The 144,179-nt window shown below is 44.4% G+C and overlaps 7 protein-coding genes across 10 annotated transcripts in view; 3 read left to right on the top strand and 4 right to left on the bottom strand.

Annotated features, from left to right (window-relative positions):
- Window positions 1–4,325, top strand: part of riok2 (RIO kinase 2 (yeast)) — a 9,025-nt gene extending 4,700 nt beyond the window's left edge. The window contains exons 8-10 of the mRNA XM_055887176.1: window positions 1–133; window positions 3,760–3,859; window positions 3,958–4,325. The exon at window positions 1–133 is cut by the window's left edge and continues 323 nt beyond it. Of these exons, the coding sequence (XP_055743151.1) occupies window positions 1–133; window positions 3,760–3,859; window positions 3,958–4,119 (395 nt within the window). The 3' untranslated portion in view covers window positions 4,120–4,325. The remainder of the gene's footprint in view (window positions 134–3,759; window positions 3,860–3,957) is intronic.
- A 26,531-nt stretch (window positions 4,326–30,856) lies between these two features.
- LOC129826439 (dnaJ homolog subfamily B member 5-like) lies at window positions 30,857–58,299 on the top strand. Of its 3 annotated transcripts, XM_055887173.1 has the most exons (4): window positions 31,662–31,854; window positions 32,658–32,894; window positions 33,429–34,093; window positions 56,514–58,299. In XM_055887173.1, the coding sequence occupies exons 2-4, from the start codon at window positions 32,684–32,686 to the stop codon at window positions 56,745–56,747; spliced, it is 1,110 nt and encodes a 369-aa protein (XP_055743148.1). In that variant the 5' UTR covers window positions 31,662–31,854; window positions 32,658–32,683; the 3' UTR covers window positions 56,748–58,299. The 3 variants fall into 3 exon arrangements, with proteins under 3 accessions (XP_055743147.1, XP_055743148.1, XP_055743146.1); XM_055887172.1 differs by lacking the exons at window positions 31,662–31,854; window positions 56,514–58,299 and adding an exon at window positions 30,857–31,241 and having other exon boundaries at window positions 33,429–34,904; XM_055887171.1 differs by lacking the exon at window positions 56,514–58,299 and having other exon boundaries at window positions 33,429–34,904.
- Window positions 58,300–58,397: 98 nt separating this feature from the next.
- On the bottom strand, window positions 58,398–64,737 carry LOC129826440 (aldo-keto reductase family 1 member A1-A-like). Its single transcript, XM_055887175.1, has 10 exons — window positions 64,631–64,737; window positions 63,691–63,804; window positions 63,485–63,604; window positions 63,246–63,397; window positions 62,927–63,122; window positions 62,800–62,849; window positions 62,520–62,669; window positions 62,362–62,434; window positions 62,077–62,163; window positions 58,398–61,870 (listed from the first exon to the last, which is right to left on the bottom strand). Exons 2-10 carry the CDS (start codon window positions 63,769–63,771, stop codon window positions 61,805–61,807), a joined length of 975 nt encoding a protein of 324 aa, XP_055743150.1. The 5' UTR covers window positions 63,772–63,804; window positions 64,631–64,737; the 3' UTR covers window positions 58,398–61,804.
- A 1,177-nt stretch (window positions 64,738–65,914) lies between these two features.
- On the bottom strand, window positions 65,915–89,914 carry LOC129826438 (transitional endoplasmic reticulum ATPase). 2 transcript variants are annotated; one of them, XM_055887170.1, is made up of 17 exons: window positions 89,829–89,914; window positions 78,947–79,058; window positions 78,491–78,663; window positions 78,244–78,386; window positions 73,653–73,783; window positions 73,274–73,405; window positions 72,989–73,091; window positions 72,749–72,882; window positions 72,374–72,509; window positions 72,158–72,270; window positions 70,794–70,958; window positions 68,912–69,034; window positions 68,407–68,619; window positions 67,936–68,244; window positions 67,599–67,754; window positions 67,356–67,510; window positions 65,915–66,480 (listed from the first exon to the last, which is right to left on the bottom strand). In XM_055887170.1, the coding sequence occupies exons 3-17, from the start codon at window positions 78,655–78,657 to the stop codon at window positions 66,375–66,377; spliced, it is 2,286 nt and encodes a 761-aa protein (XP_055743145.1). In that variant the 5' UTR covers window positions 78,658–78,663; window positions 78,947–79,058; window positions 89,829–89,914; the 3' UTR covers window positions 65,915–66,374. The 2 variants fall into 2 exon arrangements, with proteins under 2 accessions (XP_055743145.1, XP_055743144.1); XM_055887169.1 differs by lacking the exon at window positions 89,829–89,914 and adding an exon at window positions 80,466–80,643.
- Window positions 89,867–95,448, top strand: LOC129826437 (neurofilament heavy polypeptide-like). Its single transcript, XM_055887168.1, has 4 exons — window positions 89,867–90,653; window positions 92,412–92,611; window positions 92,708–92,832; window positions 92,987–95,448. Exons 1-4 carry the CDS (start codon window positions 89,867–89,869, stop codon window positions 94,755–94,757), a joined length of 2,883 nt encoding a protein of 960 aa, XP_055743143.1. The 3' UTR covers window positions 94,758–95,448.
- A 3,222-nt stretch (window positions 95,449–98,670) lies between these two features.
- On the bottom strand, window positions 98,671–131,550 carry LOC129826435 (THO complex subunit 5 homolog). Its single transcript, XM_055887166.1, has 20 exons — window positions 131,408–131,550; window positions 125,698–125,820; window positions 125,419–125,562; window positions 115,374–115,487; window positions 115,132–115,229; window positions 114,865–115,011; window positions 114,650–114,764; window positions 114,443–114,575; window positions 114,242–114,319; window positions 114,035–114,081; window positions 112,864–112,963; window positions 107,780–107,888; window positions 107,588–107,689; window positions 107,374–107,470; window positions 107,165–107,276; window positions 106,609–106,712; window positions 106,294–106,381; window positions 106,042–106,157; window positions 105,712–105,902; window positions 98,671–98,914 (listed from the first exon to the last, which is right to left on the bottom strand). The coding sequence occupies exons 2-20, from the start codon at window positions 125,788–125,790 to the stop codon at window positions 98,851–98,853; spliced, it is 2,052 nt and encodes a 683-aa protein (XP_055743141.1). The 5' UTR covers window positions 125,791–125,820; window positions 131,408–131,550; the 3' UTR covers window positions 98,671–98,850.
- Window positions 131,551–132,366: 816 nt separating this feature from the next.
- On the bottom strand, window positions 132,367–141,635 carry LOC129826436 (tuftelin-interacting protein 11-like). Its single transcript, XM_055887167.1, is given in 8 exon segments — window positions 132,367–132,847; window positions 132,850–132,962; window positions 134,027–134,142; window positions 135,787–135,929; window positions 136,844–136,997; window positions 140,006–140,392; window positions 140,844–141,059; window positions 141,431–141,635. Coding segments are annotated over 5 exon segments (717 nt in total). The 5' UTR covers window positions 136,899–136,997; window positions 140,006–140,392; window positions 140,844–141,059; window positions 141,431–141,635; the 3' UTR covers window positions 132,367–132,557.
- Window positions 141,636–144,179: the final 2,544 nt, after the last annotated feature.

Raw genomic sequence — 144,179 nt, 5'->3', positions numbered from 1 at the left:
GAGAACAGAGAGAGACTGATCCAGAGGCTGTTGTGATGGGTGGTCTTGATGAAGAGAGAGAAAAGGAGGAAGAGGATGTGTGTCCTGAGCTGGTCGACCTCTCCTCCTCCAACAGAGAGTTCAAACCTTTCAGGTACACAAGCACACGCATCTCACACACATCACACACACACACTCACACATCAATTTGTAAGTCGCTCTGGATAAGAGCGTCTGCTAAATGACTTAAATGTAAATGTTAAATGATCACACACACACTCACACATCACACACACACATACATCACACACCTCCGCGTCTCTTCACACACACACCTCCGCGTCTCTTCACACACACACACACACACCCCTCCGCGTCTCTTCACACACACCCCTCCGCGTCTCTTCACACACACACACACACCCCGCTCCGCGTCTCTTCACACACACACACACACCCCTCTGCGTCTCTTCACACACACACCCCTCTGCGTCTCTTCACACACACACCCCTCTGCGTCTCTTCACACACACACACACCCCTCCGCGTCTCTTCACACACACACACACCCCGCTCCGCGTCTCTTCACACACACACACACACCCCTCTGCGTCTCTTCACACACACACCCCTCTGCGTCTCTTCACACACACACACACACCCCGCTCCGCGTCTCTTCACACACACACACACACCCCTCTGCGTCTCTTCACACACACACCCCTCTGCGTCTCTTCACACACACACACACCCCTCCGCGTCTCTTCACTCACACACACACCCCTCCGCGTCTCTTCACACACACACACACCCCTCCGCGTCTCTTCACTCACACACACACCCCTCCGCGTCTCTTCACTCACACACACACCCCTCCGCGTCTCTTCACTCACACACACACCCCTCCGCGTCTCTTCACTCACACACACACCCCTCCGCGTCTCTTCACTCACACACACACACACACCCCTCCGCGTCTCTTCACTCACACACACACCCCTCCGCGTCTCTTCACACACACACACACCCCTCCGCGTCTCTTCACACACACACACACCCCTCCGCGTCTCTTCACACACACACACACCCCTCCGCGTCTCTTCACACACACACACACACACCCCTCCGCGTCTCTTCACACACACACACACACACACCCCTCCGCGTCTCTTCACACACACACACACCCCTCCGCGTCTCTTCACACACACACACACACCCCTCCGCGTCTCTTCACACACACACACACACCCCTCCGCGTCTCTTCACACACACACACACACCCCTCCGCGTCTCTTCACACACACACACACACCCCTCCGCGTCTCTTCACACACACACACACACACCTCCGCGTCTCTTCACACACACACACACCTCCGCGTCTCTTCACACACACACACCTCCGCGTCTCTTCACACACACACACCTCCGCGTCTCTTCACACACACACACACCTCCGCGTCTCTTCACACACACACACCTCCGCGTCTCTTCACACACACACACACACACACCTCCGCGTCTCTTCACACACACACACACACCTCCGCGTCTCTTCACACACACACACACACCTCCGCGTGCGTCTCTTCACACACACACACACCTCCGCGTGCGTCTCTTCACACACACACACACACCTCCGCGTGCGTCTCTTCACACACACACACACACCTCCGCGTGCGTCTCTTCACACACACACACACCTCCGCGTGCGTCTCTTCACACACACACACACACCTCCGCGTGCGTCTCTTCACACACACACACACCTCCGCGTCTCTTCACACACACACACACACACCCCCGCGTCTCTTCACACACACACACACCTCCGCGTGCGTCTCTTCACACACACACACACACACCTCCGCGTGCGTCTCTTCACACACACACACACACACACCTCCGCGTGCGTCTCTTCACACACACACACACCTCCGCGTCTCTTCACACACACACACACACACCCCCGCGTCTCTTCACACACACACACACACACACACACCCCCGCGTCTCTTCACACACACACACACACACCTCCGCGTCTCTTCACACACACACACACACACCTCCGCGTCTCTTCACACACACACACACACACCTCCGCGTCTCTTTAAATCTCCTGTAGAGTATTAATGTACAGTTGAAGTCTGAAGTTTACATACACTTAGGTTGGAGTCATTAACACTCGTTTTTCAACCACTCCACAAATTTCTTGTTAACAAACTATAGTTTTGACAAGTCGGTTAGGACATCTACTTTGCATGACACAAGTCATTTTTCTGACAATTGTTTACACACATTACTTCACTTATCATTCCTGTGGGTCAGAAGTTTACATACACTAAGTCGACTGCCTTTAAACAGCTTGGAAAATTCCACAAAATGATGTCATGGCTTTAGAAGCTTCTGATAGGCTAATTGACATAATTTGAGTCAATTGGAGGTGTACCTGTGGATGTATTTCAAGGCCTACCTTCAAACTCAGTGCCTCTTTGCTTGACATCATGGGGAAATCAAAAGAAATCAGCCAAGACCTCAGAAAAAAATTGCAGACCACAAGTCTGGTTCATCCTTGGGAGAAATTTCGAGATGCCTGAAGGTACCACGTTCATCTGTACAAACAATAGTACGCAAGTATAAACACCATGGGATCACGCAGCCGTCATACCGCTCAGGAAGGAGACACGTTCTGTCTGCTAGAGATGAACGTACTTTTGTGCGAAAAGTGCAAATCAATCCCAGAGCAAAGGACCTTGTGAAGATGCTGGAGGAAACCGGTACAAAAGTATCTATATCCACAATAAAACAAGTCCTATATCGACATCACCTGTAACCGCCATAAAAAAAGCCAGACTGCGGTTTGCAACTGCACATGGGGACAAAGATTGTACTTTTCCTCTGGTCTGATGAAACAAAAATAGAACTGTTTGGCCATAATGACCATCGTTATGTTTAAAGGAAAACGGGGGAGGCTTGCAAGCAGAACACCGCCATCCCAACCGTGAAGCACGGGGTGGCAGCACCATGTTGTGGAGGTGCTTTGCTGCAGGAGGGACTGGTGCACTTCACAAAATAGATGGCATCGTGAGGAAAGAAAATTATGTGGATATATTGAAGCAACATCTCAAGACATCAGTCAGGAAATTAAAGCTTGGTCGCAAATGGGTCTTCTAAATGGACAATGACCCCAAGCATACTTCCAAAGTTGTGGCAAAATGGCTTAAGAACAACAAAGTCAAGGTATTGGAGTGGCCATCACAAAGCCATGACCTCAATCCTATAGAAAATTTGTGGGCAAACCTGAAAAAGCGTGCACGAGCAAGGAGGCCTACAAACCTGACTCGGTTACACCAGCTCTATTAGGAGGAATTGGCCAAAATTCACCCAACTTATTGGCTATCCAAAACGTTTGACCCAAGTAAAACAATTTAAAGGCAATGCTACCAAATACTAATTGAGTGTATGTAAACTTCTGACCCACTGGGAATGTGATGAAAGAAATAAAAGCTGAAATAAATAATTCTCTACTACTATTCTGACATTTCACATTCTTCAAATATAGTGGTGACCCTAACTGACCTAAGACGGAATTTTTACTAGGATTAAATGTCAGGAATTGTGAAACTGAGTTTAAATGTATTTGGCTAAGGTGTATGTAAACTTCCGACATCAACTGTATGTCAATGAGTCATTCTACACCACTAGAGCCACATCTGACATGTTTCCTTTGCTTGGTGATCATTTTAAAGTCCAGTGATCTCTCCTCCACAGAGACTCAGACAGCCTGCTTCATGTGGTTGAACACAGCAGGAGGAGGACGGACAGTGAGGCTACCGCCGGCAGTGTAGGGAGCTGCTCTACTATACCACCGGTCAGTACACACACACTCTCTTACATGATTAAACATGCATACACTGACACGGTCACTCACACGCAATCCTTCCACTAATGTATGTATTGTTGTTGTAGGAGGTGGTTCGTGCGAAGGTGCGGAGACAGCTTAGTAAGCAGCAGAAAGCAGCTCAGAGGAGACGACTGATAAAGGGAGAATCTAACCTGGTCACTGCAGAGAGGAGAGAGAATCAGAGTAACATCAAATCTAGTCTGGAGACTGATGGTTTCTGGGGCTGAGAGGGACGTATGTGATGGAGTGCGAGTCAAGTGTGTGTGAGAACCTGGTCACGAGGACAACAGAACATGAGAACATGAACCATATTGGCGATGAGAGGAAAGGGACCCATTGGATGCCCCTCTCCCAGTGACGAGCCTCCAGCGTTGGGTTATGTTTTGTATCTACTGCAGTGTGAATACTTTCAATAAAAACAACTTTAATATGATGACAATGAGTCCAGGTGTGTGTTCACAATATACAGTGTACAAAACATTAGGAACACCTAACTAATAATGAGTAGCACCCCTTTTTGCCTACAGAACAGCCTCAATTTGTTGGGGCATGAAAGCGTTCCACAGGGATGCTGGCCATTGTTGACTCCAATGCTTCCCACAGTTGTCAAGTTGGCTGAATGTCCTTTGGGTGGTGGACCGTTCTTGATACACACTGGAAACTTGAGCATGAAAAACCCAGCAGCGTTGCAGTTCTTGACAGCCGCAAACCATGCGCCCGGCACCTATTACCATACCCCATTCAAAGGCACTTAAATATTTTCACCCTCTGAATGGCACACATACACAGTCCATGTCTCAATTGTCTCTAAGCTTAAAAATACTTATTTAATCTGTCTCCTCCCCTTCATCTGCACTGATTTGAAGTGGATTTAACAAGTGACATCAATAAGGAATCATAGCTTTCACCTGGATTCACCTGGTCAGTCTGTGTTGAATGGGTGGCCATATTGCTTAAATCCTTAAATCCAAACAAATGTTGATTTGTAGACAGAAATGGCTGGTAAAAGTAATGGATTGCCTAGAGAGTACTTTTTCAAGTGCTCAAGGTGCTTTACCTTGTGAAGAGAGTACTTGTGTCATTCACTGCAGAAGTTTTCAGAATGGTGTGTCAATGGTTGTCTTCTAGCAGTTCTCTCTGGCTGTGGAATGCAGTCGTGTGTGTGTGTGTGAGGGGGGCTGATTACTTGTGCTAAACTCTACTCTAGTCCCAGGGTCTCTGACAATGAAACAGGCTTCTCAATGATGACATGCTCACACATTCACCCCATATAGACCTTAGGGCCAGACACACGCACTCATGTGAACAGAACATACACACTTGAAGACACATACATCCACCCTCAAGATCCAATGAGCTTTACAAGGCCAGGCAACACAAATACACACACATGCACACACAACCTGAAAATGGTCTTGGGGACTGAGAATCCACTCTGTGATAGTGACTTCGTGAATCTGTAAGAGACTGATGTAGTTGCTGAGCAATCTGAATACACTGTCTGAATGGAGCTCAGGCCCTGGATGTACAAGAGTCTGAAGCATGGCTCCATCCTGCCTGCCCACTCACACACATACACACGATTCCTCTGAGGATGCGGGTCAGTTGGTGTTTGGCTGTGGGTTGGGGGCTTATGGATTTAGATGGGGGTTATTAATATTGGTTGGTCTAATGGCACATTTTACTATAAGAAGCCAGAGCACATTTGATGGACACAAAGACCCAGTCAGAGATGTGGGACTGTTCTGTTCATTAGGATCCCTGCTGCCAACGGCCCTGGTACGTTCAGGGTGTGACTCAGACCATGTGTGGCTGTGAGAAGTAGAGACGGGCTGTACAGTGACTCCCTATAGAGCCCTATGTTCTCTGTCTGACCACTGGGATTAGGCAGCTGCCAAGGAGAGGGGGGCTGCATACCAACATCAGGCCTCAGTGTGTGCGTGCGTGTAAGGGGGGCTAATTAGCAGGCTCATGACAAAGGTGGAGCACTTCAGAGGAGAACCTCTGGGAAGGGCTTCACATGAGAGGGAGAGAGAGGGGAGGAGGAGAGAGAAAAGCGTTGTTCTTGGGAAGTGCAGTCTTTATCCTCTTTCATTTCAAAATTCTTGAGTGGAGTTGTGTTCGGAGGAGTTTCCCACTGCTTACTGCTCTGTCCATGGAGCGTGGTTTGAACTAGCTTTAGCATGTGTGAGTGTGTGTTTTAGCTGGACTAAGTGTGTGTGTGTGCGTGCGTTTTAGCCAGACTAAGTGTGTGTGTATGTGAGCGAGAGTCGGTCCTGTGTGTGAACTGGACTGAGTGTGCCGGAAGACTGAGGTTGAATAGGATGAGCCAAGTTTGGGATTCTCCATATCACACCTTCTGTCCCCAAGTGACTTCGGTACCAGCCTCAAGGACTGTGAGTAACTATCCATACACACAGAGACACACACAGAGACACACACACACATCATTCTCAGACGTCTGGGCTTGAGCATGTAACTGATGTTACCTGTAGTTGAGTCAGCGTGATGGTCAGACTCAGACCATGCTTTCGGTGTTGCATAAGGCTGTTTAATACAGGAATTTATATACATTTTATATATGCAATCATTGCATTTAGTCACTCAAGCAGACATAGTGCCAGGGAAATCTCAATTGAATTGCTTTTTATCACAGGAATAATGTGAGTCTGGGAAAGCATAGTTGAAAAGGCTGATTTAGTAGATGCTTGTTAACCCAGACAGAACAGTCAGATTCCTCTATTTACAGTATCACACAGTGAAGAACATGACATTGATTCTGATACAAATACTTTTGATTTGATTGGATGTAAGCAGTGTTGTGTGGAGATTTTCCACTGTATTGACCTACAAGCATAATTCAATGAAAACCTATTGTATTTTAGTAAAATGTCTGCACTCAAAGGTAAGCTTGTTCTTGACCTGAAGCCCAGGGTTAGAGATGAGTGGTTGGGTGGTACCCCCTGTTGCTAATTCAGCGCAAACTCAGTCTGGGAATGTTCAGTTACAGAGACACACATACATAGAGTGTGAAGGAATAGGTGTATAACTTGTGCGGCCATGGCTATAGACGGACGGTAGATTTTTTTTATTTTAATTTTATTTTTACCGTTATTTTACCAGGTAAGTTGACTGAGAACACGTTCTCATTTGCAGCAACGACCTGGGGAGTAGTTACAGGGGAGAGGAGGGGGATGAATGAGCCAATTGTAAACTGGGGATTGTTAGGTGACCATGATGGTTTGAGGGCCAGATTGGGAATTTAGCCAGGACACCGGGGTTAACACCCCTACTCTTACGATAAGTGCCATGGGATCTTTAATGACCTCAGAGAGTCAGGACACCCGTTTAACGTCCCATCCGAAAGACGGCACCCTACACAGGGCAGTGTCCCCAATCACTACCCTGGGGCATTGGGATATTTTTTAGACCAGAGGAAGGAGTGCCTCCTACTGGCCCTCCAACACCACTTCCAGCAGCATCTGGTCTCCCATCCAGGGACTGACCAGGACCAACCCTGCTTAGCTTCAGAAGCAAGCCAGCAATGGTATGCAGGGTGGTATGGCATGTCATCAGAAGTTAAACAGGTTCGGATGGGCTGTCTCTGCATTGATTTAGAGAGATAGATCTACAGTCCATTCCAACAGTAACACTTCATACCCTTATTAAGTCAGATAGAGGTTCTGTAGAGTAGCATTGTGGTGCTGAATCTAGCTGACTTCCTGTTGTATTGTTCTGGGCTCTCGGTTTCTGTCGTTATTGAAACTCTAAATCACCCTGACCTCTTATCCCCTGAACCCAGTTGTGTAAAGTACTTAAGTAAAAATACTTAAAGTACTACCTAAGTAGTTTTTGGGGTTTCTGTACTTTACTTTACTATTTATATTTTTGACAAATCTCTAGGCATCCCTACTGCCTCTGATCTTGCGGACTTATTAAACACAAATGCTTCATTTTTAAATGATGTCTGCGTGATGTTTTATTTTATTTTTTATTTCACCTTTATTTAACCAGGTAGGCAAATTGAGAACACGTTCTCATTTACAATTGCGACCTGGCCAAGATAAAGCAAAGCAGTTCGACACATACAACAACACATAGTTACACATGGAGTAAAACAAACATACAGTCAATAATACAGTGAAAAATAAGTCTATATACAATGTGAGCAAGTGAGGTGAGATAAGGGAGGTGAAGGCAAATAAAATATATTAATAAATAAAAATATAAAAAAGGCCATGGTGGCGAAGTATGTAGTGTGCCCCAGGCTATCCGTAAAAAAAATTGTGCTGTCTGGTTTTCATAATACACTGCATAATACACTGTAAGCACTTTGAAATGATTTATACTTTTACTTTTGATACTTAAGTATATTTTTGCAATTACATTTGCTTTTGATACTTAAGTATATTTAAAACCAAATACTTTTAGACTTTTACTCAAGGAGTATTTTACTGGGTAACTTTCACTTTTACTTGAGTCATTTTCTATTAAGGTATCAAACTGTGTACTTTTTCCACCACTGCCTGAACCCCAGACTGACTTCTTATCCTCTTCACACCTCAATGTGTTTTTACCACAGCCACAGGACATCTCTGAAACGTTCTGTCATCCTGACTGGTGGCTTGTTCTAAAGCCCGGAACAATCTTTTAGATTTCTGTTGATGTGACAATCATCAGGTCTATATGCAGACTTGGATTATTTCCACATACTTACTCACGCTCTAAATGATCGTTACCCATAAGTGTATACAAAATGAGCACAAATGCCACTAAAAGGTTGTGTGTGTGTTTGTGTGTGTCCTCAGCGAACATTGTGGCCATGTTGCATCACTTCTGGGAGCAGAAACAGCTGAAGGGTTCCGACAGCCAATCAGAGGACTCGGTGAAGGGCTCTGACAGCCAATGAGAGGACTCGGTGAAGGGCTATGTCAGCCAATCAGAGGACATCTGTGAAGGGCTTTGTCAGCCAATCAGAGGGCTTGTTGCTGTATGAGTCTGCCCTCTCCCCAGGACCCTGTTACATCTGCTACGTCACTCTGCCTGGAGGAAGCTGCTTTGGAAACTATTTGGTAACTGCCATAATAACCATCATGATCACAGCTACCTAACCCACCTCAACCATTACTACTTATCTAACATTATCTAGTTCCACTGTGGTGGAAAGCTAGGGTTGTTGGGGGAAGGGGTGAGGTGGGGGAAGGGTTGGGGTAAGGGGGGGTGGTGTTGGTGGCAGGGTGTGGTAAAGGTTAGGGTTTGGGCAGGGGTAGGAGTGGAACGAATTGCAAAAATCGCTGAAGCTGGAGTCTTATATCTCCCTCTCTAACTTTTAAGCATCAGCTGTCAGAGCAGCTTACCAATCACTGTACCTGTACACAGCCAATTTGTAAATAGCACACCCAACTACCTCATCCCCATATTATTACTTACCCTCTTGCTCTTTTGCACCCCAGTATCTCTACTGACACAACATCATCTGCACATCTATCACTCCAGTGTTAATGCTAAATGGTAAGTATTTCGCCTCTATGGCCTATTTATTGCCTATCTCCCTACTCTTCTACATTTTCACACACTGTACATAGATTTTTCTATTGTGTTATTGACTGTATGTTTGTTTATGTGTAACTCTGTTGTTTTTGTCGCACTGCTTTGCTTTATCTTGGCCAGGTCGCAGTTGTAAATGAGAACTTGTTCTCAACTGGCCTACCTGGTTAAATAAAGGTGTTCTCAACTGGCCTACCTGGTTAAATAAAGGTGTTCTCAACTGGCCTACCTGGTTAAATAAAGGTGTTCTCAACTGGCCTACCTGGTTAAATAAAGGCGTTTTCAACTGGCCTACCTGGTTAAATAAAGGTGTTCTCAACTGGCCAACCTGGTTAAATAAAGGTGTTCTCAACTGGCCAACCTGGTTAAATAAAGGTGTTCTCAACTGGCCAACCTGGTTAAATAAAGGTGTTCTCAACTGGCCAACCTGGTTAAATAAAGGTGTTCTCAACTGGCCAACCTGGTTAAATAAAGGTGTTCTCAACTGGCCAACCTGGTTAAATAAAGGTGTTCTCAACTGGCCAACCTGGTTAAATAAAGGTGTTCTCAACTGGCCTAGCTGGTTAAATAAAGGTGTTCTCAACTGGCCAACCTGGTTAAATAAAGGTGTTCTCAACTGGCCAACCTGGTTAAATAAAGGTGTTCTCAACTGGCCTAGCTGGTTAAATAAAGGTGTTCTCAACTGGCCTACCTGGTTAAATAAAGGTGTTCTCAACTGGCCTACCTGGTGAAATAAAGGTCAAATTAAAAAAATGGAAACAGGATGCACCTGAGGTCAATTTCGAGTAAAGGGTCTGAATACTTATGTAAATGTTTTTCTGGTTTTTATTTTTAATAAATTAGCAAACATTTCTACAAACCTGTTTTCACTTTGGCATTATGGGGTATTGTGTGTAGATTGATTAGGAAAAAAATGTAATTTACAAAATGTTAGAATAAGGCTGTAACGTGACAAAATGTGGAAAAAGTAAATGAATCTGAATATTTTCCAAATGCACTGTATAATAATGATAGGAATAGATTGTATTCATGAAGTACTTTTCTCACACCAAATGTGTTAAAAAAACAACAGAGGATAAGAGCACAATATCACACCTTCACACAGTGTGTCAGGACAGGAGCCATGCCTTAATGACGTACTAACATGTATTGCGGAGCCAGGTCACCAGGAGAGGTTTGAGAAGTGGCTGTTTGAGGTGAACAGTTCTGATGGAATCTCTCTCCTCACGGCACTAGCTCACATGGCCATGCCCACCCACCACTCTGACCCCACCTTCACCACTACTATAGCTCTCCTCGTCTACCAGGTAACACACCCTCACATTTATTTCTACATTTTCACACGGAATGAATACAGTGCACAGCAAAGCCACTGGCTGCCAGTTTCTAATGTGGGTCACCCTATATTTATTTCTCGCTCTCTCTCTCTTTCTCTCCTCCCCATCTGTCTCTCTTTCTCTCCCTCCTTCTCTTTTCTCTCTCTCACTCCCCCCAGATGTCCTATGTCAGTATGTCTACAAGGGAAACCTACTCTAAGGTGGGCCGGGAGCTGTTGGCCACCATAGCAACCGCTCATCCTTACATCATCTCAGTCCTGCTGGACAGACTCAGAGAGACCATAGAGACAGTGGGCATGGTAAGTGTGTGCGTGACCTCTGTCAGCGGCTGAGGTTGCTGTGGAAAGTAGGCAGATGAAGACTTCAAGTGTAACAGAGGTGGTTCAGTTAAGTAAACCTCCATGATGATTAACCTGGTCTGAGACCTTTGTATGAAGGTGGCACTATACCTCTGTAAGGAGCTGCCCCTGTGCCTTTGGCATCCTAGCCCAGAAGAAGTGTGTGATCGGGGGCTGCCTGCTCCAACACCCCCTCTCTGCTGTGGAGATCCGCCTGGCCTGTGTTATACTGGAGGAACTGGAGCTATGCACAGGTACCACACACACCTAACCCCACATTGAATTTGACTGTGTTGAGTGTGTATTTTAGTGTGTTGACTGTATACAGTGTGTAATGTTGAGTGTGTGTGTCTTATAGGATGGGACTCAGGCCCTGCCCTCCTCTCTCCACAATGAAGTTGCTCTGCTTTTAGCAGATCAGCAGCTATCAGTAGCCTATCAGAAATACCTCAGACAAACCATACAATGGACTTATCTCAGAGGGAATCAAACAGGTAAAGCACACACACTAGTCCCGTGGTATTCAAAGTCGAGGTCGTGGGGGAACTGCAGTGGGGTCGCCAATAAATGTCATTAAAAAACTTCTTTTTTTTTTAGGAAAAACAAATTAAGGGTACAGGTTATTGTATGGGACAATATAATTTTTTTTTTGAGAAAGGTCATTTGAAAAATGCAATTGTATTTAGTAAATGTATTTATTGGTTTATTTTAATTTTGATAGATGAAAAGGAAATGAATTGAAGGTTATTTGTTGATGTAAAAATCAAAATGTTATGATTTTAAGGTTGTCATTAAATTTGGGGTGGGGTCGTGAAAAAATCTTGTGAAAAAAATGGGGTCCCCAGAAATTGTGGAGGATAATCAGTCCCCACTGAAAAAGTTTTGAATGCCATTGCACTAGTCTCATCTCAGAGAGTAACACACACTCACATCTTCATCTGCCTCTCAGGTGTCCTACCTGGCTAGTGTTCCCCCGTCTGGGTCTGTCTCCTGTGGCTTCCTTCAGCCAGTGGGCCTGGCAACTGTTGCTAAGGCTGAAGCTCCATGGCAACATACAGTACCCTCAAGCAGCCTGGTCCACCCCCGGATCCGCCCCTAACCCCTCCGCTGAGCTCACTCACGCCCCAAACGTGCACCCTATTCTTGGGGCCGTGAAGGCGGGCATTCCCATTGGCTGTTACCTGTCCATCGCCATGACGACTGTAGGTCACAGGTATGACCATCTGCTCACACACGCACCAGACACCATACATCAGGGATTATCAACTAGATTCAGCTGTGGGCCGTTTCCTTTTCCGTGAGCGGCTGGTCGGGGGGCCGGAACATAATTTCAAATCATTTGTAGACTTCAATTGGACGAATAATTCCAAACAGATATAATATTTGACAAAAACAAGATAATTTTAAACCTTTATTACGTTTGTACACAATCACGTGTTTCTCTATTATGCGTGGGAATAGTTAGGAACAGATTTCCAAAAGGTAAATAACTGGTCCTTTTACAGTCTTTAATGTCCAACAATGAACATTTTTAAAGATTCTTTTTTTTTTGCTCAGAAGACTTGGAGGGCCAAATAAAACCACCCGCTGGCCGCCAGTTGGAGAACCCTGCCATTCATACACACATCACCACCCACTACTGTGTGTGTAAAATCTCACTCTGTACTATTGGTGTGTGTGTGTGTATGTGCGTGTGTGTGTGTGTGTGCGCGCGTGTGTGTGTGTGTGTGTGTGTGTGTGTGTGTGTGTGTGTGTGTGTGTGTGTGTGTGTGTGTGTGTGTGTGTGTGTGTGTGTGTGTGTGTGTGTGTGTGTGTGTGTGTGTGTGTGTGTGTGTGTGTGTGTGTGTGTGTGTGTGTGTAATCTCTCTCTCTCATCTCAGTCTGAAGGTGTTCTGCACAGAGGGAGTGGATCTGCTGAAGAGTCTCATTCAGTCTCGTCATCTGAGAGCTGCTGTCCATCTACTGGACAACATCCTCCCTCCTACCTACCCTGTCAGCTTCTACCTGCTGAAGAACACATGGTAAGATATCATGCACACTATTTCCTCCATCTACTTGACAACATCCTCCCTCCTTCATGTCCTCTCAGCATCTATAGTTAACTTTCACTACCTTTTTAAATCCTTCCTATCATAAACTATAAAATCCAACTAAAATCTCACAAAACTGGAGGCCTGTGGCATTGCTCTGTTTGAACTTCAACATGTTTTACTCTCTCCCACCCCGATTCTAGAGTTCTGGGTGGGGGTTTATGTTGATTAGTGTCTCTCTCACTCACTCACTCACACACTCACTCACACACTCAATCACACACACACACACACACACACACACACACACACACACACACACACACACACACACACACACACACACACACACACACACACACACACACACACACACACACACACACACACACACACACACACACACAGTGTAGATCAGTCTGTGATGCTCTAGGTCTCACCCCTCTGCTAGATTGACTTAAGTTACCATGGAGACCGGGGTCTGCTCTCCTCCCTGGTTGGTTGGATTGCTGGACATGCCACACCCTCATTCATCGAGGGCCAATCGATGAGCGTGGAGGTGAGGACTCTTATCTCATTCCTATCTGACCTCTCTGATCTGTGCTGTACCTGGGTCATTCTGGGTGAAATACAAGAACATTCAGCATTTTCCTTCAAATTCAGCACAAAATTAAGATTGTGTGTAGACGTGTTTTGTTTGTGAAATGATAACTGCATTGTGTGTGCGTGTGCGCACGTGTGTGTGTGTGTGCGTGTGCGTGTGTGTGTAGGTGTAGGTGTGGTTTGCGTGGCTGGTGTTAAACACAGAGGGGATGTTTGAGGAGGATTCTCAGCTGAGACGCTATGTGGAGCACAGACTACTGTCTGACCCCAACCTCTCACCTGACCAGGCCCTGAAGGTACACACACACATACAGTTGAAGTCGGAAGTTTACATACACTTAGGTTGGAGTCATTAAAACTTGTTTTTCAACCACTCCACAAATTTCTTGTTAACAAACTATAGTGTTGTCAAGTCGGTTAGGACATATACTTTGTGCATGACAGTAGTAATTTTTCCAACAATTGTAAACAGACAGATTATTTCACTGTATCACAATTCCAGTGGGTCAGAAGTTTACATACACTAAGTTGACTGTGCCTTTAAAACAGCATGGAAAATTCCACAAAAGGATGTCATGGCTTTAGAAGCTTATGATAGGCTAATTTACATAATTTGAGTCAATTGGAGGTGTACCTGTGGATGTATTTCAAGGCCTACCTTCAAACTCAGTGCCTCTTTGCTTGACATCATGGGAAAATCAAAAGAAATCAGCCAAGACCTCCGAAAAAAAGTTGTAGACCTCCACAAGTCTGGTTCATCCTTGGAAGCAATTTCCAAAGGCCTGAAGGTACCACTTTCATCTGTACAAACAATAGTATGCAAGTATAAACACCATGGCACCACGTAGCTGTCATACCGCTCAGGAAGGAGACGCTTTCTGTCTGCTAGAGATGAACGTACTTTGGTGTGAAAAGTGCAAATCAATCCCAGAACAACAGCAAAGGACCTTGTGAAGATGCTGGAGGAAACGGGTACAAAAGTATCTATATCCACAGTAAACAAGTCCTATATCGACATAACATGAAAGGTCGCTCAGCAAGGAAGAAGCCACTGCTCCAAAACCGCCATAAAAAAAGCCAGACTATGGTTTGCAACTGCACATGGGGACAAAGATCGTACTTTTTGGAGAAATGCCCTCTGGTCTGATGAAACAAAAATAGAACTGTTGGCCATAATGACCATTGTTATGTTTGGAGGAAAAAGGGGGAAGCTTGCAAGCCGAAGAACACCATCCCAACCATGAAGCACGGGGGTGGCAGCATCATGTTGTGGGGGTGCTTTGCTGCAGGAGGGACTGGTGCACTTCACCAAATAGATGGCATCATGAGGAAGGAAAATTATGTGGATATATTCAAGCAACATCTCAAGACATCAGTCAAGAATTTAAAGCTTGGTCGCAAATGGGTCTTCCAAATGGACAAAGACCCCAAGCATACTTCCAAAGTCAAGGTATTAGATTGGGCATCACAAAGCCCTGACCTCAATCCTATAGAAATTTGTCGGCAGAACTGAAAAAGCATGTGTGAGCAAGGAGGCCTACAAACCTGACTCAGTTACACCAGCTCTGTCAGGAGGAATGGGCCAATATTCACCCAACTTATTGTGGGAAGCTTGTGGAAGGCTATCTGAAACGTTTGACCCAAGTTAAACAATTTAAAGGCAATGCTACCAAGTACTAATTGAGTGTATGTGAACTTCTGACCCACTGAGAATGTGATGCAGGAAATACAAGCTGAAATAAATAATTCTCTCTACTATTATTCTGACATTTCACATTCTTAAAATAAAGTGGTGATCCTAAAACAGGGCATTTTTACTAGGATTAATTGTCAGGAATTGTGAAAACTGAGTTTAAATGTATTTGGCTAAGGTGTATATAAACTTCCGACTTCAACTGTACACTCCAACCCCAACCTCTCACCTGACTAGCACAACATCCTCATGCTGTTCTGTAGATCTTAAAATCAAACTTTCAGAGATAAGCCTTCATCTGAGACACATGGTGCTTCCCACAAAGTTTGTGTGAAGGCAGCATGGTGTTTGACTCAGTGTTTGTTGTGTGTGCATTTGTCTCCCTGCGTGTGTCCGTGTTTGTGAGACAGAAGACCCAGTAGCGGTTGAAGCTCCCAGTGGCTCCGCCTCTGCAGCGGCTGCAGGTGTACCGGTGGGCGTGTCAGGCTTTGGCCGACAACCCCTGATCAGCCGCTCCTCCCCCTCATCTGGCAGAGGTTCCTGCAACTCTACCTGAGACAGCCAGGACCTGAGTATGGGTCTGGTACATCACACATACCATAACCTCTAGGCTGCATCTGGGTATAGATTCAGTAATGTATTGGTTGTTGGTTCTTCCAGGCCTCATCTCAGGCTGTGTTACTGAGAGATCTGAGACAGATACTACAGGAGGTGTCTGACTTCCACCACGCCACCAGCCAGGCCCTGAGGGTGCTCCCAACATACATCCCCCAGCCAGGGAGAGGACAGTCCTGATCCCCTCTGTCTGCAGGAGCAGGCCAGGTACACACACACACACCATCGTTCCATTGATGATGTTACACACACACACCATCGTTCCTGTATGTGATGTTTAGGGTCCTGTCTTGACCGTTTGCTTGGTGTGTTCAGGTTTGCAGTGTCTCGGGAGGCCCAGCAGGTGGAGCTGGAGTCAGAACTGCTGGAGGGTCTTCCCCTGATTTACCGGAACAGGCCAGAGCAGGTCACCATGGCTCTGGAGTGCAGAGGGGGGGGGCTTTCAGCCCTGCCAGAGAGCTGCACACATCACCACCATGGTAGGACTTCTATAGGAGTCAATTCTGTTTTAAATCTCATTTTCATTATGGGTTGATTCTGCTTGAAAATTCCACTCAGAAAGGGTGATTAGGCCATCCTACGATGTAAACATGCCTCCTGTCCTCCTTCCCTCCTTCCCGTCTGTCTGTTGATTATCTGTTGGCTTGTCTGTCGGCCTGTGTGTGTGTGCAGTGTGAGTTTGAAGAGGTGGAGACTCAGATCTTGATCAAGCAGCTGCAGACAGAAACCATGACTCCTCCCCCTCAGAGCCTCGCCCAGGCTGCAGTACACACTGAGAACTTTATTACGTCAGTACACACACACACACACACACACACCATGCTTGTTTTAGTTATTTCTCAATAATAATTTTTGATACCATCAAATATGTGCCATAAAGTCAAAATGGGTATGACTGGGACATCTAGCCAACTGTGAGAAGCATTGGAGTCAACATGGTCCAGCATCCCTGTGGAACGCTTTCGACACCTTGTAGAGTCCGTGCCCTGATTAATTGAGGCTGTTCTGAGGGAAAAGGAGGAGGGGGTGGTTTAATGTTTGGTATACTCTGTGTGTGTGTGTGTGCGTGCGTGCGTGCGCGTTCCAGAGCATCTTTTCCATTGGCAGCATGGAGCTCTGTGTCTGATGCAGTACTGTGGCAGCGTGGAGCTCTCCTCGTACTCCAGAGTACCTCCTCTACCTTTACCACACACACCTCCGCAGCCTGCCCTGGACACACCGGCACCCCGACATACACCTCATGGAACAACTCTTCAATGTAAGACCCTAGCCCTGACCTCTAACCCTGGTGTAGAGTGTGTTTCGGGACCCAATGTTAATCTGTTCCCCTGCAGGTGGAGAGAGGAAGTCCTAAGAGCTGCTTCCTCTTCCTGGGGGCAGTCCTCTGTGAGGCAACTGGGTCAGCATTCTGAGTGACAGCCTGCAAACTCCGGCCAGCTCTAACACGAACATACACAAAGACTCACACACGATGCTGGTGTGTCTACTCTACATGCTGGTGTTCCTCACTAAAGAACAGCAGCTGCTCAGCCAACCGGTGAGGGAGTATTAGGATGCTGGATAGCGGTGTTTGTACACTACTGAGTATTCACTTTGTTAATTTATGTATTAGCTCATTAGAACTGGTGTGTAGCTCTGTTAAACTCTCCATGTCGGTGAATATAAAGCCAGCGACTATGGTTATATTAGGATTTTGTGGGTGATGGAATTTGATGGTCTGTCCCTGGTATCGATGATTTTCCCCTCTTCCTCCAGGACTCCCCTATCCTTAGTCTGTTGGTCCGCCTCAACACGGAACACGCCGCGGCCAATGAGAAGAGGACTCTCTTTACTCAACACATGAACCAGTCAGGTCTTCCCCAGGTCTGACCCCCCCACCCCAATGTGTGTGTCTGTCTCTAATATAGTTTGTCTTGATCTCCCAGTGATCCCGGTGACGAGGCCAAGTTGTTCCTGTGGTGGCACAAGGCCCTGTGTGTGTCTGTGGAGCAGCCGGGGCTGGGGAGGTCCCGGCCGTGGTAGCAGGCCTACTGCGGCTGGAGCCTCGGCTCTCTCAGATGGGAGAGGAGAGACTCAGCTCAGGACTGCTGGGGGCTATAGGTTTGAGTTGCACCCCCACCACCCCCTTTTGCCCTCAGAACAGCCTCAATTCATTGGGGCATGGACTCTACAAGGTGTGGAAAGCATTCCACAGGGAAGCTGGCCCATGTTGACTCCAATGCTTCTCACGGTTGTCAAGTTGGCTGGATGTCCTTTGGGTGGTGGACCATTCTTGATACACACAGGAAACTGTTGAGCGTGAAAAACCCAGCAACGTTGCAGTTTGACACACTCAAACCGTTGTGCCTGGCAACTACTACCAAACCCCGTTCAAAGGCACTTAAATCTTTTGTCACCCTCTGAATGGCACACATACACAATCCATGTCTCAATTGTCTCGAAGCTTAAAAATCGTTCTTTAACCTGTCTCTTCCCCTTCATCTACACGGATTTGAAGTGGATTTAACAGATGACACCAATAAGGGATCATATATACTGAACAAAAATATAAATGTAACATGCAACAATTTTAAAGATGTTACAGTTCAAATAAGGAAATCAGTCAATTGAAATAAATAAATGTGGCCCTAATCTATGGATTTCACATGACTGGGCAGGGGCGCAGCCATGGGTGGGACTGGGAGAGCATAGGCCCACCCACTTGGTAGCCAGATGAACCCACTGGGGAGCCAGGCCCAGCAAATCAAAATTCGTTTTTCCCCACAAAAGGGCTTTATTACAGACAAAAATACTCCTCAGCACCCCCACCACCCTTTAGACAATCCCGCAGGTGAAGAGGCCGGATGTGGAGATTAAGGGCTGGTGTGGTTAGACGTGGTCTGCGGTTGTGAAGCCAGTTGGGCGTACTGCCAAATTCTCTATAACGACATTGGGGTCAGCTTATGATAGAGAAGTTAACATTCAATTATCTGGCAACAGCTCTGGTGGACATTCCTGCAGTCAGCATGCTAATTGCATGCTCCCTCAACTTGAAATATCTGTGGCATTGTGGTGTGATACAACTGCACATTTTAAAGTGGCCTTTTATTGTCCCCAACACAAGGTGCACCTGTGTAATGATCATGCTGTTTAATCAGCTTCTTGATATGTCACACCTGTCAAGTGGATGGATTATCTTGACATAGGAGAAATGCTCACTAACAGGGATGTAAACAAATTAAAATCAATAAGCTTTTGTACGTATGGAAAATGTCTGGTATTTTTTTTTTTAGCTCATGAAACATGGGACCAACACTTTGTCATGTTGCATTTTATTTTTGTTCAGTGTAGCTTTCACCTGGTCAGTCTGTCATGGAAAGGGCAGGTGTTTTTTGGTTTTGTATTCTCAGTGTATATACACCTACTGTATTTCCTGAATGTATCTTTTGGTAACGCCTGTGTGTAGGTTCAAGGTGGTGGTGCGCAGTCTGTCTGCATTTCTCAGTCCAGATTCCCTCCGAGGACCAGGTCCGCCTCCAGCCCAGCACCGACCTACAGCTGACTGCTAAAGCACAACAGGTACATGTACACACACGCACACAGAGACAGACAGACAGCTACTCATCCTGTTTGTTGTATGTGTGTTTCTAGGCACTGGCTGTGTTGAAGTCCATGCCCAGCAGTAAGCAGTATGCTGACATGGAGGACACTATAGGAAAATCTGTTCAGTTCATCCACTACCCAGGACATTGTCTTAGAGACGGAGCTCGCCTCCTCTCTCTGCTGGCCAACCTCCTCTACCCAGACCACAGATACCTCAACATCATATGATAGCAGTGCAAGTTAGCAGCGGCTAGCACTGTGACACAGTGTGCTAAACAGGAAAAGGTAGAAATTAGGGAACTACATGAGGAATATAGTGTCATTTGAGATGTGCACCGATATGCTAGTAGCCTCCTAGCCATCGTGTGCTGGACTGCTAGACATAATGTACTAGCTATGACTGGACTGGATCTTGGCACCGGTCATCATTTGAATGTTAATGATTGTTGCACAACTATAGGTTTATCATATCAGTCAAAGCTAGTTTATTAGAGTATGATACTTACTCTCTGTTTATGACTTTCTGTCTCTCACTCTGTCTGCACAGATTATTTGCTGCCAATTAGCTTTTTTAAATAAGGGTGTTGCCTGTTCATTTGAATTACTTCACCTGTTCCCCCACGTTTTGCAGATGGCTGATGTTATGAAGCCGAGTTATCAAAAACAAAGCCACAGACATTCTACCATAAGGCAGTGGCACTGATTTCACTGGGATCACAATTTAATGATGGAGATTACTCTTTTTTTAAATATGTATTTATCTTTTTAAGTCCTTCCCCAGTGGTGCATGTGAAGAAGGTTTTTACATAGCAGTATTAATTGCCCATATTTGGTCGTGTATTTATTTCTTATTGAATGCCAGAGGATCAACCCATCAGCTAGGCAGCCTGCTACATTGAGGGTTGATTGGCACATTGTATTTATTTTGCGTCAAAAGTGCTTTTTTAATTTTTTATTCCTGCCTAAGACTTCCTCTGTTAGACAGTCTTAATCACAGTTGTATTCCTTTCATCACCATGATGTTGGAGTAGACAGAGACAGCACTATATCCTCAATGGGAGCAGAACATGCTAGGCTATACTATAGGCCTGTGCATTGGGACAGAAAATACACACACGCAACTCATCAATCAGCCTTTGGAGAAACCATCTTGCATTGCACCCTTTGGAGAAGCACACTCAGTTATTCTGTCTGCCTCCCAAATGGTACCCTATCCCCTTTAACAGAGCACTACTTTTGACAAGGATCCACAGGGCTCTGGTCAAAAGTAGTACAACATATATAGGTCATTGGTTGCCATTTGAGACGCAGCCAGGTATTCAGAGGACTCTGGTGTGACGTAGCAGCAGTTTTATGATTGTACTTTATGTAACCTGCCTTACTGCCTGTGCTTCATTATGTGGTGACTGTGTTAAGTGCCATACGTGTTTCTCTGTGTGATTCACTCAATATAGGCTGCCAGGGGCTTGCTCAGGGGGGAGCAATGTTACAGCGCCATCAAATAGAATGTAAAACAGACAAGACTCCCTGTCCAGTAGTCTCTAATAGGGAAGTGTGCCAGGTCTTGCCCCCGTGAATGTACCCCTGGCTGACTGTGTGTGTATGATCAGCCTTGTCTACAGGCATGCCTAGCACAGGATCATAATACACAGATATAAAAATAATAGTGACACGAGGAATAAATACACGGATAACAATAACGAGTAAAAATAACATGGCTATACACAAGGAGTACCAGTACCGAGTTGATGTGCAGAGGTATGAGGTAGCTATGTACATATAGGTAGGGTTAAAGTGACTAGGCAACAGGATAGATAAGGTAGCAGCAGCATGCGTGAGCGTATGGTCAGCAGGAGTTGAAACCAAAGTTATTTTCAAATTGTTTCGTTCCAGAAAACCACAGTTTTCTTTTGTTTCGTTCCAGTGTTCCGACCAGCAAAATAAAGTTCAGAACCGGTTCGAACCCCCCAAAGTACTGGTTTATGTCCTGCCTTTCTGTAAAAAAAATTACCTGTGAAATCTTGTTTTTTGTAGCTCATTAAATGAAATACACCAATCAGTGCGGATAGAGCAGGCAATCTAGTTGTTTACATGTGTGATGGACAGACAAGTGTAGCCTATGGTGCAAGATGCAACTGAAATTTTGCTGGTAGGGAGAGAGTGAGGAGGTTTGAAGCGCTGGGCATCTTATGACATGCATTATATGAATTATGTCCAAAGAATTATACCTTAGAGAAGTGGATCAATGGAGGAACTTGTAATGTCCTTTGAGCTAGTTAGCTAACAAGCTTGTGTGTGGAGAGCAGCACCAGAATTAAAAACACGTCTTGCCTTTTTGTAGTTAATAAACCCAACGTGAAGGGTGATATCTAGGCCTATGTTACCCTTAACTAGCATTGAAAAAGTTAACCCATTCTTCTCTAGCTCTCCATTATCTTTGGAATCAAGCATGTAACATCAGTACAGTAGCCTATGCTTTGGAGTGGGGTGGCCTAAACAGGCACAGGCAAAGATTTTCTGCTTGCAGCAGGCAGACACTAGAATACATTTCTGAGTGACAGATTGAGGGCTTTGCATAGGCATTTTGTTGTGGGACAAAAAAAAATGTCTGGAATGTAAAATAACATTATTAACCAGGTCCCATGCTATTAAAATAACGGTTCTGTTCTGGAACAGTATGGATCACTTTCATTCCAGGTTATGTTTCTGTTCCTTGAAAAAATGTATTTTCCAGTTTTCGGTTCTGTTCCAACCCCTGTGTGTGTGTGTGTGTGCATAGAGTCAGTGAGTTAATGCAAAAAATGGTAAATGCAGGTAGTCCGGGTAGCCATTTGATTAGCAGTCTTGTTAAGCAGTCTTGTGGTTTGAAGCGGTTCAGGGTCCTGTTGGTTCCAGACTTGGTGCACTGGCACCGCTTCCGTGCGGTAGCAGAGAGAACAGTCTATGGCTTGGGTGGCTGAAGTCTGACAGTTTTTTGGGCCTTCCTCTGACCGCTTGGTAATGGTATAGAGGTCCTGGATGGCAGGGAACTCGGCCCTAGTGATGTACTGGGCCGTACTTACCACCCTCTGTAGCTCCTTGCGGTCGGGTGCCTTGCAGTTGTCATACCAAGCGTTGATGGAGCCAGTGAAGAATCTCTCAATAGTGCTGCTGAAGAACTATTGAGGATCTGAGGGCCAAATCTTTTCAGCCTCCTTAGGGGGAAAAGGCTCTGTCGTGCCCTCTTCACGACTGTGTTGGTGTGTGTGGACCATGTTAAGTCCTTTGTGATGTGAAGACAGAGGAACTTCAAGCTCTCAACTCGCTTCATTACAGCTCCATGGATGGGGACATGCTCACCACTCCATTTCCTGTAGTCCACAATCAGCTCCTTTGTCTTGCTGATGTTGAAGGAGAGGTTGTTGTCCTGGCACCACACTGCCAGGTCTCTGACCTTCTCCCTATAGGATGCCTCATCGTCGGTGATCAGTCCTACCACCATCGTGTCATCAGCAAACTTGATGGTGTTGGAGTCGTGAGCTGCCATGCAGTCGTAGGTGAACAGGGAGTACAGGAGGGGACTAAGCACCCACCCCTGAGGCGCATTTCATAACATTTTAAGTGTGTCCCCTTAAGCCATTGCTCTACTATCACATACCGTGCATTCGGAAAGTATTTAGACCCTTTCCCTTTTTTTCTAATTTTGTTATGTTACAGCATTATTCTAAAATTGATTAAATAAACCGTCACAATCTACACTCCAAGCAGGCTGTCATGTGCCCTTTACTGAGGAGTGGTGCCTAAAGAGCTCTCAGACCATGAGAAGCAAGATTCTCTGGTCTGATGAAACCAAGATTGAAGTCTTTGACCTGAATACCAAGCGTCACGTCTGGCGGAAACCTGGAGCCATCCCTATGGTGAAGCATGGTGGTAGCAGCATCATGCTGTGGAGAAGCGGCAGGGACTGGGGGAACAGTCAGGATCGAGGCAAAGTACAGAGAGATCCTTGTTGGAAACCTGATTCAGACTGGGGCGAAGGTTCACCTCCCAACAGCACAATGACTCTAAGCACACAGCCAATACAATGCAGGAGTGGCTTCCGGACAATTCTCTGAATGTCCTTGAGTGGCCCAGCCAGAGCCCGGATTGAACCCGATTGAACATCTCTGGAGAGACCTGAAAATAGCTGTGTAGCGACGCTCCTCATCCAACCGGACAGAGATTGAGAGGATCTGCTGAGAAGGATGGGAGAAACTCCTCAAATACAGGTGTGCCAAGCTCGTAGCGTCATACCCAAGAAGACTCAAGGCTATAATCGCTGCCAAAGGTGCTTCAACAAAGTACTGAGTAAGGATTCTGAATACTTACTGTATGTAAATGTGATATTTACGTTTTTTATTATGGGGTATTGTGTGTAGATTGATGAGGATTCTTTTTTTTAAAAAAGGCTAACGTAACAAAGTGGAAAAAGTCAAAGGGTATGAATACTTTCCGAATGCACTGTATCTACAATACAAAATCCATGTGTAGTGTGCGTGTCTTAGATTGCGTCATCTGTTGATCTGTTGGGCCGGTATGCAAATTGGAGTGGGACCAGGGTGCCTGGGATGGTGTTAATGTGAGCCATGACCAGCCTTTTAAAGCATTTCATGATGACTATAGATTGTGAGTGCTACGGGCCAATGGTCATTTAGGCAGGTTACCTTGGCGTTCTTGGGCACGGGGATAATGGTGGTCTGGTTGAAACAAGTTGGTATTACAGCCCAGGCCAGAGAGAGGTTGAAAATATCAGTGAAGACACCTGCCAGCTGGTCAGCGCATACGGGGTACGCGTCCTGGTATTCCTTCTGGCCCCGTTGCCTTGCGAATGTTAACCTGTTTAAAGGTCTTACTCACATTGGCTACGGAGAGCAAGATCACACATTCGTCTGGAACAGCTTGTGCTCTCATGCATGGTTCAGTGTTGCTTGCCTCGAAGTGAGCATGGAAGGCATTTAGCTTGTCGGGTAGGCTCGCGTCGCTGGGCAGCTGGGTTTTAAGTAGGGGGTGGAATTGGAAAATAATCACTGGGGAATTTAGTTTGGAAACAGGTGTTTCCACACACTCTCCCCCAATTCCACCCTTGGTGATATGGTGTATAGAAGTGGGCTACATCTGCAATCTGGAATAAATACTTTCTCTGAAATGAAACCGAGTAAGTCTTCATCAATGATGTGTTTGTGTGGCTCGTCTGACAGAGGAGTGTGCTGCACTTTAGATGCCGGTGGTCTCCATGGATACGGGATGGATAGAACTTAGAAGTGGAGAAGAGAACGGGGTGTACTGTACTAAGCCCATCAGATGGAGGAGAGACGTTACACAGACAAACACATGATGTGTCTCGCTAGACTCCAGCAGGTCTGTATATGAGTCAGTTAGGTTTACACCTTCACTATGTGACAACTTCTGTTACCCCTTCGGCTGGGAGACACGCTCACACACTCACCGCTCTCGAACCCTCACCACCCTCACACACACATACACACAGGGCCAGACAAAAAGCACTCAGAGGGCACCCGTCTAGCAGCTCCTCCTGTTGTCATGGAAACAAACATTGAGTCAGCACTCCTTGTCTAGAGCAGTGGTGGGCAACTCCAGTCCTCCAGGGCCTGAATGGTGTCACACCTTTTCTCCATCCCTAGCAAACACAGCTGATTAATCAAATTGCATTCTAAATTGAAGATCATGATTCGGTGATTATTAGACTCAGGTGTGTTAGCTGGGGTAAAACTTTGACACCAATCAGGCCCTCGAGGACTGGAATTGCCCACCCCTGGTCTAGAGCCTTCCTGTATACACACACAGAAATATTACCCAATGTCCCCTTGTTTGATTTAAAAGTTTATTCAATGAAATCAATTTCAGTTACCCTATTGCACTCACACTCACTTACAGTGGCAAGAAAAAGTATGTGAACCCTTTGGAATTACCTGGATTTCTGAATAAATTGGTCATCAAATTTGATATGATCTTCATCTAAGTCACAACAATAGACAAACAGTGTGCTTAAACTAATAACATACAAATAATTGTATTTTTCTTGTCTATATTGAATACACCCTTTAAACCAGGGGTGTCAAACTCATTCCACGGAGGGCCTAGTGTCTGCAGGTTTTTGTTTTTTCCTTTCAATAAAGCCCTAGACAACCAGGTGTGGGGAGTTCCTAACTAATTAGTGATGTTAATTCATCAATCAAGTACAAGGGAGGAGCGAAAACCCACAGACACTCGGCCCCCCGTGGAATGAGTTTGACACCTGTGCTTTAAACATTTACAGTGTAGGTTGGAAAAAGTATGTGAACCCCTAGGCCAGGGCTGCCCAACCCTCTTCCCGGAGATCTACTGTCCTGTAGGTTTTCAGTCCAACCCTAATTTAGCGTATCTGATTCAACTAGTTAAGGTCTTGTTTGGCAGCAAATAAGTAGAATCAGGTGTGTTAAATTAGGGTTGGACTGAAAACCCACAGGATGGTAGATCTCTAGGAAGAGGGTTGGGCAGCTCTGCCCTAGGCTAATGACTTCTCCAAAAGCTAATTGGAGTCAGCTAACCTGGAGTTCAATCAATGAGACGAGATTGGAGATGTTAGTTAGAGCTGCCTTGCCCTATTAAAAACACTCACAAAATGTGAGTTTACTATTCACAGGAAGCATTGCCTGATGTGAACGATGCCTCGAACAAAATAGATCTCAGAAGACCTAAGGTTGTTGACTTGCATAAAGCTGGAAACGGTTACAAAAGTATCTCTACAAAACTTGATGTTCATCAGTCCAAGGTAAGACAAATTGTCTATAAATGGACTGTTGCTACTCCCTAGGAGTGGCCGTCCTGCAAAGATGACTGCAAGAACACAGTGCAGAATGCTCAATGAGGTTAAGAAGAATCCTAGAGTGTCAGCTAAAGACTTACAGAAATCTCTGGAACATGTTAACATCTCTGTTGACGAGTCTACGATACGTAAAACACTAAAATGAATGGTGTTCATGGGAGGACACCGGAAGAAGCCACTGCTGTGCTGTCAAAAAAAACATTGCTGCATGTCTGAAGTCTGCAAAAGTGCACCTGGATGGAAATATTCTGTGGACAGATGAAACTAAAGTTGAGTTGTTTGGAAGGAACACATCATTATGTGTGCAGAAAAAAAAGCACAGCACACCAACATCAAAACCTCATCCCAACTGTAAAGTATGGTGGAGGGAGCATCATGGTTTGGGGCTGCCTTAGGGCCTGGACAGCATGCTATCATCGATGGAAGAATGAATTCCCAAGTTTATCAAGACATTTTGCAGGAGAATGTTAGGCTATCTGTCCGACAGTTGACGCTCAACAGAAGTTGGGTGATGCAACAGGACAACAACCCAAAACACAGAAGTAAATCGACAACAGAATGGCTTCAACAGAAGAAAATACGCCTTCTGGAGTGGCCCAGTCAGAGTCCTGACCTCAACCCGATTTGAGATGCTGTGGCATGACCTCAAGAGAGCAGTTCACACCAGACATCCCAAGAATATTGCTGAACTGAAACAGTTTTGTAAAGAGGAATGGTCCAAAATTCCTCCTGACCGTTGTGCTGGTCTGATCCGCAACTACAGAAAACGTTTGGTTCAGGTTATTGCTGCCAAAGTAGAGTCAACCAGTTATTAAAACCTCTTCGGGCTAGGGGGCAGTATTTTAACGTCCGGATGAAAAGCGTGTCCAAAGTAAACTGCCTGCTACTCAGGCCCACAAGCTAGGATATGCATATTATTAGTAGATTTGGATAGAAAACACTCTGAAGATTCTAAAACTGTTTGAATGATGTCTGTGAGTATAACAGAGCAGGCGATGAGGACAAACCATCCAGGGGGAAAAATTGAGGTCACTCTTTTCAATGGGAATCTAGAATTCTAAGGCAGTTGCTTGCAGTTCCTATCACTTCCACTGATGTCAATAGTCTTTAGAAATTGGTTGCTTTTTTTCCTTTGTGTAATGAAGAAGTAGGGCTGTCCAAAACGAGGGTCGAGTGAAGTGCACTGTTTGTTAGAGGCGCGTGACCTGAAAGCACGCTCCACTTTGTTTTCCTCCGGTATTGATCACAGTTTATCCCGTCTTAAATTTTATTGATTATTTATGTTAAAAAATACCTGAGGTTGTATTAGGAAAGTTGTTTGGACAAAGATTACAGGTAATTTATGATATATTTTGTAGTCATGTTGCGCTAGTTGGAACCAGTGTTTTTCTGGATCAAACGTGCCAAATAAATGGACGTTTTGGAGATATAACGACGGAATTAATCGAACAAAAGGACCATTTGTGATGTTTATGGGACATATTGGAGTGCCAACAGAAGAAGCTCGTCAAAGGTAAGGCATGAATTATATCTTTATTTCTGAGTTTCTTGTCGCGCCTGGCTGGTTGAAATATGATTGTCTGTGTTTGTTTGATGGGATGCTATCCTCAGATAATAGCATGGTTTGCTTTCGCCATAAAGCCTTTTTAAAATCGGACACGTTGGCTGGATTAACAAGTGTAGCTTTAATTTGGTGTATTGCATGTGTGATTTCATGAAAGTTTTATATTTATTGTAATTTAATTTGAATTTGGCGCTCTGCCATTTCACCGGATTTTGTCGAGGGGTTCCGCTAGCGGAACGTCTAGCCGTAACAGGTTTAAAACCAAGGGTTCACATACTTTTCCCACGGTGTGGTCAATAAAGACATGAAAATGTGTAATTAGTTTAAGCAGACTGTTTGTCTATTGTTGTGACCTAGATGAAAATCAGATCAAATTTAATGACCAATTTATGCAGAAATCCAGGTATTTCCAAAGGGTTCAAATACTTTTTCTTGCCACTGTATGTCTATAGCAAAAAACACATACACTGCTCAAAAAAATAAAGGGAACACTTAAACAACACAATGTAACTCCAAGTCAATCACACTTCTGTGAAATCAAACTGTCCACTTAGGAAGCAACACTGATTGACAATAAATTTCACATGCTGTTGTGCAAATGGAATAGACAAAAGGTGGAAATTATAGGCAATTAGCAAGACACCCCCAATAAAGGTGTGGTTCTGCAGGTGGTGACCACAGACCACTTCTCAGTTCCTATGCTTCCTGGCTGATGTTTTGGTCACTTTTGAATGCTGGCGGTGCTTTCACTCTAGTGGTAGCATGTGACGGCGTCTACAACCCACACAAGTGGCTCAGGTAGTGCAGCTCATCCAGGATGGCACATCAATGCGAGCTGTGGCAAGAAGGTTTGCTGTGTCTGTCAACGTAGTGACCAGAGCATGGAGGCGCTACCAGGAGACAGGCCAGTACATCAGGAGGCCGTAGGAGGGCAACAACCCAGCAGCAGGACCGCTACCTCCGCCTTTGTGCAAGGAGGAGCACTTTCAGAGCCCTGCAAAATGACCTCTAGCAGGCCACAAATGTGCATGTGTCTGCTCAAACGATCAGAAAGAGACTCCATGAGGGTGGTGTGAGGGCTCGACGTCCACAGGTGGGGGTTGTGCTTACAGCCCAACACCGTGCAGGACGTTTGGCATTTGCCAGAGAACACCAAGATTGGCAAATTCGCCACTGGCGCCCTGTGCTCTTCACAGATGAAAGCAGGTTCACACTGAGCACATGTGACAGAGTCTGGAGACGCCGTGGAGAACGTTCTGCTGCCTGAAACATCCTCCAGCATGACCGGTTTGGCGGTGGGTCAGTCATGGTGTGGGGTGGCATTTCTTTGGGGGGCCGCACAGCCCTCCATGTGCTCGCCAGAGGTAGCCTGACTGCCATTAGATACCGAGATGAGATCCTCAGACCCCTTGTGAGACCATATGCTAGTGCGGTTGGCCCTGTGTTCCTCCTAATGCAAGACAATGCTAGACCTCATGTGGCTGGAGTGTGTCAGCAGTTCCTGCAAGAGGAAGGCATTGATGCTATGGACTGGCCCGCCCATTCCCCAGACCTGAATCCAATTGAGCACATCTGGGACATCATGTCTCGCTCCATCCACTAACGCCACGTTTCACCACAGACTGTCCAGGAGTTGGCGGATGCTTTAGTCCAGGTCTGGGAGGAGATGCCTCAGGAGACCATCCACCACCTCATCAGGAGCATGCCCAGGCGAAGTAGGGAGGTCATACAGGCACGTGGAGGCCAAAAAAACTACTGAGCCTCATTTTTGACTTGTTTTAAGGACATTACATCAAAGTTGGATCAGCCTGTAGTGTGGTTTTCCACTTTTAATTTTGAGTGTGACTCCAAATCCAGACCTCCATGGGTTGATAAATTTGATTTACATTGATCATTTGTGTGATTTTTGTTGTCAGCACATTCAACTATGTAAAGAAAAAAGTATTTAATAAAAATATTTCATTCATTCAGATCTAGGATGTGTTATTTTAGTGTTCCCTTTATTTTTTGGAGCAGTGTGTATATACCTACCCACAGACCTGTCAGATTTACAGGGTCTCTGCTGCCACAGGAAAACCCAGCTGGCCACAGGGGAATGTCTCAGGAAATGTCAACAGTGGATGTACTATGGTATGTGACCAGACACCTGTGTACATGCTCTGCTCTTTACTACTGAGTCACTTGTTTATTTCCCACCTCCTCACCACCCAAGAGAAAGGGATGACTCAAGCTATAGCTGGACTCATCCTGGGCCCACTTTCTCGTTCTTGCTCGCCTCTTTTTTTTCTCTATGATTCTCCCTCGGCCTCTCTCCCCCTTCCCTCCGTCTACTTTGACTGACATGCCCACCTGCATTGCTCGCTCTCCATCCATCCCACCTATCTCCACCTCTTCTCCCCTAATGGTTCTGCTCTCTCCTCTTGGAGGTACATTTACTGATTACATTACAGGATTCTGAGCAGTGATTTCTTGGAAATGCATAATGTTGAAATTAACTATAATTAGCTTAAATGTGCTATAACTGCTATGCTACAGGTAATGTGCTTAATGGTCAAAATATTAAAGAAAAGATTGTGACAGCAGAACTCTAGTGATGACATCCTCTTCGAAGAGATAGTTAATATAGAGCAGGAGGTTGAAGGAGACGGGCTGCATCTCAATAGTATCCTCTCCTCCTCGTTTGTGTGGGTGAAGAAAGTTCTAGTCCCTGAGTGCCAGTGATCACATGTAGCAGCGCTGTTTATACCACAGGCATAGCCTACTCACGCACAATATACACACACTGTCCCAGCCTCCAGCACCATCCACGGGCATTGGATAAATCTGCCTGGGCGAACACATACCCACAGACAGAGCGAGGGAGTGTTTTATTTTACAGTGGAATCCCAGCTCTCTCAGACAAAAGCAGAGCTGGAATGTAGACTAGTCCTAAACTCCAGGCTGTTAACTTCATTCCTGTGAGCTCAAGTAAACCAACAACTCAATGAGTGGATCGATTTAATGGATTGAATAAATTGATAACTGAAATCAATCAACTCCCCAGTGCAACAAATTATTGGGGGTACGACCGATTGATGGGCGAGTCCACCGTGGCTGACAGTGCGCATTGAACAGTCCACTGGTAAAATACTCAGCTGTCGCGCAGAGGAGCGGCGAAGAACAGTCAGTGAAGTCTAGAGACAGTCACTCGGACAAGGTAAGACGGTACTGGACCCACCTACGGACTAACTTACTGAAAATAGGCATAGTTATAGACTCTCTGACTATTTCAGTTTATAGACAGGCATTTGATTTCTTCACTGCAGGACTGGCCGCTGTAGTCTACGTACGCAGTATTTCTGTGAAGTTTTACATTGGAAGTGGAAATAAAGTGACAAGGGTCTATTTAATTGAACATCACACAACGCATAAATACGGTATGTGATTTGGAGTCATTGACTGATTGGCAGTAAAACGTTTTTTAAATTGTTTTATTTGTTGACCTCAGAGCGTTCTTCTGTTTGGTCACCGTCTAGTTCAGGTTAAAATGAGCTCTTTGGTCTTAATTTAAGGTTAGAGTTGGGCATAAGGTTAGCAGTGTGGTTAGGGTTGGGCATGTGGTTTTACGGTTAGGGCCATTTTAGAAATAGGCGGGGTTTAGCCATAATTAAGACTTTGTGGCTTTTGTAGGCTATCTAGTACCGACCGCTATTTCAGACCCGTCAGCGGTTGAACTCTGACGGCACATGATAAAGACCGGAGAGGGATACCAGGGCAGGAGAGGGATATGTTCGTCTGGTCTGCCGATGTTCTGCTGAAAATTATCACTGGTAGGCAACGTTTAATTTCGTCCCTCATTCAGTGTTGTTTTTTATCCGCAGCTCCGGCTACTGTCAGTTTCCACGGCTGTCATAGGCGAATTAAAGACAATTAAAGGCTGTGTTGCGCCTCTTCATTTGCCAATCGATAGGTTCGATTCACACACAGAGAGTTGTTATTGTCTCTGGTGGAACTGCAACTGCTCGTGAAATTCGGCTGCAAAGCTGTGCGGTTTCTTTGTCTCGTTCTACGGTAGAGATTCACAGCGGTGTGGGCAGGTTATTTTGGCTACATGAAAAACAGAAACAGTAAAGCACCTAAATAACAACCAATATATATATATATATAGGCCTATAGTCTACCATATGTTGTAGTTTATTCAACGAAGCTCGCAAGGAATGTAGGTAAGAGACTGTCTACTACACTGACAGAGGCATGGTCAGTGTCATATTCAACAGCTCTGCAGTTTCATGAGGCTATAGCATGTAACCCCTCACTCACTCTGCGTGCGTGTGTGTAGTGCCAGATGGAAGGAAATTCCTCACATGCACGTACTTTGAGCTTTTACTACACTGCCATGGCAACACAACCATAACACATTACTATAGCAACATGGCAAGTTCCACAAATATATTTAATCTGCAATGGGGAAAATACTTCTATTCATTAGGATACGCACCTATTTACTCACATAGGTGTGGGTGTCTCACCAGAGAGCCAGGTGTGAGAGGTCGTTACCATGGGGAAGGACCACTATAAAACCCTGGGCATCCCTAACCCAGTAACCTTTCTCACACTCTTCTTCTACCTCCAGAGAGCCAGGTGTGAGAGGTCATTGCCATGGGGAAGGACTACTATAAGATGCTGGGTATTCCTAAGGGTTCTAACGAGGAGGAGATCAAGAAGGCATATCGCCGCATGGCGCTGAGGTTCCACCCAGACAAGAACACAGACGCTAATGCAGAGGATAAGTTTAAAGAGATTGCTGAGGCCTACGAAGTTCTGAGTGACCCCAAGAAGAGGGTCATCTACGACCAGCTAGGAGAGGAGGGTAAGATGGAGAGAGGCTCACTATTCTGATTGTGGTCGGTGTGATTATAAGTGTCATGAAGTCGTCTATCTTACTGTGTTTGTGTGATAGAGCGAGAACACTGAGCAGACTATTTTCCTTATTTAGCTATCCCCCCTACCTCACCCTTCTGCCTCTACTAACTGTTCTCTCCTGTCTGACCGGCTCTTTCCACAGTGTGTTTCCATCTCTCAGATGGGCCTGAATCCATGAGGTGGCAGAGATAAGAATAGCAATGAGGTGGTGTGTGTGTGTTAAGCTACGGGTAGTCTTATCAGTTTCAGTAGCAGCAAATCTTTTGCTAGACCAATGCCCCCCCCCCCCCCATCCCATGGGAACTCTCGCCCACTGGGTTCTCTCTGACTGCTGCTCATGGCTCCAGGGCCTCCGCTTCTCAAACTCCCTCCTAACTGTTGTAAAAAAAAACACTCTAAAATTCTACAGAGGAGGAATTAGGCTACATCTCCATCTGGGTGAGTGTGTACTCACAGCCCTGTCTCTCTCCCTCTCTGTCAGGTCTGAAGGCGGGGGGCAGTAGTGGTCAGTCTGGGGTTCCTGCTGGGTCATACCACTACACCTTCCATGGAGACCCCCATGCCACCTTCGCATCCTTCTTTGGCGGCTCCAACCCCTTCGACATGTTCTTCGGACCGCACCGCAACCACCATAACCGCTCCAACGGCTTCCACTCCAAGGTCCACAACCACCACAATGACCATGACATGGAAACTGACTTGGATGAGGAGGACCCCTTCGCCTCTTTCACACACTTCGGCTTCCCCGGGGGGGTCAACAGCTTCCCTGGCCATGGCAGGGGCAGGAGGAGGGGAGTGCAGTCGGAACGTCTGGCTGGGTCCAGGAGGCAGCAGGACCCCCCGGTGGTCCATGAGCTGAAGGTGTCTCTGGAGGAGATCTTCCATGGTTGCACCAAGCGGATGAAGATCACCAGGAGGAGGCTGAACCCTGATGGCAGGAGCAGCCAGACGGAGGACAAGATCCTGAACATCGTGATAAAGAGGGGATGGAAGGAGGGTACCAAGATCACCTTCCCTAAGGAGGGGGACGAGACACCAGAGAACATTCCAGCAGACATCGCCTTTGTGCTCAAAGACAAAGAACATGCCCACTTTAGGAGGGACAGCTCCAATATCATCTACACCTGCAATATCAGTCTGAAGGAGGTAGGATCTGTCTGTCTCTGTTGCTCTGTCTGTCTGTCACAGTCTTTCTTTCTCACACAGCCCATCTCCACAAATACCTTCACAGAAAACTGGCTGCCTGTGGCATTGCTTTGTCCAGACTACAAAACACTTTTTTTCTCTCTGCCTCTTTCGCTCTTCCTCTATCCACAAATACCAGACAGAACACTCACACAGAACTGGAGGCCTGTGGTATTACCCTGTTCAGACAGTAGGATTTTAACATTTTTGTTTATTTTAAACACTACACTCACTTTCTGTCTATCTACCTCTAGGTTTTCACAAGGGAACTGTGTGTGTGTTTAGTATTATTTTAGTAAGTGAGGATGTTCTAATAAAGTGCATCAGAAGTCACATCTCTCTCTCTTTCCTACTAACTCTCTCGACTCAGAGCCTCAGGCACCTCTAACAGCAGTACACTGGTGTTCATGTTTCTAGCACTAGTTTTTGGGCAGTGCCGGGAGATGTCTGTGTGCAGTTACACCGGTACTGCACCTTAAAGGAACTGTTCCTCTGAATACACTACCTAGCTTATCACATCCCTCCAGTCTCTCTGTGAATTGAGTTGAGCCCTGGCTGGGCAGACTGAGTGCTGTGCAGAATGTATCTCTGGCACTGCAGTGTGAGTGAGCATGGAGGAATGTGTTATCCCTGTGTGACAGGGCCACTCACACTCTACCCTGTCCTGCCTCATATGTCTTCCTTTATGATAGCTTTTTTTAATGAGAACAACAGTCGTTATAGTGCTAAGTCATCTGCTGCTTAAACAGACAATAAAGCATTTATACACTTAGACAGCGCTCTCTTTTTTTCTCTTTCATACATGCGCACACACACCTAGACAGAGAGCGCAGGATTGTGTAGCTAAGGTGGTACTCTGACAGACAGTTTATTTAATTAAAGCTCTCTTCATGTGTGCTCAGCTGTGACCAGCCTGTGAAATGAAACACTCTTTTATAGTTCCAATATAGCTGCCATTCATCCGCTGCCTATATTAATGGGCTGGCTAATAACAGATCCTCGAATGGAGCTTGTTGTGTACATATTAGTTTACACAAGGAACTCAGTGCTCAGATGGGCATGTTAACCAGTAGTCCTTACTTTCTGTCAAACAGTTATCTTAGTGTCACAAACTGCCATAAATATGTTTTAGTTATGAGATAGTTAATGCATCCAGTAAAGAGGCAGTTCACTTGGTGGAATGTGCAGTGTTAAATTACATAGTTGCTTTTCTCCGGAAATGCACAGATTTAGTATGTTAACTTCGTTCCAGGGAAGGAAATAGACCGGAGGGAGGAAGGGGAGTTGTTGGAGGGCGAGAGTATTAGGGAACTGGGTCATCTGAATTAGTATCCAAAGCAAATACAGCTTACATTTCTACTGCCAGGGAGCTTTGCTTCCATCCAGCTATGCAGCTATGAGAGGTATGATTACAGAGTTCTGGCACTGGGCCTCTGTTAATTGGCTTCCTGGGTTTATACACTCTGTTAGCTGGCTGGTTGATTTTAAACTCTGTTAGCTGGTTGGGTTTTGGCCTTATGATAGCTTGGTTAGACCCTATGCTAGCTACGCTGGCTGGTTTCAGCCCCGATGTTCTTCATAGGCTTTTGGTCTAAAAATAACAGGCCCAAAGTTATAACATCTATAGAAGACACAGGAATGTCAATGGGGGAGGTGTTGCTGTATACAGTGCATTCATAATATTCAGACCTTGACTTTTTCTACATTATGTTACGTTACAGCCTTATTATAAAAATTATTCAGTCCCCCCCCCCCCCCCCTCATCAATCTACACACAATACCCCATAATGAGAATCCAAAAACAGGTTTAGAAATTTTCACAAATGTATAAAACATAAAAAACTGATATTACATTTAACTAAGTACTCTGACGCTTTACTCAGTATTTTGTTGAAGCACCTTTGTCAGCGATAACAGCCTTGAATCTTATTGGGTATGACACTACAAGCTTGGCACACCTGTATTTCGAGAGTTTTCCCCATTCTTCGCTGCAGATCCTCTCAAGCTCTGTCAGGTTGGATGGGGAGTGTCGCTGCACAGCTATTTTCAGGTCTCTCCAGAGATGTTCTATCGGGTTCAAGTCCGGGCTCTGGCTGGGCCACTCAGACATTCAGAGACTTGTCCCAAAGTCACTCCTGCGTTGTCTTGGTTGTGTGCTTAGGGTCGTTGTCCTGTTGGAAGATGAACCTTCACCCCAGTCTGAGGTCCTGAGCACTCTGGTGCAGGTTTTCATCAAGGATCTCTCTGTACTTTTCTCTGTTCATCTTTGCCTCAATCCTGACTAGTCTCCCATTCCCTGCTGCTGAAAAACAACCCCACAGCATCGCCACAGCATGATGCTGCCACCATCATGCTTCACCGTAGGGATGGTGCCAGGTTTTCTCCAGACGTGACGCTTGGCATTCAGGCTAAAGAGTTCAATTTTGGTTTCATCAGAACAGAGTATCTTGTTTCTTATGGTCTGAGAGTCTTTAGGTGGCTTTTGGCAAACTCTAAATGGGCTGTCAAATCAAAATAAAATATTATGTCACATACACGTGTTTAGCAGATGTTATTACGGGTGTAGTGAAATGCTTGTGCTTCTAGCTCCAACAGTGCAGTAATATCTAACAATACACACAATCTGAAGTAAGGAATGGAATTAAGAATAAATAAATATTTGGATGAGCAATGTCAGTGGCATAGATTAAGATAAGTAATGCAAAATATGTAAATATTATATACATATAAGATGAGTAATGCAAAATATGTAAACATGATTAAAGTGGCCAGTGATTTCAAGACTGTGTATATAGGGCAACAGCCTCTGTGCTAGTGATGTGTCAAGCCAAATTTCTAAAGCCTCCTGAGGTTGAAGAGGCACTGTTGCACCTTCTTCATCACGCTGTCTGTGCAGGTGGACCATTTCAGTTTGTCAGTGACGTGGCCCAAGGAACTTGAAGCTTTCCACCTTCTCCAGTGCGGTCACATAGATGTGGATAAGGGTTGCTCCCTCTGCTGTTTCCTGAAGTCCATGATCAGCTGCATTGTTTTGTTGACGTTGGGTGAGAGATTATTTTCCTGGCACCACACTCCCAGGGCCCTCTCCTTCTCCCTGTAGGCCGTCTCTTCATTGTTGGAAATCAAGCCTACAACTGTTGTCTACAAACTTGATGATTGAGCTGGAGGCGTGCGTAGCCACACAGTCATGGGTGAACAGGGAGTACAGGAGGGGGCTGAGCACACATCCTTGTGGGTCCCCAGTGTTGAGGATCAGTGAAGTGGAGGTGTTGTTTCCTACCTTCACCACCTGGGGGCGGCCCGTCAAGAAGTCCAGGACCCAGTTGTACAGGGTCAATTCATTTAATCCGAGTAAAAATTCCCTGTCTTAGGTCAGTTAGGATCACCATTTTATTTGAAGAATGTGAAATGTCAGAATAATAAGAGTGATTTATTTCAGCTTCTATTTCTTTCATATTCCCAGTGGGTCAGAAGTTTACATACACTCAATTAGTATTTGGTAGCATTGCCTTTAAATTGTTTAACTTGGGTCAAATGTTTCGGGTAGCCTTCCACAAGCTTCCCACAATAAGTTGGGTGATTTTTGACCCATTCCTCCTGACAGAGCTGGTGTAACTGAGTCATGTTTGTAGGCCTCTTTGCTCGCACACGCTTTTTCAGGTCTGCCCACATATTTTCTATAGGATTGAGGTCAGGGCCTTGTGATGGCCACTCCAATACCTTGACTTTGTTGTCCTTAAGCCATTTTGCCACAAAATTGGAAGTATGCTTGGGGTCATTGTCCATTTGGAAGACCCATTTGTGACCCAGCTTTAACTTCCTGACTGATGTCTTGAGATGTTGCTTCAATATATCAATCAAATTTATTTATACAGCCCTTCTTACATCAGCTGATGTCAAAGTGCTGTACAAAAACCCAGCCTAAAACCCCAAACAGCAAGCAATGCAGGTGTAGAAGCACGGTGGCTAGGAAAAACTCCCTAGAAAGGCCAGATCCTAGGCAGAAACCTAGAGGAACCAGGCTATGAGAGGTGGCCAGTCCTCTTCTGGCTGTGCCGGGTGGAGATTATAACAGAACATGGCCAAAATGTTCATAGATGACGAGCAGGGTCAAATAATAATAATCACAGTAGTTGTCGAGGGTGCAACAGGTCAGCACCTCAGGAGTAAATGTCAGTTGACTTTTCATAGCCGATCATTCAGAGAATCTCTACTGCTCCTGCTGTCTCTAGAGAGTTGAAAACAGCAGGTCTGGGACAGGTAGCATGTCCGGTGAACAGGTCAGGGTTCCATAGCCGCAGGCAGAACAGTTGAAACTGGAGCAGCAGCACGGCCAGGTGGACTGGGGACAGCAAGGAGTCATCAGGCCAGGTAGTCCTGAGGCATGGTCCTAGGGCTCAGATCCTCCTCCTCCGAGAGAGGGAATTAGAGAGAGCATACTTAAATTCACACAGAACACCGGATAAGACAGGAGAAATACTCCAGATTTAACAGACTGACCATCCGACAATACCCCCGGACAGGGCCAAACAGGCAGGATATAACCCCACCCACTTTGCCAAAGCACAGCCCCAACACCACTAGAGGGGTATCTTCAACCACCAACTTACCATTCTGAGACGAGGCAGAGTATAGCCCACAAAGATATCATATATCCACATAATTTTCCTGCCCCATGAAGCCATCTATTTTGTGAAGTGCACCAGGCCCTCCTGCAGTAAAGCACCCCCACAACATGATGCTGCCACCCCCATGCTTCACGGTTGGGATGGTGTTCTTCGGCTTGCAAGTCTCTCCCTTTTTCCTTTAAACATAACGATGGTCATTATGGGCAAACAGTTCTATTTTTGTTTCATCAGACCAGAGGACATTTCTCCAAAAAGTACAATCTTTGTCCCCATGTGCAGTTGCAAACCGTAGTCTGGCTTTTTTTATGGCGGTTTTGGAGCAGTGGCTTCTTCGTTGCTGAGCTGCCTTTCAGGTTATGTCGATATAGGACTCGTTTTATTGTGGATATAGATACTGTTGTACCTATTTCCGACCGGCATCTTCACAAGGTCCTTTGCTGCTGTTCTGGGATTGATTTGCACTTTTCGCACCAAAGTATGTTCATCTCTAGGAGACAACGCGTCTCCTTCCTGAGCGGTATGACGGCTGCGTGGTCCCATGGTCTTTATACACGTGTACTATTGTTTGTACAAATGAAGGTGGTACCTTCAGGTGTTTGGAAATTGCTCCCAAGGATGAACCAGACTTGTTGAGGTCTACACATTTTTTTCGGAGGTCTTGGCTGATTTCTTTTGATTTCCCATGATGTCAAGCAAAGAGGCACTGAGTTTGAAGGTAGGTCTTGAAATACAGGTACACCTCCAATTGACTCAAATTATGTTAATTAGCCTATCAGAAGCTTCTAAAGCCATGACATCATTTTGTGGAATTTTCCAAGCTGTTTAAATGCACCTTCAACTTAGTGTTTGTAAACTTCTGACCCACTGGAATTGTGATACAGTGAAATAATCTGTCGGTAAACAATTGTTGGGAAAATTATTGCGTCATGCACAAAGTAGATGGCAAGTCGTTTAGGACAAATCTGTAGTTTGCTAACAGGAAATTTGTGGAGTGGTTGAAAAACAAGTTTTTATGACTCCAACCTAAGTGGATGTAAACTTCCGACTTCAACTATAGCTATTCCTCTTGTCCAGATGGGATAGTGCAGTGTGATTTGCGATTGCGTCATCTGTGGATCTATTGGGGCGGTGAGCAAATTGAAGCTGGTCTAGGGTGTCAGGTAAGTTGTCTTACTGAGGAGTGGCTTCCCTCTGGCTACTCTACCATAAAGGCCTGATTGGTGGAGTGCTGCATGTCCTTCTGGAAGGTTCTATCTCCACAGAGGAACTCTGGAGCTCTGTCAGTGACCATTAGGTACTTCGTATCTCCCTGACCAAGGCCCTTCTCCCCCAGTTGCTCAGTTTGGTTAGGCGGCTAACTCTAGGACGAGTCTTGGTGGTTCCACATTTCTTCCATTTAAGAATGATGGAGTCCTCTGTTCTTGGGGACCTTCAATGCTGCAGAAAGTTTTGGTACACTTCCCCCGAACTGTTCCTTGACACAATCCTGTCTACGGATAATTCCATCGACCTCATGGCTTGGTTTTTGCTCTGACATGCATTGTCAACTGTAGGACTTTATATAGACAGGTGTGTGCCTTTCCAAATCATGTCCAATCAATTGAATTTACCACAGGTGGACTCCAAGTTGTCGAAATATCTCAAGGATGATCGGTGGAAACAGGATGCACCTGAGCTAAATTTCGAGTCTCATAGCAAAGGGTATGAATACTTATGTAAATAAGGTTTTTCTATTTTTAATACATTTCCAAAAATGTCTAAACCTGTTTTCACTTTGTCGTTATGGGGTATTGTGTGTAGATTGCTGAGGAAAAAAATATTTAATCCATTTTAGAATAAGGCTGTAACGTAACAAAATGTAGATAAAGGCATTTGGATATATTAACAGAGGTGTATTTTCTAGGTTACATAAATATTGACTGGTTTTCATCAAGCTGTCCATTCAAGAAAAAGCTCCAAACAGTGACCAGTGCCTTCAGGTAATCAATCAACCTACCAGGTTATACACAAACAGGAAATAAATCATTGACGTGTATCATCCACATGTATCTGTGTATTTATTAATGCTGCCGAAATCTGCTCTAAAGCAGTATCCCCACCCATCAGATGTAATGATCATAATATTGTAGCCATATCTATAAAAACCAAAGTACCAAAGGCTGGGCCTAAAATTGTGTATAAGAGACATATGAGAGGAACTGTGGTGATTCCCATGTTGAAAATGTAAAGAATATTTACTGGTCTGTTGTGTATAATGAGGAGCAACCAGGCCCTTCACTTGATGCATTTATGAAATGACTTCTTCCAGTTACTAGCATGCTTCCATTTAATAAACTGACTGTAAAAACTACTAAATCCCCATGGATTGATGAGGAATTGAAAAATGTGACTCACCACCTGGATTTGGTCTTATGTAGCAAAATTTGAAATTGGGTTTTTTACATTGGATAAAAGTAGAGACTCAGAGCTACAAAATGGTATCTCATACACTGCATTTGAGGAACAATGGGAAAGTAATTCTGCTTTGAAAGTTGAGTAAACTTGTAAACTCACTTTTGAGAAAATGGCCTTTGAATGTTTTGGTATCTAGTGAAGAGCTCTTCTTTGTCTACACCCATTCAGCATCATTCACACCCTCTTAAGCTTTAGCCCCACCCATCTTATTTCGCTCCCGGAGCGTACACTTGATGCTCTGGCCGATGATTTGTTTACCTCTGGATAACATGAAAACAGCCTAACCAGCTTTGCTGGCAACAATTTCATTTACACTTTTTTTGCTGACGTTTACTGATACCGACCATATTCAACGGGTGTTGTACACTTTAGCCATCTAGCTAGATAGGTAAACAAACAAACTCCTATCTCGGCATGTCCAGCCCACTCATTATCTCAACCAATCATGGCTAGTGGGAAGGTTGCTGCTTTTTCTGTGGCTTAACCAACAAGGCTCGTAATTTAACAATTTTATTCGTATTTACAGATGCCATACAAGTTTGTTATTAAGGCATATGAAAGTTCACATGTTCGAATGTATTTTAATAAACATATTTTACGTTCAAACGGCTCTCCTGGGAAGTCGTGACTTGCGACATATGCCTAGTTTCCTGAAAGGGGTCACAAATTGTATGTTTGAGAGGGACGAGGCAAAATAAATGGCAAATAATTCTCACTGCACAGCTAATTGTAAAATATACTGTCAATTGAGAAATCATGTGACTAGACAAAAAGAAGAAACTGTACTATGAAACAAAGCTTCTTTTTTTTAAGGTTAAGAGATATAAAGGATGATAGTATAAAGCTTTTGGAGCACCCTAACTCAGCTTCATCCTTCATTGAATCAGATGTCTCATCACAAAATCCTCTGATATTGCAAACTACTTTAATTACTTTTTCATTGGTAAGATTAGCAAACTTAGGCATGACATGCCAACAACAAACTATGAAGCTTCATATCCATGCATAACTGTCCAAATTATGAAAGACAAGCATTGCAATTCCATAAAGTGAGTGTGGAAGAGTTGGACAAATTACTGTTGTCTATCAATAATGACAAACCACCTGCTATTGACAACTTGGATGGAAAATTACTGAGGATGGTAGTGGACTATATTGCCACACCTATTTGCCATCTCTTCAATCTAAGTCTACAGGAAAGTGTGTGTCCTCAGGCCTGGATGGAAGCAAAAGTCATACTGTTACCCAAGAATAGCAAAGCACCCTTTACTGTTTCAAACATCCAACCAATCAGCCTGCTACCGACCCTTAGTAAACTTTTGGAAAAAATTGTGTTTGACCAGATACAATGCTATTTTACAGTAAAAAAATGTACAACTGACTTTCAGAACACTTATAGGAAAGGGCACTCAATATTTACGGCATGAACACAAGTGACAGATGATTGGCTGAAATAAATGTATTAATTGTATTAGATTTCGGTGCAGATTTGGACATTTATTGTTCATAGTCTGCTGTTGAAAAAAATGTTTTATGGCTTTGCCATATCGTGGATTGAGAGTTGCCTATCTAACAGAACACAGAGGGTGTCCTTTAATGGAAGCCTCATTAATGAGTTTGGCATACCTCAAGGTAGCTGTCTTGGCCCCTTACTTTTTTCTATTTTTACTAATACCTAGCATTGAGTAAAGCCTGTATCTATGTACGCTGATGACTCAACATTATACACGTCAGCTACCACAGCAAGTGAAATCACTGCTACACTTAACAAGGAGCTGCAGTCAGTTTTAGAATGGGTGGCAAGTAATAAGCTAGTCATAAACATATCAAAAACTAAATGCATTGTATTTGGTGCAAATCATTCACTAAACCTAATCTAAATATTGTAATGAATAATGTGGCAATTGAACAAGTTGAGGAGACTAAACTGCTTGGTGTAACTAGATTGTAAACTGACAGTCAAAACATTTTGATGCAACAGTAGCTAAGATGGGGAGAGGTCTGAATGTGATAAAGCGCTGCTCTGCTTTCTTGACAATCAACTAAACAAGTTCTACAGGCCTTCGCTTTCGCACACCTGGACTACGGCCCAGTTAAATGGTCAAGTGCCACAAAGAAGAACCTAGGCAAATTACAGTTTGCCTAGAGCAGCATGGCTGGCCCTTATATGTACACGGAGGACCAATGTCAATATAATGCATGTCAATCTCTCCTGGCTCAAAGTAAAGGAGAACTTGACTGCATTACTACTTGTCTTTGTGAGTGGTATTGATGTGTTGAAAGCAATAAACTTGTCTGTTCAAACAGCTAAAACAGAGCTCAGACACCCATACATAAGTCTTCAGAGGAAGAATGGGAGGACCATCCTCAGTGAATTTCAAAAAAAATAGCCTAGATAAAACTATGCAAAATATATTCACGTCACCAAATAATTTATTCATACACACTGTTTTGCAATGGTCTACAGTAGCCTCAACAGCCCTCTGTAGGGTAGCACCATGGTGTAGCCTGAGGACAGCTAGTTTCCGTCCTCCTCTGGGTACATTGACTTCAATACAAAACCTAGGAGGCTCATCATTCTCACCCCCTTCCATAGACTTACAGTGCATTCGGAAAGTATTCAGACCCCTTGACTTTTTCCACATTTTGTTACGTTACAGCCTTATTCTAAAATGTATTGAATACATTTTTTTACTCATCGATCTACATACAATACCCCATAATGACAAAGCGAAAACAGGTTTTTAGAAAATGTAGCAATTTTTTTACGTAAGTATTCAGACCCTTTGCTATGAGACTCAAAATTGAGCTCAGGAACCTGTTTGCATTGATCATCCTTGAGATATTTCTACAACTTGATTGGAGTCCACCGTTGGTAAATTCAATTGTTTGGAAATTATTTGGAAAGGCACACACCTCTTTATATAAGATCCCTCCGTTGACAATGTATGTCTGAGCAAAAACCAAGCCACGAGGTTGACAGGATTGTGTCGAGGCACAGATCTGTGGAAGGGTACTGTAGCAAAAAATGTCTGCAGCATTGAAGTTCCACAGTGGCCTCCATCATTCTTAAATGGAAGAAGTTTGGAACCACCAAGAATCTTCCTAAAGCTGGCCACCCATCCAAAATGAGCAATCAGGGGAGAAGAGCCTCTAACAGAGCTCCAGAGTTCCTCTGTGGAGATGGGAGAACCTCCCAGAAGTACAACCATCTCTGCAGCACTCCACCAATCAGGCCTTTTATGGTAGAGTGGCCAGACAGAAGCCACTCCTCAGTAAAAAACACATGACAGCCCGCTTGGAGTTTTCCAAAAGGCACCTAAAGGACACTTAGACCATGAGAAACAAGGTGCTTGCCTACGGAGCTGTGAGGGGAACGGCACCTCAGTACCTTCAGGCTCTGATCAGGCCCTACACCCAAACAAGGGCACTGCGTTCATCCACCTCTGGCCTGCTCGCCTCCCTACCACTGAGGAAGTACAGTTCCCGCTCAGTCCAGTCAAAACTGTTCGCTGCTCTGGCACCCCAATGGTGGAACAAACTCCCTCACGACGCCAGGACAGCGGAGTCAATCACCACCTTCCGGAGACAACTGAAACCCCACCTCTTTAAGGAATACCTAGGATAGGATAAAGCAATCATTCTGACCCCCCCCCCCCCCTTAAAATATTTAGATGCACTATTGTAAAGTGGCTGTTCCACTGGATGTCATAAGGTGAATGCACCAATTTGTAAGTCACTCTGGATAAGAGCGTCTGCTAAATGACTTAAATGTAAATGTAAACAAGATTTTCTGGTCTGATGAAACCAAGATTGAACTTTTTGGCCTTAATGCCAAGCGTCACGTCTGGAGGAAACCTGGCACCATCCCTATGGTGAAGCATGGTGGTGGGGGCAACAGCATCATGCTGTGGGTATGTTTTTCAGTGGCAGGAACTAGGAGACTAGTCAGGATCGAAGGAAAGATGAACAGAGCAAAGTACAGAGAAATCCTTGATGAAAACCTGCTCCAGAGCGCTCTGGACATCAGACTGGGGGCGAAGGTTTGCCTTTCAACAGGACAAGGACCCTAAGCACATAGCCAAGACAACAAAGGTGTAGCTTCGGGACAAGTCTCTGAATGTCCTTGAGTCTCTGAATGGGCTCTGGCCTGGTCTCGGGACCTGAAAATAGCTGTGCAGCGAAGCTCCCCATACAACCTGACAGAGCTTGAGAGGATCTGTAGAGAAGAATGGGAGAAATTCCCAAATTACAGGTGTGCCAAGCTTGTAGCATCATACCCAGATGTAATTGCTGCCAAAGGTGCTTCAACCAAGTAATGAGTCTGAATACTTATATAAATGTGATATTTCTGTTTATTTAAAAAAATGTTGCTTAGTCATTATGGGGTATTGTGTGTAGATTGATGTGGGGGGAAAATAACTATTCCGAATGTACTGTACACAGTAATTATGACAACTCCAACCGGTTAGAGCTCTGAAAGCATTCGCTACAGCTAGCTAGCAGTGCATGAAATGTGGTGAGTAAAGACAATAGTTGAACAGTTTTGAACAAATTAATTTCTACAAAAAATAAAGAGAGCTTATTTGGTATTTTTTTCCACTTTCACTTACTTAGCTAGCGAATGCAGCTAGCTAGTTTAGCCTACTCAAACACCCAGCTCAAACAGAGAGGGATGCTATGTTAACTGGCTAGCTATGGCTATCCAACACTGGAACTCTTCCAAGTCAAGGAAAGCTTTTGGTTTGAAAATCTATTTGCCACTGGGGCCCACCGGTGTAACTGCTTGCTGACTACACTGTACTGCATGATTGTAGCGGGTTTACTAACACGTTAGTTCTAGTAACTATGTTGGCTATGACGTTAGCTAATAATGGTGACAACGATGTAGGCTGTGTGTAGCGGTAATGATATGAAGGTTTGGCTTAGAAATATATTTTTTGCCTGGTGACAAACAGCTGAAGTGTTGTGCACTGAAGTCCGCAAGCGAAGGGAGGAGGAGAGCGTGTAGATGCGAGAAGAAATTATAGCCACAACGATCAAAGTGATCGTTCTGTTTGTATGTGGCTGCTATGACAGTGAACTGTGTTTGCATGTGATCAGGGGTGTATTCATTATGCAGATTGATCACGAGTCATGACGGAATTCAAATTCCACGTGACCGTTTAGTCATGGTAATTTGACTTCTCCAAGCTCTGATGAGGCTGATGGTCATTAGTAGCCTACCAAACTTACTAACTGCCTGGTACTCAGCACTATTGTCCCTCTAATCACTCTAATCATAGGCTATGCAATTGCTTGAGAAAGCAGAGTTTTGATGGCCTCTATTAAAAAGAGGAGGATCCCATCAGCTTTCTACAGTTGTGGCTAAATGTTTTGGGAATGACACAGATATTAATTTTCACAAAGTTTGCTGGTTCAGTGTCTTTAGATATTTCTGTCAGATGTTACTATGGAATACTGAAGTATAATTACAAGCATTTCATGAGTGTCAAAGGCTTTTATTGACAATTACATGAAGTTGATGCAAAGAGTCAATATTTGCAGTGTTGACCCTTCTTTTTCAAGACCTCTGCAATCCATCCTGGCATGGTGTCAATTAACTTCTGGGCCACATCCTGATTGATGGCAGCCCATTCTTGCATAATCAATGCTTGGAGTTTGTCAGAATTTGTGGGTTTTGTTTGTCCACCCGCCTCTTGAGGATTGACAACACGTTCTCAATGGGATAAGGTCTGGGGAGTTTCCTGGTCATGGACCCAAAATATCGATATTTTGTTCCCCGAGCCACTTAGTTATCACTTTTGCCTTATGGCAAGGTGCTCCATCATGCTGGAAAAGGCATTGTTCGTCACCAAACTGTTCCTGGATGGTTGGGAGAAGTTGCTCTCTGAGGATGTGTTGGTACCATTCTTTATTCATGGCTGTGTTCTTAGGCAAAATTGTGAGTGAGCCCACTCCCTTGGCTGAGAAGCAACTCCACACATGAATGGTCTCAGGATGCTTTACTGTTGGCATGACACAGGACTGATGGTAGCGCTCACCTTGTCTTCTCCAGACAAGCTTTTTTCCGGATATCCCAAACAATCGGAAAGGGGATTCATCAGAGAAAATGACTTTATCCCAGTCCTCAGCAGTCCAATCCCTGTACCTTTTGCAGAATATCAGTCTGTCCCTGATGTTTTTCCTGGAGAAAAGTGGCTTCTTTGCTGCCCTTCTTGACACCAGGCCATCCACCAAAAGTCTTCAGCTCACTGTGTGTGCAGATGCACTCACACCTGCCTGCTGCCATTCCTGACCAAGCTCTGTACTGGTGGTGCCCCGATCCTGCAGCTGAATCAACTTTAGGAGACGGTCCTGGCGCTTGCTGGACTTTCTTGGGCGCTCTAAAGCCTTCTTCACAACAATTGAACCGCTCTCCTTGAAGTTCTTGATGATCCAATAAATGGTTGATTTAGGTGCAATCTTACTGGCAGCAATATCCTTGCCTGTGAAGTCCTTTTTGTGCAAAGCAATGATGACTGCATGTGTTTCCTTGCAGGTAACCATGGCTGACAGAGGAAGAACAATAATTCCAAGCACCACCCTCCTTTTGAAGCTTCCAGTCTGTTATTCGAACTCATTTAGCATGACAGAGTGATCTCCAGCCTTGTCCTCGTCAACACTCATACCTGTTTTAACGAGAAAATCGCTGACATGATGTCAGCTGGTCCTTTTGTGGCAGGGCTGAAATGCAGTGGAAATGTTTTTTGGGGATTCAGTTAATTTGCATGGCAAAGAGGGACTTTGCAATTAATTTCAATTCATCTGATCATTCTTCATAACATTCTGGAGTATATGCAAATTGCCATCATTTGAAAATTAATATTTGTGTAATTCTCAAAACCTTTGGCCACGACTGTATAGGCTAGGCCTACTATATTTATTTCTCAACTTTCCTAATATTAAGCATGTTACTTCTCTTTATAATAGGGCTCCTGAGTGGCACAGCGGTCTAAGGCACTGCATCTCAGTGCTAGAGGTGTCACTACAGACACCCTGGTTCGCACAATAGGCCCAGCGTCATCCGGGTTTGTCCCCACAGGAGGCCGTCATTGTAAATAAGAATTTGTTCTTAACTGACTTGCCTCGTTAAATAAAAAAATATAATAAAAAAATCAGGAGTATAGATTACCTGGCTGGCATGAAAATGAACCACGGGAAAAACGTCCTCCATTCGCTATTTAAGTGCATAGATTAAATGTATTTCCCCCCCCCCTGTTGAGACAGGTGCATGATAATGGTCCATTCTAATTCAAAACAAATTTCACACATATTATTTAGTATATGTAAAGAAGACGAGATTTAAATCAAGAATAGTCTGATGGGTGACAATATTAGCCTATCACTTGTGATTGATGCCCAGCTTGTGTGCAGTAAGGCAAGAAACAACAAATGCCTTTTTGAAATCATAGTTGCACACCTCATGTAGCCTAGCCCATAGGCCTATATGTTTTGATAATGGTTGTCACAACTAAAGTGGCCAAATAACTTCTAAAAATGAAGCACATTAATCAGCTTTACAAGGGGTGTAGAGTAACTGGCATACATACACAGCGCGTGAGTTTCAAGTTTGGGGAAGATCATTTTCACTATAAAAATGCACCTTTATAATAAAAGCATTACATGCATAATCGCATTTGCGGTCACTTTTGAGAATGGTGTTTTCCCGCTAATGGAACATTCACGCTTATAGCCTACTACCATGTGCGCATTGCTGAGTTTATAATGTGAAGAAATAGCCTAATAGTTATTTTAAGCTAAAAGTTCTGATCTGTTGCTTAAAAAAAATGGGATGCTAGTGGTTGTATTAATTTGGGATCTATCGCGTCCCACAACTGTCCCAGACTATGTTTTGGAATATTTATTTTTCCCACAGAATAGGTAAACTTTTGTATGATGGGGGATACTACATTGACATCCGCTAGTACTTTTGCTGTTCGTTAGGCCTACTCATCTTGTTGGCTGATGAAAAGTAAATGTGGACAGTTCATCCAATATCTTCAATATGCGCCTTGGAATTTTTACATTTTTAACATTCCTTTAACCTTTATTTAACCAGGTAGGCTAGTTGAGAACAAGTTCTCATTTACAATTGCGACCTGGCCAAGATAAAGCAAAGCAGTGCGACACAAACAACAACAAAGCGTTACACATGGAATAAACAAACACAGTCAATAATACAATAGAAAAAGTATATATACAGTGCAAATAAGGGAGGTAAGGCAATAAATAGGCCATAGTGGCGAAATAATTACAATATAGCAATTAAACACTGGAGTGATAGATGTGCAGAAGATGAATGTGCAAGTAGAGATACTGGGGTGCAAAGGAGCAAAATAAATTACAGTATGGGGATGATGTAGTTGGGTGGGCTATTTACAGATGGGCTATGTACAGGTGCAGTGATCTGTGAGTTGCTCTGACAGCTGGTGCTTAAAGTTAATGAGGGAGATATGAGTCTCCAGCTTCAGTGATGTTTGCAGTTCGTTCCAGTCATTGGCAGCAGAGAACTGGAAGGAAAGTCGGCCAAAGGAGGAATTGGCTTTGGGGGTGACCAGTGAAATATACCTGCTGGAGCACGTGCTACGGGTGGGTGCTGCTGTGGTGACCAGTGAGCTGAGATAAGGCGGGGCTTTACCTAGCAAAATCTTATAGATGACCTGGAGCCAGTAGGTTTGGCGATGAATATGAAATGAGGGCCAGCCAACGAAAGCATACAAGTCGCAGTGGTGGGTAGTATATGGGGCTTTGTTGACAAAACGGGTGGCACTGTGATAGACTACATCCAATTTGCTGAGTAGAGTGTTGGAGGCAATTTTGTAAATGACATCGCCGAAGTCAAGGATAAGTGTGGGCAGTGATCGGTTGAAGAGCAGGCATTTAGTTTTACTTGCATTTAAGAGCAGTTGGAGGCCATGGAAGGAGAGTTGTATGGTATTGAAGCTCGTCTGGAGGTTAGTTAACACAGTGTCCAAAGAAGGGCCAGAACTATACAGAATGGTGTCATCTGCGTAGAGGTGGATCAGAGAATCACCAGCAGCAAGAGCGACATCATTGATGTATACAGAGAAGAGAGTCGGCTCGAGAATTTAACCCTGTGGCACCCCCATAGAGTCTGCCAGAGGTCCAGGTAACAGGCCCTCCGAATTGACACTGTCAGAGAAGTAGTTGGTGCACAAGGTGAGGCAATCATTTGAGAAACCAAGGCTGTTTAGTCTGCCGATAAGAATGTGGTGATTGACAGAGTCGAAAGCCTTGGCCAGGTCGATGAAGACAGCTGCACAGTAATGTCTCTTATTGATGGCGGTTATGATATCGTTTAGGACCTTGAGCGTGGCTGAGGTGCACCCGTGACCAGCTCGGAAACCAGATTGCTTAGCGGAGAAGGTATGGTGGGATACGAAATGGTCGTTGATCTGTTTGTTAACTTGGCTTTCGAAGACCTTAGAAAGGCAGGGTAGGATAGATATAGGTCTGCAGCAGTTTTGGTCTAGAGCCCTTTGAAGAGGGGGATGACCGCGGCATTTTTCCAATCTTTGGGGATCTCAGACGATATGAAAGAGAGGTTGAACAGGCTAGTAATAGGGGTTGCAACAATTTCGGCAGATCATTTTAGAGAGGGTCCAGATTGTCTAGCCTGCTGATTTGTAGGGGTCCAGATTTTGCAGCTCTTTCAGAACATCGGCTATCTGTATTTGGGTGAAGGGGACTTGGTCAAGTTGCTGTGGGGGGTGCAGGGCTGTGGAATTGGATAAGGACGTGCGGAGTTGCATCCCCGATGTGTTGGTCTTCACTTGTTGTCTGTGAGAGACCCAAATCACGTGATGGAGAGCCATGTGAGTTAGAGGTGCTTCAGAGCACGCAGCTGGGAGAAGGGAATTATAACTATTATATTCAGCCCAAGGGCACCACCGCCACTGGCCGCAAAAGGTATGGATTTAGTTAGGGGGCATTACGGCCACAAAAAGGGGATGCCGCCGGGGAAATCGAGGCATGTCAAATTGTGCTTGTCAAATTGTGAATGAGAGACTGGTGAAGTATGTACACCCTGCACAAAACAAAAAACAAATCAGAGCTCATGCCTTTCATGCAATTATTTTCAAATCATCGTTAGACGCATCATGCAGCCTTAGAATGTATTAAAAATCTTAACATATAGCCCAACGTTTGTATCACAACTATAGTTACATTAATAACTCTAAATTAAGCATATAAGAGTACCTGTTTGTTAACCACTCAACACAATAGTCGCATGTGTACACTCCCGTAAATCATTGAGAAAATATCCTTTCTATTTTATTGTTCAATTTCATTCTTTGTACTGTAAAATAATGCTATGGAATTCTAAGCAAATCTTGTCCCCAAAATGAACTAGTGCAGCCCACGGCCATATGGCAGAGCCAGATCAGGGCCTAGCATAAGGACAACTATTCTGTTCTTCTGAAATTTACAACATTTTCTTCATATCAGGTTTCTTTAGACCTGTCTAAAATAAATAATGGATTTATTGTGATGGTGTAGGCTATATTATATGGATTTGAGACTTTTTCAAAAGTAGCTGTTCCAAAGATCTGCATTTGGCTTGTATGCTTTGCGTGGAAGCCAGGAGATGCTAAATGTGTTCGTTACCCAGCGTCTCTTCACGGGCCCCAAGTCCAGAACAGACTCTGGGAAACGCACAGTATTACATAGATAGAGCCATGACTACATGGAACTCTCTTCCACATCAAGTACTGTAATTCAAGTGAGCTGAGCAGTAAAATCCTTTTTTTTTTTAAACTGATGAAACATCACGCTGACTGTGAAGAGACACACACACACACACACACACACACACACACACACACACACATGCACTCCACCAGGCCCTCAGTGCACGCTCTGAAGTCACGTGCTCTGCTGGTCGGGTATACACGTAGCAACCTAGCGATGCCAAAAGCCCTGGTCTGCTCTAGAAAGCCTATGCAAATTATGATAGCCAGAACGGCCCCCCAAATTTTTGGGAACGCCTGTTTTGGGTTCTAAAACAAGTTTTATTATAATCAAGTTCGATACCCACATTTTAATTACTTTAAAGTTTGTTACAAATAGAGAATTAATTAAATAGTGATCCATTCTGACTACTACATTTGTCGTCACACAGGACCATGTGCTGATACCAACTAGGGCTGGCAGGCTACGAGGCTCTCTGAAATGACTACATCGAGGCTCTCTGAAATGACTACATTAACCATAATCCTTTGGCCACTTTCACCATGATCCCTAGTGATTTTTTTGGTGCAGTTTTCAGCCCCATTCAGCAATATGGCGCCCTTCAAATTCAAATACTTCCGGCTTTATGCGCCATCGGGAGTTTTCCATAGAGCTGATGTCATCCATGTATTCCTATCACAATCTACTGTTTTTTCCTATTTATGTTTTGTGGTTTTACTTTAGCACGTATAACTCGTTAGCATGTAGGGCGCACCGATTGGTGTCACCTCGTTAGTCAGTATGTGTTACACCTGTGCGGGTTGCCATCTCGTTAGTGGGAAGGTGGTTCACTGGTGCTGGCCCAATGCTCCAGTTGTCTTGATAGATGCGGAGCGTTAACCCCATACATTGGCGCTCCCTCTTTTGATTTCTATCCATCCTTTCCCTGATTTTGTTTTGCTTCCTGGCTTTAAGTTTGGTGTGGGTGTTTATTTTGTTTGCCTTTTAGTGGGCGCTCATGGTGGTTGTCTTTTAGGTCTCAGTTGTTGTTCCTATGCAACTTTCAGTGTGACACCCCCATGAGTGTATTTTAGAACCTCTTCTAAAAACCCCACCTGCTAGCCATCAAGCTAACGAAGTTAGTCCCAGTTGAGTTTCGCAATGGAGCCCTCTGTGTTGAGAAGTACATGAATGGTTACAGCGCTGTGGGAGTTGTATATACTACGCTTTGTTTTGGGACAAACTGGATCACTCAGAGTTCCAATGTAGCAATTGTTTGCTTGCCGAGGATTATAGGCTTGAAATGGCTTCCTTGATCATGCAGGTCGCCAGCCTACGTAAGAAACTGGGGAAAACGCAGAGTGGAATGTTTACAGTTTCTACGCCGGTGGCTGGACGCGCTTGTTGGATGCATCTCCGCCTTGTCGTTTGTCGTTATCCGACTGGCCGGTGTTCGCCAGCGGAGCCATTTCTTGCCTCTTCTCCCCCATCTGATAGCGGAGTCGAAGGAGCACAGCAAGAGGTGCATGGCAATCAACGATGGATTGTCGCATGACACGTGCAGTGGAAGCCGAAGACCGCAGTCTCCGGTAAAGCAGGCTATACTCTCAACGAGAGGCCTGGAGCGGATACAAACAACAAATAGTTTCGCCGCCCTGGACATCAGCAACTTTCCACCCCTGCTCTGGATCGAGCGGGGCTTCTCTATCTGTCGGAGGCCAGCACTGGGAGCTACGGGCTCAAGTTATCCTGCCTCTCGCCCATCTTTAAAGGGTTCTCCGACTCCTGTGAAGAGTGTGAGTGGGCGGATTTCCTTGTCCTTCTCACCAGCGGTGATTTTGGGCAGCTCCATGGTAAGAAATGTGACTGTTTTTGCACCAGAAACTATGTCCTATTCCGGAGCTTGAGTAAATGACATTACTAAGCTGCTTCTAAATGTACTATTGTCAGGACATGGAAATATCCGTTCTATCATAGTCATGTACATTTTCATGACACTATGAAGGGCAGCTCTGAACAGTTGAAACTGGATTTTAAAGAGCTGATCGTATATGGCTCTCTGCCCTCTGAGTCGTGGAATTGAACACTTTAGCAGGATTCTTTCTCTTCACAACTGGCTACGTGATTATTGCAGCTCAATGGGTGTAACTTTTGTTGACAAATTTTATACATTTTGGAAACAAAACACGTTATATAAGGAGGATGGGATCCACCCAAATCATTTGGGTTCCGGGATCCTTTCACAGCATTATAAGGCTGCGTTGAGACACTTACTTATCAGAAGTCCCAGCTCAGTTAAACCCTACCATTGTGTCGTTGAGTTGTCATAATGCTTCAGCAAATGTACATTATACCAGGGGCTTTGGTAGGCAATGTGAGTAACCTCATTTATGTCCCTCCAACTGCTCTGAATACAGCTATTGTATGCAGTAATCATGTGCCTACAGTATGAACCAGATTTTAAAAGTCAAAGTATTTGTTTTTAAATATATTTAAGTATCAAAAGTAAAAGTATGAATCATTTAAAATTCCTTACATTAAGCTAACCAGATGGCACAATGTAGATCTTTGCACACCAGTATCTCTTCTTGCACATGATCATCTGATGATTTATCACTCCAGTGTTAATCTGCTAAATTGTAATTACTCGATTTATTGCCTACCTCATGCCTTTTGCACACATTGTATATAGATTCTCTTTTTTTTCTCTACCATGTTATTGACTTGTTTATTGTTTACTCCATGTGTAACTCTGTGTTGTTGTCTGTTCACACTGCTATGCTTTATCTTGGCCAGGTCGCAGTTGTAAATGAGAACTTGTTCTCAACTAGCCTACCTGGTTAAATAAAGGTTAAATAAAAAAAAAAAAAAAAAAAATCTGGTCACGATGTACATCTTTTTTTTAAGTGTATGGATAGCCAGGGGCACACCAACACTTACATCATTTACAAACAAAAGCTTTTGTGTTTAGTGAGTCCGCCAGGTCAGCGGAATTAGGGATGACCAGGGATGTTCTCTTTAAGTGTGTGAATTTGACAATTTTCTGTCCTGCTAAGCATTTTAAAATGTAACAAGTACTTTTGGGTGTGAGAAAATGTTTGGAGTAAAAAGTACATTATTTTCTTTTGGAATGTAGAACTTATCAAAACATATGAATAGTAAAATAAATTACAGATACCCCAAAAAACTACTTAAGTAGTACTTTCAAGTATTTTTACTTAAGTACTTTACACCACATGACTGTTCTGGATCTTTGTTACAGGAGCCAGTGGCCTTGTAACTGCAGGGTTCAAGCACTGCTCTCTCTCTCAATCAGGACAGTTTGACATTCGGTGTCAGTGTGGAGAACAGGAAGGAAACACACACGCGACACCCCATCCACACTTAGCAGGCTATCGCTAACTCTAGCTGCAGAGCTTTAAGAGGAACTTGACTTCTGATATTACAGAGAGATATGCATTGGCTTAAACAACATATGCATGTGATAACGCTTAGTGATGCCTTATATTGGGGGGTTGAGGTCGTGGGGGATGGTAAACACCGAATGGGGCAGCTGTGAAATGGGACTGACACCTGATTGGCCAACTTGTAAGTACTAAACTGGAACATGCAATGAAATGGTATCATGTTATTGAATTGGGACTGGAAAATTGTAGGCCTACTGCACTTAATCAGAGTTTGCACTTAGGAGTGGACTATATTATTCTGGTGCTCCCTTGTCTGAGCTGAGGCTTATATAATTAAACTGGCCTTGGGTTAGCTGTCTGTGTGCCTCCAGCATCATGGCAACCTGTCTAGGTTAGGGTTGGAGTTAGTATGGTGTGCTGCCTGCTCTGGGTAGGAGTTGCAGATCCTGGATCAGTTTAATGTTACTCTTACTCAATTTTAAGGTTGACAATTAGGGTGCAAAACTGACCTTAAATCAGTGGCTGTGGGACACTTCATCCTACTACTTTGGGTGCTCAGGTTTCATTCCTCGAACCAATTCTATTTCTCACTGCTCTCCCTGCATTCAATAGGCACTGTGATAAGGAGACGAGACTGTGTGTCCCAGCCCCTCTGACAAACCGTCCAACTATTTACGACCTCAGCTGATTCCTGTCTTACTTCATTAGCTCTCAAAATGAGACCACTCTCTAAAATTAGCCCCCTGTGCACTCTAACCTACCAACCCTATACAGGAACCACACACCTGGAAAGACTGGGAAACTTGTTTTAGTGTTAGAGAGGGAGTGATCCATTGTAGCTGATGTCATTCTGTTTCACTCGGAGTGCCTCGGTGTCAAATCATGTTCTCCAGCTGAACCTGTGTTCTAGACTGCTGAACTAGAACATATACTAGTGTTCTACGTCCATAGCTCCTGAAACACGTTATCACCTATCCTTAATCAATGAATTAACTAACAACCGATTACTTTGTTGTTTTTCATATCATCAGGTGTGAATAGAACATATATACAACATCTTGATTTCCCAGAGGAACACTGTTGTAACGAACCAGTCATATAGTGAACATGTTTGTCATATGATACAATAGTAAACCCTCTCATATCCCCCTCCTCCAGGCGCTGTGTGGCTGTACGGTGAACATTCCCACCCTAGATAACCGTGTCCTCCCGCTACCCTGCCATGATGTCATAAAGCCGGGGACGGTAAAGAGGCTGAGAGGGGAGGGCCTGCCCCTCCCTAAGAGCCCCACCCAGCGCGGCGACCTCATAGTGGAGTTCACGGTTCGCTTCCCAGACAGGATCCCTCCCCAGTCCAGAGAGATCATCAGACAACACCTGCCACAGTCTTAGGACAAGGCCCCACCCCCTTGCCCACGGACTATTATTATAATTATATATTATAATTATATTTTTAAGGGAAATTTTTATTTTTCTAGGAATGACTGAAGTGCCAAGAGGAACTGCAGTTTGTTGTTTATGTTAATTATTTTATCTTTCTCCCCAAGCACACGGACATGGCATGGAGGAACGGCTCAGCTCGGTGCAGCTTTGGCTTCTACCAGAACTTTTCTTAATGCTCTTTTTTCCCTGCAGATTTATCAAGGGTTTTATACATCCCCCTGCCTTTCCTCTTCTTATGGATGGGATGACAGTAACACTTTATTTGAAAAAGAGAAGATTGTCCAGAGGAAAGTTGAAAATTTTGTTTATCTACACCCAACCAGCAGCTTCAGTCTGTGCTCCCCTATTTTACCCCAATAAGCGGTTTCAAATGTTTAATAAAACATGTGAACTGTGTAGGTTATCTGCTGGACAAGGCCACTGCTACGACAGCAGCTACTACCCCCACCTCCTCCCAGTGCCTAACCATTAACATAGTTTGGCAAGCATGTCTTCAGATTTGGATTTAACATGGTGTACAGTTTCTTGTATCTATGTCTGGTCCAGACTATCTGACTGGCTGAGACCCCCAGCAGCTCAGGTGTGTGTAATCCACTATGGGTCATCATATTGGTACTTCAGGAGGTTCATCCAGCCATCTCATCTATAGGTGCTTTGCTCCCTGTGGTGTCTGTCTCAGAGGGAATGACGGAGTCTTTAATACCTGCCTTTAAGCTCTCCACGACTCACTGAGGGACTGGTAAGTGCCTTAACCTGAAGACATACGACTCCCCCATTCCTACAGAAACCCTATGGACCGGTCAAGTACCAGGGATGCACACAATGTGAATAACTATTAATGGCTGCTAGTGTCCACAGGATGAACACAGAGAATATAGTCATTTCTATGAACCTTTATAATGGTTTTTGTAAATGACTGTTCTGCTGTGGATGTTGTCTGTGGGTTGTATACTGTATGCAGTGCTTAATAATGGCATGGAGTGAAATATAATCTGGTACTTGTTTTGGATGCCAGTACTGTTTATATTTAGGAGCAGAAATGCCGCAATATTTTTAAGGTGATATTCTAAGAGGTGCTGCTACTCAAGCAGTAAAAAAATGGAGGTACTGGTACTCAGTACCAGTGTGTTCCAGCGCAAGTCAAGCACTGACTGTTTGCGTGCTGCAGTGATCATCTGTACTGCGCTGAGGGACCTATCAGTCTGGCACTGGTAACATCTATTCAGGACTATCAAATGGAGACCCCGTCCACTTTTTGCCAGCTGTGATATGTGTTCTATTGAAGGAATCTGTCAGGACAGGTTGATACTGTAGTGGTTGTTCTCTGCCTATAGGTAATGCCAAAAGATACAGAACAGACAGATTGGCAAAGGAATTTTATCTTGATCTGAGAAGATGTAGTGCTTGGGCTAAAGTAGGAAGTGAGAATGTGGTTTTTCCAAAGTTTCTCATGTAAATTGAATTTTATAATGACAACCAATAAACCAAATATTGAGCAGTGTATGGCCCTGTGTGTTTGTGAAGTTATTTGTAGCCAACCCCACTCTTCTGCTTTCACCTATCTGGCTCTGTGGTTACTTCAAGGACTGAAGGGAGGGATGACATAAGGCTTTCTTTATTTGTCCAATGATCTCACATGCATACATCGGGACAATATCAAGGTTTAGTAGCAAATACATTTTCACGCTAATATCGAATTCTGGATAATTTAGTATGGTGTGTATATACAGTTGAAGTCGGTTTTCAACAAACTATACTTTTGGCAAGTCGGTTAGGACATCTACTTTGTGCATGACAAGTAATTTTTCCAACAATTGTTTAGAGACAGATTAATTCACTGTATCACAATTCCAGTGGGTCAGAAGTTTACATACACTAAGCCTTTAAACAGCATGGAAAATTCCAGAAAATGATGTCATGGCTTTAGAAGCTTCTGATAAATTATGTCAATTGGAGGTGTGGATGTATTTCAAGGCCTACCTTCAAACTCACTGCCTCTTTGCTTGACATCATGGGAAAATCAAAAGAAATCAGCCAAGACCTCAAATTGTAGACCACAAGTCTGGTTCATCCTTGGGAGCAATTTCCAAATGCCTGAAGGTACCACGTTCATCTGCATAAACACTATGGGACCACGCAGCCTTCATACCACCCAGGAAGGAGACTGTCTCCTAGAGATGAACGTACTTTGGCGCGACAAGTGCAAATCAATCCCAAAACAGCAAAAGACCTTGTGAAGATGCTGGAGGAAACGAGTACAAAAGTATTTAGATCCACAGTAAAACGAGTCCTATATCGACATAACCTGAAAGGACGCTCAGCAAGGAAGAAGCCACTGCTCCAAAAAAGCCAGACTACGTTTTGCAACTGCACATGAGGACAAAGATCGTACTTTTTGGTGAAATGTCCTCTTGTCTGATGAAACAAAAATAGAACTGTTTGGCCATAATGACCATCGTTATGTTTGGATGAAAAAGGGGGAGGCTTGCAAGCAGAACCCCACCATCCCAACCGTGAAGCACGGGGGTGGCAGCATAATGTTGTGGGGGTGCTTTGCTGCAGGAGGGACTGGTGCACTTCACAATGGCATCATGAGGGAGGAAAATTATGTGGATATATTGAAGCAACATCAAGACATCAGTCAGGAAGTTAAAGCTTGGTCGCAAATGGGTCTTCCAAATGGACAAAGTCAAGGTATTGGAGTGGCCATCACAAAGCCCTGACCTTAATCCTACAGAAAGTTTGTGGGCAGAACTGAAAAAGCATGTCTGAGCAAGGAGGCCTACAAACCTGACTCGGCTACACCAGCTCTGTCAGGAGGAATGGGCCAAAATTCACCCAACTTATTGTGGGAAGCTTGTGGAAGGCTAACCAAAACGTTTGACCCAAGTTAAACAATTTAAAGGCAATGCTACCAAATACTAATTGAGTGTATGTGAACTTCTGACCCATTGGGAATGTGATGAAAGAAATAAAAGCTTAAATAAATAATTTCTCTACTATTATTCTGACATTTCACATTCATAAAATAAAGTGGTGATCCTAACTGACCTAAGACAGGGAATTCTTACTAGGATTAAATGTCAGGAATTGTGAAAAGCTGAGTTTAAATGTATTTGGCTAAGGTGTAAAACTTTCGACTTCAACTGTACGTTGATTCTCACGAAGGGAACAGGAACTGCAGTACAGATGATTCTTCTGTTATCAAATTTAGAGAGTAGGCCTAGTAATTCCAGTCAGGAGTTGTGTAGAAATTAAACAAGTAGATCTGTGTCTAGATGTGGGGTCAGTAGATCTGTGTATTGTATTTATTATGGATCCCCATTAGCTGTTGCCAAAGCAGCTACTCTGGGGTCCAGCAAAATTAAGGCAATTTATACAATTTTAAAACATTACAATACATTCACAGATTTCACAACACACTGTGTGCCCTCAGGCCCCTACTCCACCACTACCACATATCTACAGTACTAATTCCATGTGTATGTATAGTGCGTATGTTATCGTATGTGTGTGTGTGTATGCATGTGTCTGTGCCAATGTTTGTGTTGCTTCACAGTCCCCGCTGTGCCATAATCAGTTTTTTAAATCTAATTTTACTGCTTGTGTCAGTTACTTGATGTGGAATAGAGTTCCATGTAGTCATGGCTCTATGTAGTACTGTGTGCCTCCCATAGTCTGTTCTGGACTTGGACTGTGAAGAGATCTCTTGTGGCATGTCTTGTGGGGTATGCATGGGTGTCGGAGCTGTGTGCCAGTAGTTTAGACAGACACCTCGGCGCATTCAACATGTCAATACCTCTCATAAATAATGTCGAGATGTGGGGTCGGTTGATCTGTGTCTAGATGTGGGGCCGGTAGATCTGTCTCTAGATGTGGGGCCGGTAGATCTGTGTCTAGATGTGGGGTCGGTTGATCTGTGTCTAGATGTGGGGTCGGTTGATCTGTGTCTAGATGTGGGGTCGGTTGATCTGTCTCTATATGTGGGCTCGGTAGATCTGTGTCTAGATGTGGGGTCGGTTGATCTGTGTCTAGATGTGGGGTCGGTTGATCTGTGTCTAGATGTGGGGTCGGTTGATCTGTCTCTATATGTGGGGTCGGTAGATCTGTCTCTAGATGTGGGGTCGGTAGATCTGTGTCTAGATGTGGGCTTGGTAGATATGGGGTCAGTAGATCTGTGTCTAGATGTGGGCTTGGTAGATATGGGGTCAGTAGATCTGTGTCTAGATGTGGGGTCGGTTGATCTGTGTCTAGATGTGGGGCCGGTAGATCTGTCTCCAGATGTGGGGCCGGTAGATCTGTGTCCAGTAGATCTGTGTCCAGATGTGGGGTCAGTTGATCTGTCTCTAGATGTGGGGTCAGTAGATCTGTCTCTAGATGTGGGGTCAGTAGATCTGTCTCTAGATGTGGGGTCAGTAGATCTGTCTCTAGATGTGGGGTCAGTTGATCTGTCTCTAGATGTGGGGTCAGTTGATCTGTCTCCAGATGTGGGGTCAGTTGATCTGTCTCCAGATGTGGGGTCAGTTGATCTGCCTCCAGATGTGGGGTCAGTTGATCTGCCTCCAGATGTGGGGTCAGTTGATCTGTCTCTAGATGTGGGGTCAGTTGATCTGTCTCTAGATGTGGGGTCAGTTGATCTGTCTCTAGATGTGGGGTCAGTTGTTCTGTCTCTAGATCTGGGGTCAGTTGATCTGTCTCTAGATCTGGGGTCAGTTGATCTGTCTCTAGATGTGGGGTCAGTTGTTCTGTCTCTAGATGTGGGGTCAGTTGTTCTGTCTCTAGATCTGGGGTCAGTTGTTCTGTCTCTAGATCTGGGGTCAGTTGTTCTGTCTCTAGATGTGGGGTCAGTTGTTCTGTCTCTAGATGTGGGGTCAGTTGATCTGTCTCTAGATGTGGGGTCAGTTGATCTGTCTCTAGATGTGGGGTCAGTTGATCTGTCTCTAGATCTGGGGTCAGTTGATCTGTCTCTAGATCTGGGGTCAGTTGATCTGTCTCTAGATCTGGGGTCAGTACGGATCATTGAAGGGGAAATGGGGGTGTTCTGCGTCCCTCCACACTCTCTTTCCGTCCCTCTGTGAAGAGAACACACAGTTCCATTCTGTAACACCGGAAAACCCCATGTCTCAACTGAAACTCAGCAAAATTTGGCTGCATCTCAGTAGTCTCATATGGTATCCACATCTACTCTCCTTTACCTGTCTAATTGTGACCCGGGAGGAGGCCGTATAAGACTATTGACATGCACCCTGAGGTCTCATCTGAGACAATTGGAACTTACCTCCACAGCTGGGACGATGTACCTCTCGTTTCTGCTGAATGACTCCATCTGCTTCATGTCTTCATCCGACAGAGAGAAGTCAAACACCTGTCAATCAGACACAAACGCCCAATCTAGAAACAATCACAGTAGCTGCACAGAATTGTAACCTGTAGTTTGCTTGACTCAGCCGGCCCTGGATCTCGCGAAAAGTCGCATTTTGGGGAAGAGGTTCGTAGTTTCCAAACTGGTCAAAAATCATGCAGGTCAATGTGTATTCATTCCACTAGATGGCACTATCCTCACCTGTAGGTTCTGCTGGATCCTGGAGGGGGTGACACTTTTGGGGATGCAGACTACCCCTCTCTGTACCTGCCACCTGGAGACACAGACACCTGAGAATTGCTCATTACACTGTGGCTAGTTACACGGAGATGTTTGTGTGTTACAGTATACTGTGTTACCTGAGTATGACCTGAGCAGGGGTCATGCTGTGGCGGAGGGCGATAGCCCCCAGTCCAGGGTCCTGCAGCAGGCAGGGTTCATCAGGCGAGGCCCAGGGCCTGTCACCACTACCCAGGGGGCTGTAGGCCGTCACACATACACCTACCGACCTGGAACATACGCAAACTATTACACACACACACACCTACAACCGTGGAATACAGTTACACAAACCTACAGACATACACAGGGGCACACACCACTACACAATCTACCTTACACACACACACACAAACCTACCTGCAGTGACTCAGCAGCTTGGCCTGGGACAGGTATGGGTGACACTCCACCTACAAAGACACAGTTACACCAACACACATAGTCAGAGAATATTACACAGACATACTGTACACACACAGTCCCATACCTGGTTGACTACAGGCTTGTGTTTGGCGATGCTGATGACATCGTCTGTCTGTCTGGCGTTGAAGTTGGACAGACCGATGGCTCGGACCAGCCCCTTATCAACCAGGCTCTCCATGGCAACCCATGTTTCCTGGTAGTGTATTTCATCGTAACACACACTCCCATCGGCCCGCTTGGGCATCAGCTCTGTCCCACGCCTGGAGAATACACAGGCAGCTCAGAGGACCATAACATGTCTGGGACGGGTTTCTAGTACAAATGTGTTTCGTTGAGATGTGCAGTCATATTGAGGTGCGAGTAGGCGTGTGTGTGTTGCTCACTGGAAGGCCATGGGCCAATGCATGAGGTAGAGGTCCAGGTAGTTCAGTCCCAGGTGTATTAGACTCTTCCTACAGGCGGTCTCAACATCGTCAGGGTGATGCTGGGTGTTCCACAGCTTAGAGGTCAGAAATACATCCTCACGACGCAGGGCCTGGGGAGCAAAACAGGGGATCAACACACATGCACAGCTTTCCAGAAGGGTTTTCCTAGTGCTCCGATCAAAAAGTGTGTGGCTCACCTTTCCTGGTCCCAGCCTCAGAGCCAGTGCCTCCCCGACCTCCTGCTCATTACTGTACGCAGCAGCACAATCAATGTGTCTGTAGCCACAGTCTAGAGCCGTCAGCACCGCTTGCTTCACCTACAGTGACAGTCAACACACACGTTAAGGTTTAGGTTATCTGTGTGGCTGTTCATTTTTTGAATGAGAATTAATAGCATTTTGACCTGTCCAGGGGCACTCTTCCAGGTCCCCAGCCCCACCAGGGGAATCTTATGCCCTGACGACAGGGTCACGCAAGAACTCATGGTTCAGTCCAGAGGTTCTGAAAGGCAGGCAAACTGGCAGACAGACAAGCACACAGAAACACACATCATGAATGGACGAATTAAATGTTATATGAGGTAGTAACATGGTGTCCAGCTCTGGAGGCTAAACCATCACTATAGATCTCTGAGTATGACCCAGTTGACCTGGTGTCAGTTGCAAATCACCATGACTAAGTCTTAATGCTGTGTTACTGATTATCACTCATGTTTGAATTCATGAACTCAGCGCAGGGGACTCAGATGTGTGACATATAATGAGAGAGATAATATACCTAAAATATTCATACAACAGTTAAAACATGCAAATCCTCTCTTTTCTCTCAGTCTCTCAAACATTTTGAACTCTTTCTGAACCTTTCATAACATAACTTTATAAGAACCTAGTTTCTATACCTAAATAGCTGATCCAACTATATGACAGTCACAGGCTGGCTTTATGGGAACACATTACTGATTAACATCATAGCATTATAATCCTCTATGTCACGTGATACAGTATTGTATTAAAGTATAGTACAATGCCTAAAATAGGTTGAGTGGTCTGAGGTCATGCTGATCAAATCAGAATCCCCCCCCCATCTGCTACTTTTTAGTTTAAATGTAGTTTGTTCCAGTAGATTAGGAGTCTGTAACCGTGTCCACCATTGCCTGAACCACAATGTGAGCAAATAGTGATGTAAGATAGAACTGAGAAGAGATACACAATAGTACATCTCAGTCACACTAACACCCTGGTGCCTTTCCCCCTGTGGAAAGAGAGAAGGTTCTCTAATGTGAGAAGTTATGCCCGTGTGTATAATGCCCAGAGTAAGAATATGTGAGGAGTGATAGTTCTTACCGATCAGACTTCTGTGAGTGTCAGAGTGTGTGTGATGCTCAGTAGTCAGGCTGGTTTTAAACAGACAGAGGTCAAAGTCTGGATGGATCTGTTTATCTGTAACCCAAACGGTTGGGAAACTTCTAAAACTAACTATAGTCATCTACAGAGGACCAAGAGTCAATGAACAGCCCACATGTAAATAACCCATTTTCAGTCTCAGAATAACACACTCATGGTCTCATGAATTAGAACATTGACACTCAACATCATGTGTCAAAACAAGAAAAGAGCCAACCTTAAAGGTCCAGTGCAGTCAAAAACATGATTTTTCTCTCTTATATATATATTTCCACTCTGAGGTTGGAATATTACTGTGAAATTGAGCCATTTCATAATTTTCACTTTTAGTGTGAGAGCCATTTGAAAAGACCACTTGAAATCTCAGCCTGTTTTTGTGGGATGGAGTTTTGGCCTTCCATGGTGACATCACCATGCAGTAAATTAGTTATTAGTTCACGTGCTAGTAGGAACTCTGAAATTTCCGACTTGCTAACTGGTTGTAGTTATTATACACGTCGCGTTCAACCAATTAGCAAGTCGGACATTTTCAAGTTTCGACTAGCGCGTGAACACGGCAATAATGGACCAATAAGAAAGAGTTCCAAACCTCTGCCAATAACAAGTTAGTTTTCAGTTTTCCCTTCCCACTCAAACCACTCCCAGACAGTGCTCACAAAATTTGACCTTTAAATGTCTGTTTTGTTATGCAACCTGGGATGGGTTTGGCCTAGTAAGTGTGACAGTGTGGTCAGATACAGGATTGTAGACATTGAGATAATGCCCACCATTTTGAATACAAATATTCATGACAGCTCGTGCACGCAACTCCTTTCCATTGTAATTTACAGGTATTTAATGCTATACGAGACCATTGAAGGCCAGGATGATTAGGTGGCCATAGTGGTATGGTGACCAGGTTGGGAAGGACACTAGGGTTTAGACTTCTACTCAATTCGAGTGCCATGGGACGTTTAGTGACCACTAGAAAACAGAGTTAGTTCAGTGAACAAGCTTGTGTTAGGACTAGCCCTGTAGACCTGAGGGCTCACGTTAGCTCCCAGAGCAAATACATAGGCTTTTTAGCTCAGTGGGCTAACACGGTCCTAAAGCATGCAGATGGCCTGGGTTTGATACCTGGTCCCACATAGTAAGTCGAACCTCTGACATCTCATCTAAAATAATGACAAACTGGTTTGACAACTTTGTTATGGTGAACCTAGTGTGGAACAGTTTTCAATATCATCAAACTACATTTTTTTTGTGAGATTTTATTTTCAAACTTGTCGTCATACATTACATGCTACTATTCATAAAAAAATTTGCTATTTTTTCTTTCTTTCTTATAGCTGGTAAACATAGGGTTGTGATAATAAACTGAGGCCACTCACACCCCCCCCCCCCCCCCAAGTCAACCAATCATCTTTAATTTTTCACCTCTATCCACTGCCCCGCTTTCCCGTAGCAGGCAGTAAAAGAAACGCATGAGCGGGGTCTGTAGAAACCGGAAGCTTCCAGTTTGAGGAAGGATCAAACCAGGTAGCTAAACGCTTTCGCCACCAGAGAGGAATCATACAACAAAAACAAAAAAACACATGAAAGAAAGATGAGTCCTAAAAAGTCAATCAGGTTTGAATGTTTGTACAGGTGTGATCACATAACAGCTGGCCCCCATGTGGCACCATCTGTCAGTCTGTCCGTCCATCTATCCATACAGGTCGTCATCGTTATCCTCGTTAAACACTGGCCCCCCGCCAGTTCCCCCGGTACCCTGGCTTGGACCACTGCCCCCTGCAGCACTGGATGGGAACCTGTGAGAGAAAGACAATAGTCACCATTATAAACCAGGTAGTTAGGGTCCTGGATGCTGATTGGCTGAAACAGCATTAAAGCCGTATACATAGCTGTGGTATATTGGCCATATAAGGGCTGTATCCAGGAACTTCGCTTCGCGCCTAAGAACAGCCCTTAGCCGTGGCATATTTTAGCAATAAGGCCAGAGAGGGTGTGGTAGATGGCCAATACACCACGGCTAAGGGCTGTTCTGTTATACGGTCTGACATAGCATGGCTGTCAGCCAATCAGCACTCAGGGCTTGAACCACCCAGTTTATAATTAAGCAATAAAGGCACGAGGGGGTGTGGTATATGGCCAATATACCACGGCTAAGGGCTGTTCTTATGCAGGACGCATCACAGTGCCTGGACACAGCCCTTAGCCGTGGTATATTGGCCATATACCACAAACCCCAGAGGTGCCTTATATTGCTATTATAAACTGGTTACCAATGTAATTAGAGCAGTAAAAACAAATGTTTTGTTGTACCCGTGGTATACGGTCTGATATATTGGCAATATACCACACCTCCTCCGGCCTTATTGCTTAAATATACCACAACCCCTCTGGCATTATTGCTTAAATATACCACAACCCCTCTGGCATTATTGCTTAAATATACCACAACCCCTCGGGCATTATTGCTTAAATATACCACAACCCCTCTGGCATTATTGCTTAAATATACCACAACCCCTCTGGCATTATTGCTTAAATATACCACAACCCCTCTGGCATTATTGCTTAAATATACCACAACCCCTCGGGCATTATTGCTTAAATATACCACAACCCCTCGGGCATTATTACTTAATTATAGCACATTAAACACTGTCACACACAAACGTACCTGAAGCTGCCAAAGCCTCGGCTCTGCTGCAGTGTCTGGGCAAACATCTCGTATTTGCGGATGTCATTGTCGCTGACGGAGCGGCGGGCGAATCGCATGGCCTCCTCAAAGTGGTCCTTCCTGATCTCTGGCACAGGGTCATCCTCCTCCACCTCCTGGAGACGGGAATAGAGGGGAGGAAGGTAATTGAAAAAGAATAGTAGACCGAGAGAGAGATGGCGTGAACGAGGTGTGTGAACTGACCATAGCAGAAGGGTTGGTCTGCCTCTCCCTCTCTCGGCGAATCTCGTTCTCGATGCACTCTCTGATGGCCAGCTTACAGGCCCGCTGGCAGATTTCTGTAAGGTCAGCACCCGAGAACCCATTGGTCATCTTAGCCAGGAAGTCCAGATCAACATCCTATAGGATAGAGGGAGGAGACAGAGTGTAACCAATCAACGTCAGGGTAATATGACAGATCTATAGCACCTGAAACATCTTACATATTGGTGTGAGTCACTAAATCTAGTTACATAACACAACTACCATCGGGCTGACAGGTGTAGAAAGATGTAGTGTTTATGAGCGGTGTGTGTTTTACCTTGCTAATGGGGCTCTTGCGGAGGTTAGCCTTGAGAATGTTGATCCTGCTCTTCTCGTCAGGCAGAGGGATGTAAATAAGCTGGTCCAGACGGCCGGGTCGAAGGATGGCAGGATCAATGATGTCAGGGCGATTGGTGGCGCCGATGATGAAGACGTTCTTTTTGCTGGACATGCCGTCCATCTCAGTCAGGATCTGGTTGATGACACGGTCGGCCGCTCCGCCACCGTCTCCCACGTTACCCCCACGGGCCTTCGCTATGGAGTCCAGCTCGTCAAAGAACAACACACACGGGGCTGCCTGGCGAGCCTGTACACACAGAAAAACACAGTAGATTACACCATATACTATTGAAAATGATGTACCACAGGGTTCAATGCCAAGACCACTGTTTTTCTCCATGTTTATTTATGACCAACCATAGCGCACGAATACAAATGTTAACTTTGGCGAGTCACTTCTATGTCATACCTTGTCAAAGATCTCCCTGACGTTAGCCTCAGACTCTCCGAACCACATGGTGAGAAGCTCAGGTCCTTTGATGGAGATGAAGTTGGCCTGGCACTCATTGGCGATGGCCTTGGCCAGCAGGGTCTTACCGCAACCCGGGGGCCCGTAGAACAACACTCCCTTAGACGGGGTCATACCGAACTTCAGGAACTTATCAGGGTGCTCCACTGGGTACTATAAGGGAAAGAAAGATAGATATAAGGTATGACAATGTGTGTAAGGTTCAACTTTGTGCACGGGTGTGATTGCAGGCCTGCATAGGACGAAGGCAGAGCAGCTAGCGAGGTACTGCTCTGTGTTAGCGGTCACGGGCAGCCTTGATGTATGGAGAAGGTGCTTTTTTTTCATCCACAAGTGTCCATATATCCATGACTTATGAAATGTTTGAATCCTTCGACTAACGTGATTTGTGGATTCAAATAAATCATTTTAAATGTGTTTGTGTGTGTGCGCGCGCGCGTCGTACCTGCACCAGTTCCTGCAACTCCCTCTTGACATCTTCCAGTCCTCCAATGTCCCCCCAGGTGATGTTAGGAACCTCTACCACCGTCTCCCTTAGAGCTGATGGGTTACTCTGGCTCAGAGCCCACTGAAATACAAAACACACATTTAATATCATATACAGTTGAAGTCAGAAGTTTACATACACTTAGGTTGGAGTCATTAAACTAATTTTTCAACCACTCCACACATTTCTTGTTAACAAACTATAGTTTTGGCAAGTCGGTTAGGACATCTACTTTGTGCATGACAAGTAATTTTCCCAACAATTATTTACAGACAGATTATTTCACTTATAATTCACTATCACAATTACCAGTGGGTCAGAAGTTTACATACACTAAGTTGACTGTGCCTTTAAAATGCTTGGAAAATTCCAGAAAATTCCATCATGGCTTTAGAAGCTTCTGATAGGCTAATTGAAATCATTTGAGTCAATTGGAAGTGTACCTGTGGATGTATTTCAAGGCCTACCTTCAAACAGTGCCTCTTTGCTTGACATCATGGGAAAATCCAAAGAAATCAGCCAAGACCTCAGAAAAATGTTTGTATATCTCCACAAGTCCGGTTCATATTTGGGGGCAATTTCCAAATGCCTGAAGGTACCACGTTCAACAGTATAAGCAATAGTACGCAAGTATAAACACCACGGGACCGCATAGCCGTCATACCGCTCAGGAAGGAGACGCGTTCTGTCTCCTAGAGATGAACGTACTTCTGTTTGAAAAGTGCAAATCAATCCCAGAACGGCAGCAAAGGACCTTGTGAAGATGCTGGAGGAAACAGGTACAAAAGTATCTATATCCACAGTAAAATGAGTCCTATATCGACATAACCTGAAAGGCCGCTCAGCAAGGAAGAAGCCACTTCTCCAAAACCGCCATAAAAAAGCCAAACAACGGTTTACAACTGCACATGGGGACAAAGATCGTAATTTTTGGAGAAATGTCCTCTGGTCTGATGAAACAAAAATAGAACTGTTTGGCCATAATGACCATTGTTATGTTTGGAGGAAAAAGGGGGAGGCTTGCAAGCTTAAGAACAACATCCCAACCGTGAAGCACAGGGGTGACAGCATAATGTTGTGGGGGTGCTTTGCTGCAGGAGGGACTGGTGCACTTCAAAATAGATGGCATCATGAGGGAGGAAAATTATGTGGATATATTCAAGCAACATCTCAAGACATCAGTCAGGAAGTTAAAGCTTGGTCACAAATGGGTCTTCCAAATGGACAATGACCCCAAGCATACTTCTAAAGTTGTGGCAAAATGGCTTAAGGACAGCAAAGTCAAGGTATTAGAGTGGCCATCACAAAGCCCTGACCTCAATCCTATTGAAAATATGTGGGCAGAACTGAAAAAGTGTGTGCGAGCAAGGAGGCCTACAAACCTGACTCAGTTACACCAGCTCTGTCAGGAGGAATGGGCCAAAATTCACCCAACTTATTGTGGGAAGCTTGTGGAAGGCTACCTGAAACGTTTGACCCAAGTTAAACAATTTAAAGGCAATGCTACCAAATACTAATTGAGTGTATGTAAACTTCTGACCCACTGGGAATGTAATGAAAGAAATAAAAGCTGAAATAAATCTACTATTATTCTGACATTTCACATTCTTAAAATAAAGTGGTGATCCTAACTGACCTAAGACAGGGAATTTTTACTAGGATTAAATGTCAGGAATTGTGAAAAGCTGAGTTTAAATGTATTTGGCTAAGGTGTATGTAAACTTCCGACCTCAACTGTATACATAACCAGGAGTTGTATAGTTATTATGTACTAGGTTGTGGTAGACTGTGTAGTCTACCCTAGGTAGTGACAGTCAACACTTGGTAGTGTGTTTCCTACCCTGAAGTCGTCCATGGTAACGGCCAGGGAGTTCATGACCTCCGCATCGATGGTCTCGTCCTCCAAGTCGATTAGGTCCATCTTCTTCCTGATGGCCTGGAGAGCAGCCTCGGAGCACAGGGCAGCCAGGTCAGCACCCACGTGACCGTGGGTCTCATTAGCCACCTACACGGAGATACAGGGGGAGTTAACACCCAGGCCAGCCTCGGAACACAATGCTACCAGTTCAATGGGTGTGGGAAATGTGTGTCGGCCACCTAACAAGACACACAACCAGGATGTGTTCCAAATGGCACCCTATTCCTTCAATCAGGGATTGACAACTTTTTTTGCCACTTGTCCATTGGACAAGTAGGACAGATTTTTTATTTTGTGCAAAAGCTCAAGTCACTTGTCCCCAAATAAAATTATCCAACACCATTTTTACATCACTGTATGAAGCAAAGAACCACTTTTAAAAATAAAAAGCATTACGATTTTTTTTACCATAGATAATCTGACAAAAATGTAGGCTACGCTGCCTATTCAGGGTCAAGATTGCCGTTGAAATTGGATGTTTATTTCCCGATGTCCGCCTTCAAAATCAGCCACAAGGGACAACAGTGAGCACTATTACCATCAATTAGACTTGGGTTTTACTAGGGTGTTGTGGATTGGGTTGGTGGATGGGAGTAATCTATGAATATTGTTCCAATGTTGGCCTCTCTTATCCAATTCTGATCGGAATAATTATTCGATATTGTGATGTGATTTTTTTTTTACTTGTCCATTCGGACAACTTAAATCTATATTCTTCTTATCTGACAATTATTCTCCTTGTCCCAGCGCAGAACTTAATTTTTTTGGTATTTTACCCCCTTTTTCGTGATATCCAACTGCGATCCAATTTGAGTCTTGTCTCATTGCTGCACACTCTGTAACGGGCTGAGGAGAGACGAAGGTTGAGTCATATGTCCTCCAAAACATGACCCGCCAAACCGCGTTTCTTAACACCTGCCCGCTTAACCCAGAAGCCAGCTGCACCAATGTATCGGAGTAAACACTGTCCAACTGACGACCCGCCAAACAGCTTGCAAGCGCCCGGCCCGCCACAAGGAGTCGCTACAGCGTGATGAGCCAAGTAAAGCCCCCACCGGCCCAACCTTTCCCTTAACGACACTGGGCCAATTGTGCGACGCCCTATGGGACTCCCGGTCACGGCCGGTTGTTACACAACCTGGGATCGAACCCGGGTCTGTAGTGATGCAACAAGCACTACGGTGCAGTACCTTAGAACGCTGCGGGAGGCCTCAGTGCAGCCCTTTTGACCAGGGCGGTAGGGAATAGGATGCCATTTGGGACACAAGCCAAGAGTCAGCACACACCTGTTCAAGGTCAACATCGTCATTCAGTTTCATGTTCTTGGTGTGGATCTGCAGGATTTCCAGTCTGCCTGTAGCATCAGGGATTCCAATGTCCACCTCCCTGTCAAAACGCCCTGGAGGCACAAGCACGTTGGAGCATTAAAGCAACAAATATAACTACACAATAAAAACATCAAAACACCCTGTAACCAACCGGTAAAAAGTGTGTATACGTACCAAATCTCCTAAGCGCAGCGTCTATGCTGTTGGGTCTGTTGGTGGCTGCCATGACAATGACATGAGCCCTCTGCTTCAGCCCGTCCATCAGGGTCAGCAGCTGAGACACGATACGCCTCTCCACTTCTCCATGGGTCTACAAACACACACACATGTCAACAACAGCAGGATATGCCTCTCCATCTAATCATGGGTCTACAGAAAACGTCAGATCAGTTCATAGCTGCTGGACTTTGTTTTTATTGAAGTGATACAATGTCATGTTGGGTGACCCTTTAGAAGGATTTTTCCAGTTCCTTTGTATTCCATTTTTATTCTCCTGGTCTGCACATCAACCGATGGACACCGTTAATACCCATTCTCTCTCCCCCACACCTTCTCTCTCTTTGGAGCGATAGCATCCAGCTCATCAATGAAGATGATGGCAGGAGAGTTCTTCTCAGCCTCTTCGAAGGCCTTCCTCAAGTTGCTCTCACTCTCTCCAGCCAGCTTACTCATGATCTCAGGACCTACGGACAGGCACACAGACAGAAGGGCCATACAGAGCAACATCAAAACAGCAAGAGTACAATGACATATCATGAACACTGAAAAGGGTAAGGTTTAGAATCTCACCGTTGATGAGGAAGAAGAAGGCTCCGGTCTCATTAGCGACAGCTCTGGCAATCAGGGTCTTTCCTGTACCGGGGGGTCCATACAGCAGGATACCACGGGGGGGCTGGAGGGGAGTACAGGTGCATGTCAGTCATTAGAACATTTCTAATAGTGAAAAATGCTTACTTCTTAAGCCAATTGAAATTGTTGACTTCCAAGTCTGGAAAGCATGTTTTTGAACTCCTTACTGTTCAAGAAAGTGCGTAGACTAACAAGGCCTTGAAGATAGTGAACTGTGTGTGTTACCTTGACTCCTATAGCCTTGAATAGTGCAGGGTGTCTGAGTGGCAGCTCCACCATCTCCTTGATCTGAGCCAGCTGCTTCCTCACTCCTCCGATATCGTCATAGCCCACCTCATTCAGGGACTCCTCCTCATCCTACACACACAGAAAACACACACAGATATAAGTCTGAGGCTTGAGAGTAGGTTTGCTTACTAGGGCTAAGTATTGGCAGGGACTTCAGGATACATAGGTCCCGATTCATTACATATTCCCACCCGAGCCTCTAGCTGTGGACCTGGAGAAAAGGAACGCTAATTGGCTAAAAGTACAACGCCTAGATTTACATAGGCTAAATTAAGAGTGCTCTGCCCACAAGCAATTGGTTGAGGTTGTGACCCACCTCTCTCCTGATAGGCTCTCCCTCACAGTGGATGACGGTATCGGGAGCAACGATGCAGTAAGGGTTGGGGTCAGTCTCCACCAACTTGAACTCCACCGCACGCATACCCCCCCGAACCAGGAAGATATCACCTACACACAATGACATAATACAGAATCAAATATAGAACAAACAATTGTTCACCGGTGCTGTTTTGAAACAAAACGATTGGTAACAGGTGTGTGTTAGGGATTGGCACAGTTAATCGACTATCCAGACATCCAAACAGACATTCATATTTGAACACATTTTGGGATCATTTTTTAGGCCTGTTTTAACAATGAAAAAGCTGTTTAAATGAAATTGTCTATGTTACACACAAGATACACCATGACATGCGAAATGCTTAATTTAATAAAACAACAAACTTTAGAATGTAGTGTTTATGTACGGCGCATTGAGCACTTTCAAAGTCCCATGGCTTTGACAGTTCATTGTTAACAGCACTACTGTAAATGCAGCCTAGTTCTGAGGACACACAAAGTTAATGTTTTATTTTCAAACAAATTCTTTCTCGTGGGTTATGGGTTGCGCTTTACATGAGGGCATTTGACGATCATAGCTCATTTAGCCCTCTGGTCAGCCCTGACAGCGGTATGCCATTTTTCCCACTTCAAATAGCGGTTAGCCTACAGGCGCACACCAACCGAGGGTCCCCACAAGACCTGACACAGATTAATGCAAAACACTAACCAGAAAACGTTTTAAATATATATATAATCTGTTCTATTATGGCGAACATTAGACTTCACGTTCACTGTTAGCCTAGACTACTGTTAGCTAAAAACTACCGGAATAGCACCCTGAAAACAACTGTACACTGTCTGCTGCGGCATCATTCTGATTAGAGGTCGACCGATTATGATTTTTCAACACCGATATCGATTACTGGAGGACCGAAAAAAGCTGATACCGAATAAATCGGCCGACACACACACACACACACACACACACACACACACACACACACACACACACACACATATATACATACAGTGGGGAGAACAAGTATTTGATACACTGCCGATTTTGCAGGTTTCCTACTTACAAAGCATGTAGAGGTCTGTAATTTTTTATCATAGGTACACTTCAACTGTGAGAGACGGAATCTAAAACAAAATCCAGAACAATCTCATTGTATGATTTTTAAGTAATTAATTTGCATTGTATTGCATGACATAAGTATTTGATACATCAGAAAAGCAGAACTTAATATTTGGTACAGAAACCTTTGTTTGCAATTACAGAGATCATACGTTTCCTGTAGTTCTTGACCAGGTTTGCACACACTGCAGCAGGGATTTTGACCCACTCCTCCATACAGACCTTATCCAGATCCTTCAGGTTTCGGGGCCGTCGCTGGGCAATACGGACTATCAGCTCCCTCCAAAGATTTTCTATTGGGTTCAGGACTAGAGACTGGCTAGGCCACTCCAGGACCTTGAGATTCTTCTTACGGAGCGGAACCACTCCTTAGTTGCCCTGGCTGTGTGTTTCGGGTCGTTGTCATGCTGGAAGACCCAGCCACGACCCATCTTCAATGCTCTTACTGAGGGAAGGAGGTTGTTGGCAAAGATCTCGTGATACATGGCCCCATCCATCCTCCCCTCAATACGGTGCAGTCGTCCTGTCCCCTTTGCAGAAAAGCATCCCCAAAGAATTATGTTTCCACCTCCATGCTTCACGGTTGGGATGGTGTTCTTGGGGTTGTACTCATCCTTCTTCTTCCTCCAAACACGGCGAGTGGAGTTTAGACCAAAAAGCTCTATTTTTGTCTCATCAGACCACATGACCTTCTCCCATTCCTCCTCTGGATCATCCAGATGGTCATTGGCAAACTTCAGACGGGCCTGGACATGCGCTGGCTTGAGCAGGGGGACCTTGCGTGCGCTGCAGGATTTTAATCCATGGGCAATACGTAGTGTGTTACTAATGGATTTCTTTGAGACTGTGGTCCCAGCTCTCTTCAGGTCATTGACCAGGTCCTGCCGTGTAGTTCTGGGCTGATCCCTCACCTTCCTCATGATCATTGATGCCCCACGAGATGAGATCTTGCATGGAGCCCCAGACCAAGGGTGATTGACTGTCATCTTGAACTTCTTCCATTTTCTAATAATTGCGCCAACAGTTGTTGCCTTCTCACCAAGCTGCTTGCCTATTGTCCTGTAGCCCATCCCAGCCTTGTGCAGGTCTACAATTTTATCCCTGATGTCCTTACACAGCTCTGTGGTCTTGGCCATTGTGGAGAGGTTGGAGTCTGTTTGAGTGTGTGGACAGGTGTCTTTTATACAGGTAACGAGTTCAAACAGGTGCAGTTAATACAGGTAATGAGTGGAGAACATGAGGGCTTCTTAAAGAAAAACTAACAGGTCTGTGAGAGCCGGAATTCTTACTGGTTGGTAGGTGATCAAATACTTATGTCATGCAATAAAATGCAAATTAATTACTTAAAAATCATACAAATGTGATTTCTGGATTTTTGTTTTAGATTCCGTCTCTCACAGTTGAAGTGTACCTATAATAAAAATTACAGACGTCTACATGCTTTGTAAGTAGGAAAACCTGCAAAATCGGCAGTGTATCAAATACTTGTTCTCCCCACTGTATATAAATTTGTAATAATGACAATTACAACAATACTGAATAAACACTGCACTTATTTTAACTTAATACATAAATAAAATCTATTTAGTCTCAAATAAATAATGAAACATGCACAATTTGATTTAAATAATGCAAAAACACAGTGTTGGAGAAGAAAGTAAAAGTGCAATATGTGCCATGTAAAAAAGATAACGTTTAAGTTCCTTGCTCAGAACATGAGAACATATGCAAGCTGGTGGTTCAATATTCTCAGTTCTTCAATATTCCCAGTTAAGAAGTTTAGGTTGTAGTTATTATAGGAATTATGATGCGTCGACTATTTCTCTCTATACCATTTGTATTTCATATACCTTTGACTATTGGATGTTCTAATAGGCACTTTAGTATTGCCAGCCTAATCTCAGGAGTTGATAGGCTTGAAGTCATAAACAGCGCTGTGAAGCAAGCATTGCTAAGAGCTGCTGGCAAACGCAGTTAAGTTTGAATGAACGCTTACGAACCTGCTGCCGCCTACCACTGCGTCAGACTGCTCTATCAAATCATAGACTTAATTATAATATTTTTTATTATTTATTTTATTTTACCGTTATTTTACCAGGTAAGTTGACTGAGAACACGTTCTCATTTGCAGCAACGACCTGGGGAATAGTTACAGGGGAGAGGAGGGGGATGAATGAGCCAATTGTAAACTGGGGATTATTAGGTGACCATGATGGTTTGAGGGCCAGATTGGGAATTTAGCCAGGACACCGGGGTTAACACCCCTACTCTTACGATAAGTGCCATGGGATCTTTAATGACCTCAGAGAGTCAGGACACCCGTTTAACGTCCCATCCGAAAGACGGCACCCTACACAGGGCAGTGTCCCCAATCACTGCCCTGGGGCATTGGGATAGTTTTTTAGACCAGAGGAAAGAGTGCCTCCTACTGGCCCTCCAACACCACTTCCAGCAGCATCTGGTCTCCCATCCAGGGACTGACCAGGACCAACCCTGCTTAGCTTCAGAAGCAAGCCAGCAGTGGTATGCAGGGTGGTATGCTGCTGGCATAAACACAGAAATACGAGCCGTTGGTCATTAATATGGTCAAATCCGGAAACTATCATTTCGAAAACAAAACGTTTATTCCGTTACGTATTTTATCCCTAAGTCTAAATATTGCAACCTTCAATGTTGTCATAATTATGTTAAATTCTGGCAAATTAATTACGGTCTTTGTTAGAAAGAAATGGTCTTCACACAGTTCGCAACGAGCCAGGTGGCCCAAACTGTTGCATATACCCTGACTCTGCGTGCAATGAAAGCAAGAGAAGTGACAATTTCCATAGTTAATATTGCCTGCTAACATGAATTTCTTTTAACTAAATATGGATGTTTATAAAATATATACTTCTGTGTATTGATTTTAAGAAAGACATTGATGTTTATGGTTAGGTACATTCGTGCAATGATTGTGTTTTTTTCGCAAATGTGCTTTTGTTAAATCATCCCCCATTTGGAGAAGTAGGCTGTGATTCGATGATAAATTAACAGGCACCGCATTGATTATAGGCACCGCATTGATTATATGCAACGCAGGACAAGCTAGTTAACCTAGTAATATCATCAACCATGTGTAGTTAACTATTGATTATTCTTTTTTATAAGAGAAGTTTAATGCTAGCTAGCAACTTACCTTGGCTCCTTGCTGTACTCGCGTAACAGGTGGTCAGCCTGCCACACAGTCTCCTCGTGGAATGCAATGTAATCAGCATCCAAAAATGCTGATTACCGATTGTTATGAAAACTTGAAATTGGCCCTAATTAAATCGGTCGACCTCTAATTCTGATTGGTCAAGAGAGTGGAGATTATTATATATAATTTTGACTATACGACTATCCGGAAAAAATATATTTTATGTGAATAGTGAAATAATTTCAAATGCTCATCCCTAGTGTGTGTACTGACCCTTGCGGATGGGCCTGTAGGCCTCTAGGAAGTAGGGTTTGAGGTAGACCTCAAATAGATTGCCAGTTATTCCCTCCACTGTATCATCAATAGGCAAAACGTGGATCCTCTTGCCATACTTCACATCAGGACACGGCTGGATACTGCAACAGGAAGAATAGAGAAACATCACTCATCTAAATTTGCTTTGGGCATATGTACAAAAACAAACTTGTTTGTTCCAGTGTGTGCGAATCTGTATGTGTACCTGATGACATCCCCCAGACGGACGCGGAGGTTGTTGCGGACCACACGGTTCATGCGGATCTTCTCATCAGAGCAGGTGTCGTCAGACAAAACAATACATACTGACTCCCTGCGCTTCTTACCCTTCATCAGCACTGTGTCTCCACGAAACAGCTGCAGCTCATCCATCTTTGCCTAAAAACAGAACATGAACACCATGAGTTTCACTAGATGTTCTAAACACTTTTAGTACAGCAGGATCAGATCGTTTACAGATCTTTGCCACAGCAGCAACAGAGAATCAAAATAACACATGTTTGCTTAGTGCCAGAATAATTACATTCTGGGACTGTGAACAGAGGATGAGGATACAAATCCACCCAATCACCTGTGGATGTCATAAGGTGAATGCACCAATTTGTAAGTCGCTCTGGATAAGAGCGTCTGCTAAATGACTTAAATGTAAATGTAAATGTACCTGAGAGAGAGAGACCACACTGTTGTCTTCATTGATGGATTCATCGACAATCAATCTGTTAGGTCTGGTCTTCTGCTTCAAAATCGCAGTGGAAAGATCATCATTTTTGGATCTGGGTGAAACAAACAAAAGCGATAAGTTAAAACTGACTGTCTGATATTTCACAGTTACTACATACACATTCATTCTTGGGCTCCAGAGTGGCGCAGCGGTCTAAAGGCTCTGCATCTCAGTGCTAGAGGCGTCACTACAGACACCCTGGTTCGAATCCAGGCTGTATCACAACCGTCCGTGACTGGGAGTCCCACAGGGCAGCGCACAGTTGGCCCAGCGTCGTCCTGGTTTGATTTGGCCGGTGTTAATAAGAATTTGTTCTTAACTGACTTGCCTAATTAAATAACGGTTAAATAAAAATACAAAATCCTTGTCCTATTGGGAATATTGATTAACAACGTCATTATCTAGCTAACTAGATAGATAAGTATAGCTGTCTATAAATGCCAAGCTAGCAAGTTAACATCGCGCAATCACTTGACTTGGCCAACTTTCATATTGTACACTTTGTTTCATGATCAGATAAATAGCTATGCTAGACTATGCTAACGTTAAATAAATCCGAAATAATGTTCATTCATCGCCAGCTAATGTTGTTTAACTAGCTACTAGTAGCCAAGCAGCAGATGACACAGCAAAAGGACACCTTTTGAGATCCCAAGTTGTCAAGTTACGGCTATTTATTAGCTACACCAGCTAAAAGAGGTGTAGCTAGTTTGGTAACGTTATTGCATATGCTAGATTGCTAGCTTATACGCCATATTCCTAAATTACCTAAACCGTCATTACACTTTGAATGATACGTTTATTAGCTAGCCAACTAAACGGGTAACGTTAGGCTAACATGTTAACGTTAGTTTAGCTAAGCCAGTAAGTTAGTGACATGGCAGGCATTTTCATCAGCTTTGACAGTTAGCTAGCTACCCAACCACTTACGTTAGTTAACGTCAGGTAGCTAGCGAGTTGGCTAACTAACGTCAACACATTTACATGGTAATGTATTTTAAAAATGTGTCCTGCCTCTAATTCATCATCATGGGTCCTTGGATGAGTTTGTCAAGCAAGAGACTCACAGGCTAGTAAGTTAGCAACATATGTTAACATTGGTTAGCAAACTGTGCCGGTAGGCCCAGCTAGCTACGTTTTGTCAGGTTAAGTTGCCTAACGTTAGCTAGTTAGATACAAACGCCTGTCAGTCATGTACGATAGTTTTGGACATTCCATTGACTGGTCCCAATTACAGTGTACAACGTTACGAGCGTTAGTTAACGTTAGTTAATACTTGGTTGCCTAACTAGCTAGCTAAATCCACTCGTAGTAAGAGTCTTACATAAACCGTAATGTTAGTATGGCATGACATCCAATATGCTAACTAGCTAGCTGAGGTAAAATACCATAAGAGTCTAGTAGCAAAGCTAGCTAATTCGCTTGTAAAAATGACACGTTTGTATCTATTTATACTTACTCTCCTCCCGAGGCCATGGTGGTACTCCTCCTGAATTAGCTAGTGTGTATAAATTAAAAAGTAGCTACTGTAGCTATTTGTTAAGCTTTGTCCGCAAAGTAACTTCACAGCGTTCTCTTGAGCTCTTCTTCTTTACATTTGTATTGGCGGATCGCAACCGTGTGGTGCATACACCACCACCTACAGTAGTGGAGTGTGAGGCCATTCAAGGCCTCTTCTTCGTCGATGCGGTTGGCATCCAATAAATGTTGCATTACCACCACCAACTAGACTGGGTTATAACACCCTTATACTTTACTTGAAAAAAGTAAAATAAATAAACATTTACCCTATCCCTACACTCACCCTATCCCTACACTCATTAAAAAACCCACCACCCTACTCTACTATTTAAACCTATCTAGTCCTACCTCATGCAAACAGCCTGAAAGGACTGGACACCACCAATCAACACTCTCTTCTGACCTCAAATCTCGTACACCCAAATACTTATCTGCAGCTGCAACCATAACCTCTATTTTCTGCAACTTACGTTCCATTCCTGCAGTACAGTTGATAACCATTACTATGAACGCTAAAAAGCCAATCTTACTGAAGCATATATCACTCGTTGGCATATCCCTCTGTACTGATACAGATCTACTACTCACATGAATCCTCTCAGGATCCCTCCCCCTTGACACATCTTCCTCAACTTTCTTCACTGCCTCAGCATATGTCAACCTCTCCTCTACTCTAACCCTTGTAACCTCAACCTGTCTCTCTCGCACCGCATTCAAGGCCTCCCTATTCATGTGTTCCTCTTATCTGGTTCTGTGTAGGAGTTCATTACAAATCGTATAAAAATTGCCCTACCAACGAAAACTACACCCATTAAAAAACATCCCCACTATTCTACTACTTGGCCCTATCTGATCCTACACCAAGCCGGCAGCCTGGTAGTGCGGGACACTATCGCTCAACACACCTTGTAACTCCTCTACAGTAAAATCTCGTACACCCAAGTACTTCTCTGCAGTTGCCACCACCACAGCTATTTTCTGTGATTTACATTCCGTTTCTGCTGTACAGTTAATAACCATGGCTATGAACGCTAAGAAGCCAACCTTACTGAAGTACATGTTATTCCTATCACTCTCTATTGGCCTCGGCCTACTCACAGGGATCCTCTTAGGCTCCCAGGCCCTGGACCATCTTCCTTCACTACTCTCTTCACTTCCTCAGTGTACGACACCTTATGTACTACTCTGATCTTGGCAACCTCAACCTGCCTTTCTCTCAACGGACACCTCTGGTCTCCAGCACCATGTTTTTTTCTCACCTTTATTCAACCAGTTGGCCAGTTGAGAACAAGTTCTCATTTACAACTGCGACCTGGCCAAGATAAAGCAAAGCAGTGCGACAAAAACAACAACACAGAGTTACACATGGGATAAACAAACATACAGTCAATAACACAATAGAAAAGGTATATGTACAGTGTGTGCAAATGTAGTAAGATTAGGGAGGTAAGGCATTAAATAGGCCATAGATGTGCAATAATTACAATTTAGCATTAACACTGGAGTGATAGATGTGCATATGATGATGTGCAAGTAGAGATACTGGGGTGCAAAAGAGCAAAAAAACAATCTGGGGATGAGGTAGTTGGGTGTGCTATTTACAGATGGGCTGTGTACAGGTACAGTGATCGGTAAGCTGCTCTGACAGCTGATGCTTAAAGTTAGGGAGGGAGATAGAAGTCTCCAGCTTCAGTGATTTTTGCAATTCGTTCCAGTCATTGGCAGCAGAGAACTGGAAGGAAAGGCGGCCAAATGAGGTGTTGGCTTTGGGGGTGACCAGTGAAATATACCTGCTGGAGAGCATGCTACTGGTGGGTGTTGCTATGGTGACCAGTGAGCTGAGATAAGGTGGCGCTTTACCTAGCAAAGACTTATAGATGACCTGGAGCCAGTGGGTCTGGCGACGAACATGTAGCGGGGGCCAGCCAACGAGAGCATACAGGTCGCAGTGGTGGGTAGTATATGGGGCTTTGGTGACAAAACGGGTGGCACTGTAATATACTACATCCAATTTGCTGAGTAGAGTGTTGGAGGCAATTTTGTAAATGACATCACCGAAGTCAAGGATCGGTAGGAAAGTCAGTTTTACGAGGGTATGTTCGGCAGCATGAGTGAAGGAGGCTTTGTTGCGAAATAGGAAGCCAATTATAGATTTAATTTTGGATTGGAGATGCTTAATGTGAGTCTGGAAAGAGAGTTTACAGTCTAACCAGACACATAGGTATTTGTAGTTGTCCACATATTCTAGGTCAGAACCGTCCAGAGTAGTGATGCTAGTCGGGTGGGTGCGGGCAGTAATCAGTTGAAGAGCATGCATTTCATTTGATTAGCATTTAAAAGCAGTTGGAGGCCACGGAAGGAGTGTTGTATGGCATTGAAGCTCGTTTGGAGGTTTGTTAACACAGTGTCCAAAGAAGGGCCAGATGTTTACAGAATGGTGTCGTCTGCGTAGAGGTGGATCAGACAATCACCAGCAGCAAGAGCGACATCATTGATATATACAGAGAAAAGAGTCATCCTGAGAATTGAACCCTGTGGCACCCCCATAGAGACTGCCAGAGGTCCGGACAACAAGCCCTCCAATTTGACACTGTGGTGGCTAATTTCTGCATTAGCAAATGAGGAGAGTTACAAACTTCACACACCAGTCAGAGTTATACTTAAACTACATCTTTAATAATAATAAGAGCTCTGCATTAGCAATGACTTTCAATGATGCACCATTTCTAATGAACCATTGAAAGTGACAACACAAAAGTACAATGATCTTTTATAGCCAAGATACACCCCTCTCAACCTACATGACGAACCACAGATCTTAGGAACAGTTCACAAAGAAAGACTTTTACTTGAGAGAGGAGTATCCCATAGCCAGATACCATTCGCTATAAATTATCGTTCAGTTTGGTCCCTAAGACGAGGTTCTAATCCCGTTCCTGGTACTTCATAGCACAAAAACACCATCTCATCCAATGGCATAAATCAATTGTCAACTCTAGATACTCTCATCTCAAGTAAACCCCCTCTTGACCCCACTCCTGGACAAGCTCACTGAGGGGAGTGAGCCTCTATGTCATACACTATCCCAGGATAAGTGCAACATCAGAGAGGACATACAATGGTTCCAGACACTGCCATACACAATGCCAAAGGAGGGAGTGACTTGCACACAGACATTGTGGGGACAAATAATTGGCTCCCACTTAATCACGCCATCCCTTCACATGGTTTAACAGATACATTCACATATGAAGTCAATGTTCCATCCTGTCCTCTTCCCTTTCTGATATTCTGCGTAGCACCAGGGATATGTGAAAGACAAGCCTGACCTCTCCCCTCTCTGGGCCCCAAGTGACTGAGCCCCAGCTGAGGGAAGAAAGGCAACTGCCAACACTAGAGTCCAAAGAAATACATTCTAATAGACACGTATATCACATAAACATACACTGCTCAAAAAAATAAAGGGAACACTTAAACAACACAATGTAACTCCAAGTCAATCACACTTCTGTGAAATCAAACTGTCCACTTAGGAAGCAACACTGATTGACAATAAATTTCACATGCTGTTGTGCAAATGGAATAGACAAAAGGTGGAAATTATAGGCAATTAGCAAGACACCCCCAATAAAGGAGTGATTCTGCAGGTCTCATTTGAGAAACCGAGGCTATTGAGTCTGCCGATAAGAATGCGGTGATTGACAGAGTTGAAAGCCTTGGTCAGGTCGAGGAAGACGGCTGCACAGTACTGTCTTTTATCAATGGCGGTTATGATAGCCTTTAGGACCTTGAGAATGGCTGAGGTGCACCCATGACCAGCTCTGAAACCAGATTGCATAGTGGAGAAGGTACGATAGGATTCGAAATGTTTGGTGATCTGTTTGTTAACTTGGCTTTCGAAGATTTTAGAAAGGCAGCGCAGGATGGATATAGGTTTATAACAGTTTGGGTATAGAGCTCTTTACCACTAGGCTACAATGTTCAGACTGTTCACAATATTGGGCTGTAGAGAAAAAAAACGATTCTCTGTGTTGAGGTAAAAGTGGGGTTGGGATTACTCAGTGAGGCTTGTAGAATCTGTATATGGTGTTATTTCATGGGGGAATGTGGTCTAAATACCTAGCAGCACTTTCTACTCCACCCACTTCATTGGTCCCAATGCAATACGTTGTATATGACTATAAATTACATATTGGCTTTATAGAGATAAATATATTCAATGTCAGCTGTCTGGGAACTTGCCTTCCGTGGAGTACACACTTTTAAGCCAGACTGTTTAGTATGCTGAGGTGGGAGGGGACTGAAAGCAGGCTGGACAAGGATTGGCCAGGGAGCAGAGAGGCGGGGCAGACGAGAGGAGGTGGGGCCACAGCAGGCTGAGTGGCAGGTGGCATCATCAGAGCCTGGCACAGAGACAAGATCCATCACAGTCAACTGCAGCATGAGACAGATGCCTTTATTCTATGTCTGTGTGTTACTCACTGAGTGTATCAGGTGTAGAGCCTGGATCTCTGCCTGGATCTCTCACACACACATATCTAACTGGAATATCTGTATTGAACCTTTTTGCTCAAATCTCTTTTGACTCATCACATACGCTGCTGTTACTGTTCATTACCTATCCCATTGCTTAGTCACTTTATCCTTACCTACCTCAATTACCTTGTACCCCTGCACATCGACTCGGTACTGGTACCCCATGTATATAGCCAAGTTATTAATCCTAATTGTGTATTTATTCCTTCTGTTATTATTTTTCTATGTTTTCATATTTTTTTTATTTCATTGTTGGTAAGTAAGGTTAAGCCTTTCACGGTTATTCTACACCTGTTGTTTACAAAGCATGTGACAAATAACATTTGATTTGTCACACACACACACTGTCATGGCCTTCTCCTCCTCAGAGACATAAACTCTTGTCATTACATATCAGTCAGACAGACAGAGCATCACATTCAGACCAGAGATAAAAACTCAACACGCTCTTAGTGACAGACAGACAGACAGACAGACAGACAGACAGACAGACAGACAGAAAGACAGACAGACAGACAGACAGATAGAAGTACAATGTAATACAATCAAAAAGCTTAATTGTATAGAAACTGACTCATCTATAAGAGGCCTGCCAGTAGAGCTCTGTCTTCCCAAGGTCACTCTCTTCTCTCACCTCTCTTTCATCTCCTTCTTTTCTCTCTCTTTTTCTTTCTCCATCATCTCTCTCCTCCCTCCATGTCCATTAGGTCTCGTTCTTTCTTCCTCTCCCTCTCATCTTTCCCTTCCCCTCTTTTCATCTCCCTCCTCCTCCCCTCTTCTCTTTCTCTCCCTCTTACATCAACACCTTCCCCTCCCTTCCTCAAACATCAAACTGAGTGACATTTCAAGAACTGAGAATACAGGACTGGCTCCACCCCTCCATTCTGGCTCAGTGATCTCCACTTGCAGTGGCCTCATATATAATGGATGTAGTGAGTAACTGGGACTAAGAGCGTGTTAAGTGTTTATTTCTGATCTGAATGTGATGCTCTGTCTGTCTGACTGATATGTAATGACAAGAGTTTATGTCTCTGAGGAGGAGAAGGCCATGACAACGTGTGTGTGTGTGTGTGTGTGTGTGTGTGTGTGTGTGTGTGTGTGTGCGTGCGTGCGTGCGTGCGTGCGTGCGTGCGTGCGTGTGTGTGTGTGTTTACTGTCATGTATTCACAACACTGGAAGACAGAGAGAATGAAGAGCTGCACATGAAACTTTCAAACTATTCCAAACACAATAATATAATTGAAACAATGCAGCATCGCCTTGGCTGGGAGCACAGCACAGGGCCATGCACCTTCTGAAGCCTTCAAGGGTAGCGATGTCAACAAATGTCTATAAAAGATTGTGACAGATGAATATATTGTACTGTATGTGTATATTTATGAAGATATAAATGCGTATATTATATTAACAACTATAAAAAGCAAAAAAGACTACAAACCTGCTCATTGTGCATCTTAAACAGCTCCCTGTCTGATGGTTGTGCTGACTCACTGTGCTGTGGTCAGTAATGATACCTAGGCCAGTGAGGAGAACTCTGAAGTCAGGGATGACTGTGCTATGTATAAACTGCTGAGAGTATGCAATACAAACTGATGAACTAATAAAGGTTAAAACCGAAAGATTTCTGTGTGTTGTCATTATTATATTACTCTAATACAAATGCAAAGAGATACTGTATTACTCTGGTGTGAATGATACTGATGGCTGCTGTGATGGTCTTGACGTTACCTGATGTGCTCACTTTGAGAGAGAAAAACTAGCTCGCTAAAATAGATCATTTACTGGTACAGTACTAAGATACTGAACTAAATGATGTAAATGCTATAGCTTCTGTCATGTTCCTGTGTGTGTGTGTGTGTGTGTGTGTGTGTGTGTGTGTGTGTGTGTGTGTGTGTGTGTGTGTGTGTGTGTGTGTGTGTGTGTGTGTGTGTGTGTGTGTGTGTGTGTGTGTGTGTGTGTATATATATAGATCCTAAAGGAGTTTGATCAATAGGTGCTGTAGGGACAGAATCATCCTCCTCAGACACATTCCTCCAAATCAGCTGACACACACAAGGACTGAACTAAAATAGCAAGTGTGCTTGTGTGTGCGTACTTAATGCTCAGTCATCTACACTTCCTTTAACAGGGCTATTGACAGAGGTATTTCTGGTCTCAACTATTGCATTGGAGTTGGTCCATTGACTTTTATCAATTTCTGAGGATCATGATGAAAACAGATTATGACATCAAACCTCAAACACTCTTACGATGTGTAAAGCTGTCAGTGGGCCAGGTGTGTGTGTGTGTGTGTGTGTGTGTGTGTGTGTGTGTGTGTGTGTGTGTGTGTGTGTGTGTGTGTGTGTGTGTGTGTGTGTGTGTGTGTGTGTGTGTGTGTGTGTGTGTGTGTGTGAGAGAGAGAGACCCCCTTCCAGCATTTGGGAACATCTCGTACAACAAAATCTATGGGCTAAAAAACCTAGCAAAAAAACCTTAGCTGACATGGGCTAGTTGATCGTGATATTTCTGTCTAGTTATGAATAACGTTCTAAGGTATGCAATGACTGACATGCTAAAGTGGCTCAAATGTAAAATGTTCTGCTGATAAGCGGTGTGGTTACCGCTGCAGTGTGAGTCTGCAGATCCACTTCAACCTGTCACACCCTGATCTGTTTCACCTGTCTTTGTGCTTGTCTCCACCCCCTCCAGGTGTCGCCCATCTTCCCCATTATCCCCAGTGTACTTATAACTGTGTGTTCTGTTTGTCTGTTGCCAGTTCGTCTTGTTTGTCAAGCTTACCAGTGTTTGTCCTGTTAGCTCTTGTCTTTTCCTAGCCTCTCTTTTTCTTGCCCTCCTGGTTTTTGACCCTTGCCTGTCCCGACCCTGAGCCCGCCCACCTGACCACTTCGCCTGCCCCTGACCCTGAGCCCGCCCACCTGACCACTCCGCCTGCCCCTGACCCTGAGCTCGCCCACCTGACCACTCCGCCTGCCCCTGACCCTGAGCCCGCCCACCTGACCACTCCGCCTGCCCCTGACCCTGAGCCCGCCCACCTGACCACTTCGCCTGCCCCTGACCCTGAGCCCGCCCACCTGACCACTCCGCCTGCCCCTGACCCTGAGCTCGCCCACCTGACCACTCCGCCTGCCCCTGACCCTGAGCCCGCCCACCTGACCACTCCGCCTGCCCCTGACCCTGAGCTCACCCACCTGACCACTCCGCCTGCCCCTGACCCTGAGCTCACCCACCTGACCACTCCGCCTGCCACTGACCCTGAGGTCACCCACCTGACCACTCCGCCTGCCCCTGACCCTGAGCCCACCCACCTGACCACTCCGCCTGCCCCTGACCCTGAGCCCACCCACCTGACCACTCTGCCTGCCCCTGACCCTGAGCCCACCCACCTGACCACTCCGCCTGCCCCTGAGCCCGCCCACCTGACCACTCCGCCTGCCCCTGACCCTGAGCCCACCCACCTGACCACTCCGCCTGCCCCTGACCCTGAGCCCACCCACCTGACCACTCCGCCTGCCCCTGACCCTGAGCCCACCCACCTGACCACTCTGCCTGCCCCTGACCCTGAGCCCGCCCACCTGACCACTCCGCCTGCCCCTGACCCTGAGCCCACCCACCTGACCACTCTGCCTGCCCCTGACCCTGAGCTCACCCACCTGACCACTCCGCCTGCCCCTGACCCTGAGCCCACCCACCTGACCACTCTGCCTGCCCCTGACCCTGAGCCCACCCACCTGACCACTCTGCCTGCCCCTGACCCTGAGCCCACCCACCTGACCACTCTGCCTGCCCCTGACCCTGAGCCCACCCACCTGACCACTCTGCCTGCCCCTGACCCTGAGCCCACCCACCTGACCACTCTGCCTGCCCCTGACCCTGAGCCCACCTGACCACTCTGCCTGCCCCTGACCCTGACTGCCGTCTTGTACCTTTGCCTCTGTTCGCTGTAATAAACATTGTTACTTTGATACGGTCTGCATCTGGGTCTTACCTTATCCTGATACAACCCACCTGGGACACACACCAGGCCAACTGACAGAACCACACACACACACACACACACACACACACACACACACACACACACACACACACACACACACACACACACACACACACACACACACACACACACACACGGTAATGTAATGTATTCACAGAGCACTGATAGAGAGAATGAAGAGCTCCACATGAAACTTCCAGCCTAGTCCAAACACAATCAAATAATTGAAACCTAAAATGGAAATGTTACATCAGCTCTATGTCTTCTTGTGAACATGGTATTGTGGATATAATTATGTTGGCCTACTGTAACGAAGATTGCACAATCATATTGATGCATTGTGCACACTCAGACACCTAGCGTCAGACCACAGCTAGGATCTTGTCGGGACATTGGGCTTACACAGATGGATTCTTACACAGATGGATTCTTACACAGATGAATCCTTACACAGATGGATCCTTACCCAGATGGATGCTTAAACTAGATATATAGTAGGATCCATCTGCATAAACCCAATGTCCCTACAAGATTCTTGTGGTCCGAAGTTATTAGACATCATGTGCAAATCATGCAAGTGACTGACTAATGTCAATTGGACATTTGGGTAAAAATGCAAGTATCATGCGCTGCATCATGCTGTTCTTCTGTAGTTAGTCTGTGTGAGGAAGGAGTGGTGCATGACGATAGCGAAGATGATGTATCCTTAAAGAGAGAGAGTGTCCATGCTGAGTTGTGAGTTTCTCGTCCCGCGGTATAAAAGCTCACCTCTCTCCATCCTGCCGCAGTCTGCATCCGGTTTAGACATGAGCTACCCACTGGACCACCTCTACGGCCACGGCTCCTACCGCAGGGCACCACCGGGCCTCTCTGCCCGGCCTGCCGCTTCTCTCTCCTCCTCCGGCTTCCACTCCCAGACCTGGACGACCTCTCAGCGCCGCCGCCAGGTCTACAGCCAGACACCCTCCGCCGACAGCTTGGAGATCTTTAACGGCGACATGACTCGGAGGAACGAGAAGGAGATTCTGCAGACACTCAATGACCGTTTCGCCGGCTACATCGACAAGGTGCGTAACCTCGAGCTGATGAACTCGAATCTGGAGCAGGAAGCGGCTGCGCTGCGACAGAGCCAGACCGGGCGCGCTACCGTGGGAGAGCACTATGAGCGCGAGCTGGGGAACCTGAGGGGTCTGGTTCAGCAGCTGACCGGGGAGAAGGCACGCGCACTCTTGGAGCAAGACCACCTGGAAGAGGATATCCAGCATGTGCGGACCAGGCTCGAGGACGAGGCACGCAGCAGGGAGGAGCTGGAAGCCAAGGCACGCCTCGTGAACAAGTATGTGGATGAGTCTGGGCTCGCACGGCTAGAGCTGGACAAGAAGCTGAGCGCGCTGCAGGAAGAAGCCGCGTTCCTGAAGAAGAACCACGAGGAGGAGGTGGCGGAGCTGCTAGCACAGATCCAGGGTGCACAGGTGAACTTCGAGGCTCGAGACACAATCAAGGCGGACGTCACGAACGCCCTGCGGGAGATCCGCGCTCAGCTTGATGGACACGCGACCAAGAGCGCAACGCACGCGGAGGAATGGTTCCAAGGTGAGAGGCGCAACTTTATATCCTTTACCTGGTTTTACTCAGCGATGTGTCAGTGTGAGAAAGCCTGGTTTATAGAGTTTTAGGGCACTGATGTTACGGTGCAGTTTGCTGTCCATGGTGCTGAACTTTGGAGGAGTTGGGTATGGATCTCGTTTGTTTTATTATCAAATAGGCTCTTGGTACATTGTGGTGCATAGCCTATAGGCTATTATCAATCCTATTTGGGACATTGATTCGTTGTAAGGTCACCATTTGAAGCAAACTGTATTCGACTCTAGGCTATATATTCAGTTAAATCACTGCATAAACATCATCCAGTGCGCACCAATGACTGTAATGATAGCTTGTGTTACCCAAGGGTAGTATCGAATTGAACTATTCATAGTTATGGAATTATAGGTTCTGATTGCATTTGGAAAAATAAAAGATGTGAATAATGTGGTGAAATAGCCTACTGGTTTATTTTATGGAGAGGAGAAAGTGTTCTGTCTGGTGTAAATTTGTGTCTGCTACAGTCCTGTTTTGAAAGCCTTATCGCTGCTCTGAGTCTGATCATGCATTCCTGCCGCAGACAACTATGAGTCAGCAGTATTAGGTCCCTAGAAACACTGATGCCGCATTCTAGTGTCCTTGGAAATGTATCTTGCCAAGAAAGCATCGGACCCCCCCCCCCCCCCCCCCCAATCCCTACATCATAAGATATTAAATATGTCTCTCAATCATTCCCGACGTGGCACTGGTGAATGCACGTTACAACCCCATAATTAGATATATTTTGCAACTCAAAGTCACATATCTTATCTCACCGTCCTACCTTTTCTTATAACTTGCAGTCTCTTGAGTGTCATGCCATGTCCCTACCACAAGGGGAGCGCTCCTCTGCAAAGTCAGACGCCGCATGGTGAGATGACACGTATAGCGGGCGTCTGAGTACAGTGTATATTAATGTGTATTAATGTGACCATAGAAATATAATCAATGGATTATATTTCTATTAATGTGACTGTGGGGGTTTGCCTGTGTTTGGTGATTATGTGTTTGAGGATGTTGTGGCCCTGCGTGTGTGGTTTCCAGTGAGTGTTGTGTATGTTTTCTAACCTTCATAACATTATATCATTTCCTGTGGGCTACTGCCTCTACCTGAGAGAAGAGATCAGAGGGCAATAACAATAAGATCAGGGCTAATGCAGGCCTCCACCTCTAGCTCAGCCATCAGGGTCATGACCTTTCCCCATAGATCCACAAGCAATGCTAATGTTTCCTAACTATGTTATGTACCAGTGTTGGTGCTAGATTTATGATTAGAGACCTGAGTTAAACTCTCTGAATGGATGGATAAATGTTGTGCATGGCTTGATTTGTACTGGTCCACCACCTCACTGAGTTAACAGTCCTCCTACCAGTGACCATTTCCCCTCTTTGTAGCTCTGCAGCCGACTGTGATGGAGCTGTCCAGCTGACTCTGGCAGCATGTTGTTCAGTGTCCTGTAGCTGAGTCAGACCTCAGACAGACAGACAGACAGACAGACAGACAGACAGACAGACAGACAGGCACTGTCAAGGTTACTCCTGGAGGAGAGAATTTGTGTTCTCAATGACCGACCTCTGTGGTGGTCACGAAGGAAAAGAGACAATGAGAGGATACAAGGAAAGGACACTATCTGAGAGTTTAGGGTTGTTATAGCCCGTCTCTATGACCTCTAAAACCCTGTCTCTGACCCTGTTCCCCAACCTCACACCTCTCCCAAACCCCTGTAGTGCGTATGGAGCGGTTGGCAGATGCAGCTCACTCTAACACAGATGCGATCCGTGGTGCCCAGGATGAGATAGCAGAGTACAGACGGCAGCTGCAGAGCCGCACCATCGAACTGGAGACCCTCAGAGGAACCAAGGACTCCCTGGAGAGACAATGCATGGAGACTGAGGACAGACACCATGGAGATATCCACTCACTACAGGTACGTACACTCCTCTGCCGGTCTGGCTGTCTGTCTGGCTCTTCTCTTTCCCTGCACTTTGGCACGCATTTCTCACCAAAATGTGTGTGTGTGTAGGAGACCATTCGTCAGCTGGACGGTGAACTGAAGAGTACTAAGTGGGAGATGGCCAGTCAGCTGAGAGAATACCAGGAGCTGCTGAACGTCAAGATGGCTCTGGACATAGAGATAGCAGCCTACAGGTGGGTCAGAGGTTAAGGGTGGGGTATATTTTTTTGTTAGTGCACTCATGCAGACTCAGATTATCACAGAATAACTACTGATATGTTTTTGAACAGGAGACTGTATTGACACACACAATTCAGACTGTACTTCCTGTGTTCTTCCCCTAAACAGGAAGTTGCTGGAAGGGGAGGAGACTCGGTTCATACCTGGGCCAAGCCTGTACTCCTACTCCTCTGCCCACCTGAAGCTGAAGGGGGAGGAGCTCTCAGACACAGTCATACTGGAGGAACAGACGGATGAGACACAGGTCACTGAGGTGACAGAGGAAGCAGAAGATGAGGAAGAGGAAAAGGGAGAGGGAGAAGAGACAGAAAAGGTAGAAGAGAAGGAGGAAGAGGAAGAGGGAGAAAAGGAGGAGGAAGAGGATGAGACCAAAGCTGAGGCAGAAGAGGGAGAAGGAAAAGGAGTTGAGGATAAGGGGGGAGAGGAAGAGGAGGCAGGTGAGGAGAAAGAGGAAGAGAAGTCTAAGTCACCTGAGAAGGCTGCTTCTTCTCCATCCAAATCTCCCCCCAAAACCCCCCAGCCCAAATCTCCTGCCCCCAAATCACCTGAACCAAAATCACCCCAAGCTAAATCTCCCCTCCCTAAATCACCTGCCAAATCTCCCGCCCCCAAATCACCTGAATCCAAATCACCCCAAGCCAAATCTCCCCTCCCCAAATCACCTGCCAAATCTCCCGCCCCCAAATCACCTGAATCCAAATCACCCCAAGCCAAATCTCCCCTCCCCAAATCACCTGCCAAATCTCCCACCCTCAAATCACCTGAATCCAAATCACCCCAAGATAAATCTCCCCTCCCCAAATCACCTGCCAAATCTCCCGCCCCCAAATCTCCCACAGCTGTCAAATCACCAACATCTACATCTCCCCCCAGCAAATCCCCAGAGTCTAAGTCTCCCCCTCCCAAATCCCCCCTCCCAAAGTCTCCTGAACCCAAGTCCCCCATCCAGGAGAAGGCCAAGCCCCCTGCAGAAGACAAACTGGCCAAGCAGGAGAAGAAAGAGAAGGAACAACCCCAGCCTGTAAAGGAGGAAAAGAAACAAGAGCCAGAACCCAAGGAGAAAGAGAAGAGTGAGAGCCAACCTAAAGAGGAGAAGGTTGATGAGAAGACAGAAAAACCAGATCCCAAGGAGAGCAAGCCAGAGGAGAATCCCAAGAAGACTGAGACCCCAACACCTGCCCCCCCTGCTGCCACCCCGGCCAAGCCTGCAGAGGAAAAGCCCGCCCCCGTCAAGGAGAGCCACGGCCCTGCTAAGAAAGAAGAGGAGAAACAAGCCAAAACAGTTGACACACCCCAGGTAGAGGTGAAGCCTGCCCCCAAAGAATCACCACAGGAAACAGAGAGCACAAAGGAGGAGAAGAAAGCAGAGCCCAAAGAGGAGGTGAAGAAGGAAGACAAGAAGGAGGCCTCTAAAGCATCCGACAGTAAAGAGGCAAAGGATACGAAGGAGGTAGGGAAGGCAGAGAAGGCCAAGAAATCTTCTAGCACTGAAGTCAAAGACGAGAAATCTTCTAGCACTGAGGTCAAAGACGAGAAATCTTCTAGCACTGAGGTCAAAGACGAAAAATCTTCTAGCACTGAGGTCAAAGACGAAAAATCTTCTAGCACTGAGGTCAAAGACGAGAAATCTTCTAGCACGGAGGTCAAAGACGAGAAATCTTCTAGCACTGAGGTCAAAGACGAGAAATCTTCTAGCACTGAGGTCAAAGACGAGAAATCTTCTAGCACTGAGGTCAAAGACGAGAAATCTTCTAGCACTGAAGTCAAAGACGAGAAATCTTCTAGCACTGAGGTCAAAGATGAGAAATCTTCTAGCACTGAGGTCAAAGACGAGAAATCTTCTAGCACTGAGGTCAAAGACGAGAAAGCCAAGAAGTGAGTCACTAACACACTGCGTATGAGCCAGAAGAGAGAGAGAGACGCCAAAGAACTATCGGGGCGGGATGGGAGGGGGGAAGGGACGCTACTGAAGCCCTGAGCAGCCTTTGTAAAGGGAAGCCAGAGCATAGCAGAGCAGAGCAGAAGACAAACAGTAAACAAACAGAGCAATAGCTTTTCTCTAGTTACTATCCCCCAGGTACTCAACCCTGATATGATGCTTCTTCTAATCTATGACTGTAGTGAATGCAGAATGCTCTAAACTCTATCTGAATTGTGTCTATCTGACTGCCCATCATAAATAACAAGTGCATTAAAACAGCAGCATCGCCTTGGCTGGGAGCACAGCACAGGGCCATGCACCTTCTGAAGCCTTCAAGGGTAGCGATGTCAACAAATGTCTATAAAAGATTGTGACAGATGAATATATTGTACTGTATGTGTATATTTATGAAGATATAAATGCGTATATTATATTAACAACTATAAAAAGCAGAGAAAGACTACAAACCTGCTCATTGTGCATCTTAAACAGCTCCCTGTCTGATGGTTGTGCTGACTCACTGTGCTGTGGTCAGTAATGATACCTAGGCCAGTGAGGAGAACTCTGAAGTCAGGGATGACTGTGCTATGTATAAACTGCTGAGAGTATGCAATACAAACTGATGAACTAATAAAGGTTAAAACCGAAAGATTTCTGTGTGTTGTCATTATTATATTACTCTAATACAAATGCAAAGAGATACTGTATTACTCTGGTGTGAATGATACTGATGGCTGCTGTGATGGTCTTGACGTTACCTGATGTGCTCACTTTGAGAGAGAAAAACTAGCTCGCTAAAATAGATCATTTACTGGTACAGTACTAAGATACTGAACTAAATGATGTAAATGCTATAGCATGTCTATTCCTCTCATGTACATTTCAGCATACACACTACGAAGAAAGGAACAGTTCTGAACAGTACAATGTCTGAGTGCTAAGGTGGTATGAAGAGATGCACAGTGGAGGGGAGGAAGATGAGGTGTGTGTGAGAGGGAGGATGTTGAGGTGTGAGAGGGGTGTGGGTCTCATAAAACACTGTGTGTGTATGTGTGTGTGTGTGTGTGTTGTGCTGCATTGCGGCTGAGGGGTGCAGTGACCGGTGTTGCAGCACCCTCCCAACATTGCTCTCTCCTCCCCTTCACTCTCTGCTCTGACGTCGTCTAACTTGGGCTCATACATACATCCGGAGGTGGTCTGGAGAATAGAGTTGCCTGAACAGAACTGTTCCCCTCTTCCACACAACATCCTAGACTTAGAGAATACAGCTGCCCCTTCACATCTCTCTCTTGTCCTTAGGTTAGGTCTTTCCTTATCTCACCTCTCCCTTCTTTTACCTCTCTCTCTCTCTCACGCACACACACTATACCTGCTCTACAACGCCAGCCTGCTAAAACAGTAACCATAAAGTAGAGATACTGCAGTAACCTGCCCATCCAGGGAAGAATCTACACACGCTAATCTGAAGATCTATGCAAGTGCTGCAAAAGAGCACTGTATGAGAAGTGCTAAAAAAAACACCACCTTTATTTCAGAACAGAAAAAGGTCTATTCTTGACTTTGATATCAGTTTCAGACTGTCTCTGTCATTTCCTTGATGTAACACAGTGGTCCATAATCATCATGGAAACAACACTAGTCAGCTGCACTGGGGGACAGTGGTTGTGATATGCTGTGTAGTTGCTGACAGGTGTATAAAATTGAGAACACAACCATGCAATCTCCATAGACAAACATTGACAGTAGAATGGCCTTATTGAAGAGCTCAGTGACTTTCAATGTGGCACCGTCAAAGGATGCCACCTTTCCAACAAGTTAGTTTGTCAAATTTCTGCCCCGGTCAAGGGCTGTTATTGTGAAGTGGAAACGTTTAGAAGCAACAAGGGCCAAACTGCCTCTGGAAGCAACGTCAGCACAAGAACTGTTCGTTGGGTTTCCATGGCCGAGCAGCCATACACAAGCCTAAGATCACCACGCGCAATGCAGAGAGTTGGCTGGAGTGGTGTAAAGCTCACCGCCATTGAACACTGGAGCAGAGGAAGCGCATTCTCTGGAGTGATGAATCATGCTTCACCATCTGGCAGTCCGACGGACAAATCTGGGTTTGGCGGATGCCAGGAGAACGCTACCTGCCCCAATGCATAGTGCCAACTGTAAAGTTTGGTGGAGAAGGAATAATGGTCTGGGGCTGTTTTTCATGGTTCAGGCTAGGCCCCTAAGTTCCAGTGAAGGGAAATCTTACCGCTACAGCATACAATGACATTCTAGACGATTTTGTGCTTCCAATTTCGTAGCAACAGTTTGGGGATGGCCCTTTCCTTTTTCAACACAACAATGCCCCCGTGCACAAAGCAAATACAGAAATGGTTAGTAAAGATCGGTGTGGAAGAACTTGACAGGCCTGCACAGAGCTCTGACCTCAACCCCATCGAACACCTTTGGGATGAATTAGAATGCCGAGTGCGAGCCAGGCCTAATCGCCCAACATCAGTGCCCGACCTCACTAACGCTCGTGGCTGAATGAAAGCAAATCCCCGCAGTAATGTTCCAACATTTAGTGGAAAGTCTTCCCAGAAGAGTGGAAGCTGTTATAGCAGAAAAGGGGGGGGACCAACTCCATATTAATGCCTCTGATTTTGTAATGAGATGTTCGACAAACAGGTGTCCAGGTACTTTTGGGCATGTAGTGAATCTCCCTGAATTCTGACAGGATATCATCACGTTCGTTAAGTTTCTCCTTGAATTATTTTCTGATGATCATTCTCCTTGGTGTTGTAATGTGATCTCTTTATGTCTGATGGATGACTGGGTATTAACAGGAGACACAACCTGCAGCAAAAACATCCTCAGAACACCACTTCCCCTAATGATCACCATGGTATGGAACCCACAAAACACCTCGGCTACATCCTAACAGTGGCAAGCTTGTCCTGGAGGAGAGAGCGCTACTGGGGCTCTGTGATGCTGCACTAATGTCAGATTACATCCAGAGCAATAATCAAGTGGTCCTATATTATTCAACAGCTCTTGCAACACTGCAAGTACAGGATAGGGAACACATTTAATCATCTCTTACTACACTGTAAATACATGATAGGAAACACAATTAACCAGCTCTTATTACACTATAAATACAGAATAGGGAACACATTTCTAAGTGTGTGTGTGATAGTGTATATACTGTATTTCCAGGACCAATAGGAACGAGTCATCTTAGCGAAGTGCTGAGCCATGATAATAAAGGACATAACAATGTGATCTGATGCAGAGAGAGAGAGAGACAGAGAGACAGACAGAGAGAGAGAGAGACAGAGAGACAGACAGAGAGAGAGAGAGAGAGAGACAGGGAGAGAGAGAGAGAGAGACAGAGACAGAGACAGACAGAGAGAGAGAGAGAGAGAGAGACAGGGAGAGAGAGAGAGAGACAGAGAGACAGGGAGAGAGAGAGAGAGACAGAGAGACAGAGAGAGAGAGACAGAGAGAGAGAGAGAGAGAGAGACAGGGAGAGAGAGAGAGAGACAGAGAGACAGACAGAGAGAGAGAGAGAGACAGAGAGACAGACAGAGAGAGAGACAGAGAGAGAGAGAGAGACAGACAGAGAGAGAGAGAGAGACAGGGAGAGAGAGAGAGAGACAGAGAGACAGAGAGAGAGAGACAGAGAAGAGAGAGAGACAGAGAGAGAGAGACAGAGAGAGGAGAGAGAGAGAGAGAGAGAGAGAGAGAGGGGAGAAAGAAAAAGGGATGGCAGGGAGAGATGAGGAAATACATATGTACTAGCTAAAAGAGAGATAATTCATAGTAGAATAAAGCTGAGCATAAATCAGTCAGCAGTAAATAACATTAAAAAAGACAAAGAACTTGCAGATCCAAACAAGATCACTAGCTTTTTATTGACCAACCGACACACAGAATGTGTCAAACAGTGTGTTAAACAAACAAGATATGGGGATATGAGGGCAGGGGCATGACAGAGGGTAAATTCAGAAGAAGCCTTGAGGTAGGGTAAGAGATCTGGGGTGAGGGGGTCAGGGGTGAAGGGGTAAAGGAGAGGTCAGCGGTGACTGAAGAAGCCCTGGGGGTGGTTGTACTTGAACGGCTTCAGACGGTTCGGACCCCTGAAACAAAACCAGAGAGAAACACATTGTCAGAGATATTTTTTGAGTGAGGGGTGTGTGAGTGTCAAATCAAATCACATTTTATTGGTCGCATACACATATTTAGCTGATGTTATTGCGGGTGTAGCGAAATGCTTGTGTTCCTAGCTCCAACAGTGCAGTAATATCTAATACACGCACGCACGCCACACACGCACGCACACACACACTACCAGTCAAATGTTTGGACAAATACTCATTCAAGGGTTTTTCTTCATTTTTTTATATACTATTTTCTACATTGTAGAATAATAGCGAAGACATCAAAACTATGAAATAACACATATGGAATCATATCGTAAGCAAAACATTTATATATTTTTTGCTTTGATGACAGCTTTCCACACGCTTGGCATTCTCTCAACCAGCTTCATCTGGAATGCTTTTCCAACAGTCTTGAAGGAGTTACCACATATGCTGAGCACTTGTTGGCTGCTTTTCCTTCAATCTGCGGTCCAACTCATCCCAAACCATCTCAATTTGGTTGAGGTTGGGTGATTGTGGAGTCCAGGTCATCTGATGCAGCAATCCCATCACTCTCATTCTTGGTCAAATAACCCTTACACAGCCTGGAGGTGTGTTGGGTCATTGTCCTGTTGAAAAACAAATGATAGTCCCACTAAGCACAAACCAGATGGGATGGCGTATCGCTGCAGAATGCTGTGGTAGCCATGCTAGTTAAGTGTGCATTGAATTCTAAATAAATCACAGACGGTGCTTTGCTGGTGAAACTATCACACCTCCTCCACGCTTCACGGTGGGAACCACACATGCAGAGATCATCCGTTCACCTACTCGGCATCTCACAAAGACACGGCAGTTGGAACCAAAAATCTCAAACTTGAACTCAGACCAAAAGGACAGATTTCCACCTGTCTAAATGTCCATTGCGCGTGTTCCTTGGCCCAAGCATATCTCTTGTTATTATTGGTGTCCTTTAGTAGTGGTTTCTATGCAACAATTCGACCATGAAGGCCTGATTAACGCAGTCTCCTCTGAACAGTTGATGTTGAGATATGTCAGTTACTTGAACTCTGTGAAGCATTTATTTGGGCTGCAATTTGAGGTGGAGTTAACTCTAATGAACATATCCTCTGCAACAGATGTAACTCTGGGTCTTCCTTTCCTGTGGCGGTCCTCATGAGAGCCAGTTTCATCATAGAGCTTGATGGTTTTTGCGACTGCGCTTGAAGAAACTTTCAAAGTCCTTGAAATTTTCCGATTTGACTGACCTTCATGTCTTAAAGTAATGATGGACTATCGTTTCTCTCTGCTTGTTCGAGCTGTTCTTGCCATAATATGGACTTGATCTTTTACCAAATAGGGCTATCTTCCGTATACCACCCCTACCTTGTCACAACACAACTGATTGTCTGAAAAGCATTAAGAAAATAAATTCCACATTTTTTTTTTTTTTAAAGCACACCTGTTAATCGAAATGCATTCCAGGTGACTAACTCATGAAGCTGGTTGAGAGAATGCCAAGAGTGTGTAAAGCTGTCATTTTTTTTTTTTTTTAACTAGGCAAGTCAGTTGACAATGTCAGCCTACCAAAAGGCAAAAGGCCTCCTTCGTGGACGAGGGCTGAGATTAAAAATGTTAATAAATTAAATAAAAGTCATCAAGGCAAAGGGTGGCTACTTTGAAGAACCTCAAATATATAAGATATGTTGATTTGTTTAACACTTTTTTTAGTTACTACATGATTCCATTTGTGTTATTTCATAGTTTGGATGGCGAATGTCGCTGCACTGCTATTTTCTAGTTTCTCCTGATATGTTCGACTGGGTTCAAGTCCGGGCTCTGGCTGGGCCACTCAAGGACATTCAGAGACTTGTCACGAAGCCACTCCTGCATTGTCTTGGCTGTGAGCTTAGGGTTGTTGTCCTGTTGGAAGGTGAACCTTCACCCCAGTCTGTCCTGAGCGGTCTGGAGCAGGTTTTCATCAAGGATCTCTCTGTACTTTTCTCTGTTCATCTTTCCTTCGATCCTGACTAGTCTCCCAGTCCCTGCCGCTGAAAAAAATCCCCACAGCATGATGCTGCCACCACGCTTCACCGTAGGGATGGTGCCAGGTTTACTCCAGAGGTGACGCATGGCATTCAAGCCAAAGAGTTCAATCTTGGTTTCACCAGACCAGATCATTTTGTCCTTTAGGTGCCTTTTGGCAAACTCCAAGCGGGCTGTCATGTTCCTTTTACTGAGGAGTGGCTTCCGTCTGGCCACTCTACCATAAAGGCCTGATTGGTGGAGTGCTGCAGAGATGGTTGTCCTTCTGGAAGTTTCTCCCAATTCCACAGAGGAAGGAACTCCAGAGCTCTGACAGAGTGACCATCAGGTTCTTGGTCACCTTAGTGACCAAGGCCCTTTTCCCCGATTGCTCAGTTATGCCGGGCGAGGTTTTTGCTCTAACATGCACTGCCAACTGTGGGACCTTATATAGACGGGTGTGTGCTTCACCAAATTATGTCCAATTAATTTAACAGGTGGCCTCCAATCAAGTTGGAGAAACATCTCAAGGATGATCAACGGAAACAGGATGCACCCGAGCTTAAATTCGAGTCTCATAGCATAGGGTCTGAAACCTTATTTACATTGTAAAATAAAAAAAATAAAAAAATAATTCTCGCTTTGTCATTATGGGGTATTGTGTGTCGATTGATCAAATAAAATTGTATTAGTCACATGCGCCGAATACAACAGGTGTAGTAGACCTTACAGTGAAATGCTTACTTACGAGCCCCTAACCGGCAGTACAGTTTCAAAAAATACAGATAAGAGATAAAAGTAACAAGTAATTAAAGAGGAGCAGTAAAAAATAATATATACAGGGGGGGTGCCGGTACAGAGTCAATGTGCGGGGGCACCGGTTAGTTGAGGTAGTATGTACATGTAGGTAGAGTTCATTAATTAAAGTGACTATGCATAGACGACAAACATACTGCTCCACTGCAGCCCCGTCGATGAGAATGGGGGCGTGCTCTGTCCTCTTTTTCCTGTAGTCCACAATCATCTCCTTTGTCTTGATCACATTGAGGGAGAGGTTTTTGTCCTGGCACCACACGGCCAGGTCTCTGACCTCCTCCATGTAGGCTGTCTCGTTGTTGTCGGTGATCAGGCATACCACTGTTGTGTCATCGGCAAATAATGATGGTGTTGGAGTCGTGCCTGGCCGTGCAGTCATGAGTGAACAGGGAGTACAGGAGGGGGCTGATCACGCACCCCTGAGGGGCCCCTGTGTTGAGGATCAGCGTGGCAGATGTGTTGTTACCTACCCTTACCACCTGGGGGCGGCCTGTCAGGAAGTCCAGGATCTAGTTGCAGAGGGAGGTGTTAAGTCCAAGGGTGCTTAGCTTATTGATGAGCTTTGAGGGCACTATGGTGTTGAATATTGAGCTGTCGTCTATGAATAGCATTCTCACATAGGTGTTCCTTTTGTCCAGGTGGGAAAGAGCAGTGTGGAGTGCAATAGAGACGGCATCATCTGTGGATCTGTTGGGGCGGTATGCAAATTGAGGTTGGTTTAGGGTGTCAGATAAGGTGGAGGTGATATGATCCTTATCTAACCTCTCAAAGCACTTCATGATGACAGAAGTGAGTGCTACAGGGCAATGGTCATTTAGCTCAGTTAACTTCATTTTCTTGAGTACAGGAACAATGGTGGACATCTTGAAGCAAGTGGGGACAGCAGACTGGAATAGGGAGAGATTGAATATGTCCATAAACACTCGAGCCAGCTGGTCTGCACATGCTCTGAGGACACGGCTAGGGATGCTGCCTGGGCCGGTAGCCTTGCAAGGGTTAACTCACGTCAGCCACGAAGAACGAGAGCTCCCAGTCCTCGAGTGGCCCTTGTCGGCAGCACTGTGTTATCCTCAAAGCCGGCGAAGGTGTTGTTTAGCTGGTTCGGGAGCAAGACGTCAGTGTCCACGACGTGGCTGGTTTTCCCTTTATAATCTCAGATTGTCTAGAGCCCCTGCAACATACATCAAGATTGTTTTGATCACCAGGAATGGGATATGCTCTAGGTTGCCTCTGAGAACAACATCCCCTATATACTTCATGATGAACTCAGTCACCATGTGTCAGCGTATACGTCAATGTTATTCTCAGAGGCAACCTAGAGCATATCCCAGTCCTGGTGATCAAAACAATCTTGAAGCATGGATTCCGATTGGTCAGACCAGCGTTGAATAGACCGTGGCACAGGTACTTTGAGTTTCTGCCTATAGGAAGGGAGGAGCAGAATGGAGTCGTGATCTGATTTGCCGAAGGGAGGGTGGGGGAGGGCCTTGTAGCCATCCTGGAAGGAATAGTAACAATGTTTCAGAGTTTTTGAAGCGTGAGTATATGTCGGTGAAACTTTGGTAGCGCTTTCCTCAGATTTGCTTTATTAAAGTTCCCAGCTACAATCAATGTGGCCTCAGGATATGCAGTTTCCAGTTTGCACAAAGTCCAGCGTAGTTTCTTGAGAGCCATTGTGGTATCAGCTTGAGGGGGAATATACATGGCTGTGACGATGACCGAAGACAATAACCTTAGGAGGTAATGCGATCAACATTTGATTGTGAGGTATTCTAGGTTGGGTGAAAAAAAGGACTTGAGTTCCTGTACATTAACACAATCTCGCCATGAGTAGGTAATCATGAAGCATACACCTCCACTTTTCTTCTTCCCTGAGTTCTTTATTCCTATCTGCGCGATGTACTGAGAACCCAGCTGGCTGTATGGAAGGGGACAGTATATCCGGAGAGAGCCATGATTCCGTGAAACAGAGTATGTTACAGTCCTTGAAGTCTCTCTGGAAGGAGATCCTCACCCTGAGCTTGTCTACTTTATTGTCCAGGGACTGAAAATTAGCGAGTAATATACTCAGAAGCGGTGGATGGTGTGCACGCCTCCACTCCAAATACCTCTTCGCCACTGGCGGCGTCTTGGAGCAGCCACTGGGATAAGTTAAATTGCTTTGGGGGGTACCAACAAAGGATCAAATTCAGGAAAGTCGTATTTCTGGTCGAAACGCTGGCGAGTTACTGCCGCTCTGATATCCAAAATGTATTTCTGGCTGTATGTAATAATGCAAAAAACATTCTGGGCTAATGATGTGAGAACAACAACAAAAATATAGAGTGAGGGAAAATGATCAGTCTATAATTTTAATGGTAGGTTTATTTGAACAGTGAGAGAGAATAACAACAAAAGAATCCAGAAAAACGCATGTCAAAAATGTTATAAATTGATTTGCATTTTAATGAGGGAAATAAGTATTTGACCCCTCTGCAAAACATGACTTAGTACTTGGTGGCAAAACCCTTGTTGGCAATCACAGAGGTCAGACGTTTCTTGTAGTTGGCCACAAGGTTTGCACACATTTCAGGAGTGATTTTGTCACACTCCTCTATGCAGATCTTCTCTAAGTCATTAAGGTTTCGAGGCTGACGTTTGGCAACTCGAACCTTCAGGTCCCTCCACAGATTTTCTATGGGATTAAGGTCTGGAGACTGGCTAGGCCACTCCAGGACCTTAATGTGCTTCTTCTTGAGCCACTCCTTTGTTGCCTTGGCCGTGTGCTTTGGGTCATTGTCATGCTGGAATACCCATCCACCCATTTTCAATGCCCTGGCTGAGGGAAGGAGGTTCTCACCCAAGATTTGACGGTACATGGCCCCGTCCATCGTCCCTTTGATGTGGTGAAGTTGTCCTGTCCCCTTAGCAGAAAAACACCCCCAAAGCATAATGTTTCCACCTCCATGTTTGACGGTGGGGATGGTGTTCTTGGGGTCATAGGCAGCATTCCTCCTCCTCCAAACACGGCGAGTTGAGTTGATGCCAAAGAGCTCCATTTTGGTCTCATCTGACCACAACACTTTCACCCAGTTGTCTTCTGAATCATTCAGATGTTCATTGGCAAACTTCAGACGGGCATGTATATGTGCTTTCTTGAGCAGGGGACCTTGCGGGCGCTGCCGGATTTCAGTCCTTCACGGCGTAGTGTGTTAGCAATTGTTTTCTTGGTGACTATGGTCCCAGCTGCCTTGAGATCATTGACAAGATCCTCCCATGTAGTTCTGGGCTGATTCCTCACCGTTCTCATGATCATTGCAACTCCAAGAGGTGAGATCTTGCATGGAGCCCCAGGCCGAGGGAGATTGACAGTTCTTTTGTGTTTCTTCCATTTGCGAATAATCGCACCAACTGTTGTCCCCTTCTCACCAAGCTGCTTGGCGATGGTCTTGTAGCTCATTCCAGCCTTGTGTAGGTCTACAATCTTGTCCCTGACATCCTTGCTCTTTGGTCTTGGCCATGGTGGAGAGTTTGGAATCTGATTGATTGATTGCTTCTGTGGACAGGTATCTTTTATACAGGTAACAAACTGAGATTAGGAGCACTCCCTTTAAGAGTGTGCTCCTAATCTCAGCTCGTTACCTGTATAAAAGACACCTGGGAGCCAGAAATCTTTCTGATTGAGAGGGGTCAAATACTTATTTCCCTCATTAAAATGCAAATCATTTGATAACATTTTTGACATGCGTTTTTTCTGGATTTTTTTGTTGTTATTCTGTCTCTCACTGTTATAATAAACCTACCATTAAAATTATAGACTGATCCTTTCTTTGTCAGTGGGCAAACGTACAAAATCAGCAGGGGATCAAATACTTTTTTCCCCTCACTGTATACTGCAAAGTTGCTTAGGAGCCAGAAACAGGACGGCCATGTCGATCGGCGCCAACTCCATGTGTGTACGTGTGTGCGTGTACCTGACAGTGCGTAGACACATCTTCTCTCTGGGGAACTCCCGTGGTCCCTCCACGCTGTCGTCCTGTCCGTCAGTCTCCAGGTACACATCCAGACAGACACCCAGACGAGCTACCTGATTGGTCAGCAGCTGGTGGCCTGGGCGGGGCCCCTGGAGCTCTGATTTGAAAACGTTCACCTCACTCTCCATGGCCTGGGGGAGGGGTTAGACATGTCAATCACAGCCGGTGAGTGTCTAACCACTAACATCAAAGGGCATAACAGCATATAGATTTGCCCTCCCCTGTGATAGGGTCTCGTATTCACAGCGTGTGATGGGTGTGTATACTCACTCGAAGGTTGTCGTCAGTACGTCCACTGCGCTCCCCCTTCCAGCTGAGTGAGACAGCAAAGAGAGGAGAAATGACTGGGTAACAGGGGTTCAACACCACCGCAGCCTGAAGACGAGCTGGAAGGGAAAGAGATCATTTAGTTCCCTGACTTTTCTAAAGAATTTGTCCAAACAAAGCAGACAGGCTTCCAATTCTTCAGGAATGTCTTAATATATTACGTAGTGAATCATCACTTTAACCTCTGGTGTTTACCTGTTCCTCTCTCCAACACGGCCATGAAGAACAGGTCAGTCTCCCGAGCCAGACCTGCTTCTGACACATGCTGCGTGAACACCTGATTCTATAAAGCGAGAGAGAACACACAAAGAATAGTAAACTATATGGTTAATTTAATTAAACCACAATGCCTTTTATAGCCACACCATCTACACAGCAGCTACAATGAGAGTCAGAAATTGTTATATTGAGTGTGAGGTTGAGTTGTAGTCAAAGTTGTGTACTTCCTGTGTACTCCTCGGTTGTGTTGACAGCAAACAAAATGTGAGGAAGTGTTTTGTGTGTTCGTACCGTGTACTCCTGGTGTGTGATGGTAGTCCAGCGAGCCAGGCGGGAGAGAACCTTAGCAGGGAACAGGTGCTGGCACTCACTGGACACTGGAACAATACTGTGCTCTGAAAAACACACACGCATACAATACCATAAACATGTATTTTATTATCTGTACCCAGTGATGAGAAATGTGAGGAGGACTGTTTGTGCAGGGCCAGGCGTGTGTATATCTAGTGAGGAGGACTGTTTGTGCAGGGCCAGGCGTGTGTATATCTAGTGAGGAGGACTGTTTGTGCAGGGCCAGGCGTGTGTATACCTAGTGAGGAGAACTGTTTGTGCAGGGCCAGGCGTGTGTATACCTAGTGAGGAGGACTGTTTGTGCAGGGCCAGGCGTGTGTATACCTAGTGAGGAGGACTGTTTGTGCAGGGCCAGGCGTGTGTATACCTAGTGAGGAGGACTGTTTGTGCAGGGCCAGGCGTGTGTATACCTAGTGAGGAGGACTGTTTGTGCAGGGCCAGGCGTGTGTATACCTAGTGAGGAGGACTGTTTGTGCAGGGCCAGGCGTGTGTATACCTAGTGAGGAGAACTGTTTGTGCAGGGCCAGGCGTGACTGGACTCGTCCTCTCAGCAGCTTCATGGTGCTTTCCATGTGACTGGCACTCAGAGAACTGCCTGCACGCAAACCCTGAAAACACACACGGTAGGCTTAACACACACAGAGAAAGAAGCACACCATAGCAGCAGACACTTTACCAAATGCAATGGGAGGGGCACACACACACCTCTGGGGCGTCACTGGGGAACTTCAGTCCTCCCAGACTCTGCACCCACAGGTAGGGATGACCCAGTTCTGCCACGTAGTCTCCAAATGAACTGATCCTACAAGAACACAAAATCTATAAATGAATACTGATGAATTAAACAATTCTGTATTGATACTGAAGCAACTGTACACACTGTGTATATAGTTGTTGGGCATTAGGACAGCATCCTTACCCCACTTTATCAAACTGGTAGCGGTTAGAGGGGTTGGGCGTTTCGCGCCCCTGGTCGTTGGCATACAGGCAGTTGAGTAGCGTGTCAGAGTTTAACAGCTCCCTGCCAGAAAAATAGAATCATTACAAGACAGACACACACGCAAGCACACACACGCACTCCCCAAACACGCAAGCACACACACGCACGCACCCGGCGCTGATAGCTCCAGTGAGATCTGTGGCGGTGGAGACTTTGGCCTTGACAGTCATGATGTTCAGGTTCATCAGGTAGTAGAACAACAGATGCAGCACACTGCCATCTAGAGACAGAGGGACAGCGGTTCACTGGGTATGAAGCGATATATTCATAATATATACATAATATGCTATTTAGCAAACAGGGGGATGAGACATTGTGTGTGTGTGTGTGCATGTATCGTGGATGGGAAACTGCCTCTGCCACAAGACAGCCCAAAGGCCCGGCAGATGGCAATATTGAGATGGCAATCTTAGCGTTCAAAAGCATTGTATGCAGCCAGCAATACACTTGTATCCCCCGTGGACTGGTTTGTACCTGGGTATGATGCGATCTATTCATAATATATACATAATATGCTATTTAGCAAACAGGGAGATTGTCCATTCAGGCTGTAAAGGCTTCGAATTCCTCTACTGTATTTAATGGGGAGAAGGCAGAAGGTGTGACAAAGGCTTGGCCACTCACTGGCCAAACAAGGCGTTCCATGTCTTAATACTGCATGCGTATGTCTCAAGTTCTGTAGGTTACTGACAGTCTTTGCATTGTCATCAACTCCAATTCTGCGGGGAGCGCGGAATATTCTCATCCTGGTCCATTGTGGATTGATACCACAGTTTATCAAATAGCATAGGTTACAGTAACGAGTAAGAGTAACATCTAGTGTTTGCTCAATATGCTTTGAGTGTTGACAGTCTGCGTTGTTGTAATTGGCTTCAACAATTATAGGCCTTTACGCATCGCACTTCTCCTTAAATAAAAAAATACTATAGGCTCCTGTAAATTGTATGTGAGGCACATTCTCAATAAGCAAGGTCTACCGTGGATATGGCATTATAGGAATTAACATTTGAATATGTTTGTAGGAGTGCATCTTTGGTAACCGGACAAGAGGCTCTCTTTGGAAATGGGGATAGGTAAAAGTAGAATGGAGGATGCACGGCAGGTAGGCCTATGTGAATTGTGAATAATGCAAAAGCATAACGGCAAAAGCTTGATGAGTAGATCATTTAGAAACCCTTTATGGATAGGCTAATGAATGGCCAGGCTAAGGAAGACAGCAGACACATAGCTGTTGAACTAGCTTTCATTATAGTAGTGGAAGGGGAGCCTAAGGGCTTACAAGTTTCTGAATATAAGTGTCACTGGATTATCTGATCTCTCGTTCCATGATGGGCATATAGCCTACATGGAGGGTTTATTTAAAGCACATCCAAAATAATAACATGAGCTGGATAAAATAATGTACAATCGCCTACATAGATAAAATAATGTACAATCGCCTACATAGATAAAATAATGTACAATCGCCTACATAGATAAAATAATGTACAATCGCCTACATAGATAAAATAATGTACAATCGCCTACATAGATAAAATAATGTACAATCGCCTACATAGATAAAATAATGTACAATCGCCTACATAGATAAAATAATGTACAATCGCCTACATAGATAAAATAATGTACAATCGCCTACATAGATAAAATAATGTACAATCGCCTACATAGATAAAATAATGTACAATCGCCTACATAGATAAAAAAGGGATGTCCGCTCACTGTTTTGCTGCTGCCAAACTTTGGTGATTAAGACTAATTTCAAAGCGGACTCATGAGTCAAACTCATCATCAACACTCTTGACTACTTGGTGAATGAATTGGACAGGGAAAAAAACAGCCTTCATTGAGAGGGGGGGGGGAGAAACACGAGTTTATATTTCTAAATAGGAGGTTTATGGGCATAAAAAGCACATCTCTTGTTCCATGTGTATATGGGCACTGTGCTTCACAGCTAGAAAGGCTGCACTTCCAATGTTAAAATCCATGCCATAACCAATGTTAAAATCCATGCCATAACCAACAGTGTTAGCGCTAAGACCAGCTTTCGGTTGGTCTTAAATAGCCCTACCAGCGCATAATGAAATTGGCACTTCGGCGCACGTTTTCAAGGACACACCTCAGATATTACCACCCCTCCCAGTTCAGTGCAAGTGAGCTCATATACGACAGGTAAATAACCAATCCTGGCGCTAGGGTTTGAAAATAAAAGAGCGCTGGCTTAATAGCAGCCAGATGAAGTGAGGCATTATCTTGCTGACAGGGGAAGGAGGGGAGGAAGAGAGGAAATGGGGATTGGAGAAGAGGAGGAGGGGAGGGAGAGATGGTAAAGAGGAGGAGGGATGAGGTGAGAGGGGAGGGGGATGTTCTGCATTGCAGGCGTAACTCTATCCACTGGCAAGCAGGCAGGGAGGAGCGGCTGGTATGTGTGTGGAGCTGGCAGCAATGTTGCACTGCAGGCAGGAGGAGAGTGTGTGTGTATGTGTGTGTGTGGAGCTGGCAGCACTGTAGCGCTGCAGCACTCACACCTTATTTTAAGCACATTTACATCAGCCTCCTCTCACGCTCTCTGTTGTCCTCTAAACCAGTGGTTCCCAACCAGGAGTACTAGGACCCATGGGGGGTATTGGGCCTATCCACAGGGGGTATTTGAGAAGACTCATGAGACAATAGGCTTCAGTTGGTGGTACAGTAACCGAAAAAGGTTGGGAACCACTGCTCTAAACCATGAAGCAGCTTTTGGCGGTTTGCAGCAGTAAAAGCTGCGTATGTGTGTGTATATTTGTGAGAGAGTGAGTGTGTCTGTGTGTCCGTCTCTCAGGGTGCCATTGGGTTCTGTCTGACTGCAGAGCCAGGAGAGGCGAGGCGACATTGCGTAACCTTAGTAGTGATGTTATTGTTGATTACACTAAATTAACGATTCTTGTTCAATCTATGCACTTAACCATCACCATATACACTGCACCACAAAATCCTTATCACCACCATTAATATCCATTTCTAACAGTCATATACATTTGAAGTCGGAAGTTTACATACACTTAGTCATTAAAACTTGTTTTTCAACCACTCCACAAATGTCTTGTAAACAAACTATAGTTTTGGCAAGTCGGTTAGGACATCTACTTTGTGCATGACACAAGTAATTTTTCCAACAATTGTTTAGAAAGATCATTTCAAGGGCCTCCCGGGTAGCGCAGTGGTCTAGGGCACTGCATCGCAGTGCTAACTGCGCCACCAGAGTCTCTGGGTTCGCCCCCAGGCTCTGTCGCAGCCGGCCGCGACCGGGAGGTCCGTGGGGCGACGCACAATTGGGCTAGCGTCGTCCGGGTTAGGGGGGGTTTGGCCGGTAGGGATTTCATTGTCTCATCGCGCTCCAGCGACTCCTGTGGCGGGCTGGGCGCAGTGCGCGCTAACCAAGGGGGCCAGGTGCACGGTATTTCCTCCGACACATTGGTGCGGCTGGCTTCCGGGTTGGAGGCGCGCTGTGTTAAAGAAGCAGTACTGCTTGGTTGGGTTGTGCTTCGGAGGACGCATGGCTTTCGACCTTCGTCTCTCCCGAGCCCGTACGGGAGTTGTAGCGATGAGACAAGATAGTAATTACTAGCGATTGGATACCACAAAAAATTGGGGAGAAAAGGGGATAAAATTAAAAAAATAAAAAATAAAATAAAAAAATAAAGATTATTTCACTTATAATTCACTGTATCACAATTCTAGTGGGTCAGAAGTTTACATACACACTGTTGACTGTGCCTTTAAACAGCTTGGACAATTACAGAAAATTATGTCATGGCTTCAGAAGCATTTGAGTCAATTGGAGGTGTACCTGTGGATGTATTTCAAGGCCTACCTTCAAACACAGTGCCTCTTTGCTTGACATCATGGGAAAATCAAAATAAATCAGCCAAGACCTTAGAAAACAAATGTAGACCTACACAAGTCTGGTTCATCATTGGGAGCAATTTCCAAACGCCTGAAGGTACCATGTTCATCTATACAAACTATAGTACGCAAGTATAAACACCATGGGACCACATAGCCGTCATACCGCTCAGGATGGAGACGCGTTCTGTCTCCTATAGATGAATGTACTTTGGTGCGAAAAGTGTAAATCAACCACAGAACAACAGCAAAGGACCTTGTGAAGATACTGGAGGAAACAGGTACAAAAGTATCTATATTCACAGTAAAACGAGTCCTATATCAACATAACGTGAAAGGCCGCTCAGCAAGGAAGAAGCCACTGCTCCAAAACCGCCATAAAAAAGCCAGACTACGGTTTGCAACTGCACACGGGGACAAAGATCAAACTTTTTGTAGAAATGTCCTCTGGTCTGATGAAACAAAAATAGAACTGTTTGGCCATAATGACCATCGTTATGTTTGGAGGAAAAAGGGGGAGCAACATCTCAAGACATCAGTCAGGAAGTTAAAGCTTGGTCGCAAATGGGTCTTCCAAATGGACAATGACCCCAAGCATACTTCCAAAGTTGTGGCAAAATGGCTTAAGGACAACAAAGTCAAGGTATTGGAGTGGCCATCACAAAGCCTTGACCTCAATCCTATAGAAAATTTGTGGGCAGAACTGAAAAAGCGTGTGCGATAGAGGAGGCCTACAAACCTGACTCAGTTACACCAGCTCTGTCAGGAGGAATGGGCCAAAATTCACCAAACTTATTGTGGGAAGCATGTGGAAGGATACCTGAAACTTTTGACTCAAGTTAAACAATTTAAAGGCAATGCTACCAAATACTAATTGTGTGTATGTAAACTTCTGACCCACTGGGAATGTGATGAAAGAAATAAATGCTGAAATAAATCATTCTCTCTACTATTATTCTGACATTTCACATTCTTAAAATAAAGTGGTGATCCTAACTGACCTTAGACAGGGAATTTGTACTAGGATTAAAATGTTGGGAATTGTGAAAAACTGAGTTTAAATGCATTTGGCTAAGGTGTATGTAAACTTCCGACTTCAACTGTAGCTCTGAATGATGTCATCTCCCCTTTACTGTCCCAGAGAGACTAAGAACCAGTGACAGCGTCCTGCTGCCTGTCACACAGGAACAGTGTGTGTGTGACTGAGGAGCAGTGACAGAGTACTGCAGTCTTTCACAGAGATAGAAAAACAGCACTATCTGTGAGAGGCTGACACACAGAAATGACTGGAATAGAAAGTGTGTGTGTACCTTTGCATTTGAGGTCTAGGCAGAGGGAGAGAGGGTGTCTCTTCAGCATCTCACGTCTCTTATCATCCAGCTGTCCACCTGTAGTAGGTCTCCTCCTCTTCTGCACACACACAGAGAATTACCATTACTATTTAGTCACGCTGTCATGTTCTACTGCTCATTAATCAGATGTACTGATGTCTATACCGAGTTAACCAAACATTAGGAACACCTTCCTAAAATTGAGTTGTACCCCTCCCCCTTTGCCCTCAGAACAGCCTCAATTAATTGGGGCATGGATACATACACATATATACGTACGTACGTGCGTATACACACACACACACACTTACATTTTTTGGGGAACAGGGTTTAGAGTCTGGCTTTCAGGGTTTAGAGTCTGGCTTTCAACTTACTTATGAAAGTTGTAATAGTAGAATGCACAAGTTGCAATTTTGAAATTGGGTAGTTCATCATCAGTTGCATACCTTAGAGAACCATTTATAACTAGTCAGAAAAGTCCAGATCAACTAGCCCATGTCAGATCATGTTTTTTAGCTAGGTTTTTTGTGGTAATGTTGGAGTCACTCAAATGTCACAAGAATACACATTAGACATGGCAAAATGTTTAGAATTGCAAGATTTAAAAAAATATATAATATTTGTTAAAATTTCCGCTAACATGAGGGGTGTAAACAATGTGTCATGAACAGTGCTTGTTTCCATAGAAATAGACGTCACAGGATGTTCATCAATGCTGGAAGGGGGGCCTGAGTGAAAAAGTTTGGGAACCCTTGATATAGGGAATAGGGTGCCACTTGGGAAGCAATCTATAAGTGATCATCTGTCATTAAGATGATAGGAGGAGTATTCAATAGAGACAATCAGATCATACATATTTCACAGGGAAACAGAAGGACTAGCTGGCGGGAAGGGAGGGAGGAGGGGTGAAAAGGGGTTGCAGCTGAGGTGTGGCAGAGCAGCAGTAATGTGACCAGGCAACCACAGACCGTTGCTTTCAGCAGAAATATCAATCAATAAATAAATAATAACAATAGGCAATTTAAAATGTGTGTAGGTAGGAGGGTTGGGTTGGGTATAGGAGAGGTGAACTCGTTGACCCTGACACGTGTGTGTGTGGTATTACAGGGGCCTCTAGTGGCAGCATGGTGTGGGACACTCTCACACTCACCGTTTTCTCCTGCTCCTCCTCTGCATCAGAATCACCAGAATCATCATCTAGAGAGGAGAGACAATCAAATGGCACACACTTAGATACACACAGTCAAAATACACACACACACGTTTCTCTGTTTAATCACTGCCCTGTCGAACACTCACACGCACACATAATATAGGGTCATTAACATGCAGCCAGACAGGTGTGCTGCAGTCTTACCCTGGGAGTCCTCTGGAGGTTTAGACAGAGCTTTGGCCTCGTTCACGTCTCCACTGATGGACACACTCAGGCTCTTATCTGAAACACACACAAAACACATAAAAACCACATGTCCTCATCAAAATGGATAATGTGACAATTTAAAAAACGTCTGGCACACAGTCGCGTTCACAAATTTAAGTGAACACACACAACACTCACCGCAGGCCTGTCCGTAAGCACTGGCCTGTACCAGTAGGACATAGAGAGAGGGGGGAAGGTGGCGGGCGATCTCTGTCTGTCTCTGGGTCTGTTCAAACGGCATGGAGAGATACTCCTGGACTGGGAGGGATGCCTGGGGAAGGGGACAGGTTTAGGCTTCAGGCCTGGAAGGTCACATGAGTGTGAGTTACAAAGAGTGTATGTTACCTGCATGATAGCGTTGAGTCCAGGCTGTAGAGAACTCAGGTGTTCCTTCTTCACCTCAATGCCTTTCTGGATCTTGTCCTTACTGGACAGAGACTCCTTGTACTGCTCAGCCAGCCTACCCACACCCCCCCACACACACAAACACACAAACAGTGAGAGCTCATGTACTGCTCAGCTAACCTAGAGCAAGAAAGATTTCTCAGTGTGTGTGGCACCTCTTCCTCTGCTCCAGTTCCCAGTCCAGCCTGGCCAGCGTGAGTTGGTGGGTGTCGTCCTTGGTGAGGGGGGTGCGGGATACCTCAGGGGGGGCCTCCTGGTAGAACTCATCTACACTCACAAGATCTATCTCCTCATGCTTTGACCTGGACACACACATCAACTTTGAAAATATACTAATAGCGTTCGACATTGTGCCTCAAAACTCTAAGCTTCTCATTCCTGGACAACTGCGAAATAGAACCCCCTCTCTCAGTGGTACTGACTTGAACTCCAGACACTTGCTGATCTCCTTCTGCAGGTGCATGACCTCATAGAGCAGGTTCTGGAGCTGCAGGTGCAACACATCTACTCTCTGCTTGCCCTGCAGGGAGAGAGGTGAGGAGTCAATAACTTATTTTGCTGTGTGTGTGTGTGTGTGTGTGTGTGTGTGTGTGTGTGTGTGTGTGTGTGTGTGTGTGTGTGTGTGTGTGTGTGTGTGTGTGTGTGTGTGTGTGTGTGTGTGTACCTCATGTGTCTGGTCTCTCCCTCTCTTCAGTCTCATGTGAGCCAGGCGGTTGAGTTTCTTCAGACTCATAAAGTGGATACAGCTCTGCATCCTCTTCTGCTCTACCTCAGCACACTGGAGGGAAGGGCAGACAACATGGGGGTTAGAGCAACAACTCTCTTTTAACACGGAGTAGCGTTTGTGTCAAGGTTTCCCATCAGGAAAATTTGTCGCCAGACAAGCAACTGGGAAGATTTACATTTATCGGACATTTGAGAAATTTACCGGTCATCCATATGCATTGGGTGCGTAACCCATTAGACGGTCCACCCACGCAGCTCTACTTTTTGTCAAGTACCGGTAATGCCTCAATGAGACAGACAGCAGCATTGCGTTTTGGTACACCAGAAGTACATTCATTTCCAATGGAACGCTGCGTTTGCCTTGAGCATTGTGTTGCATTGCATAAGTTTGATTTATCTAATGGATTGCATCAAATTGTATGCGTAGACTTGACAGAAATAGATGCAAAATGTGAATGTTGAACTTTATTGGCACACATATCCAGTATAAATGTTGGAATAAATAATGAAACAAGTTTGACTGACCAAACCCTTATCGAACCCGAACGACGCTGGGCCAATTGTGCGCCGTTTCATGGGCCTCCCGGTCGCGGCTGGCTGCGACACAGTCTGGGATCGAAGCCGGGTCTGTGGTGACGCCTCTAGCACTGCGATACAGTGCCTTAGACCGCTGTGACCACTCTGGAGGCCCTGCCATTTCAATTTTTACATGGCGGGAGATAATTCCTGCCAGAATAATGTACTGTTTTTTGCAAAAATCCAACATCCCTGTGTTTTCAGAGACATTACTGAGATTGACAGGTGCTGTTCGCAGTTAGAGCCAAAAAACAAGAACTGATTAGAATAAAATTATGCTTAAAACAGCGCACATATTTCATATGAATGGCCTACATTTAAAATGTTTTGGAGAAGGCAAGTTCACTTTCTCATCCATAAATTAGTGCAAGTGCGCTGTTCAGCAGCTCACGTCAGTGGGATGGGCTTTTCATTAGCAAGGACGGCTACTGTGGATCGCTAAAATTACTATTATGATCACACTTACTCAATTGAAATATTATGTGCACACCTACACATTTGGCAGACAAGTGCGATATATCAGTTTAGTCCTCACAACCAGAATAAAAACTACTCAATTGAATGAAAGAAAAAAACGAATCCCTTTCCAAACATCCTTGCATTCTCTCTTAGCAGATGACCAACATCAATTTAGGGAATTCATCTTTCAGAACATTCACACCTAGCCTTCTGGTCAATCAGCACACAGTCATCTGGATACTTTCCTACGTGTGCAGGTCAGTCGCATTCAGTATTTTCATATTGAAAAAATGCAACTGGTAATATGCTAAAGTCAGACTTCACATATTGGTGCCAATCACTAGTAGCCTAAAACTCCTCCAATTGATGGAGCAATTCGGCGTGCTGCTGACAAGTTCGAAGGGATCGGCCAGAACCAGCCGCAATGCCTTGCTAAAGGCAATTCCTATCCAACATATTCTGTCTGAGTCTACATTAATGAAATATCATAGGCCTAGTTTTACTATTGATAATTAGATTCTATGGCCAATTGAAGAAAATGAATTATTACCAGGTAAAACAAAAACAAAAATGGTTTCTTCAAAACATTTGTGCATGTTTTTAATTTATTCATAAATGTATTAGTAGGTTTACGGATTAGGCTAGTAAATGTTTCAAATAATCCGCCCAATCCTGTTTTATTCTTTCTACAAGGAAGGCAACGAAAGGAGCGCATGCTTCTTGTGACTTGTTCAATTGCATGCAACTCAGATTTTTTTATAGGCAAAGATATAGTATAGGCTGTTTTCAGACAGGTTTAAACAGCCAGCCATGTCTGTGCGCACGGACGAAATAGTCACATATGAAGGAGTTTGCTTCTTCTGCAGCATTCACCATATAACGCATTGAGGCGGTGCTTCGGTCAACTTAACAGATATAGCCGTACAGAAGGAGGTTCATTCTTAAAGCATTATATTGTAAATGATAGGAGTTACTCTGGTAGGCCTAAAACATTCTTCCTCACCTCAAGTTTAACTGTTGGAGTAGAGCTGGGCAATATGTACAAAAATCCATATGGCATCAGGCCAGAGTTTGGGAAACTCTGCTTTAAACTAGTACTACTAGTTTGATGGTTGTAGCCATTCATTTTCACATTAACAAACATGCATATTAACAAACTCAATTTCAATCTTCACATCTCTCTAGTATAGGCTACTTATCGTAACGAACAATATCTGCAAAATGTCTAAGATTAAAGTGATCGGTCTCGATAATTTTAGGTTTATCGTCCCAGCTCTATGTTGGAGTCAGTCAGAGCGCCATTGTACACTGTCTTCATATAATCGGCCTACAGGATAATAGGCTAATAGCCACACCAAACCTTTGAAAAAGTTTCTAAACATTATTAGGGTAATATCAAAATGAAGTCATTGTTTATATGGAAAATACAAGCAGGATATTATATTGTGGTAAACACAACAGAGTTCATTTGGCCAAAGAAAATGGATCAACAGAAGAAAAATAAAACACTTGCGAACTAGTTTAAACCTTCACAAAGTTTTGAACAGGCTATATTGCAGCAATTATCAAGAAAGACTAGTGCCTACCGTACCCAATAAATGAGAGCAACAAGCTAATGATACAGTGCCTTGCAAAAGTATTCATCCCCCTTGGCGTTTTTCCGATTGTGTTGCATTCCAACCTGTAATTTAAATAGATTGTTATTTGGATTTCATGTATGAAGTCACATAATTAGTTAAATAAAGTCCACCTGTGTGAAATCTAAGTGTCACATGATCTCAGTATATGAACTCAGCAAAAAAAGAAACGTCCTCTCACTGCCAACTGCATTTATTTTCAGCAAACTTAACATGTGTAAATATTTGTATGAACATAACAAGATTCAACAACAGACATAAACTGAACAAGTTTCACAGACATGTAACTAACAGAAATGGAATTATATGTCCCTGAACAAAGGGGGGGGTCAAAACCAAAAGTTTAAGTCAGTATCTGGTGTGGCCACCAGCCTCATTAAGTACTGCAGTGTATCTCCTCCTCATGGACTGCACCAGATTTGCCAGTTCTTGCTGTGAGATGTCACCCCACTCTTCCACCAAGGCACCTGCAAGTTCCAAGGCACTTCTGGGGGAATGGCTCTTGCCCTTACCCTCTGATCTAACAGGTCCCAGATGTGCTCAAAAGGATTGCGATCCGGGCTCTTCACTGGCCATGGCAGAACACTGACATTCCTGTCTTGCAGGAAATCACACACAGAACGAGCAGTATGGCAGGTGGAATTGTCATGCTGGAGGGTCATGTCAAGATGAGCCTGCAGGAAGGGTACCACATGAGGGAGGAGGATGTCTTCCCTGTAACGCACAGCGTTGAGATTGCCTGCAATGACAACAAGCTCAGTCCGATGACGCCCCAGACCATGACGGACCCTCCACCTCCAAATTGATCCTGCTCCAGAGTACAGGCCTCGGTGTAACGCTCATTCCTTCGACGATAAACGCGAATCCGACCATCCCCTCTGGTGAGACAAAACCGCGACTCGTCAGTGAAGAGTACTTTTTGCCAGTCCTGTCTGGTCCAGCGACGGTGGGTTTGTGCCCATAGGCAACATTGTTGCCGGTGATGTCTGGTGAGGACCTGTCTTACAACAGGCCTACAAGCCCTCAGTCCAGCCTCTCTCAGCCTATTGCGGATAGTCTGAGCACTGATGGAGGGATTGTGTGTTCCTCGTGTAACTCGGGCAGTTGTTGTTGCCATCCTGTACCTGTCCCGCAGGTGTGATGTTCGGATGTACCAATCCTGTGCAGGTGTTGTTACACATGGTCTGCCACTACGGGGACGATCAGCTGTCCAATCCTGTCTCCCTGTAGCACAGTCGTAGGCGTCTCACAATACAGACATTGCAATTTATTGCCCTAGCCACATCTGCAGACCTCATGCCTCCTTGCAGCTTGCCTAAGGCACATTCATGCAGATGAGCAGGGACCCTAGACATCTTTCTTTTGGTGTTTTTCAGAGTCAGTAGAAAGGCCTCTTTAGTGTCCTAAGTTCATAACTGTGACCTTAATTGCCTACCGTCTATAAGCTGTTAGTGTCTTAACGACCGTTCCACAGGTGCATGTTCATACATTTTTTATGGTTCATTGAACAAGCATGGGAAACAGTGTTTAAACCCTTTACAATGAAGATCTGTGAATTTATTTGGATTTTTACGAATTATCTTTGAAAGACAGGGTCCTGAAAAAGGGATGTTTCTTTTTTTGCTGAGTTCATAAACCTGTTCTGAAAGGCCCGAGAGTCTGCAACACCACTAAGCAAGGGGCAATATGAAGATCAAGGAGCTCTCCAAACAGGTCAGGGACAAAGTTGTGAAGTACAGATCAGGGTTGGGTTATAAAATAATATCCGAAACTTTGAACATCCCACGGAGCACCATTAAATCCATTATTAAAAAATGGAAAGAATTTGGCACCATAACAAACCTGCCAAGAGAGGGCCATCCACCAAAACGCACAGACCAGGCAAGGAGGGCATTAATCAGAGAGGCAACAAAGAGACCAAAAATAACCCTGAAGGAGCTGCAAAGCTCCACAGCGGAGATTGGAGTATCTGTCAATAAGACCACTTTAAGCTTTACACTCCACAGAGCCGGGCTTTACAGAAGAGTGGCCAGAAAAAAAGCCATTGCTTAAAGAAAAAAAATAAGCAAACATGTTTGGTGTTTGCCAAAAGGCATGTGGGAGACTCCCCAAACATATGGAAGAAGGTAATCTGGTCAGATGAGACTAAAATTTAGCTTTTTGGTCATCAAGGAAAACGCTATGTCTGGCGCAAACACAACACCTCTCATCAACCCGAGAACACCATCTCCACAGTGAAGCATGGTGGTGGCATCATCATGCTGTGGGGATGTTTTTTTTGTTGTTTTTGTTTTTAATCGGCAGGGACTGGGAAACTGGTCAGAATTGAAGGAATGATGGATGGAGCTAAATACAGGGAAATTCTTGAGGGAAATCTGTTTCAGTCTTCCAGAGATTTGAGACTGGGACGGAGGTTCACCTTCCAGCAGGACAATTTTTTTTTTTTTTATCTTTATTTTAACAGGGAAAACAGACTGAGACCTAGATCTCTTTTACGGCTGTGCCCTGTGTAAACATGTTGACATGTACAGTTTTAGACATACAGACAAGAACATTTCAAAACATACACAATTCAGCAGAAACAATCACAGACAACATCATATTGATCCTCCATAAACATTTTAAAATGGGCAAGGGACACCAGAGTGTCTAACTTAAGTTGGATCTGCAGTTTGTTCCATAAATAAGGTGCAAAGGAACTGAAGGCAGTCCTACCCAACTCTGTGGAGACCGCAGGAGTCTCTAATGTAATCCACATCTGTGATCTGGTTTTAAAATTAGTACATCTTGTGGAAATTAATGATGATATATATGGAGGTAGTTTTAAAAGAAGTGCTTTATAAATAAACAAGAGAGCATGTTGCTCTCGCCTCACAGATAGAGAGACCCAACCCACATGTTGATATAGGATACAGTGATGAGTTCTGTAACTATCACCCGTGATAAACCTGAGTGCACAATGGTAAATAGCATCCAGTGGTTTTAATGTGTTTGCCGATGCATGCATATAGATAATATCACCATAATCTAAAACGGACATAAAAGTAGCCTGCACAATTTTTTTCCTATTTACAGAGGACAGACAAGCCCTGTTTCTGTAAAGGAATCCTATCTTGAATTTGAAATTTTTTCCCAATTCAGTAACATGTTTTTTAAAAGAAAGCCTATCATCTAACCATACCCCTAAGTATTTATATGCAGAGACCTTATTGATTTGAGTAACATCCAAGCTAGTGATTACAAACGTGTTTCTAACTGGGAGTTTAGACCTAGAAAAAAACATGACATTTGTTTTCTTAGCGTTTAAAACAAGTTTAAGCTGTAAAAGAGACCCCTGTAGTATCCTAAAATCAGACTCCAACTGCATTAAAGCTTGGTCCGCTGTTGGAGCAATAGAGTACATAACTGTGTCATCTGCATATAAATGGAATTTACAATATCTGACATCATCACCAATGTTGTTTATATAAAGTGAGAACAATAGTGGGCCAATTATTGAACCCTGAGGGACCCCTTTAAGTAACTGTAAGGGGTCAGACTTGACCCCATCGACCATGACGGCTTGAGTTCTATCTTTAAGATAGTCATAAAACCATCGGCAGGCATCAGTGCCCAGTCTAGATGACAGCTTACTCAAAAGGATAGCATGGTCTACAGTGTCAAAAGCTTTTGACAAATTTACAAACAACGCAGCACAGTGCTTTCTATCGACTAAGGCATTTGCAATATCATTTACAACAAGCATAGTGGCCGATGTGGTACTGTGTTTAGATCTAAGACCAGATTGATTGGTACTAAGAATACTGTTAGCAGAAAGAAAAGATTGTAACTGTTTGTTGACTATAGATTCTAGAATCTTTACCAGACAAGGGAGCCTAGAGATGGGTCGATAGTTATCCAAATCACTACCGTCACCTCCCTTATGTAATGGCAGAACAAAAGCTGCTTTCCACACCTTAGGGATATTTCCTGTGCTTAATGTTAGATTAAAAATGTGTGTTACTGGACCAGCAAAAATAGGTGCAGCACACTTAAGTAAGTACGGGTATAAATTGTCAGCGCCTAAGGATTTCTTAGTATCAATGGCACACAGGGCAATTAGAACCTCTGCTTCAGTTATTTTCTGGAAACTAAAAACAGGGTTACCATTTTTCAGAGTAACGGTTGAAAAGCTAGACGAAAAATCAACTAACTGGCCAGTACCACAAAGTCCACTTTTCCTTTCAAATAAAAAACCAGCAGAGATGAAATGTTTATTAAAAGCATCACAAATATCATTTTTTTCAGTTAGAAAACAGAAGTCTGAGGTAATTTGCTTAGGAAGAGAAGCAGCAGAATTCCCCCGTTTCAGTGAATTAACGGTTTTCCAGAATTTTGCAGGATCTCCTGCAGAATCTGTCATAGCATTAAGGAAGTAATTTGATTTTGCCTTTTTGACAGCTGCAGTACATTTATTTCTCAATTGCCTAAAAAACAGCCAATCAGCTGGAGTACCTGTTTTCCTCGCCAAGGCCCAGGCCCGATTCTTTTGCAGGAAAAGACCTGACAATTCAGGAGAGAACCAAGAACTGGTTCGGTTTCTTACTCTGTGATTCTTAAGCGGGGCATGTTTATCAGACATAGAGGTAACAATAGAAGAGAAAAAAGCAAGGGCTAAAACCGGGTCCAGAAAGCAGCAAGTGGATAAAAGCTCAGAGTGATATAAGTCAATGATAAAAGCTTGCTGTGAGAAATGTTTATAATTTCTTTTAGAGATTATACAGGGATCAGAGTGTTTCAGCCTGGTATCTCTGATACAAGCAATAGGGCAGTGGTCACTGATATCATTTGCAAAAACCCCACTGGCTGTGTATTTATGGGGGGTATTTGTTAGAATAATGTCTAGTAGAGTGGATTTTACTGGGTTCTTAAAGTTGGGACGGGTTGGTTTAGTTATCAGCTGAGTTAGATTTAGCTCAGTACAAATGCCTTTTAATTTTATACCCTAAGTATACTGTTAAAGCAACACTTGAGTGGTTTAAGGGGAAACATTTAAAGGTCTTGGAATGGCCTTGTCAAAGCCCAGACCTCAATCCAATTGAGAATCTGTGGTATGACTTAAATATTGCTGTACACCAGCAGAACCCATCCAACTTGAAGCAGCTGGAGCGGTTTTGCCTTGATGAATGGGCAAAAATCCCAGTGGCTAGATGTGCCAAGCTTATAGAGACACACCCCAAGAGACTTGCAGCTGTAATTACTGCAAAAGGTGGCTCTACTAAGTATTGACTTTGGGGGGGTGAATAGTTATGCACACTCAAGTTCTGTTTTTTTTGTCTTATTTCTTGTTTGTTTAACAATAAAAACATATTTAGCATCTTCAAAGTGGTAGGCATGTTGTGTAAATCAAATGATACAACCCCCCCCAAAAAAAATCTATTTTAATTCCATGTTGTAAGGCAACAAAATAGGAAAAATGCCAAGGGGGGTGAATACTTTCACAAGCCACTGTATCTATTTTACAACAAGCCTACTTAACACCCATCTTAAACTTAACACATTTTGCATATTTAAAGAACTGGTTAATATTAATAAATAGGCATACGACAACAACGACATACAATAATAATACTAAAACTAATTATTATCAATACAAATGTTTTTATAAATGAAAGTTCCTACCGGAATAGAGTTGCACAGTAGCCTACATTTGGCCCCGCTAACAAGGACATGCCCCTTCTACGCTATTCAACATAGGCATACTCTCTAACTTTCGCTTTACATCAATGAAAAAGGCCTCCCTCTTCGCAATCAACAGTAGCGTAGGCCAAGGCTCCCCTCTGTCTTTCCTCAGCAGCAGGTGCACGCACGCATGTAAGGCAGTTGGCAACGCCAAGGAGTGAGAGAATGGTGCTTAAGCGCAAGATCCGGGGGTATGATAGGCAGTGGCGTGCCGTGGGCCTGGGCCTTCAGTGAGGTCCTACACAGTCCCACCCGAATTAATCCACCTCTTATTACCATCATTATGATGCCATGGCTCTAGACACTATACATTTAGACAGAAACGCAGTATAACCTGGCGTTGCGTCACCTTGAAATTGACAAAAATAGACATTTTTGGGTAAACAGTGTTTACCCAAAAACATGACACAATCAATGAGTCTTTTCAAGATTTCCCTATTTTTCTCCACCTTTTCATTGTGCAGCTCCGTTGCCCTGCGCGTTTGTTCGTTGAGCTGTAGATCCACTCGGGTGTCCCCAAAAGTTTTCAAAAGCACCATTGCTTGTAAGTGCCCAGCCGTACTTTGGTGTCTCGTTGCGGCCTTGGTTAGACAACTCAAGTTTGCAAAGCCAGTGTGGCTCCAAACACCAAATCGATCACTTGCAAATAATAGGCATTCCCAGCAGTACAGTTTGCAGTGCTTCTCGGAGCCTGTGAACCATTGATAGCGCTCGTAGTTGGAACTTTGAAAGTGGCGAACGAACCCCTTTCCCGCCTGTGACAGGCTTTGTAGCGTCGGCATCGGGCGACCTCTCCTTACAATGTCTAACTTTTCTTGAAAAGTTTGTCTTGAGAATGGCGTTATAATTATATCCTCGACCAAATCGATATCTTCTCCTCCTTCCGCCATTGTGGGTTGAAAAAACAGCTCAGTAGTACGCAAATTAATTTGTTTATCAAATTCAAATTTCCTAGTTCTGAGGTTCTGCATAGACCTGCCCATAGGACCTGCCTCTCAATATTGATAATCCAATCAAAAGACGTGCACGCACTACGCCTGCTAGCTGGCTCCTGTGTAACACTGGAGCCAGCCAGCAGGCGTACAATAGCCAACTCTAAAGCTGATTGGTTGACACTAAATTTTCATTTCGATTCACTTTAAGCTACAAGCGCCCGCACTGTTGATTCTGAAGGCCTGAGGGCAGATTTTAGACCCCTGGCAACAAATGATGGCTGAATATGATTAGATAAAAGATCTAACATAAAGACCAGCCTTCCAAATCTCAACCTGGGGCTGGAAGCAGTGCAACCAAGAGGAAAGCTATGAAATATAACTCTATGAGCTATGAGTATATAAAGCTATGAGTATAACTCTTACTCTGGGGAATAATTTAATACATATTTGTGGGAAAATATATTTAAAAAAAAATTATATTCTGATGATGTTTAGGCCAGGAGAGAAGGCCTTGCTGGCCCTGACGGCCCACCACTGATGATAGGTAGCTCCAGACAATGTGGCCGGCTACATTTTTTTTTTATTGGCTTTTATGACATTTTATCGGCCAAAAGCCGATGGCTAACAAAAACCCTGGTGTGTGCATGTTTCTTACCCCATCCTTGGCGCCGTTGGCTTTCAGCTCCTGGATATTGTTCATCAGTTGGGCCAGAGCTTCACATGTTAGTTTATATTGCTGGTAGTCCTCCTCTGGGTCCCTACCATCCAGCTCCACCTCCTCACTATACACACGTACATCCTGAATACACACACACACACCAAAGTAGTCCATTTCGTTAATGCTCCCTCCTCTCTACAGTTCCCACCTTGACCCCTACCCCCCTCCCTTCCTCCACTGTACCTGCTGTCCACCCCTCTCCTCTCCAGTGCTCACCTGGTCCCCCTCTCCGCGGCCACGTTTCACCTCCAGTGTGCCCATCTCGCTGCGGAGAACCTTCGACTTGCGCTTCTTCAGGGCCTCAGACATGGCTGGTCAACGTCAGACTAGTCTAGGACACTATAGCAGGTTTTTGGTATGGAAACAGACCGGTAACAAATACAATGCCACTCTAAATAATGTTTACATATCTTACATTACTCATATCACATGTATAAACTGTATTTTATACCATCTATTGCACCTTGCCTATGCAGCTTGGCCATCGCTTATCCATATACTTATGTACATATTCTCATTCACCCCTTTAGATTTGTAAGTATTAGGTTGTTGTGGGGAATTGTAAGATATTACTGCACTGTCGGAACTAGAAGCACAAGCATTTCGCTACACTCGCATTAACATCTGCTAACCATATGTATGTGACAAATAACATTTTATTTAATTTGTTACTAATGCATTTCACATAAATAGTCATTTACCAAAGTTCAACAAATGTTAATCATAAGTGACCATATATTATGGTATTACTTATGACTTTATTATTTTTAATTCCTTAAAGTCTTCATCTCAGCTCAGGCAGTTGCAGCCAGACAACCATCTAACGTTATCTCTGTACTGTCTTTAGTCATCCTATTTAGCTAGGCTTGACTACCTAAGTATGCTGCAGAGCAGTCTGACTAAATAATTGTACTCGTTTTTCAAAGTAGATAAGGCATACTTTCACAAACTGTGTCTATTCTTCTCATCGTTGTGTTGTGTACATTCCTCTCTCATGCGGTCTGTGTGTATCAAACCTAATGTAGCAGGTGTAACCATGTATTACACAGAACCCAAACCGGTGGAGTGCGTGCCCCATCATGCATAAATTTATTTTGTCCCCCCACACCAAACACGATCACGACACGCAGGATAAAATATCAAAACAAACTCTGAACTAATGACATTAATTTGGGGACAGGTCGAAAAGCATTAAACATTTATGGCAATTTAGCTAGCTAGCTTGCACTTGCTAGCTAATTTGTCCTATTTAGCTAGCTTGCTGTTGCTAGCTAATTTGTCCTGGGATATAAACATTGAGTTGTTATTTCCCCTGATATGCCCAAAGGTTCTCTACTCCGACAATTAATCCACACATAAAACGGGCAACCGAATCGTTTCTAGTCATCTCTCTTCCTTCCAGGCTTTTTCATCTTTGAACTTATATGGTGATTGACATCTAAACTTTCATAGTATTACCACGACGACCAGCAACAAACTTCGTCTTTCAATCACCCACATGGGTATAACCAATGAGGAGATGGCACGTGGGTACCTGCTTCTATAAACCAATGAGGAGATGGGAGAGGCAGGACTTGCAGCGCGATCTGCGTCAGATATAGGAATGACTTCTATTTTAGCCCTGGGCAACGCAGACACTCGTTGGCGCGTGCAAGCAGTGTGGGTGCAATAATTGAATAACCTTTCGAGGACATGCGTTCCGCTAGCGGAACCCTTGACAACATTCCGCTGAAAAGGCAGCGCGGGAAATTCAAAAATATATTTTTTAAATATGTGACTTTCACACATTACCAAGTCCAATACAGCAAATGAAAGATAAACATCTTGTTAATCTACCCATCGTATCTGATTTAAAAAATGTTTTACAGCGAAAACACAACATATGATTATGTTAGATCACCGTCAAGTCCAAAAAACACACAGCCATTTTCCCAGCCAAAGATAGGAGTCACAAAAAGCAGAAATAGAGATAAAATTAATCACTAACCTTTGATGATCTTCATCAGATGACACTCATAGGACATCATGTTACACAATACATGTATGTTTTGTTCGATAATGTGCATATTTATATCCAAAAATCTCAGTTTACATTGGCGCCATGTTCAGAAATGCCTCCAAAATATCCGGAGAAATTGCAGAGTGCCACATCAAATAACAGAAATACTCATCATAAACTTTGATGAAAGATACATGTTTTACATATAATTAAAGATACACTTGTTCTTAATGCAGTGTCAGATTGTGTCAGATTTCAAAAAAACTTTACGGAAAAAGCACACCATGCAATAATCTGAGACGGCGCTCAGATATAAACAACATTTCTCCGCCATGTTGGAGTCAACAGAAATACAGAATTACATCATAAATATTCCCTTACCTTTGATGATCTTCATCAGAATGCACTCCCAGGAATCCTAGTTCCACAATAAATTGTTGTTTTGTTCGATAATGTCCATTACTTATGTCCAAGTAGCTACTTTTGCTAGCACGTTTAGTACACATGTCCAAACGCTCGCGCAGGTCTAGGCGAACGTCGGACGAAAACTTCAAAAAGTTATATTACAGGTCGAATAAACTTGTCCATCTAAGTAGAGAATCAATCTTTAGGATGTTGTTATCATAAATATTCAATAACTTTCCAACCAGAGAATTCCTTTGTGTCTACAGAAGTATTGGAACGCAAGTCGATATCATGTGGAATGCGCATGACCAAGAACTGCAAGACCACTGACTCAAACAGTTCCCATCCGGCCCCACATCACAGTAGAGGCTTCATTCAACGTTCTACAGACTGTTGACATCTAGTGGAAGGCGTAGGAAGTGCAAACAGATCCATATCTTACTGGGATTTCAATAGGCGATGAGTTGAAAATCAACCAGCCTCAGAATTCTCACTTCCTGTTAGGATTTTTTCTCAGGTTTTTGCCTGCCATATGAGTTTTGTTTTACTCACAGACATCATTCAAACAGATTTAGAAACTTCAGAGTGTTTTATATCCAATATTAATAATAATATGCATATATTAGAATCTGGGACAGAGTAAGAGGCAGTTCACTCTGGGCACGCTATTCATCCAAAGTGAAAATGCTGCCCCCTATCCCTAAAAAGATAACATGGATTTCTACATTTATTTTCCAACACTCGCGCAAGTGTAGTCAGTCTATCTGTGCGAGCCGGAAAGAACAGGTGCAATGGATTATGGTCATTGTAGTTAATAACCACGTTTCTTCGCTGAACTTGGTCAGAAAGGAAAAGAGGCAAAGCGAGAGGTTTCACTTGCCAAAATCTGTCCAAAATAATCCCAATGCATTTCTATGGGTTTATTTTGGAGCTAAACTTGTCAACCTGCCTTCCCAACTTTGGAACGACGATTGTTAGGGCGGAGACATGAGCATCTCATCATTATAAAAAGATCTCTGACTAGGTTGAATAGTTCCTTAATGAAAACTACAATTCCCTTCAGTTCTTCTTGCCTTGATTCCTCTCGTGGATGATTTGATTTCACTCTAGAAAACAGCGTTGGGCTCACACAAAAAACTAAAACTGAATGGAATTCAAATAATTGAACCAACGTTGGTCAATTTGTTGTTTAATAACCCCCCGCCAAAATGGTGGTTAATCGCTCAGCACTACTAGCCACGATGCAAGTACGAAACTTGGTGATGCTTTCAAATTATGTAGGAAACACCATGCACATTTATGTTCAACAATTCCAAACTGTCCCTTTACAAGTCAGAATGTTGAATAAACTTCATTTGAACTCCGCTAATTGTCTGTGGTGTTGGGTCCTTCAGTTGGTCGAAATTTGAGACAAAATGTCCATAGGATAGTGTTCTTAACCAGTCTTCAAAACATGGGTCTATGTGTGGCAGTGAAGATTTGTTTTCTTCTGACCAAAGGCAGCTGCTGAACACAAGACGGAAGAAAGCGTCTGCATGTAACCTACGTCTGTAGGGGCTTACATGCTTTTGCCAGGTGATTTAAATTTCAACGGCAGTACGGGCGCTCTAAAGTCGGGTAAACAATATTTTCTTGTTGATATTTTGTCAAAAAAAATCGAGTGGATGAAGGACCAACTGCACAGTTAGCGCCTAAACCCCTAGTTACCTCTAGGTGTCCACGCAGTGAGCCAAGCCGAAACATATTCTACCAGTTGTTTTCGCTGTTGGTCCTTTCGAAGGTAAGAATGCGAGACTATATATCCACAGGAAAGTAGAATTAAGTCACCTTATCAAAGTGCTGGTAGTGCTTTCAGATTTCTATCACCTGAAGCATGTGCAACACTCTGGCAAGTATGCACGCATGTATTTTCATCGTGTGTACATGCTTCGGGTGACAGCAATTTGAATGCACTATCAGCACTATGAATAGTTGATTTGATTATACTTCCCTGTTGATATATTGTCTCATTCCTACCTGCAAAAGGACCAACCGCATGGACAACCGGTAAAGTAAGTTTAAATATCATTTTATTCAACACTCTGGCTTGTAGAGGTCCTGAGCATAAACTTTCCTGATTCAATTGCACATTTCTGCCAGGTGTAGAATTCAATGCAATTTTGGGTTTCCAGGCAACCCACAGGGTAATATAGTATTGGAAGGTAATGGTACTCTCAAGCGGCTAAGACGTTCTTTACCATTCGACCAGCAGCTTTGCCACCAATGCTACTTATAGGACACATAACTATAAGACTATACACCTCTGTAAACTGGTCATCTCTGTATACCCGTCGCAAGACCCACTGACTGATGCTTATTTATAAAACCCTCTTAGGCCTCACTCCCGCCATCTGAGATACCTACTGCAGCCCTCATCCTCCATATACAACACCCGTTCTGCTGGTCAGATTCTGTTAAAGGTCCCCAAAGCACACACATCCATGGGTCAGACCTCTTTTCAGTTCGCTAAATGAGTATGCTAACGACTGGAACGAGCTGCAAAAAACACTCCAACTGGACAGTTTTATCTCCATCTCTTCATTCAATGACTCAATCATGGACACTGACAGTTGTGGCTGCTTCGTGTGATGTGTTGTCCGTGCCAAATAACGTTTGTATCATGTTGTTATGTGGTGTTGCTGCTATGTTGTCTTAGATCTCTCTTCCTGACGTGTGTTTTGTCCTATATTTTTATATATTGTAATGAAACAGCAGGGAGCGGGTCTCGAACCCTCGACCTCCTAGCCCGAGGTCCGGCGCGCTATCGACTGTGCCGCAAAAGCATGCTCGAGCGGCAGAGTCGATTTCCGCGCTTATAAACCCAGGGTCGTTACAATATATTTGTCCTTTTGGTAGGCCGTCGTCATTGTAAATAAGAATTTGTTCTTAACTGACTTGCCTAGTTTAAGTCCAGCATGGACGTTGTCTTGCCGAAAAACTTAATTTCTGATGTTGCGGTGTGAATTTAGCCAGCAGTAAACAGACTCACGCGGTGTGCAACATCAAGAATATCGGAAAATTGCGAACATTTGTAGTACGCATATTTTCACCTTTTTCCCAACGACAAGGCAATAAATCAAGTTAAGGAGAAAAACGACATATTTGCAGCCTAAATGGAGGATGTTTTATGTACAAGCTGGTCGATGGGGGGACACCAGTGTATTGCTGGCTGAGCACATTGACAAACGACGTAGAATAAAATACATAATAGCTCCATCTTGCGGCCGGTGGTGCTACCGCACAATTGAGTTAGATTGCGTTCAAATGTAATTTTATTCTACATTCTGGCTTTTAAGGAACACTTCGACGATTTTGCAATGCTATGTTTGACTGGTATATCAATTATTGGTATAGAAGTCAGATTTATTAGGCAAGCCAGGATGGTGTTTTGTGGCAAGCGAGCCAGCAAAAGTTAGCAAATTCACAAGCTAGATAGCTATCAAAGTAGCGATAACAAATATTACAGGCACCACACATACTCACCAAAACGAAATAAAATACGAAAAACTAAATCAGAATTCATTTAACCATAAATCTCGTGCACAAGTTGTTCTAAAGACACTTTGTTTCCAGTTCCAACGCAAAGCACTATGGGTAACGACCTTCTTCGTTGGTGGCGGCAACAGCAGGTAGTTTAGCGAGGAGAGATGCATACCGCTTCTTAGGGTACTGGAGGCCCGAACCTCAGAGTACAGTATCTCGACTGTCTCGGTCTGTTCTCGTCTATACTGAACAAAAATATAAATTCAATTTCAACGATTTTACTGAATTACAGTTCATATACGGAAATCAGTCAATTGAAATGAACTCATTAGGCCCTAATCTATGGTTTCATATGACTGGGCAGGGGCACAGTCATGGGTGGGCCTGGGAGGGCATTGGCCCACCCACTGGGGAGCCAGGCCCAGCCAATCAGAATGGGTTTTTCCCCACAAAAGGGCTTTATTACAGACATAAATACTCCTCAGTTTCATCAACTGTCCAGGTAGCGGGTCTCAGATGATCCTGTGTAACAGTTTAACTTTACGTCCGTTCCCCGACCCGGGCGCGAACCAGGGACCCTCTGCACACATCAACAACAGTCACCCACGAAGCATTGTTACCCATCGCTCCACAAAAGCCGTGGCCCTTGCAGAGCAAGGGGAACCACTACTTCAAGGCCTCAAAGCGAGTGACGTAACCGATTGAAACGCTATTAGCGCGCACCACCGCTAACTAGCTAGCCATTTCACATCCGTTACACCTGCAAGTGAAGAAGCCAGACGTGGAGGTCCTGGGCTGGCATGGTTACACTTGGTCTGCAGTTGTGAGGCCACCGCACCTGTCGGGTGGATGGATTATCTTGTAAAATTAGAAATGCTCACGAACAGGGATGTAAGATTTTCACAAAATTAGCTTTTCGGAGATCTATTATTTCAGCTCTTGAAACATGGGACAAACACTTTACATGTTGCATTTATATTTTTGTTCAGTAAAAAATATAATTTTTGCCACAGTGGTAGGTATACACAAGGGTTTCAGTCAGCAAAAATGCTTATCTGGAATTATCAGTTAACTATTTAAACTCCCACTCTTGGCTTGCAGCGGTGAGTCTACAATAAAAAAAGTCTAAAATAGAAAGTCCAAAAATAATTTATTCATGGTTCCCAATGACAAATTCCAGTGACCTCTGATGGAGTAAGAGAGGAGGGTGCCATAGGGGAGTTATGGCACCCTCCTCTCTTACTCCATCACTTGGCCATATCGATGAGACTCTGTAGGGACCCAGGTCTTCTCTCCCGATGTAGATGATGATGCGTCCGAAGGTGTACAGCTGTTTGCCCTCGTGGCGTTTGACAACCAGCGGCATGAAGACAATGTTGTTCTCCTCAGCCTTGGTCTGGATAAAGACTTTGAAGTTGGTGGACAGGCTGGCACCGATGCCACGCTCTCAGTGTCCCGACGCTCTTGCAAAGCCTCGTACTGGAAGTCCTTACGACGCTCTGTGTGTGTGATATACACTATGTTCTCACGGGCACCAGGCTGCATGTACCCCCACCTACAGAAGCAGAACGAGAAGGGTGAGTATCATACTGTGGACCCCAGGAAGAGTAGCAGATGCTTTTGCAGCAGCTAATGGGGATCCTAATAAATACCAAATAATAACCTATACAAAGGTCAGTTCTCAGTTCATGTTGTCTGGTGCTGTGTGTGTGTTTGTAATACTAACATAGGCTAGAAGAGACAGTGCGGTTCATGATGTCCAGAGCTTCATTGTCTCAGGATGGTAAGTTGGTGATTGAAGGTATCCCTTTGGTGGTGTGGGGGCTGTGCTTTGGCAAAGTGGGTGGGGTTATATCCTGCCTGTTTGGCCCTGTCCGGGGGTATCGTCGGACGGGGTCACAGTGTCTCCTGACCCCTCCAGCATTTATGCTGCAGTAGTTTGTGTCGGGGGGCTAGAGTCAGTCTGTTATATCTGGAGTATGTGTCCTGTGTGAATTTAAGTATGCTCTATCTAATTCTCTCTTTTTCTCTTTCTCCCTCTTGGAGGACCTGAGCCCTAGGACTCATGCCCCTAGCCTGATGACTCCTTGCTGTCCCCAGTCCACCTGGCCATCCTGCTGCTCCAGTTTCAACTGTTCTGCCTGCGGCTATGGAACCCTGACCTGTTCACCGGACATGTTACCTGTCCCAGACCTGCTGTTTTCAACTCTCTAGAGACAGCAGGAGCGGTAGAGATACTCTGAATGATCGGCTATGAAAAGCCAACTGACATTTACTCCTGAGATGCTGACCTGTTGCACCCTTGACGACCACTGTGATTATTATTATTTGACCCTGCTGGTCATCTATGAACATTTGAACATCTTGGCCATGTTCTGTTATAATCTCCACCCAGCACAGCCAGGAGAGGACTGGTCACCCCTCATAGCCTGGTTCCTCTCTAGGTTTCTTCCTAGGTTATGGCCTTTCTAGGGTGTTTTTCCTGGACACCGTGCTTCTACACCTGCATTGCTTGCTGTTTGGGGTTTTAGGCTGGGTTTCTGTACAGCACTTTGTGACATCAGCTGATGTAAGAAGGGCTTTATAAATACATTTCATTGATTCATTGATTGAACGAACTTGTCCTTTATGAGTGGCTGAGCCAGAACAGCATCACTGAACATGGACATCCAGCCCAGGTACCACTTAGTAATCTCCTCATAGTTAGGAATGTTACTGAGCCACGAACACAGCACCTACACACACAAAAAAACAGTTATCTGCATTTACCCTACTATTTTAGGTCTAGGCAACAGCAAAGGTAATCACATATGAGTACGTCTATTATTATTAAGCACAACCTATGTGCTTTCTCACACACATACACTACTGGTTTATTTTTTTAAAGACCTACTCATTCAAGGGTTTTTCTTTATTTGTACTATTCTCTACATAGTAGAATACTATGAAATAACACATATGGAATCATGTAGTAACCAAAACAGTGTTAAACAAATCAACATTTTTTATTTGAGATTCTTCAAATAGCCACCCTTTTCCTTGATGACAGCTTTGTACACTCTTGGCATTCTCTCAACCAGCTTCACCTGTAATGCTTTTCCAACAGTCTTGAAGGAGTTCCCACATATGCTGAGCACTTGTTGGCTGCTTTTCCTTCACTCTGCGGTCCGACTCATCCCAAAGCATCTCAATTTGGTTGAGGTTGGGTGATTGTGGAGGCCAGGTCATATGATGCAGCACTCCATCACTCTCATTCTTGGTAAATTGCCCTTACACAGCCTGGAGGTGGGTCATTGTCCTGTTGAAAAACAAATGAAAGTCCCACTAAGCCCAAACCAGATGGGATGGCGTATCACTGCAGAATGATGTGGTAGCCATGCTGGTTAAGTGTGCCTTGAACTCCAAATAAATCACAGTGTCACCAGCAAAGCACCCCCACACCATAACACCACATCCTCCATGCTTTACGGTGGGAAATACACATGCGGAGATCATCCGTTCACCCACACCGCGTCTCACTCCAGACCAAAGGACACATTTACACAGGTCTAATGTCCATTGCTCGTGTTTCTTGGTCAAAGCAAGTCTCTTATTCTTATTGGTGTCCTTTAGTAGTAGTTTCTTTGCAGCAATTCGACCATGAAGGCCTGATTCATGTAGTCTCCTATGAACAGTTGATGTTGAGCTGTGTCTGTTACTTGAACTCTGAAGCATTTATTTGGGCTGCAATTTCTGAGGTTGGTAATTGTAATGAACTTATCCTCTGCAGCAAAGGTAACTCCGGGTCTTTCTTTCCTGTGGCGGTCCTCATAACAGTCAGTTTCATCATAGCACTTGATGGTTTTTCGACTGCACTTGAAGAAACTTTCAAAGTTCTTGAAATGTTCCGTATTGACTGAACTTCATGTCTTAAAGTAATGATGGACTGTCGTTTTGCTTTGCTTATTTGAGCTTTTCTTTCCATAATATGGACTTGGTCTTTTACCAAATAGGGCTCTCTTCTGTATAACCCCCCCCCCCCCCCCCCCCCCCCCCACATCTTATCACAACACAACTGAATGGCTCAAACGCATTAAGAAGGAAAGAAATTTCACAAATTAAGGCACACCTGTTAATTGAAATGCATTCCAGGTGACTGCCTCATGAAGCTGGTTGTGAGAATTCCAAGAGTGTGCAAAGCTGTCATCAAGGCAAAAGGTGGCTATTTGAAATATATTTTGATTTGTTTAACACTTCTTTGGTTACTACATGATTCCATATGTGTTATTTCATAGTTTTGATGTCTTCACTATTATTCTACAATGTAGAAAATAGTAAAAATAAAGAAAAACCCTTGAATGAGTAGGTGTTCTAAAACTTTTGACCTGTATTGTACATACCTGTAGCCACTTGGGGAAGAAGTGTTTGTCCAGCAGTGATACGAGGCTTGAGGGAGACAGCATCCCCACCCAGTCTAACACCCAATTGAATGTCTCTATCTGCTGCTGGTGTGGATTTATTAACAGCTCCCCCAGACACAGAGCTATAAGAGGGGAGGCAGAGCATGAAGTATGGATCTACTGTTCTACTAAGTAATATCTGTCTGCTTCCTTTTCACTTTATATAATGCACTACTTATGAACAGAGCTGGTCAAAACCAGTGCACTTGCATTTTGTATTTTAATGTGGGTGTGTGTGATAATGTATATATTTATGTTGTATTTACAGGGTACATTTGTAAGAGACCTAGGTCAATGAGTTAAAATAAAGATTAAATAAAATAAAAAAATATAGCGAAGATGGTGCCATTTGAGACACACCCTGATTGCCTTTCTGAGGCATATTGAGAAATATAACACTCTTACTGGAACTTGTGAATTCAAATGAGACTTTAATACAAAGTAGCCGTGCTGATCCATGGAACAACCAACTTTCTAAGCACGGAGCTCTGCCTTTATAGCTTTGCAGCCTCACATACAGCATATGGGTACACCCCCATATGTAAATGAAATAACTCCCCTTGTCCTTTCGCCACCATTATCTTTCAGTCTGAGTTCTTGCTTGTTCACGCCCAGATCTGCTTCGGGTTAGATTATAATGGTGGCGGGACCCCTTATGTAACACAAAAAATAAGACATTTTATTGTATATGCGTATGTTTCACTCTTTGGTTATTCTGCCGTCATCCTGTCCTCATGTTCCCTGACATCAATGTCAGATGCATGTGCATTAGTTAATGTAATCATATACGCCAGCTAGTGTTGCATGTGCATTAGTTAATGTAACCATATACATTGGCTACTGGGATCTTTAACCTGAGCTTTCCCCAGAACCAGCTAATGTACTTGGTGACATCATTTTTTATCTTAGTCAATCGATTTTTTCTCCAACAAAATCTGTTTCTGGATACTTGAATGAGCAACTATGCGTGTGTGTTTGTGCGCGTGTTCCCCCTCACCTTGACCTGAGCCAGTTCTCCAGCGGGTGTCTGTGTGGTCCGTCCAGCTTGCCATTAGCCTTCAGCTCTTCTACAGTCCTGTAGGAAGACTTTGTTTTTTTCTTCCCTCCCCCATCCACAGGATCCCTACGCCACTGACCTAGCTCTGGATCCCCTAGGGGGAAAAGGGGGGTTGAAGGTATGGTAAGGCATACATCATTAACCCAGATACAAATCTATGCGCAAACCATGCGTGGGATCATTTCCACGTGTGATATTTATCAATATGAACATTTGCTTGAGTGTGTGTAAATTTACGCAAAGCCATGACCATTTGGCACAGTGCCAAATGGTGGAATAAGGGAACTGCTTGTCAAGCGGAGAATGGGGAAAATACAGTGCCTTACGGTAAGTATTTAGACACCATGTCTTATTCCACATTTTGTTACGTTAGTCTTATTCTAAAATTGACTAACTTAAAACATCCTCAGCAATCTACACACAATATCCCATAATGACAAAGCGAAAACAGGTTTAGAAATTTTCGCAAATTTATTAAAAATGAAAAACTGAATAACCTTATTTACATAAGTATTCAGACCCTTTGGTACGAGACTCGAAATTAAGCTCAGGTGCATCCTGTTTCCATTGATCATCCTTGAGATGTTTCTACAACTTGATTGGAGTCCACCTGTGGTAAATTATATTTATTGGACATGATTTGGAAAGGCACACACCTGTCTATATAATGTCCCACAGTTGACAGTGCATGTCAGTGCAAAAACCAAGCCGTGAGGTCGAAGGAATTGTCCGTAGGCCTCTGAGACAGGATTGTGTCGAGGCAAAGATCTGGGGAAGGCTACCAAAACATTTCTGTAGCATTGAAGGTCCCCAAGAACACAGTGGCCTCCATCAATCTTAAATGGAATAAGTTTGGGACCACCAAGACTCTTCCTAGAGCTGGCCACCCGACCAAACTAAGCAATCGGGGGAGAAGGGCCTCAGACAGGGAGGTGACCAAGAACCCGATGGTCACTTTGCCAGAGCTCCTCTGTGGAGATGAAAGAACCTTTCAGAAGGACAACCATCTCTGCAGCACTCCACCAATCAGGCCTTTATGGTTGAGTGGCCAGACGGAAGCCACTCCTCAGTAAAAGGCACATGACAGCCCGCTTGGAGTTTGCCAAAAGGCACCTAAAGACTCTCAGACAATGAGAAACAAGATTCTCTGGTCTGATGAAACCAAGATGGAACTCTTTGGCCTGAATGCCATGCATCACATCTGGAGGAAACCTGGTACCATCCCTAAGGTGAAGCATGGTGGTGGCAGCATCATGCTGTGTGGATGTTTTTCAGCAGCAGGGACCGGGAGACTTAGTCAGGATCTAGGCAAAGATGAACAGAACTCCCGAGTGGCACAGCGGTCTAAGGCACTGCATCTCAGTGCAAGAGGCGTCACTACAGTCCCTGTTTCGAATCCAGGTTGTATCACATCCAGCTGTGATTGGGAGTCCCATAGGGCGGCGCACAATTGGCCCAGGTTTGGCCGGGGTAGGCTGTCATTGTAAATAAGTATTTGTTCTGAACTGACTTGCCTAGTTAAATAAAAAGATAATTTTTTTAAAGCACAGCGAGAACCTTGATGAAAATTTGCTCCAGAGCACTCAGGACCTCAGACTGGGGTGAAGGTTCACCTTCCATCAGGACAACGACCCTAAGCACACAGCCAAGAAAACACAGGAGTGACTTCGGGACAAGTCTCTGAATGTCCTTGAGTGGCCCAGCCAGAGCCTGGACTTGAACCCAATCGAACATCTCTGGAGAGACCTGAAAATAGTTGTGCAGCAACACTCCCCATCCAACCTGACAGAGCTTGAGAGGATCTACAGAGAAGAATGGGAGAAACTCCCCAAATACAGGTGTGCCAAGCTTGTAGCGTCATACACATATCTCAAGGCTGTAATCACTGCCAAAAGTGCTTCAACAAAGTACTGAGCAAGGGGTCTGAATACTTATGTTCAAATGTGATATTTCCAGTTTGCTTACATGAGCTGTTCTTGACATAATTTGGACTTGGTCTTTTACCAAATAGGGCTATCTTCTGTATCTCCCCTACTTTGTCACAACACAACTGATTGGGTCAAACACATGCAGAAAGAAATTCCAGAGACAACCATCTCTGCAGCACTCCACCAATCAGACCTTAATGGTAGAGTGGCCAGACGGAAGAAGACTCAATGCTGTAATCGCTGCCAAAGGTGGTTCAACAAAGTACTTAGTAAAGGGTCTGAATACGTATGTACAATGTGATTTATTTATATTTTTCTCTACAAACCTATTTTTGCTATAAAAGACTGAGATAATTGGAAATCAAATGAGAGATGGCTGATTTGGCACATGCTGCATTTCGCAGAGAGCACATTTTTAGAGACACGTGGGCCTTTTTCTACAGAAAGTACTGATTGGCTCATCAGATATAGCTTCCAAAAACCAATCTTAAAGATTTTTGTGAGGATTTTTAGACCTACTTTAAAAAGGCAAACGCATGCCATTCCAACACCTCTGTTGTTTTGGCAGTAGATACTTTTCAGCTTGCCTATCGGCATCTCACAGCCCCCTCATAGCCCATCACACAACAGGTTGAGGTCAAGAGGGGTTTCTTTGCCATGATGCCATCAATAGGTTCCCAAATACGAATGGAGCAATAGACAGCACCCAAAGCGATTTAAACTATGTGAACAGAAAAGGCTTCCACTCTTTATGTGCAGGTGATAGGTTATGTGATGCGCAAAAGACCCTGCTGAAAGCGGTGGAAAGGTGGAACGCACAATTCGTTCATTCAGCAGAACAGTAATGTTAGCCTATACGCCTACAGGAGGGAGCTGTTGAGGATGGGCTTTAAAGGCATGATTGACCATATATGGTTAATTGGGGACGTTTCGAAATGCAAAAAGGCAAAAAAAGTTGTGTGTGAGCACTTAGTCTGAAAACAATTGGTATTTATCAATGGTTATCTCTTACCAGTGTGCATATGACACTTGTAAGGTTTGTTTGATAAATCACACTTTTTGAATGCGTATGACCATTCTAAATTCCATTCAGAAGTAGTATTTTAGAATAGTTTCTATGCAATATTGATAATTGAGGCCCCTGAAGTGGTTGGGGAGAGACAGAGAGAGTTACCTTGTCCTCCTTGGAGTCAACCACAGGGAAGTCCTGTAGTGACTGTTTGGTTCTCTCGTTGCCGTAGGAACCCACTGCCCCTTTATGAAGCTTTGCCTCGATGGGGTTCAAAATACCTGAGGAGAGAGGCTTCAGATGGAACATTTACCCCTAACAAACTGAAGTTTTAGCAGAAGTTACCAGATGGGCTATGCTCTTTCCTCTATCTCCATTACTCCCCCCCATACATTCTTCCCCAGTCCTTTCCCTGGTGTGTAGCCCATCTTCTGGATGAGTTTCTGGCCAATCCCCTTTGTGTTTCTCCCAGGTGCCCAGGTCTCCTCCAGCCCGGATACCAGCTGCAAACCCAGACCTCTGGGACTGGCTGTTGCCACGTAAATTACCACCCTGGAGAGATCAGACAGAAGAGGAGGGAGATAATCAAAATCAGTCATCCTAATAATTCCATCTGTCAGTAATATGTGATTCTGTGTTGAACCTTTGAGTCACAGAAGCTAATGATCCTTCAGCGTCCAATAAAACACACGTACAGTCTGCAGTCTCTTCGGTGCGGGGTCGCGGGGTGGGGAAGGTGTTGTCATTGTCAGAGTCATCTGACCCTCCACCTCTCTACTGCTGTTGCTTCTCCTCTGCTGCTGACTTACGCAGCCCCACACTCACAAAACTCACCGGTGTAGAGTAGTCCTTAGACCTTGTATTGCGAGAGTAGACACAGACCCAATGAAGACCACGAGATTGTGAGATCCATCTCTGCCACCCTCCCCTCTTTCTGAATGTGTCTGTTGTTCAGTCATCTGCATGTTATCAGATTGTGAGTTTACAGGAGCCAGCCTCCTACCTCTTCCCTCCGAAGCTGGGTCTCTCATCGTCGGAGTCTTCCCTCTCTGCCCAGATGCCATAGACGGCCTCTTCTTTGGTCTGTCTGTGTCTGCAGCGCTCTGTGTTAAATTCATTGGCCAGGTCCCATTCGGTCACCTCAAACTTCTCCACCTCTACCCCCTCCTCCTCCTCTCCCTGCCGTCCGTACAGGTGGGACATAGACACGTCTGGGCCTCTGAGAGGAAGAACATTAACTGACAGTAATCAAAGTTATCATAAAGGAATAGTTCCCCCAGAAATCAAACAGTCACATCCTCTTATGGAATTGTAGAAAGTATGGTCACCTATGGTGGTCTAGACATTTGTCTGTCTACAGCTTTATGGCTAAACAATTGAAGCGACAGGGTCCTGTTGGCATGCAGAATATATAGCTAGTTTGTTTGATAGTAAGATGAGTTAGTTGGCTCATTAATCCTTGCTAACTAAAAGTTAGCTAACCAACTAGCTCGCTATCATTCCTAGCCATTGTGCTACTACGGCATCGCTCGTTGGACGAGCTCGATTTACATTGCTTGGAAAGAAAGCAATTTTAACTTAAATGCTTACCTGATTGTTCAGTTGTTGCACCTATCAATGAAAGCAAATAACATTCGATCATACGTGAGAGTATCAGTATCATTCACTAATGTGTCTAATCTATCTAGATTGGTCAAGTGAGTATATGGATGTATGTAGCTAGATAGATAGATCGCTAACTAAGCGAATTGGTCCAGATGTGGACATATCCACCGGAAGTAGTTAATGGAAGGGGTGCTGCGATTTTTTTCTCCAGCGCTGAAGACTTTATATCAGTCGGCTAATACAGGACTAGTAAAGGCCCAGTGCACTACTCTAGTGAAAAAAAATGTAACTAAATGTATGAGTGTTTACCAGCATTTTCTAATTGAGCCTGATAAATATCTGCACAAAACAGTTAATCTGATAATACTTGTTGAATATAAAATTACAATGTGGGTCTCTGCAGATGGACTAATGAAGTACTGTTGTATACTATGAACTATGAAATAACACATATGGAATCATGTATCCAAAAAGTGTTAAACAAATCAAAATATATTTTATATGTGAGATTATTCAAAGTAGCCACCCTTTGCCTTGACAGCTTTGCACACTCTCGACATACTCTCAACTAGCTTCATGAGGTAGTCACCTGAAATGCATTTAAATTAATAGGTGTGCCTTGTTAAAAGGCAATTTGTGGAATTTCTTTCCTTAATGCATTTGAGCCAATCAGTTGTGTTGTGACAAGGTAGGGTTGGTATACAGAAGAGAGTCCTATTTGGTAAAAGTCCATATTATGGCAAGAACAGCTGAAATAAGCAAAGAGAAATGACAGCCATTATTATTTTAAGACATGAAGTTCAGTCAATACGGAAAATTAAGAACTTTGAACATTTCTTCAAGTGCAGTCGCAAAAACCATCAAGCGCTGATGAAGAAACTGACTGTCACGAGGACCGCCACAGGAAAGGAAGACCCAGAGTTACCTCTGCTGCAGAGGATAAGTTCATTAGAGTTAACTGCACCTCAGATTGCAGCCCAAATAAATGTTTCAGAGTTCAAGTAACAGACACATCTCAACATCAACTGTTCAGAGGAGACTGCTTGAAATCAGTCCATGGTTGAATTGCTGCAAAGAAACCACTACTCAAAAGACACCAATAAGAAGAGACTTGCTTTGACCAAGAAACAAGAGCAATGGACATTAGACCGGTGGAAATCTGTCCTTTGGTCTGGTGATTTGATGAGCCCAAATTAGCGATTTTTGGTTCCAACTGTCGTGTCTTTGTGAGATGCAGAGTAAGTGAACGGATTATCTCCATATGTGTGATTCCCATGGTGAAGCATGGAGGAGGAAGTGTGATGGTGCTTTGCTGGTGACACTGTCAGTAATTTATTTAGGAATTCACCTATGGAGGTGTTCTAGAGATTCTGAGCTCTAGTATACATCAGTGTTTCCAACCCTGAATCAGCTATGTTTGTCCAGGGGTACAATACAAATGTGTACTGTTGGAGGTACTCGAGGACTAGGGTTTGGAAACACATGAATGGAGGAAGGATGGGTTTTGAGTAAGAGACGTGGTAGTGTGGTTTTTCATTACTGTAATATTTCATAAAAGTTCAAACATGATTATGTTTCATTGCACTTTTGGTAATGTTTTAGGAACATTCTCCAACTAGTTTGACATTGAGAATGTTCTCATTGTTCTAAGAACATTAACTTTCCATAAAATAAAAAGCTTTAACATTCAGAGAACATTCTATGAATGTTACTTAAAAACATGCATTCAGTTCTCAGCATCAACAAAACTATCCTCTATCTTTAAGTTTGTTCAGATGTTGGCCACACCTGATCTTAATGAGTGCTGGTTTCTTTTGAAAATGTTCTCAGAATCTCCCTGCAACTTAAAATGTATGGTCCCAGAACAGCCTAAATGTTCTCTTCCGTTCTCAGAACATTCAGTTTTAACGGTCAGGGAACTTATGGCTTCGTTCCCAGAACCAATAGGAAACCCAAAATGTACATTCCCACAACTTCCAAGGAACCAGATGTACTAGCTGGGCTGTTATTTGTTACTTTGGTAGAACAGCCCGTTTGGCAAGACAACAGTTTGACTGAATGATAACCAGACTGGCACCAGGCTATAGCAGAGCTACAACAGCCCTCTGCAGGGCAGTCTGGAACAGCAGAGCTACAACAGCCCTCTGTAGGGCAGTCTGGAACAACAGAGAGCGGTAGACAGTATGGAAAAACAAAGCGAGGCTGAGCAGTTGTTCATTCTCACCTGAAGTTCGCCGATCTCTGCTCTTCACTTTATTCTTCATGTCTGCTTTCTTTTTTGCTCTATTCTTTTTTTGCTCTACTCTGCTGTCCCCACTGGAAGCCTGAGGTAGGGGGAGCGGGGGAATCTATCAAATAGCGCACCCCTAACTTTGTACAGTACTAATGCAATTAGTTGTGCAATTTAGTTTGTGTGTTATTATATTTGTGCAATTTAGTTTTATTTGTGTTTTTCTTGTTAGCAATAGGGTAATAGTGTAATAATTCAATTCTCTTTTTTATTTGTATTTATACACTACAATTTGTTTATATTTGTCTTTGTTACTTATTTTTTATATTTATATTTATATAGTTCTAAATGTTATGATTATTTATTTGTGTTGTTCCAAATGTCTGAAGAAAAATTAGTGCAGAATGGTGCTTTTTGGGGGGGGGGGGGGGGGGGGGGGGGGTTCGCCCAGGGAGCCATACAAGCTAGAATCGCCACTGGATGGCACACTGGTATTTCACCTAA

This window comes from Salvelinus fontinalis, chromosome 28 (assembly GCF_029448725.1).
Source record: "Salvelinus fontinalis isolate EN_2023a chromosome 28, ASM2944872v1, whole genome shotgun sequence".
Lineage (NCBI taxonomy): Eukaryota > Metazoa > Chordata > Actinopteri > Salmoniformes > Salmonidae > Salvelinus > Salvelinus fontinalis.
The sequence above is the reverse complement of the archived record's forward strand: the minus strand, read 5'-3'. Positions and strand labels throughout refer to the sequence as shown.

Coding starts and splice junctions, on each gene's coding strand:
- LOC129826439 (XM_055887172.1), top strand. CDS start 32,684: ATGGGGAAGGACTACTATAAGATGCTGGGTATTCCTAAGGGTTCTAAC. Junction 32,895..33,428: donor CGACCAGCTAGGAGAGGAGG/GTAAGATGGAGA, acceptor CCTCTCTGTCAG/GTCTGAAGGCGGGGGGCAGT.
- LOC129826440 (XM_055887175.1), bottom strand. CDS start 63,771: ATGAGTTCTTGCGTGACCCTGTCGTCAGGGCATAAGATTCCCCTGGTG. Junction 63,123..63,245: donor CATTGGCCCATGGCCTTCCA/GTGAGCAACACA, acceptor TGTATTCTCCAG/GCGTGGGACAGAGCTGATGC. Junction 62,164..62,361: donor GGATCCAGCAGAACCTACAG/GTGAGGATAGTG, acceptor TCTGATTGACAG/GTGTTTGACTTCTCTCTGTC.
- LOC129826438 (XM_055887169.1), bottom strand. Junction 72,271..72,373: donor CGCTGCGCTTAGGAGATTTG/GTACGTATACAC, acceptor TTGTGCCTCCAG/GGCGTTTTGACAGGGAGGTG. Junction 69,035..70,793: donor TTACCATGGACGACTTCAGG/GTAGGAAACACA, acceptor TTTGTATTTCAG/TGGGCTCTGAGCCAGAGTAA.
- LOC129826437 (XM_055887168.1), top strand. CDS start 89,867: ATGAGCTACCCACTGGACCACCTCTACGGCCACGGCTCCTACCGCAGG. Junction 90,654..92,411: donor CGCGGAGGAATGGTTCCAAG/GTGAGAGGCGCA, acceptor AAACCCCTGTAG/TGCGTATGGAGCGGTTGGCA. Junction 92,612..92,707: donor GAGATATCCACTCACTACAG/GTACGTACACTC, acceptor GTGTGTGTGTAG/GAGACCATTCGTCAGCTGGA.
- LOC129826435 (XM_055887166.1), bottom strand. CDS start 125,790: ATGTCTGAGGCCCTGAAGAAGCGCAAGTCGAAGGTTCTCCGCAGCGAG. Junction 107,889..112,863: donor CCTAGACCTCAAATGCAAAG/GTACACACACAC, acceptor CTCTGTCTCTAG/ATGGCAGTGTGCTGCATCTG. Junction 107,690..107,779: donor ACTGGAGCTATCAGCGCCGG/GTGCGTGCGTGT, acceptor TTTTTCTGGCAG/GGAGCTGTTAAACTCTGACA.